General features: G+C 42.6%; 2 protein-coding genes and 1 pseudogene across 6 annotated transcripts in view; 1 reads left to right on the forward strand and 2 right to left on the reverse strand.

The window, feature by feature from the left end:
* Positions 1-19,645, reverse strand: part of REEP1 (receptor accessory protein 1) — a 95,687-nt gene extending 76,042 nt beyond the window's left edge. For all 3 annotated transcript variants that reach the window (XM_080932315.1, XM_080932314.1, XM_080932313.1), the window contains exon 1: positions 19,517-19,645. In XM_080932315.1, the coding sequence (XP_080788441.1) occupies positions 19,517-19,548 (32 nt within the window). In that variant the 5' untranslated portion in view covers positions 19,549-19,645. The remainder of the gene's footprint in view (positions 1-19,516) is intronic.
* Positions 19,646-32,842: 13,197 nt separating this feature from the next.
* On the reverse strand, positions 32,843-59,494 carry LOC308432373 (RING finger protein 11-like; annotated as a pseudogene). Its single transcript has 2 exons — positions 59,401-59,494; positions 32,843-33,311 (listed from the first exon to the last, which is right to left on the reverse strand). The product of its transcript is annotated as an RING finger protein 11-like (transcript).
* An 18,932-nt stretch (positions 59,495-78,426) lies between these two features.
* KDM3A (lysine demethylase 3A) lies at positions 78,427-120,768 on the forward strand. Of its 2 annotated transcripts, none has more exons than XM_080932546.1 (26): positions 78,427-78,483; positions 79,045-79,260; positions 85,886-86,041; positions 87,078-87,188; positions 89,874-89,976; positions 90,857-90,981; positions 91,209-91,281; positions 91,383-91,471; positions 97,232-97,395; positions 99,150-99,661; positions 103,009-103,213; positions 105,531-105,745; positions 108,774-108,926; positions 109,061-109,156; positions 109,501-109,628; positions 110,946-111,141; positions 112,878-113,050; positions 113,362-113,598; positions 114,577-114,748; positions 115,411-115,504; positions 115,972-116,102; positions 117,700-117,819; positions 117,900-118,039; positions 119,035-119,211; positions 119,292-119,426; positions 120,116-120,768. In XM_080932546.1, exons 2-26 carry the CDS (start codon positions 79,075-79,077, stop codon positions 120,194-120,196), a joined length of 3,972 nt encoding a protein of 1,323 aa, XP_080788672.1. In that variant the 5' UTR covers positions 78,427-78,483; positions 79,045-79,074; the 3' UTR covers positions 120,197-120,768. The 2 variants fall into 2 exon arrangements, with proteins under 2 accessions (XP_080788672.1, XP_080788671.1); XM_080932545.1 differs by lacking the exon at positions 78,427-78,483 and adding an exon at positions 78,745-78,819.
* The last annotated feature ends 535 nt before the right edge of the window (positions 120,769-121,303 follow it).

Raw genomic sequence — 121,303 nt, forward strand, 5'->3', positions numbered from 1 at the left:
CACAGTGGCACCCCTAATCTCTTTGAGATATGTAATTCATTCCATATGGTTCGTGCAGTTTCCCTTACTCTTTGTGTCCCTCCTGACACATCATGGTTCCTGTACACCAACCATCTTGGTATATGGCCAAGGGTTAGACACATCAGCCACAGACCTCAAGACTCAATAAGAGAGAGGAGAGTTCGATGTCTCGAAGGGATGACTCAACAGTTAAGAGCACTTGCTGTACAGTACAAGGACCGGAATCCAGATCCCAGAACCCATGAAATAAGCCAGATATCTAGTAACTACGTATACATGTGCTTATACAGACACACACACACACATAACATATAATAAACAAATAATAAAAAGTTTTTAAACAAAAATCAAATGCATATACTTTTCATGGGAACTTCCATCCACAAGGCAAGCACAGCCTCTACACTTACCTCTCATCCCAGCCCCCTTTTTGACACAGGGCCCCATGTATCCTAGGCTTGTCTTAAACTTGAAATATAGTGCAGAATGACCATGAACCTCTGGTCATCCCGTCTCTACACTGTAAGAGCTGGATTACATGCATGTAGGACCTCTTCTGGTTTATGTGTTGTTTGTAATCAATGGTCGAGTTTTATTGATGCTAGAAAAACACTCTGCCTACTGAGCCACGCTTCCCCTGACCCCCTGCCACCTCTTACTCTTTACAGTTCACACTTACTGTATACATGCCACAGCTGCTGTGGCTTGATGCTATATACTGGGCAGCTTAAACAACAGAAATTCACTTCTCTATAGTTTTGGACACTGGAAGTATTGGCTCAATGGCACTACTGGGTTCTGATGAACGTCCTTCTGGTTTTCAGATGGTGGAACGGAAGAGGTGGAGGGAAAGTCTGCCTAGAGCCTCTTCCTATGCAGGCACCAATCCCACCAAGGCCCACCTTCATGATTTTATTTATGCCTATATATCTCCCAAGGACTCACCCGCAAATACCATCACACTGCAGCCAGAGCTACAGAAGAGAATTATGGTAAAACATAATTCAGTTCACGGCAACTGGCTACTTCTGAACCACTCATCTGTTTCCAGAAGAGATAAAGTACAGTCAGCTCAGCTTCAATTAATCACAGTTAAATGGAGAAGTCAGGCCACAAAAAACAAACAAGGCTTCCAGGAGCACAGCCTGATTGGCAGGACTGCCTGTACTGTGTCACATTAATCAAAAGCTATAGGAAATCAACTTAACCCAAACACTCACTTGCTCTGTGTCAGTATTTCCTGGAAAAATAAAAACTACATAACACATTAAGGAAAAGAGTCATATCTGTCTTATTTTACATGGCTGCCATTGGTTCATCAAAGAACAGGCTCACAAGAGATGATCAATTACTCCTTTCAATTTCTGCTTAAACAAGGCTGGGATTGCTAGAAGGATAAGGATTTGAATGATAATGATACACACAGAGTATACAATCTATATAGTGATACTTTAAACTGTTAAGAATATAACCTATAACCATCTAGGAAGAGCTTCAATGATCTAGATAAAGTTGTCCTGTGGGCATGTGTAGGGAACTGTTTTGATTGAGGAAGAAGCTTGATTGATAGAAGAAGGCCAAGTCTACTATGGGCAGCACTATTCCCTAGGCTGGGCCCTGAATTGTGTAAGGGTAAAGAAAGCCAGCAAGAGAACAAGGTGCCATTAGATTAATCTAAGCTTTTGACTGTGTGTGTGATGCTTTTAGTTCTTGTCTTGACTTCCTCCAAATCATGGCCTAGAACCTAGAATTAGAAGCCAAATAAGCCCTTTCTTCCCTAAGTTGCTTTTAGCCAGGATATCTTATTAAAGCAACAGAAATGAAAGTGGATTATAATGCAAAGATCAAGATTTAACTTTTGAGTCAACAGTTCTTCTTTGTAATCCTTCTCAAGCCAAGAAAACTAACTCCTACCGTTGTTTAGAAACTTCTTTCTTCTCTATAACTATATATGTTTAGTGATTTAGTAAGAGTAAAGGAAATAGAAGGTTTCACTACCTGCATTAAAGAGCTGAGATGGAGCCTAAGAGGCAGTACATCAACACTGCTCTGGACAGGCTTATAAAAAATAAACCAATGAGTTAAATGTGAAAACGGATAAATACTTCAGGACAGCTATGTAGGGTAGAACTAATGCTGGAACTATGTGCTCTGAGGTTGCAGAACAAATGTCCAGGGTAGAAAAAGTCAGCATTTGAGATAAACAGGATATAGCCAGTGAAGGAGATGGGGAGATGGTATTCTGCTGAGTTATTTTTTTGTCTCTTTAGCAACAGGGGGCCAGGAGGGAGCAACAGCTGCTTCAAACTAATGGATGGTACATTGGTTTCTTAGAACTGTCAAGCTTCGTGGCTTGGATTCTTCCTTGCCTCATCCTCTGTTCATCATTACTGTGTGATGAAAGATCACACCCCTTAGCCTCAGCTGTCCCATGGTATTTCCCTGGTCTCAAATGTGTCCAAATGTCCTTCTTCTCATGAGCACACCAGGACTTGGACTGTGACTAAACTTAGTCCAGTAAGAACTCACCTCAACTTGACAAACATTTATAAGACCCTGATTCCAAATAAGGTCACATTCTGAAGCTCTGGAGAGACGTAGAGAGGGAGGGACAGCAAACCTGACATTGATATACCGTCTGGCTTCACTCCCGTCGAAGCTCTACCTGGCTGGCATCTGCCCGAAAGTCCGAATCCTTCTCTCAAAGTTCCCAATGAGTTCCCTTAAACAGCACCATGCCAAGTCCCTTCCAGAGGCAGACAAATGGAATCGGCACACTTTCCCCGCTCTCCCCAATTCCGAACAGCCCAAAGCAAACACGCCTCTCTCCCTACAAAAGGGAATCCCAAAGGCAGCTGGAAGATGACATAACACCGCTCCCATGAGTCTGGAGCGGTGTGTGCATCCCACAGTGTATCTGCATGTTACAGTGCGGATTTTACTCTATCATCTCCCTGCATTATGAATGATCCCTTCACGGAGACTAGGGATGTAGAAACATCCAGGCAATGACCACATGAAGACTGTGATATTATGCAGACTCATACTCGATTCCTGTCTGGGATATTTATGAGCGGGGCACATCCCTTAACCTTTGTGAGCTTCTGGTTGCCCTTCTAGAGTGTGTAAATGTTGTCTGTCCCATGTGGCTTAACGATACAATATAAGCAAACTGGCAATACAACTGCTGTGTTGATGGTAGTTCTCATTTTCATTAGAGTAGCTACATCTAAGTCTGCCTCTAAGCTGGGGAAAAGACACCAGTCCTGTGTCCTGCCTGACCTAGCTGCACCCTACTCATGTCCACTTAGACTGACAAGTGTCCAAGTAGATTGGAACCCCAGTGAACATCTGGCTACCCCAGGTCCCTGTTTTCCTTGTAGAGTGAATAGCCAATTTTATGGAAGGTTCTGGAAAGTTGAGTTAATGTAACAGAAAAGAAAAGGAACTAAAGCAGAATGAGATGAGACCCATAGCCAGTGTTGCTTAGATGGCAAAGAAACTAAGACCAGATAGGCCAGGGACCTCTCTGTTCTTCTAAAGGAATATGGCAACAAAATGACTCTGATATGCTCCTAGATCCAGTGCCTGGCTCAGCCATCATTAGAGAAGCTTCCTCCTGTAGTAGATGGGAACCCACAGCCAGACAATATTCAGAGAGTGAGAGACTCTGGAATACTCAGCCCTAAAAGGGATATCTTCACCAAATCCTTCCCCTCGGGGGTTAGGGAACTCTGAAGAACAGGAGGCAGAAAAAGCCAGAAGGGATGGAGGACACCAAGGAATCAAGGCCTTTAGACACAAGGCCTGCTGGTGCACACACTAACTCAGTGTCATCTCTACCTCCCATCTGACCATCGAGATTACAGGTGACACGGTCACGCCTGGTTGTGTAGTAAGACTCATTTGATTTTTATGTGCTCATGTGTCTAGTTGTGGGTATGTACACATGAAACTGGTACCCGAGAATCCAGGATGGTCAGGTCACCCTGGAGCTTGTGAAAGACCAGATGGAGGTGCTGAGAACCGAACTCCTGTCTTCTGCAGAAACAGCGCCCATTCCCCACCTCCTAACCACTGAGCCATCTCTCCAGCCCCTGTGCCCAGTTTTATTTGTAGACTCTGGGGGTGAAGCTGAGATCCTCACACTTGCAGGGCAAAGGCTTTTCCGAATAAGCCATATCACAGCCCTAGAGGTGACAGATTTTATCATTTCTGTTGGTGCTGCTGTTCCCTTTCTCTCTCCCGTCCCTTCCTCAGTTTCTCAGGATTCTATTCCTTATAGAGGGATACGTTATCTAGTCCCCAACTCCTTCCTTTCTGTGAATGCGAACCTGGGACCCAGACAAGGCAAGTCATTCACTGCAGTGACCAAATGGTTACTCGGCAGAGCTGTGACTGAATTGGGCTCTGACTATTTCTCTATATAACATGTTTAAACCGGTTTGAGCTATTGTGACCTCATTGGTGAAACACTTTTTCTCTGCTCCTTGCTTCCTCCCAATTGCTCTTGCTCTTGAAATGCAGACCCAAGGGCCAGGCTAGGGATGGAGAAGTGAGGTAGGAGCTGGAGCACTCAGCCTGCAGTCACTGCCCTTGGGGAGCTTGTGCCCTAGAGGCAGCCAGGCAGAGCTCAGCCAATGCTGCCGTCTTAGTCAGGGTTTCTATTCCTGCACAAACATCACGGCCCAGAAGCAAGTTGTGGAGGAAAGGGTTTATTCAGCTTACACTTCCACATTGCTGTTTATCACCAGAGGAAGTCAGGACTGGAACCCGAGCAGGTCAGGAAGCAGGAGCTGATGCAGAGGCCATGGAGGGATGTGACTTACTGACTTGCTTCCCCTGGCTTGCTCAGCCTGCTTTCTTATAGAACCCAGGTCTACCAGCCCAGGGATGGCTCCACCCACAATGGGCTGGGCCAGGGATGGCTCCACCCACAATGGGCTGGGCCTCCCCTCCTTGATCACTAGTTGAGAAAATGCCTTACAGCTGAATCTCATGGAGGCATTTCCTCAGCTGAGGCTCCTTTCTCTGTGATAACTCCAGCTTGTGTCAAGTTGACACAAAACCAGCCACCACAGCTGCCCTACTAGAATCATTCAGAAGTTGAGTGATTTTTCGACAGGCTCTTATGTATTTCAGGCTGGCCACCATTTTACTGTGTTGAACAGGACGACCTTGAACCTCTGATCCTCACTTCTCCACCTCCCTAGTGCTGGCCTGTAGGTTGTGTCACCATGTCTAGTGTAGGAGACACAAAGGATCAAAAGCAGGGCTTCTGCACGCTCTAAACAAGCTTTTAACTCCCCGAACCCCATCTCCAACCCAGAGCTGCTTGTTGTTCCACTTTGTATTTCTGGGGCCGTGCCTCTCCGTCTTAAGTGCTGGTAACCGATTCCAGCCTAAAACCCCTCAAGCCCATGAAGCATCTGTAAGTTTTTCTTAACAACCACTGTATCCATGACCCCGAATCTCACAACGTGTGAGAAGGAAGTTTAGAAACTAAGTCAACTGGTTCTGATTAACTATACGGGAAACTTGTCCAAAATTTCCTCCTGGGATTCCAGCTCCAACCCCTAAGCAACTTCACCCAGTCTGGTGGCAGGCATGCCAACAGCCACAGCTGACCTTATGCGGCTGCCGGTGCATAGTCAGCAGCTCAGCTGCTGCCTAGGCTTCGGTGGCAGCTGGGGAATTGCCAGGCCCTGCAAGGAAACCACCTCTCTACCCAGAGCCTCATTAAAGTGGATGAGCTGGCCTCCAGGGAAGTGCTGAGCCTGCCTTGCCTCTGAGGCCTCTGAGGATACTGCAGGGGATGGGCTGGTCCAGGATGACCTCAGACTTTGGAGCCCAGCCTCTCTGAGATGAGGCTGGTTCAGGTAGGCTGAGTAAGGCTGGTTAAAGCTGAGCCATTCAGCCAGCAAAAGGGCTAGCCTGTCACAAAGGAATATGGTCAAGGCCTTGCCAACAGTCCCTAGGTTTGCCCTCCTGGCCTGTGTGGGTAAAGCACAGTAACCCCTTGCCTGCTAAGCCTGGCTTTCTTGTCTGTTTCTGTTCCCCAGAGTGAGCAATGGGTGTTCTCCCCTGGGCTCTTGTCTTCAAAAGCTCCTTACCATAAACATCAATGGCCTGAGGGTCCTTGAGATGCTGGATAGAGTCTGAGAGGGTCTGCTTAACTCTGAGCAAGGTTACTTCTGGAGATTTGGGATGAACAAGCAATCAAAGGTCTCGCCCTAGGAGGTACAGTTTCATGATGCCCCACGGGGGCTCTGGGAAGCAGTTTGTGCACAGGGTGTCACAGCTCAGCAGGGACCTGAAACTATAATCAAAAGTCCTACTCAGTCCTGGGTCAGATGGTGCTACTGACCCCATTATGACTTGGCTGCATTTGACTGTCAGGATAGCATAGGGAAGGCTATGGAACTCTTGGTTATAAGCACATCCTTTGCAAAAGACCCCGTTGTGCTGATCGTGCATGAAATTATATGGCTTTCTATAGGAAATGCCATACCAGTGACTGCAGTCGGCTTCCTGTCAGCTATACCCGCCCACAGTGGTGGCTTAAGAAGCTATGTGCAGTTGCTGCATTGTGAAAAGCAGTGTGACCCAGTATCTGCTGCACTGTGGGGACTCAGAAAAGTTGTGGTAGAGTAGGTGCGTGAGTGTCTCAGCACACACGTGACGGTCAGAGGATGACTTGTGGAAGGCAGTTCTCTCCTTCCACCACGTCAGTCCCAGAGATCAAACGCAGGTCACCGAGCTTGGCAGCAAGTGCCTTTATTCAACGAGCCATCTTGCTAGCCCAGTGAAGTGTTTTATAGTATTGTGGACACCGATGGATTACATTGTGGGTGTGTGCAGATTTCATAGCCCACCATTCAGCTGGTGTCTACTTTAGAGACCCACAATATCCTCTCCTCCTCTACCCTGTCCCCTCAACTCCCATAGCCACTGTGTTTAGAGAAGCTGACCATATGGATATGTCTTCAGATGTTTGGTGGGTCTTGGCTGTTTCAAGTCACTTGGCATATCCCATTTCTCTGCCCTAGGAAGGGTAGAAGGACAGGCTGGTGACCAAACTAGGAGATGCTTTCTAGGGAGCTTCCGTAGAAAAAGCATCTTGTCTTCTTCTACAGGGAGACTCTCAGGTCTCTCCTAGATACAGATGACTCCAATACCCATTTGTCTGCCAGGAACCACCAAGGGCTGAAGAGGACAGAACAGAGAATCTGCTAATTTGGTACCAGTTCTGAGCTGTTGGATCAAGACTCCCTAGAAGCCAGTGTTGTCCCAGACATCTTTGAGTCAGCATTTCAGGCTCTGAAATAAAAATGGTATCTTCAACCCCCAGACAGAAAAGTTAAAACGGGGACGATGATTTCCAGCAGCATCCAACAGGATATCCTGACCTACTCTAGCACAGAAAACAACTGTGGTAAATCTTTCAGCAACTGTTTGGGTTTGGGGATGAAGATGCATTATTATTATTTATGGGTAATGCCTACCCAGTTACATGCCTGGAACCAACTCAAAGAGTCCATCTTAAATTTGTGTGTGTGTGTGTGTGTGTGTGTGTTTGTGTGTTGGTATGTGTATGTGTAGGTCAGTGACAACTTGAGATCAATCATGGAACCTACATGGTGGAAGGGAAAGCTGGACTCAGGAAAGCTGTCCTCCGACATCCACATGCATACATACATATGCTGTTGAAACCGTATGAGTAAAACTATAATAAAAAATATAAAAGAACCTCATTATCAGGAGGAGAAGGGTAACCTAGAGAAGAACATTCCTCCCTGCATGATTGAAGGTACATTCTTCAGCGGGGACATTGGAAAAAAAAAGTTTCTCCTGAGACTATAAAAGTTTGCTTTCATTAAAGTTTGCCCCTAAATGTATGTTATCCAGGTAGTTAAAAATAAAAAGGCTGGCGTCAATTGTCTCCTGTTGAGGGGGTCTAAAGTCTAATTTGACAATTGTTGGTAACCCCCAAGATAAAAGAGCCACGACTACACCATCATGGTTCTCTTGCCAGAGCAGTCATTGATCTGAGTCAGTCATTACAGTTGGTGGGACCACTGAGGGCGCCTCTCCCTTGGCAGCCTGCATAGCACCCTGGGATACTCAGAGCCAGTCCTCAGGGAGAAGACTTCCAAGTCAGTTCCAGCTCCATTCCTCCACGTTCCGTGTCTGTGTGCAGCACCTTTAGCAATAAGGTCTCAATTTCAAGTCCTGGAGCGGGTGACCAAGAGCAATGACAAATCCATTGTTAAGGGAGTCTCCTGGACCAACAACTTGAAGGGACATTTCCCATGCTTGACACTGAGGTGTTTGTTAGGTCGTCTGTGGCTCTTGCGGGGAGCCTATCACTCAAGAATTTGCTTTCTAGTCGTGCAGTCTGGACACGCAGCACAAGCTCTGGCAGGGACAATGGGAGAAGAGGCAGTGAAACTTTTCACAAGTGGCATGGGGGACGGTGGGATGGTGACCCCAGTTTGATGCCTAGAACCACAAAATGGTAGGAAGGAACTGAGTCCTTAAAGTTGTCCTCTGACCATCATGTTTGTGCCATGGCTTCCCCTAGGCCCTCAAAGATACACTAATTTAAGATTTTACAGTAGCGCTGGAACAAAGCATGATGGTGCACAGCTATAATCCTAGTACTGAGGAGGTTGAGGCAGGAGCATTGACATAAGTTTGATGTCAGCCTGGTCTACAGAGTGAGTTCATCCCTGGCTTGTTACAAAATAAAAAGTTTTAGATGTTAAAACTATCAAAATCAGAGTAAAAAATAAATATGCCAAATACATCTGAAGAAAGACCTATCACACCAACAAGTTTTATTGCCAGAACAAAATAAGATTTCTAAATATATAATGACAAATTCTAGGCTAGCCTGGGCTTCATAGTGAGTTCCACAGTAGTAGTCTAGGCTATCCGGTGAGACTTTATCAGATAAAGGAAGGAAGGAAGGGAAGGAGGGAGGGAGGGAGGGAGGGAGGGAGGGAGGGAGGGAGGGAGGGAAGGAAGACAGACAGACCATACCCAACAATGTGGGCTGTTGTACTTGCCCCCCTGCCTGATGATCAGTCCTCTATCCCTGCAGGGAGGAAAGGCACGCCTCCTGGAAATGTCCTCTAACCTCCACATATATGTACACACAACTAGATATAATTGTAAACATTAGATGATAGTTTGCTAATAATAGACAGCTGAATGGATGTATTATATTTTATTTAGTGCCTCCAGCAAGACTGTCCTTAGATTGCCAAGTGGCAAAGTGTACAGAATAATTTTGCCAGTAAGCCTCTTCAGTGCCTTTCTGTAAAACTGATTTGTTTATTTATTTACTTACTTATTTATTTGTTTGTTTGTTTGGACTAGTGAGCAGAACCTGCCAGTAAGGCCACTGAGACCACGTGTTTTTCCTATGGAAGTATTCTAATTCCTTCTCTCCTTCTTTGCTTTATTTTTGATTTTGTTGTTGTTGTTTCTTTCTTTCTTAAAACAAGTTCTCACTCTTCATTATCTTGAAGGGTTTTTGTTCTGTTTTTCATTAATTGATTTATTTATTTACCTTACATTCCAACTGCAGTCCCCGCTCTGTTCTCCCCTCCCAGTCTCCCCCTCCCTTCCCCCTCTGCCCTGGGTACCACCCCCCCCCCCAGTCTGCATGAACTGGCTCTAGGTTCCCCACAACAATGTAGCAGATGTGCACCTCGGTCTTCACATGGATCCCCTAATAACTGGAGCAATTGGAGCCGTCTTTGACTTGGACTCTGTTGCCTGCCATTGGATCTTCCCCTGGGCTGCCTTGTCTGGCCTCAGTGAAAGAGAGCGCGCCCAGTTCTGATGTGACTTGAGACCTCCCTCCCTGGTCCAGGCTGTCTTGGAACTTACTTTGTAGTCAGGGATAGTCTTGACCTCATGCCTTGCCTCCCTGAGTGTTGGAATGACAGATGTGAGCAGTCTCTCTGGCTTGATTCTATCTTTAAAGGAATCAATTGGCAACTCTCTTCTTAGGTCAATATTCCTTTAGGACCTATTCCTTGGGGTCATTTTCTAAATGCAGTGGTAATGATCAATCCGCACACCACTCCTAGCTTTCTCACTGGATATATGTCAGATGGTCTTACTCAGTCTTCCATTCACCGTCCTTTCCTCCATCGTGTTCCCTTCCTAGCTGCATTCTAGATGAGTTTGTGCTTGTGTGTCACCTCCGCCATATCTATTGAGCAGATGGACACACCCTTTTTTTTTTTTTTTTTTGCTTGGTCCCTATTGTACACTGGTCATTTAGGAAAAGCACGCAGCAAGAACGGCTTGGGAAAATCCAGAAACATTCCTTCTTAAGTCGGAACAAAGCAAGCATGTCCACCTTCCCCACTTTTACTCTCAGGCACCGAGAGCTCTACCGATGCTGTTAGGGGAGGGAAAAGAGCCATGACTGGAAAGACAAGCAGTTTATCACCTTCAGAAGACAAAGCTGGGGAAGAACTCTCAAGAGTCTAGCATTTATCAAGGCTGTACTGCCCAATAACCATGCTGGAAAATGACAAGTTCGCTAAGACACTAAATACTGGCACCGACCAACACAAACGCCAGAGAATAAACCAGACAAACGCCTTGCCTGGCACCCACTGCACAAATGCTGAAATGAGCCAGGTGTGCTGACTCACACCTGCCACTCAGGTAGGAAGCTGAGGCAGGAGCATAATTCCAGGCCGTGAGTTCAAGGGTAACATTGACTTCATGGTGAGTTCCAGGCCAGTTTGGACTACTGTGTGAGAATTTGTTTTGAAAATAAAGTAAGATGTTATTGAAAATCATTAAAGATGAACTAAATTGGGAACTAAAGATGATTATGAGCTTATGCCAAGGACCAGAGTGTGGTCTCCAGCATCCTTGTCAGATGGCTCACAAACTCCTGTAACTCTAGCTCCGGGAGATCAGTGCCCTCTTCTGGTCCGCTGTGGGCCATCATGTTCTGCATATCACACTAAGGCACACTACACTACAGTGTATCACACTACGGCACACTACACTACAGTGTATCACACTACGGCACACAACACTACAGTGTATCACACTACAGCACACTACACTATAGTATACTGTGGCACACTACACCACAGTACAGTACACTGCAGTACACTACAGGACACTATAGTCCACTATGGTACAGTAAACTACAGTATACTCCACTACAGTACACTACACTCTGCTACAATACACTACAGCACACTACACTACACTACAGTACACTTTCTCTTTTAAAACAATTGATAATTCTGAGGTAAAAGAAAACCTAAATATCAGCTTTTCATTATTACACACACACACACACACACACACACACACACACACACACACACACGGAGAGAGAGAGAGCAGCAGCAGCAGCAATCACTAAGACACTGATGAAGAAGATCAAGGTGAAAAACTGTCATGCCCAATCTCAGGCTTTCCATAAGCGCTGGTAATTAAAAGCACGGTGCTGGTGTAAATCCAGACAAAGCACTCCCTGAGATTGCAGAGTCCAGAAACACCCACACACTGGGGAAACCAGTTTATGGTAAGATGGACATTGCAGAAGTGTAGAGAAAGGACTACCCTCTGATACATGCTACTGGGCTGGCTGGTGTTCTATATGGGGAAGAAGCGGGTTTATGTGTGCTGCGGTACATAAATCCAGCTCAGAGGGGGTCAGAAGACGACGTGCGAACAGGAAAATAATAAAGCTGTCAGGAACAATGCAGTAGGCTCATGAGTTCCGGGAGGGAGGGCTTCACAGGCAACAGCAATACTACAGGTAAGGGACTGGAGACCTGGCTAGGGGGTGGTGAGCAGATGCTCCTTTTACAAAGGAACTGGGTTCATCTCCCAGAATCCTCACCAGAGGGCTTACATCTGGAAATTCCCATTCCAGTAAATCCTGTACCTTCTTCTGGCTTCCAAAGGCACCTCTGAACACACGGTTTCTCTGAGCACCCAGACACACACACACACACACACACACACACACACACACACACAGACACACATACATACACGGAATAAATAAATATTTAACAAGGTCATAAATCAAAAAAGTTGATAAATCTATGATATGAATACCAAGAAATTCTGCACACCAAAATATATCACAAAGAAAACAGGAGAACAAGCAAAGCTAGAGGGGAGGCATTTGTAACACATCAATGCCAAAAGAATAGCATTTGGGACATTTAAAGAACTCCTTCAACAGGAAGGAAGGATGCAGGAACATTGGCCAAACTTGAACAGGTGCTTTTCAGGAGAGAGAACACAAACAGACAATAAACACCCAGTCTTAATAACTCAGTCCCATCAAGAGCTCAGGGAAATGGAAAACAAAGCCATAACGAGGGTTGGGAACATGGCTTGGTTGATAAATGCTCACTTTGCAAGAATGGAGACCGGAGTTCCATGCCCAGAACCTATGTTGTAAAAATGTTAGGCATGGTGGCACATGCTTGTAAATCCAGTGTTGGGGCTCACAGGACAGCCAGCCTAGCCTGCTTGGCAAACTCTGTGACAGTGAGAAATCCTGTCTCAAGAAATGGGGGAGTCAGGGCGAAGAATGACTAGGCAGTTAAGAGTACTTGCTGGCCTTGCAAAAGGATCCAGGTTAATTCTCCAGCACCAAGGAACCTGGCCCGTTCTTCTGGCCTCCTCAAGCACTAGACAAACGTGGCTTTCAACACATTGGCCTTCGGAGATATTAAAGACCCAAACTCCCATCCTTCCTCAAGACGATTCATTCATTCATCACTTGGCTGACTTACTGATCAATTTGGTGTCCATTATTGATCACTTCCTTGGTGCTGGGCCCTATGCTGGGTACCACAGATATAAAGATGAATGATTTGTCATTCCACCTTTGAGAAATTAATGGCATCACTTAGCCAATGAATGGAAACCGGGGCTTGACTTCAAGTGTCCTGACTGCCTGACTTTGGGTCTTTTCCTTTGTTACTTAAAAACTCAGCTATAGAGCTGGAGAAATGGCTCAGTGGTTAAGAGCACTGGTCTATTAGTCCTAAGGTCTATTCCCAGTAACCACATGATGGCTCATAGTCATCTAAAATGGAATCTGATTCCCTTTTCTAGTATACATGAAAATGGAGTACTTGTATTCATCATATAAATAAATAAATGAATAAATCTTTTTTAAAAACCTTCAGCTATGCCTTTTAAGAGGTGTGCTATTATATTTTATCTCATATTTTTAGAAGCCTTGCTTGTTATTTTTGGGGTTTGAAACATGGTCTCACTCTGAGTCCAGACTAACTTGGAATTTACTATGTAACTAAGCTGGCTTCAAACATGTGGAAAACCTCCCGCCTCAGCCTCATGAGTGCTAAGATTACAGTTGTGAGTGATCCTGCCTGGCTTAGAATCTCTTTTAATTTTCTAATTCTCTTTTAATTTTCTAATTCTCTTTTATTAAGGAAAAGTTTTCAGGCTTCTCTTTCCCCTTCCAGTATTTCCAGAAACAGAAATCAAATATTTCATTGTAGGTCGAGTCTCACTGTTTAGGTTGGCCTGGAACTTGGCATGTAGGCCAGGCTGGCCTTAAACTCCCAGAGACAGGCTGCCTCTGCCTCCCAAGTCGTAGTATTAAAGGTCTGTACCACTGTGCCTGGCTACATTCTTGAGCACTTTAAATAAGTCATGTGAGGGGCAGGGATTGAAGTGGGAAAGCTTTGGTGAGCTTTCCTGAGTTGTTTCTGTGTCTTTGTCTTGGGTGGTGGTGCTGGGACCCAGGGCACTGCCCGCTGCCCGCAAGCCACAGCCAATGGTTCAAATGAAAGTAAGAGGCAGCGTGTTAAATAGAGGTTGGAGTCATGGTTGGATGGGGAGTGTTTTGAGGGTAGAGCTAAGCCCGGGGTATGCTCAGATGCTACTGGACCCAACCTTCTCAGGGGAGAAATATGGACTAGTGGCTGTGTTTCATATGGTCACAGGAACAAGTCCTAGTGTGGTCTGTCTTCCTTTCTCTTTCCTTCCTTCTTCTTTCCTCCCTTCCCTCCTTCCTTCCCTTCTTCTCCTTTTTTTTTCCTGTTTGTTTGTTTTTAAGACAGGGTTTCTCTGTGTGTCCTGGGCTGTCCTGGAACTTGTTCTATAGACCAGGCTGGCTTACTTCTGCCTCCTAAGTGCTGGGATAAAAGGCATGTGGTACCATCGCCACTGCCCAGCTTAGTGAGTTCTTAGAAATGTACCCCAGGATCACCAGCTTCTGTTTCCAGTCATCGGTATCCTCTGTGTGGTATGTGTAACTTGCCCGCCTGATTTTCTGTATGCCCGGCATGTGTCCCTCCTCAGCACACAGGCAGGTTAGTCAACAGAGGGGCAGCTCAGCAGTAGGGCCACCGAAGTGGTATTTTCACTCCCTTGGGGGCCTTGAGTCATTAGGGTCTCACAGGTGATGCAGGCCATCATCTCTCAGATAGAAAGTGGGGTCCCCCAACTCTGCACTCCAGCAGTGGGAAAGACAGGTGTGGAGACTAGCACCCGCAGGCCATCTGCCAAGCCAGCACCTTTCCCAATCTGACAGAAGCCTTCACCCAGTTTCTACAGTGCCCCACACAGCAGCCCTAGGAAACACATCCCCAGTGAACCTGAACCCCCTATTAGCTGGGTTATTTTTCTGCATTCCAGATCTTAAGAGCAAAGAAAGGCCGGCTTCTGTTTGAGGATGCAGCAGTAAGGGGAGCAGCTTGAGGACAGCCCACAGGCATGTCTTCTAGTCTCTTCTCTTTTATACCCCTGACCCAGAACGAACGTTGCCACACTCCAAATCCTCCTCCTGGGATCCAGCCAGACTTCAGCAGCATCACACTGTACTTTGCTAAAGCTAACGTTTTTTTGGTTGCTTTTCTTTGTAAAGGGTTTACCACACCCTATGCATGTGTGTACCACACTAAGGTAAGAGAACAACCTTCAGGAGTCACCTCTCTCTTTCCACCGTGTTTTCAGGGATTGAACTCGGGTTGTTAGGCCCAGTAGAAAGTACCCTACCTGCTGAGCCATCTTACCAACCCCTATTTTTTTTTTTTTTAATTAAATTTTGTTTTGTGTGAGTGTATGGGCACATGTAATGGCTCATGCATGGAGATCACAGAACAACTTTTGGGAGTTGGCTCTCTCCTTCCACCACCATGTGAGTCCTGGAAATCAATTTAAGCCCCATTTTACTAAGTGAGTCGTTTTATTGACCCCCTGTTTTGTTTTCCTGTGTTCTAGGCTGGTCTTAAACTTGACAAGGATATTCTTGAACTCCTCACTCCTGTCTCCATCTCCCCAGTTTTGGGATTATTGGGGTGCCATACCATGTTTATGACATGCAAAGCTTAGTGTATTTTTAGAGTCCTTTAGACAAGGACTCTAAAAAAATGACCTGTGTCCCAAGGCCCAGAAACTAACATTTTAAAAAATCTGCAAAGGAGCTTGTGGTAGTTTCAATATCCTTGGCCCAAAGAATGGCACTATTTGGAGGTGTGACCTTGTTGGATAAAGTGTGTAACTGTGGGCATGGGCTTTAAGTACCTTCTCCTAACCACCTGGGAGTCAGTATTCTATTAGCAGTCTTCAAATGAAGATGTAGAACTCTCAGTTCCTCCTATACCATATCTGCTTGGATGCTGCCATATTTCTGCCTTGATGATACTTCTGAACCTGTAAGTCAGCCCCAACTAAATGTTGTCCTTTATAAGACTTGCTTTGGTCATGGTGTCTGTTCACAGCAATAAAACCCTAACTAAGATAGGCTATAGATGTAGCCAGTTATAGAGCCTTTCCTAGCCCCTGCCTAGCCCTTCTTTGCCTAGCCCTTGTCTAATTCTTGCCCAGTATATATAAGACCATGAGTTCCAGCCTCAGCATAGTGGAGAAAAGAAGTGATCCTAGAAACAGCGCAAGGTAGAAATAACTCTTTTTTTTCTTCAGTATACCCATTAGATATTCACAAATTTTCACTGAACAAAGATTCTCCTTTTCTCCTGTAGTGAGGAGTGACTCTGGTCTTGTAACCACACACTGGGTGGGAGGCCCTGGGTCCATTCTGCCAACATTTGGACCTTGGCCAACACTTGCCAGAAACAATGAGTACTTGCTTCTTGGGACCAAAAGCACACATTCTCCGGAGTCACAGAGCAGCCTCTGTGTTTCCCTCCATCCGTTGACTCATGAGCATCATCTCCTGGTGTGAAAATCATTCATGTTTAGGCCTTGAGTTGTTTGTAAAGAGCACTCCGTATTTGAAGAGAGCCGTGTGTTGGCTCAGTACAGTACTTTCCCAGCACACACAGAATTTGAGTCCAGCCTCGGCACACGAGGCCCTACTTCAGAACAAATAAAGAGGCAAGGAGGCAACTTCTAAGTGATCCCCATGCCCACGAAGGGACCGAACAGGTTCAATCTAACAAGGTCCATCTTGCTGCGACACTGACCCTGACTCTGGTAATTTCTCCTTAACTGAGCCCAGGGAATCAGGAGGAACATGGGCAGCCAGAAAGCAGTTTGTCAAACCAATGCTCACTCATTGTACTCATGGGACACAAGCTGCCCTGATGCCCAGAGACTCCCATCGACTCCCACCATCACGGGACAGCACTGCCCAGCTTCCTTCCTTGTATCCAGTGCCTATGTGTTCCTTCAACAAATTCAACGTTTGCTGAGTGGGCTTAGATGCCAGGTACTTAATTTAAAGCAGGAGTGAGGGACGGAGAAGGGGGAGAGGCAGGAGCTGCTGTCTTTGGAGGGGGCCCAGGGCCTGTGGAGGAAATCAGCTCTCACGATACTCATGGCCAGTGGCAGAAAGGACATCAGCAGAATAGGTTTGTCCCAGTTGGATGACTGGGACCATAAAGACAGGAAGACACTCCCTCTCCATCCTCAAACACAGCGATCGGTCTTCCTTAAATATTCTTTGATGTAGTTACAAAACTTTGAAAAGACTGCTCACAGGAAGGAAATGGGATTTATGAGCAAACTTGTAGCACAGGCATAGACCAGAGGGTTAAGGGAGCCTTAAAGGGATAGCTTCAGCAGAGCCTTAAAGGGATAGCTTCACCAGAGCCTTAAAGGAGTAGCCTCAGCAGAGCCTTAAAGGGATAGCCTCATCATAACCATCAGGGGTCCTTGACTATGGATCCACCAGTCGGAACATCTGTAACTTCTTTTCTTTCCCTGGTCTTTTGACCTTGGTCAAAGTGCATTCCCCCTGCAGTTCTACATAGGAGGTGGAGGACTGAATTAGTGATATTTATTAGCAATAAATCTATGTGTTGTCCAAACTCCATTTCATTTAGAACCCCAATGTATCAAATATGAGGAAGCTGTTCACCCTCTTGCAGTGCATCCTTTTGCCGTGTACCCTGAGGACAGGTGTGAATCACCATAGATTTAGCATTCTCCATGGTGCTTGGGAACCCACACGTCACCTGTTATTGGAACCTCTCAACAGTAACGTGCAGTTAATTGGCTTGGGAACTGAGATCTGTTGTAATCAGGGCTATGAACTAAAGGATCTGCTGGCAAGAGGCCGAACTGGAGTTTGAACCATTTATTCTCTTCATTCCAAACACATTTTCCCAGCCCCACACCTTGGCACTGCACTGTAAAATGTCCCTTTACCCATTTAGAATATTGGGCTGAACCGAAACACACATATGAATAAATCCTTCAGCGACAGAGATGTAGCTGGATTTCGGTTTATTTACACCAGCTAATGCTGTATAGTGGGTACTGTTAATTTCAAATAGAAGTGCGATTAAACTGGTGTTACTAATTCACGTTGGGTTTATGTTGAGAATTAGGGACAAGGTTGGAAGTATCCTTGACCTTTACAAGTTGCTTCAAATCCCACCAACCTTCGGTGCTGAGGGTAGCTGTAGACCAGGAGCAATCCTTACTGTCATTTAAACCATCCGAAGTCTTAGTTCTTCAAGGTGTGGTTGCTTCAGAAGATAACAAAACACTATTGCAACCCCTCGAGTCACCCCACATCTTTTCTATGCCCTCCTCAGTTGCCTCCAGTGTGGAGGGTGATAAGAAAGCCAGAATGGTTGAAGACCTATCGAGAAAGTCCACCAGGCAAACAAGTGCTTCACTGCCCCACCCTGAGGTCCTCCAGGGGTCACTAGCAAATCCAAAGATCTCAGGACCCCTTCAGAAAAGAAATCGCCACTGAGGACAAGCTTTAGTCAGGCATGAGGCGTGGCAAGGCAAGCCAATGGCTTCCCTGTTATTGATGTCAGCCAGGCCACAGAAATCGAAATATTTTACATGCCACCTTAAGGTACAGAACAAACTCCCAGTGGCTGACAACAGCGGTTGGAGAGACCTCTGCGGAGTGACTTGAAAGCGTTGAGAGGCACGGGCAGAACAGTACCTGGGAGACAATGGCCAGGACTTTAAAGACTGCTCTCCTGGACGGCTTTGCAAATCGGTCCAGAAGAGGAGAAAAGAAATGTATGTGCTCTGCACAGTCAAAGGGAGTTAACGGACCCTCTTTCTTAGACAAAGAAAATTCTGGGCACATGGTCCTTACCCAAGTCTCCCCAGACCTAATTCAGCCCCAGGTCCCCTGAGCGGGTGCTAAATCAATCGTCCAGATCCAGGTAGGAAAGGTGAGAGGCAAGAACCTTAAAAATAAAACAGAAGTCCCCCAAGGACTTCACACAGGCCTCACCCCAGATGACTCTGCTCTCCTGCACTGCCTGGGAGGTGTCACTACCACCGCCCTTTGGGGGGAGGGGGGGTGCTGTCTGTCACTTGGAAATTTCCCGTGCATTCCTAGAGATGCCTGCACCTGTCTCTCAAACCCCCAGAAGAAGAGCAGGCAAGAGGGACGAAGACATCTACTCCAAGGTGCATAATAATCTACTTGCCACCTGCCCTTGCCTCTGTCTATTTGAGAAACCTAAAAAGGAGTATTGTCCCTACTCCACTGAGTGCCCCCACCTCCATCTGGCTACTAGTCTCCGCGATGACCCCTTCAGGCAGCGCCCCTCGCTTGTCTGGACTGTATGTCATTTTCACCCGACAAAGCGCGGCGGCGGCAGGCAAGCCCAAGGTATTTTCTTCCAAAGGAGAAAGACGCGCGGGGCACCCACTCAGAGCCTCTGCAAATCCGCCCCACCCGGAATGGAACAAAGCAACAGAGACAAGGCGAGACGCATCGCCCAGCCCCGGTGACTCCACCAGCGTGCGGGGACCCACGCCCCAGTCCCCCCTGCAAGGCGCCGCCTGCGCCTGCGACTACCCATGGGTCAGTAGCGCCGCGCGTCCTACGCCGCCTCGCGCTCCCCGCGTCCCCAGGCAGCTACTGTACCTGCTAAATTTAGCGACCGCCGGGTATTAATAGATCTAGCGACCCGGGGCTGGTGGTTCGCAGGGGCGCGCGGCCCTAAGGGGACGCGGGGATCGGGAGGGAAGGGGAAGAAGGGACACAGGAGAAGAGGCCACTTACACCACCAGCCTGGAGATGATCCACGACACCATGGCTGGCGGGCGGGAGGGCGCGGCCCGGATTGCAGGGCTGCGGGCGGTGCTGCGCTCCCGACACGTCTGTCTGTCCGCGCACCGCCGCCGCCGCCAGACTGAGTGCACCCGCCCGGCCCGGCCCCGCGCTCGCGCGTTGGCGCAGCCGCGGCTCGTTCCGCCCGCTGCCCCAGCCCCCCGGGGCTCCGCGGGCCCACGGCGATTGGGCGGCTAGCGGTGAGGGCACCCGCGCGACCCGCCCCTGCTCAGATCCTCCTAGCCCCAGGGCTGCAGCCAGGGCGGGTCCTCCTCCGCCCTCCTTGTGAAACCTTGTGGTGCTGTGGCCCAGTGGGCTGGGCCTCCCAACCCCCAGGGAGGGCTGCTTCACCTTCATTATTACAGTGGGGAAACTGGGGTCCGCATCTGGACTATGAAATCCTGCCTACACCTGTCTGGACGAGGTTCTGTCATTCTTCACTTAGATACGCTAGAAACCTGAAGTCTTCAACTGGCATCCCATAAGTCATCATTACAGCATCTCAGCAAGTGTCTGCCTAATGACAGTTCTAGTGTCCCTACACGATCCCTTCTCTGACTGCAACCCTACCACCATTCACATGTTCCTTCCTTACTGCAGACCCCCCCACACACACACACAAGAACTATCACACACGTCAGAGGTCAACATGCAAGATCCAGTTCAACATAGGTCCCGATGATGACTCGGGTCGTCATCAGACATGGCGTCAAGCACCAGGAAGCTGTCTTACAGACCCACACCTTGGACATTGCCTGTTCATACATTTACTTCTGTCTTCCATTCATTTCCAAGCCTCAGCTAATGGGCTGAAAGCCAAATGGCATACATCATGGCCCAGCAGCATTAGCAGAGCCACGTGGCATCTTGGGCAAAATGGAAAACGGCCTTCAGTATAAACACATGAATGCATTTAAAAATCATTGCATCATATAGGATTTGTCTTGATCATGGAATTTTATGGTGTCCCTTTAAATTTTGCAGCCCGGCTGAGTGGCGTGCTTTGCTCAGCCCCAAGGATGGACCTGCACCAACTTCAATAGCGCTTGAAACCCTTTGTCCTTTATCCCTGGACTCTGTTGCTTCCTCCTTCCCGTGGTTTAGGTCCCAGTGGCGTGCTCTTCTTTGCAGATATTCATCTGTGTAGAATTCAGTGCCCAGCATGAGAAGTTCTGCAGAGACCTAGTTTGTAGCTTTTTCTAAAGGAGCTCTGCCCAAGATGGTTTCTTGCAGAGGCAAGGTGACTTTGGACCTTGGCTGAAAGACACAGAAAAGCAGTGCCTTCAAATGTGATAGAATGTGCTCCGTGGCATGCACCTAGAACTCCAGTTCTTGGGAGGTAGAAACAGGAGCCTAGGCTAGTGCTCTAAGACCAGTCTCCACCCCCTCGCTCCAAACCCAGGCATGGTGGTTGACCCTGTAATACCCTTAGGAGGAGGAGACAGGAAGGTGAGGTCAAAGTCATTCTTGACTACGAAGGGAGTTCAAGGCCAGCCTGGACTACATGATTCTCAGTCTGTTGCTGTCTCTGTCACTGTCTCTGTCTTTTTCTCTCATGTGTGTATGAACATACAGATAGAAAACACCTTCTGACAATTAAGGGGCTGTGAGAGAGCTGTCTTCTTTCTCTATGTCTAATTTGTCTCAAACAACCCATAAGACACTTGTAGTATAGAGGGAGCTAATAGTTAATAAAAATGTGTTGGAGCTGTTTGGAGGTTGGTCATTTTACTTTGGGCAGCTGTAAATCTCATGCCCCAAACCACTTCTTTATTTATTTGGGTTCCCTCACGCCACAGGCCACCTCACACCTATACAGGAGACCACCAGGGATGCTTCTGCCTTGTTCCAGTGCCTGCTGACCTTACTCAGATTAGAAAATTGCCAACCTGCCTGGCCTTGCCTTATTCCGGGGACATTTGTTATGGCTCCCTCTTTCCTGCTGCCTTGTGGCAAACTCGGCTGTTTCGCTTGAGTGGTTGACAGGGTCTGTGCTGTCTCCAGGGATGAAAACAAGCAGAATAAACCTGAATTCTTTCCAAGCTCTATCTTCATTGTCCAGCCTCACCATACTTCACTAGAGATTATAAAACTAAACAGAGAAAACCTTGGAAAACTTACCAGGCAGTGAAAAGCCTAAGGCCAAGCCAGGCACGGTACCACACGCCTGTAGTCCCAGAAATTGGGAGGTTGAGGAAAGGGACCATGGTCATGACTCTGAGACCATCCTAGACTACAAATGTGAGGTATCCAAAGAAAGACATCTGAGGTTTAACTCTGATTTACACACTGCACACACACATACACACACACTTCATACATACATACCACACACACTCCATTCACACACACTATACACACACTATACATACCACACACATACATACACACATACACAGACACCATACACATACACACCATACACACATACACACACACTCCATTCACACACACATACACACACACTCCATATATACACACCACACACACTCCATTCACACACACTATACACACACTATACACACCACACACATACATACACACATACACAACACACACACCACACACACACCATACACGTATGTACCACACACACACACCATACACACACACACACCGCACACACCTACACATACACACCATACACATACACACCATACACATACACACCATACACACATACTACACACACACCATACACATATGTACCACACACACACACCATACGCATACATATACATATCACACACACAAACACACTACAGATACATATACACACCACACACATACACACACCACACACACACACAACACACACACCATACACACAAACCACATCACACACATACCATATACACACCATATAGGCACCATACATATTCCAAAACCAAGCAGAAGGGATCTTCTGATTCGTCCCCTCACTTCTATGCTCTCCCACTACACACACTAATAAGACCAGGAGACCTATCAGCCATTTTGAGGGGTGGAGGAATGGAATATTACAGCTCATCAGGGCCTTAGTAGCACAAGCCTATAGTTCCAGCTGTTGAAGAGGCGGAGAAGGGAGGCTTGCAAAATTGAGGCCCGTTTGGGCTACTGAGAGAGTTCAAGGCCAGCCTGGTCTACTTATTGAGACCTTTAGTAGAACAACAAACTCGGAAGGAGAGACTGGGATAGCTCAGTAGTAGGCTAGCCTAGTATGTACAACCCCTGGAGTTTAATTCTTAGTGTTGGGGAAAAAAGAAGTTTAGGTTTTCAAAGACTGGTTTGAGGAGGTATCCTGAGCAGGGAGACAGTGGAAGGCTGCCCCATGCTGTTTCCTTCTTGGGCATGCGCAATGGGTAAGCTTTGCGGGAAAACACAGGTTTGATTATTGTGCTCCACCGGACATTTCCGTGACTAAAACAAAACTCTCAAGTCTGCAGGACTGGGCTAGAAAGCGAGTGAGACCACCCAGGTTTTCTTCAACAGTCAGGAGGTCTTGTTCGGTAGAGCAAGGTTAAGTGATAAGCAGGAAGAGGGAGAACCGGAGACAGGAAAAAAGTTACTTTTTGTTGCATTCCATTTCTCTGAGCAACAATGTTGCACATAGTGAATCTCTCCATCCGGGACCCTCCAGTTTGTCCTTGGCCGTAGCCCTGGAAAACGCTGAGACTAGACAGAGAGTTCCGCTTCCAGACAATGGGGCCCTCAGCCACTATCAGTTGTATCGCTTTGAATTTCTTTTCTCACGAAGGGCTGTGAAGTGCGTGATTTCTACTGTAGCTTCTTCTCTTCTGACAGCCTGCTGCAGTGTACTTGAGAATGACCCCCTCACATCCTAATTCGAGAAATTGCGATTTCTCTTATGTCTTAGTACCTTAATTGGTTTGTGAGTGATTACCAGACATAAGTTGGGCCCAAAATTTCTCCCTACTGTTTTTTTTTTTTTTTTAAACAGAAGAATATGCTTCTACATTTGCCTGAGAACCAGTTCCCAGAATAAAAAAAGGCCACACATATATTAAAGAGTCTACAAGTCTGACATTGTGGAACTTTGTGATTGCAAAGAGTTCGAATGTTTCAGATCTGTCAACAAATCATCTTGGTTTTTTGTTTGTTTGTTTGTTTTGTTTTTTGTTTTTGTTTTTTAAATCTTAATAGCCATTCCTTGATGTGACGACTATTCTTGGTTGTCAGCTTGATTAGATCTGGAAGTAACTAAGACCCAAACGACTGAAGGGATTCTTTTTCCTTAAATCATCCACTTTTATTCTAGATCTTCTGAGGTGGAGAGAGCCACCTTTAATCTGGGCCACACCTTGGGCTGGCAGCCCCTATAAAGGACATAGAAGGAGGAAGCTGGCTCTCTCTTGGCCTGCTTGCTCTCCCCCACCCACCCACCAAGCCCATTCCTTTACCAACAGCACAGCATCCGGTGAGTTTAGCACATCCTGTAAACCAGCTAAGACGTCTAGCTTCATGTGCTGAAGAACCATTGAATTCTTGGACTTTCTGCTGGTGGTCAGCCACCGTTGAGCTATCTGGACTACAGCTTGTAAGCCACTTCAATAAACTCCTCATATATACATGTATATGTATATGTATATGTATATGTATATGTATATGTATATGTATATGATGTATATGTATATGTATATGTATATGTCAAACACAGTGGTAGGTAAGTATATTAGTCAGGGTTCTCTTATATTCCATAAGTTCTGTTCCTGTAGAGAACCTTGTCCCGCCACTGTGTTGTTGACCGAACATTAGCTTCCACCAACCCAAAAGCTACACACATCATCAGATAGCAACTAACAATCTGCTTCTCTGATTGATGTTTCCATTATGTACTTTAAAAATAACTTGATTTATAACTTTATTTTGCCCATATCTATAAAGACTTTCTGGAACCATGTCTATATTGGAGTATATCATACATCTTTTCTTCTTTCTCTCTCTCCCTTTCTCTTTTTTTTCTTTCTTTTTTTCTCTCTTCCTTTTCTTTCTTTTCCTCACCCTCCCTGTTTAGAGCCTCTTATAACAGAACTTGTTACAGTGAAGGCCCTTGGTCACTTCCTGGCGGTCCTGGAGGTAGATGACATTATCCTTAGTGCCAGCAGCAATTTTGTTCCAGCTTTTCTACCTTCTCAGCACCTTGAGAGTAGAAGTGACCTCTGACCTTCATGCCTTTGGCTGCAATCCACTGATTTGATCCAATCACAAATAACAAGACAGTGGCCTCTGGGAGACTAGCCCCTCCTTAAAATCTTCATCTGATTCCAAAACAGGAAAGTACCCCCACTTCCTGTTTTGGATGGCATCATCCCCGAGGCTGGGCATGCCCACCACCATAAGCTGCTTCTTGACATCACCCTCACTCTTCAGTTTCCATAAATGAAGTCTCCATTTGAACAGTTCTTTCCATTTTTTCCTGTGGCACCTTGTGTAATTCTTCCTGGGTAGAGATCAATTAAATGGGCTGTTTACAGGAGCAAATTCCCAAGGTCCAATCAAATAACTTCCATCTATGTGAGCTCCAAGTCTCCCCCCCCCCCATTCCCCAATTTTCAGTGAACTGGAAGGGGTTGTGTTTCAGATCCAACAGTGCCAGGGACATCTTGATGTAAGAACTAAATTGGTCATTGCTTACACAGCTTTGGGTATGTTTTTCATCCACACCAGTGTGGCTTTTTGCTTAAAATAATGCTGCCTCATAGGAAGCCACAGTAGATGGAGCCTGGTCCAGGGATGCAGTTGGGGGAAGGATAAAAGGAACAATCTTAACCTTGAACCCTGTTCCTGGTCAGGGTATCTCAGAACCACAGCTAGCCTACATGGTACACACTTCTGTTTCTAGGATCCTGACTGAGCATCTCAAGAGCTCAGTCAACACCCTCCTGAGGGTGACCTTAGAATTTTCAAAGCCAATACGGAGCCACCTCTGAGCTCAGAAGACTCCATCTTTCACAGGGCATGCTCAGTTCCAAGCTGGGAGGAGCAGATGGCCAGATCCAGCAGGCAGCTCTTCACAGGTCACTGACATGAGCTGCTTCTCTTCATTGGCATCAAGTGCTTCTCGGATCTTAAGGGCAGATGAAGCAAGCATTTTGGAGTCTCTATCAAGTGTATGAGAGAGTTGGAATACCTACTCTAAAGCATCCAGCAGATAGAGCCATCTGTACCATTTCAGATACCCTGCTAACTCTCCATAATGGAAAGGACAGAGGTTCATATAAGACCTTTCATGGATGATGGCCACTAGACCACTACCTCTCTTTGTGTTGTTCAGAGGCTGTGTCTGAATAGGAAGATGACATTATGGACTGAGAATCAGTTAACATTCTTTAGTATTGGTCCTGTTTCAGAACCCCCGTAGGTTCTGAAGTCCGTACTGGGCAGGGTAGCTGCTGGAATCACCAGCAACACACTGGAAACTTGATGCTGCTGTAGGGTCTTGTGTTTGGTTGCTCTCTGTCCCCTTATAGAAGCAGCGCATGTGTTCATTTATAGCTAGACTGCACCTGTTTTTAGAAAGGATTCAGGGCGGCAGGATAGTCTTTCACACTCCAGCATCTTGCAACAGTGCCGGAATCAGGTGGGACCCTGCTCAGGGCACTGACAGCATTCAACCAGAAGAAGAGGGTCAGAGATGACCTTTCACTGTTAGCAGAGGCAGAGCTTTCATGGTGTCAGTTGATAGGATTCAGCAGGAAAAGACAGAGGTTGGTACCAGAGGACTTTGACCTCACCCCACCTCTGACCCATCCCTTATTATGGACTGCCGACAATAGCTTCTTAAGCCCATCTTTAGCCTAGTTATCAATGCAGCGTCTCCTCTCAGATGACCGTCTACCATCTCCAGGCTTCATATAAAAGAGTCACCTGACCTAGTCACTGCTCTATTGAGGTGAAGAGACACCTCAGAAGAAACCAAGGTGAATGACAGGAGAAAGCATTTAACTGGGGGCTTGCTTTGAGTTTCAGAGGGTCGAGAGAGAACATTCTTATATGCTTCAGAAAGTGGTTGTGAGAAGTAAGTAAGAAAAGTACTCACTTCGCTTAGTGCCTGGGCAGTGCATTGCACTTCAAAACCACAGTGAAATATCGTATCTACTCACCAGAGTGGCTTAAAAGACACCGGCAGCAATAAAAACTGTACACGCAAGAGCGCCTGGAACCACCAGACATTGCTGATGGCAGTGTGATCATTTGCAAAACAGAGCAGCAGTTTCTTGTTACTTAAAATGTGTGCATCGAACGCAGAAATCAGAAGATACACAAACATGTATAAAAAAAGAAATGTGTGTTTACTACCTAACAACACTCCTCTTGGGCATTTATCTAAGAGAAAGACAACCGTATGATTACATAAAGACTCATACAGGAATGAATACTCATGGTCATGTTATGTGTAACGACCAAATGGGCTATAGCAGGTATGATGGTTTGCTTTAATTGACAACTTGTCACAATTAAGTCACCTTGGAAGACAGTCTCAGTAAGGATCTGTCTAGACCAGTTGGCCTATGGAAATATCTGTGGGAGGTTTCCTTGATTATGTTAATTGACACAGGAAAATCCATCCTAAAAGTAGGCACACCATTCCCTAGGCCTTGATTCTAAATTGTACTTTAAAAAGGAGAAAGTGGGCTGAAAGCAATCACTGACACACACATTCTCTCTCTGCTTGAATGAGAATGGTCCTCAGAGGCTCATCTCTTTGAATTCTAAGTTCCCAGTTAGTGCAAGTATTTGGGAAGGATGAGGAAGTGTGGCCTTACTGGAGGAGGTGTGTTATTTGTGACAGGCTTTGGAGTTTCAAAAGACTTGCACCATCTGAATCCCACGGGAAGCAGCCACTAAGCACCTTTCTATGGCCTCTCCATCAGCTTCTGCCTCCAGGTTCATGTCCTGAATTCCTTCAGTGATAAACTGATATGGAAGTGTAAGCTAAATAAACTCTTCCCCAACTTGTTTTGGTCCTGGTGTTTTATCACCGCAAAAATAACCCTGCCTAAGACACCTTGAGACTGCCTCAGCCAGTGGTGCCCTCAGAGACTGCCTACCCTGTGCCAAAGAGGCTGCCTCCCTAGTTTCTGGGTCACTAAACCAAGGGCCTTGGCAAATCCCAGTTGAGTCCAGTCCCCAACACCATGTAATCTCAGTTTGTGTCCAGGGTTCCCTCTAAGTGTGTGGGATGGGACTCTGGGCTCATTAAATCGAGGTTCTTCTTGTTTCTTCTTCAGACTCTTTAAGCAGTATCCTCCTCCCCACTAAACCAACTCAAATAAGCAAAGCCTCAGCTGTGTCCCGGCTGTAGGGATGCTCTCTCAGAAAGCGCCTCTTCTCCATTCAACCCCAGCCCAAAACAGTTTACTCACAGTTGAAACTGGAAGTTCTGATATCCAGAGAGACAGTCTGTTTGCATGAAGTGTTTCTTTGGGATCCTGGAAATTAGACTGGAAAACACTGCAGAATTAGAGAGATCTGAAGATCCGTGCAAGGCGTGGGGATCTCAAACTTTCGTTGATTGACTATTAAAATCAACAAAAACCCAACCCTGCCAGAGAAATGAAATGCTCAGTGGTTAGGAACACTGGTTTCTCTTCAAAAAGAAACACACACACACACACACACACACACACACACACACACACAGAGAGAGAGAGAGAGAGAGAGAGAGAGAAACAGACAGACAGAGACAGAAAGACAGACACACACAAAGAGAGAGAGAGAGAGAGGGAGGGAGGGAGGGAGGGAGGGAGAGAGAGAGAGAGAGAGAGAGAGAGAGAGAGAGAGAGAGAGAGAGAGAGAAAGACTCGTAACCACCTGTAACCATAGCTCCAGGAGATCTGCTTCCCTCTTTTGGCCTTGATGGACAGCAAACACACCAGACTCTCAGACATACATGCAGACAAGACACATGCCCACACATTTTTAAAAAATCAACAACAAAAAAAGAACCAAGTCAATTAATCATGCATGGACAGATCTATACAGAGTAAAAGTAAGAATGAGAAATGCTACATTTAAGATTCTTTTACCCCTGAAGAGAGAATGGAAACATGTAGAAATATATATGAAATAAATCATCGAGAAATACACAATGTACTTTATTTATCATCTGCTTATCCATCAGCCAATCATCTTGTCCATCCATGTGTTCTTTTCTCTTTCTCTTCTGTTGTTGTTTTTGTTTGTGTGAGATGAGGATTCTCATCTTTCTGAAGACTTTCCACACTAATTTTTTTTTTTTAATAGTGACGGCACTAATTCACACCCTGGCAGTGCGGTGACTCCTTTCCTGAGCTCAGCAGTTTTTTTCCTCTTTTGCTCTTTCTGCCGGTAACTTGCCTGTTACGAAGACCCCTGATCCTCGAGCAGAAACAGTACTTGGTGTGTCCTTGGGCGAAGAAGACCGTGCTGTGCCTTATGGAGATCAGCTGCTTTCAGGCATGTGATGTCAGGGCCAGGTTTGGTGTTCATGGATCAAGAATGTGTTTAAGTAAGGCATCTTTTTCTATTTGTTTGTTTTGCAAGGCATCTTTAAAAGAACCATGCCTTATCGTCCTGGTGGGAGATGCATTCTGTAGAGATACCTGTGCCCTGTATCTGGACAACTGGATTCTTTAAGAAATGGCTCCCAAAGAATCACCATTTCTCTAGGAGTCCTTTGGGGTCTGAGAGTCGCTTCACAAACCACATGAGCACCAATCTCAGACTGGGGTGGTTTATTGAATGCACACCTTATAGTACCGATCAGATCAGGGACATAACTCAAAATTATCTGAGTTACAACAAACATTTTTCAAGGCAGGCTTATAAAGGAAAAAAAAAAAAAAAAACCCACAACACCACAACGAGCTCATATACAGGTGCAGGAAGTGTTGCCCAGTGGTCAGCTCTGACTCAAGCTATTTTGGCTAGCAAGACAGAGCAGTTTATTCTAACTGACCTTTATTCTGACTGGTCCTAAGTGGAGCTTATGGTTGTGGAATTTCTTAAGATTAACAAACCTCAGAACATATAGAACATAACAGGGGTTGTGGGCAGTATGATCCTGCTCTGAGTCAAGTTGTGTGTGTGTGTGTGTGTGTGTGTGTGTGTGTGTGTGTGTGTGTTAATGACTGGCAGGCATGTTATAGCAACAATATGAAATACCTGGCTGCTATGGGATGAAATGGTTACAGCTATTGCTGGGCAGGATGACCTCAACAGATTTCCCCGCTGGAGTAAGGGGTTGAATCCTGTTGAAACCAGAGGAAAAGCTTGGCTCTCAGGAAGAGGTTTACACAGCTCTGACAACCATGCAGACTTGAACAAAGACAGTCATGGGTCAGTGATGGGCAGGACCACCCTGACCAGGACTGCGTATCTCCAGTATAAACCCAAACCCCAACATGAGTATTCCAACAGCAGACGTGGGATGGAGGGATCAGTGGGCCTTTTTGTCTGTGTCTCTTCCCAATGTAGCCACATTGGATAAATCTCCATTTACTGCCTTTCTGTATTATTTTCCTTTCTTTACTGACATATCAAGGATGCTTGTTTGGGGGGCTAGAGCACAGGCCTTGCTCTTAAAAGCTCCAGGGAAACACACACACACACACACACACACACACACCATACACGTGGACACACACTAAATAAATAAATATATGGATAAAACCAAGGGACCCTTCTAGAAGTGTGTTAGATGAATGAATAAACTAATAATCAGTTGAAGAAAGTGTGAGCAGATGCTCACAAGAACTGAACTGTTTCTTCCCCCTGGAGGAAAGGCTTGGTCCTCCCGATTCTCTGCTTGTTCATGTCTCTATGGCACTGTGTGGGCTGGGAACAGGAGCACAGACTGTGCTTTGTCATTCACTGTGTTTGCTCTCCATCTCTCTCACTACAACGGGAGATTATAAAGACAGACTTTCACTCTGTATCTCTTCAAGTAAGTGTGGGACAGGCAAGGGAAGAGTGGAGCTTGAGAGTTGGGCCATAATCCCAGCACTTGGGAGGTGTAGGCAGAAGGATTTCAAGTTCAAGGCTAACCTGCAGGTACCTTCCAGTAAGTAGATTTAGTACTGCTTCTCCAAGATACACAAAAAGGACCTCTGACCTAGTACTTTTCCTAAGTACTGGTCATACTTAGGGTCCAGAAGAGTCTCCTCTTATCTTCTCATCTTCATATACATCCTACACAACCAGCTTATACAGAGCCAACACCGTATTTTCTTCCCTGGAGATGCCATTCATTGACAGGTGCTTTGCTGCAGCGCCTTGTATTTAGTTACACCTCTTTGAGTTGCTGCAGGCTAGGGAACCCTATCCAGCCTCACTTACTGACCCCCTGCCCTGTGGTCGGCATATGGCAGGGGTTCCATACAAGCTTGTTGAATGAATGAATAAATTAATGAAAGGAACCAGGTGGCAATCTCTCTTATCATGTCCTCTTTGGAATGGCTGGGATGCCCTACACTCATGCCTGTGGCGTACACGGTACTGGTCTTAAGCATCTCTCTCCCTCCAACCCCATGCTTAAATATGAAGTGTAGATTGCATTTTGCTCATCTCTACTTAATAAATTCATTAACTTTACTTCCTTCTGACTCTCGTGACATTCTTATTTTTTCCTCTAAATTTACTTTATAATCCGGTGGATAGAAATGAATGAATAGAAATTAAGTAAGATACACGTGGCAATTTAACAGAACCTGATAATCCAATTTCAATATTTTCCAAGTTCATCTTTAAGTATTTTCATCATGAGACCCACTGGGAAACTAAAAAAATGTATGGATGCTTTGACTGAATGTCAATTAACTGTGAACTCATTTCTTCTATAACGAAATTATGAAGAACCTTCAAGGAACTTTTGCATGTAGAAAAGTGTTAGTCCAGTACTCAACACAATATAAAAGAACATTTCTCATTTGTAAGGTGGTTCTGGTAATCATTTTTTTAAACTACAACGTCACTGGGTGGAAGGGACAAATCACCTCAAGAACATAAGAAAAATAAGCACATGCTAAATGGATACAACATTACATCTTCACCAGACTGTTTCTACCTCTGATAAAGTGTAGAGATTTAGAGTATCCTCACATTAATTGCCAGAAAAAGTAAAGAAGTTCCTTTGAGATCACAACTATGAAGTCATGTGGTTGTACAAATCCTGCTGCATTGGTGTGCAAAACATGAAATACATTTACCTTTCCTGTCAGTCACCCAGCAAGACTAACAGACAAACCTTCCCATGAGGCAGACTAGATGTGTTTCTGTAACTTCAATAACCTGGGCATCACAGTAGCAAGAGATACAGTATCCATTTACTACTGTTCCAGACTGGGAAAGAGGTCACAGGGAAGAGACTTAAAACTGTTACATCTGAGAAACTATTTAAGTTTCATCACGGTGCCACCCTCAGTTTTACATAAGCACGGTAGCATATAGTTCAAAGCTCAATAAATCAGAAATATTAATATTTGAATTTCAACTTGACTTTCAATTATCACCATTTTAACCACCAAAACAATAAGATAAGACACACAAGGAAGGGGACATCAAGTCCGCTTTGCTGGCCTTGGTTTCCTGACACATCAACTCATTTTTAATAGAAAAGGGATAGTGTATCTCAGTTCGCTCACAAGCTAGGAGATCACTTTGAATCATGCATTTCCTAACTGCAAACAGAATACAGCACTTACAACAGGCTATAAATAAACTGGTTTTCAAGCATAGAGTCAGCCCCAACGATAATAATACACTATTTAAGAAGACCTAAGGCAATGAATTCCATTTCCAATGGGGAAAAGAACTTGTGCAAACAAGCGAAAACTACCTTTTTGTGTGTGTGTGTGCCAGTCTTATACAATGTAGCCTTTAATAAAACCTTGGCCCAAATGCCAGTAACTTTTCAGAAAAGAATTTGGGTGGGAGAAGAAATTTATTTCATTAGGAAAAATAACAACTATCTTTTTCCTAAGCTTCAATGTACACAGTTTAAACATGTACAGTTGCTGTAACACTTTACACAATTCCTATGTACTGGAGCAAGAACAAGGTCTAGTAACAATTATATTTCAAACACTGGGTGGGGGCTTTCCATAAAAATACCATCCATCCTACTTCCACCCAAGTTTCTAAAATATCACATTCTTTCCTCAACATCTGCAGCCATCCAGGAGTTTTTAGGAACCCTTTGTGCGTGATCTTAATTCCTAATCCCTGGCTTTTTGGGCTCAGTGACAAAGGATCAAAACCACCAAAGCTGGTGGGTCACTTGAAGTCAGAGACCCTGGTTCAATTAGTCTCATAGGATGAAAGCAGTGATTCATCAACTGGCTCCGTGCAGGAGGGGCACGTGAGGATCTCATCAACCAGTCATCTGAACAGTCCAGGTGACAGCTGTGGGTGCTCGGCAGAAATCGAATTGGGTCCCCATAAACAAAGTCCATCATACAGATCACACACTCTCGGATCTCTTGTTCTGATCCATCTCTTCCAGGGTCATAAACTCCTTCAGGTAGGTGCTATATAAGGCCTATTCTTTGAGCTAGTCCAATTTGTTCCCTCCAGTCAGCTGAGTGTTAGCCGAGTCTGGCTGTGTCGGATGATAGAACGGGAGCTTGTTCCTGATGCAGCGGCCCCTGATCTGACTCCGTCCCCCCACCAAAGCTAGCCCGTTCCAACTGAAGCAGGGGGATGTCATCCGAAGTCGGGGATCTGAGGCAGTTCCCCGTCTTCCGGGACTGGGGTGTAGGCTTGAGATCTGCGCCGTGTCCTCAGAGACTGTTGAGGCTGTCGGCCGGGTGATATCTGCGAGCACAAATCTGAATCCTGAAATTCTTTTCTGTGACATAGTCAAGGATTTTACTTCACCTCGGTGAAAGTCAGGGGGCTCCCCTGACTATTGGGCAGCAGTGCCTAGGCAGTGCCTTCCCCACCTTTGCTGACCCTGGGGCAGCTGGGTGTGTGAAATTTGAAATTTAGTCTTCCGAGGTTAGCTTAAGTTTCAGTTTGCTTTTTTCCTGAATTACATACAGATCTAGTATCAGTAGTGGGTTTTTCTCGGTGGTTATTTTAATTAAGAATTACCCACCTTGTCCCCCCGGTTCCTCTGTAAGCAGGGTCCCACGATATGAAATTTGACAAGTGAGCCTCACAAGCTTAACTAATATTTTTGGAGGTGAGTGTGATAAGTGCTGACCAGGGTAGCATGTATCGTGAAATGCCCATAATCACTGGACATGCGTACTGAGAGGGAGAAGCATTCACACCCAGAGCCTGGGCAGTGAGAAAGGCCCCCTTTTCTGACCTCTGGTACTCATTAAAGTCAATTACCACCAGCGCAAGCAACTCCAAAGACACAGCTGTGTGTTGTCCAAGTCCTTCAGAAGTCTGCTGTGGATGCAGAAAATCACTTCCCCAGTGGAGACTGTGGTGCCCACAGCAGTTAGGTCACGGGCACTGGAAATTTCTGATAGCCACAGTGCAAGGGCCTGTTCCAGCCTGGATTCAGAATCTCAGGAACAGGAGCCCGTGGGAGCAAAGAGCATCCTGGGAGAAGGGTTACATATACCGTGCCAACCCTCTGAAATGTGTGTAAATATGGATACGCACATTATTTTGGGGAGTTCTCCAAGGCCTTCATGGATCACCTGCTATTACCATCACAAAGTGTAATTTTACAAAATGATCCTCTCTCTCTCTCTCTCTCTCTCTCTCTCTCTCTCTCTCTCTCTCTCTCTCTCCCTCTCTCTCCTGTGTGTGTGTGTGTGTGTGTGTGTGTGTGTGTGTGTGTGTGTGTGTGTTTTAGGTGTCCACAGATTTTTGGCTAGGCTTGCTGGTCAGTAAGCCCTAGAAATCCTCCTGACTCTGTCTCCCACAGTGCTGGGGGTAGGGGCGCACGCAGAGATACCCAGCTTTCACATGAGCTCTGGGGAATCTGATCTCAGATCCTCATGTTTGAGCAGCACTGAGCTATGGAAGACACTGTGTTGGTGGCTGAGGCCTGTTAACACACCTCGCTGCTTCTTTCTGGGATGTGGTCCTTTCTTCTAGAGAGCCTCTCTTGATCTCTGCCTCCCGTGGTACTCCTGTCTGTACTCTTAACATCTTAGCTTCTGTCCCTCCCAGACTAGTCTGAGGCACCGATGGACTCCCTGGGGTGGGAGTAAAACATGTACCACACAGATCACTAAAGCACTAGGTGCTTGATTTGTTGGATGAAGCAGTGTGTACTGGTTAGGTAGGCAGATTGCCAGGAGTTAGAGGCAGCTTGGGCTACACTGTGAATTCCAGGCCAGTCTAGGATACAGAGTGAGACTTTTTTAAAAAACATAACAAAATAAAACAAAACAAACTCCCCCCAAACCAATCAAACAAACAAACAAACAGGCAAAACAGTATTGTGCATGAAGAAGAGGTAACTAATTTATTTTATTGTTTTATATCCTGGGCTAGGTCAGCAACCTGATAGATAAAACTATCTTGCTTTGGATAATGGGCAGAACACTACAGCGGGCTCTGGGAAAATACTTGCAAGAAACAGAGGAGCCTCCATTTTTATTATTCATATTATCTGAACACCTGCTGTTTAAAAAAAAAAATCCCCTGAACCAAGACTAACCTCCTTACAACTCAACCAAATGCTGTGGGGCATGGTCTGAATGCTTGTGTCTCTAAGGTTCATGTATTGGGGGAGGGGGATGTCAGTGCCCTTTGAAAGAAAGCCTGGAGAGATCAGATGCCATCCCCTCTATTAGGTTAGGACACAGTGAGAAGTTTGCACTCATGAACCGTGAGTGAAGTGAGAAGGTTGAGAGCCTCAGACAAAGGATCTGATAGCACTTAGATGTTGGACTTTAAAGCCGTTCAAACTGTGAGTAAATCTCTGTTGTTGATGGTATTTTGTTATAGCAGCTGAAGCAGACTAAGCCGCGCACACTTAAGCAGGTTGCCTTTACATCTGGCTTTGGAGAACTTTTAGGATCCCTTTAAGTAATACTCATTGTTTTCTCGGACGTAATGAGGAGGCATTGAGGACTGTGTAAGGACAGTGTCAAGGCCAAACCTATCAGCGGCACTATGGAGGTCTACCTTTTTATCCCACTCCCTGCTCCCCCTCCTTTCGCCCTTCCTAACCAACATAAAATTATATCAGTTAGAAAATAGTGTTTGAGCCTAACAAAGACGCCCCGATTAAGAAAGTGTGTTTGTTCGCATCTAAGTCCGGCCTCAGCCTTGCAATTAGTATTTTCTCTCTCCCCTCTGAGAGGCTCAAAAAGTAGCAAGCACAGACAGAGGGACACAGGGAGATGGATTGAATCCTATCTACTGGGAACCCCAATGTAACTTTATTTGGAAACAATATTGTGAAACTAAAGTAGGGTTGTTACTGGGTTAGACTGGACCCTTCTCCTCCTAAGAGAATAGCTGGAAATATGCCTCCACAGTGAAGCTCTTGCCTAGCAGATGTTAGGTTCTGGGTTCTGTCTCTCAGCACTGGAAAGAAGGAGAAGGAGGGGAAAATGTAGGAAGAAATAAGGAAAGGAAATGGAAGGGAAGGGAAGGGAAGGAAAGGAAAGGAAAGGAAAGGGAAGGAAAGGGAAGGAAAGGGGGACCCACAAAGCAAGCACAGAAAGAAAGCCCTGGCATGTGGGGCCATAGAGTGAAACTTTGCAGCTCAGAGCCAAAGCAATCCCTAGAAGCAGAGGAGGGGTAAGAGACTGGCCACTCTTGTATAAGATGTGTATTCAGTTTCCAGCACTCAAACCACGTGGTTCAACTGCCTGTAACCCCTAACCCCTTCTCCGAAGGGAGCTGATGGTATGTGAACATGACTTACCACAATCATTTGGGGGTTCAGCCTCTGGAACTGTGGAGAACTTTTTTTTTTCCTTTTGGTTTTTGGTTTTCCATGACAGGGTTTCTCTGTGTAGCCCCGGCTGTCCTGAAACTCACTCTGAAGACTAGGCAGTTCTACCTGCCTCTGCCTCCCGAGCACTGAGATTAAAGGTGTGCGCCAACACTGCCTGCCCAAACGTCTTTAAGCCTCTTTAAGCCACTCTGATTTTTCTTGGTAAGGGAGAAAGTGTTGGTTTTATGGTAGGGAGACCACAAACAGCTCCCTCTAGGTTTAGCTTTGGTTCCTCCATACTGTCTGTGGTCCTGACTTCTGCATCATCTACAAGGCTCAGGAGCAAAGCATGAAAACTGTGGTTCTGGACCTAAGAAGCTGAAAGGGGTTTACAACCTCATGGGAAGATAACAACATTATCAACCAACCAAACCCTCCAAAACTCCCATGGACTAGAACACCAACCTTTGTGTGCACTTTGAGAGACCTACTGATCCAGTTGCATATGTAGCTGAAGATAGCATTGTCTGGCATCAATGTGAGAAGAGGCCTTTGTTCCAGGGAGGGCACATTTTCCCAATGTAGGGGAATGCCATGGCAATGGGGTGGAGAGGGGGATCAGAGGGAGTGTATCTTTGTGAAGGCAACTGGAGGGGGAGGGAGGATGAGAGCAGGGCAGGGTAAAGGGATAACATCTCAAATGTAAATACAGAGTATCTAATAAAAAAAAAAAAAAACTGTGGTTCTATAATTGACAGCCATAGGAAGGCTTCAGACAGTAAGCCATGCAGGACATCTCTAGACTTGTTTCCAGAAAGAGAAGAAGAAAGATGCAATTCAAAAGGACCTGTACTTTACTTCCTAAATCATATGCCAATAAGGCTCTGAAACCTGAAAACTTAAGGGAAATTTCAAGTTAAGCTTTCAATTATTTATAACAGCAACAGAGTGAGGATGGATAGATGACTCAGTTGCTAATGGCCTGTATTTACTGAATTCAGTCCTACATTGGATGGCTCACAACCAGCTGCACTTCCAGCTTCATGGGATCTAATGCTCTGGCCTCTAAAAATACCTACGTTTTTGTGTTCTCTCCCAACCTCTCTCTCTCTCTCTCTCTTTCTCCCTCCCTCCTTCTCTCCCTCCCTCCTTCCCCCTCCCCTTTCCCTCCTCTCCCCCGACCACACATACATGCTTAGAAATAATAAGAGTAAATCTTAAAAACTCCAACAACATGCAACATAGTATGTTTGGGGCTGGGCTGGGCTGCCTTGAGAAGTCAGGTGATGTCATCCACTAGCTAGCTTTTCTCTCAACTCGGGGATCAGTCTGGGTCCGGGCAGAAGAGAGATTTCAATAAGGAGGTTAATGGAAAGGATTAACCACAGTAGGACTGGGGATATACCTCCGTGATAGAGTGCTTGTCTTGCATTATGAGGCTCTGGGTCCAACTTTCAGCACAGCAAATAAATAGTAAGTACATAAATAAAAATAAATTAATAAATAGATTGTGAACTGGAGTAACAAGGAATTGTATGTAAGAAGCAAAGAGAGTGCTAAAATGCGCAGAGATGGCAGATATTTCTAGGCAGCCATGGCCAATGAGATAGAAGAATTGCTGAGTTCCGTGCTCATGGGACTTGCTGGAAATCCGTGCCTTAGCCTGCCCAGGTGAGCTGCTTAGGAGAGGTCTCACTGAAGTTATTTCACTATAAACTGTCACCGTGGGATGCCAAGGGAAGCTGGCACTCTCTGGGTGCAATGGGTGCCTGGATGGGAGAAGCAGGAACCTACTGATGAAACACTGTATTGACTCTCTAGGGCCCCTGCCGACAATACCTTAGTACTACAGGGAAAGGGGAGCATTTAAACATCCGGGGTCAGATTTCAAAGTATGCATAGAAGGGGCAAGTTCGGAACTGAAAAATAATGGATCAATAAATGGCACACCACGAAATTAGAATGTCGAGAACACACACACACACACACACACACACACACACACCTTGTTTTAGTTGCTTTTCTATTACTGCTACATGTTCAAAAGCAACCGAGGGAAAGGATTTATTCTGGCTTATGATTTGGGAGGGAGAGTCCATTGTGGTGGGAGAAGGCAAGGAAGCATCCAGGGAAAGCGCTGGGACAAAAGCAGAAAACCAAGTGATTACACTCTTAGTCTCACAGTAAGGACCAAGTAAGGACAGAGGAAAGGACAGAGGGAGGGGGCAGGGAGAACCTGATGTGGGGCAAAACTATAACTCCCCAAAGCCCATCTCTATTGATGTACTTCCTCCAGCAAGGCTGTATCTCTAAAAGTTTCAAAACATCCCCGAACAGTACCACCAACCAGGGGCCAGGTGTTAAAGGACATGAGCCCATGGGGGCCATTTTCATCCAAACCACAACAGCCACAACAGCGTGGGATGCATGTTACCTGTAAAAATTAATTCAAACTTATTGCTTTAATATAGTTTTGGCAGGCAGAGACTTGCCTCATGGGTACTCAGATTTGTATTCATTAGGAACTTTCTAAAAATTCGTATTGTTTGGCCTAGAATTTCTACAGTTAGGAAGCTAAGATAAATTTTATTAACCAATTAATTATTCATTGCCTTTACTTGTAAATCAGGGGGAAATTTTTTAAAAGTCTGACAACAGAGGGTTAGTTAAATAAATTATAGTATGTTTATGAGATGGATTCAGTGTGTGTGTGTGTGTGTGTGTGTGTGTGAGAGAGAGAGAGAGAGAGAGAGAGAGAGAGAGACAGACAGACAGACAGACAGACAGAGACAGACAGAGAGAGACACAGAGAGAGTATGTATGTGTACATGATGCCTGTGTGTATGTAGAAGCTAGATGAGGACATCAGGTGTCCCATTATATTCCTCTCTGTCTTATTCCTGTGAGACACTGAACCTGGAACTGACAGTCATAGGCAGAGCAATGCACTTGTTTGTGTCCCACAGCCTTGAGGAAAAGGTGGGCATGGGGCTGGGTTTTCATATGCTGGGATCCAAACTTGGGTTCTTATACTTGTGTAGCAAACACTTTTTTTTGCATGTGTTTGTTTGTTTCTGGTTTGGGGGCCTCTTTTGAATAATGAAAAGAAATCATTAACTTATGGGTACTGTTACCCATGCGCTAGTAAAGGGGAGGATTTTAGGTTTGATATACTGCTCTTTTCTTAAAACTAAATGTTATTTACCTCCACTGCAGCATGTGCTCTTATTTTCTGTTTTGTTTTTTTTTTTATTGGATATATTTTATTTAGTTTTTGTCTCCCCTTTTTCTGGTTTACCCTCCATAAAACCCCTATCCCATCCCCCTTCTCCCTGCTTCTATGAGGGTGTCCCCTTACCAACTCACCCCCTCTCACCTCCCCACCCTGACACTCCCCTACATGAGGGCATCAAGCCTTGGCAGGACCAAGGGTATCTCTTCCTATTGATGCCCAACAAGTCCGTCCTCTGCTACATGTGCAGCTGGAGCCACGGGTCCGTCCATTTCTACTCTTTGGATTGTGGTTTAGTCCCAGGGAGCTCTGGTTGGTTGTAATTGTTGTTCTTATGGGGTTGCAACCCCCTTGAGCTCCTTCAATCTTTTCTCTAACTCCTCCATTAGGGACCTCATTCTCAGTTCAGTGGTTGGCTGGGAGCATCTGCCTCTGTATTTGTCATGATCTGGCAGAGCCTCTCAGGAGACAGCTATGTCAGGCTCCTGTCAGCATGTACTTCTTGGGGTCAGCAATGTTGTCTGGGTTTGGTGGCTGTATATGGGCTGGATCTCCATGTGAGGCAGTCTCTGCATGGGTTTTGCTTCAGTCTCTGCTCAAACTTTGTCTCTATATTTCCTCCTGTGAATGTTTTTGTTCCCCTTCTAAGAAGGACTGAAGCATCTGCACTTTGGTCTTCCTTCTTGAGCTTCGTATGGTCTATGAATTGTATCTTAGGTAATCCAAGCTTTTGGGCTAATGTCCACTTATCAGTGAGTGCATACCATGTGTTTGTTTTGTGACTGGGTTACCTCACTCAGGATGATATTTTCTAGTTCCATCCATTTTCCCAAGAATTTCATGAAGTACTCCATTGTGCAAATGTACCACAATTTCTGTATTGTGTTGAAGGACATCTGGGTTTTTTTTTTCCAGCTTCTGGCTATTATAAATAAGACTGCTGTGAACATAGTGGAGCATGTGTCCTTGGTATATGTTGGAGCTTCTTTTGGGTATATGCCTAGGAGTGGTATAACTGGGTCCTCATGTAGTACTATGCCTAGTTTTCTGAGAAACTGTCAGAGTGATTTCCAGAGTGGTTGTACCAGCTTGAAATCCTACCAACAGTGGGGTTTCCTTCTTTCTCCACATTCTCCCCAGCATCTGCTGTCACTTGGGTTTTTGATCTTAGCCATTCTGACTGGTGTGAGGTGGGATCTCAGGTTGTTTTAATTTGCATTTCTCTGATGACTAAGGATGTTGAACATTTGATATTCAGTTACGAATTCTTTGTTTAACTCTGGCCCCAATTTTTAATAGGGTTATTTGATTCTCTGGAGTCTAACTTCTTGAGTTCTTTGTATATATTGGATATTAGCCTTCTTTCAGATGTAGGATTGGCAAAGATCTTTTCCCATTCTGTTGGTTGCCATTTTGTCTTGTGGCAAACACTCTTAACCACCGAGTCATCTCTTCAGCCTGTAGAAGACAGAACATTACATGGTTATTCAAGTGACATTCTTAAGTAATGTTTAATGGAATGGGAATATAGTCCAGATATAATGTAAAAGGTTTAAAAAAGACAAAAAAATAAAAAAAATATCGGATGTTTCTGTTTTAAAATTTACAAATAACCTGCCAGACTGTGGTGGCACACACCTTTAATCCCAGCACTGAGAGGCAGAAAAAGGTGTATTTCTGTAAGTTTAAGACCAAGTTGGTCTACAAAGTGAGTTCCAAGATAGCCAGGGGCTACACAGAGAAACCTTGTCTCAAAAAACAAAATCAGAGAATCAGTGATGGCTTACAACCACAGTCCTCACACTGAGGAGGTGGTGGCTGGAGGCTCAGGGTTCAAGTCCATCCTTGGCTATATAGTGAGTTTGAAGCTAGCCTGAGCTTCTGAAGACCTGTCTCAAATATAAATAAACACCCTCTATTGAAAATTAAATGGGAGGCGGGAAGAGGCTGGGCAGGTAAATGATGGAACAAGATACACTCCCACAAATTGCCTTCTGACCCCCACACGCATGCTGTGGCTGTCATGCTCTTATAGATACACACACACACACACACACACACACACACAGACACACACACACACACACACAGTTAAAAACAATTGTGTCTAGATGTATGCACACATGCACTGCCCAAGGAGGCCAGAAGATGGCGCTGGATCTCAGGTTCTGGAGTTAGGGGATCAAGAGCTGCCTGGTGTGGATTCTGGGCGGTGAGCTCAGCTCATCTGAAAGACAAGTAGGAGCTTTTAACTAATGAGCTTCTGTATAGTTTCTTAAAAGTTATCTTAAAAATAAAAAAAATTAAGAGGGTACATTTATAATAAACAGAAGGCTAGGAAGATGGTATTTATATCTGGATAATAGTTTTTTTCTTCACAGTTTTCTATATTTTTCTGTGCCTGTTAGACCGAGCATATGATATCATTATAATTAAGATAAAATGTAGAGTGTATTTGAAGAAATCTGTACATCTGTGGCACTAACAGGAGGAAAGGCTGACATCACAGTTCCTTTTGGAAGATTTAACTCACGACCTGGCTTTCTGCAGGAGCATAAGCCTCTAACTGGTTAGGAGCAGCTCCCAGTGTGGGGGGTGGGGGGGGTCTTCTGTCCCTTCATTTCCTCCTCCCATATCTCTAAAATCTTCCCTTCCTTTGTGTCTGCCAGAGAACAAAGCATCCAGCCGGTGGAGAACAGCCCCTTCACTAACACCCTGTTCCTCAGGGCAGACAACAGACCTTGGGTGGTTATTTATGGTTTGTTTCCCTTCCTCGGACTCTCCCGCCCTCCCTGCTAGTCATGCAAGGTTCATTCTTACCGCAAGCTCCCTCTGAATGGCTGCGGAGACAACATTCCTGTCTGCTCAGGTTTTCAGTAGCCAGATCAGCTTTCCGGCCTCCTGGCTTGTATTTTTTTAAACAGTATTCAGTTGTGATAAATACAAGTACTCTGCATAACGATGTTATCTGATGTGCTTGTTAAATAATGAGATATGTGCATCTGTATTTATTCCAACAGTGCTCTTTGAAGTTAAAAAAAATGAATTTTCATAGAAGATTCTTAGTAAGTCACTGTGTGACCAAGCTCTTCCTCTTTTGGAGAGACTAGTGGAAGGCCAGAAACTTAGGACAGATATTTAAGGAAATGTACCATTTGCGCGCGCGCACACACACACACACACACACACACACACACACACACACACACACACAGGATATGAATATTCTTCCTGGCCTAAGAAGCAGGAAACTGGTATAGAAGAAGCATAATCTTAAGTGTAAACATCTAGATATGGTACTGTTGTTAGAGTGCTTACCTTGCACGCAGGAAGCCCTGGGTTCAGTTCCTAGCACTGTCTAAACCAGATGTGGTAGTGTTCGCTTGTACTCACAGCACTCAAGAGATGGAGGTAGGAGGATCAGAAATTCAAGGTCCTCCTCTACTTCATAGAAAGTTTGGGACTAGCTGTGCTACAAGAGACCCCATGTTACTAAAGGTAAATAAATTAATTAATTAATCACACTTGGTCTTGCATACCTTTGGATAACATAGAAAGATGGAGTAAGTTGGGAACCTTGGAACTGGGTGCTTTTGTGCTTTTTCTCCAGAACTCTAGTATCTAGAAGGAGTCTCATGCCTATACACAGTGCGGTGACAGCAGCTAAGTGTGACGCCAGAGACACAGAGGTCTGAGTGAGACAGATGAAGGGACCTACCTCTCCTTAAACTAACAAGACATCCTCAAAACATTGTTATAATGGAAAGTGTCTTACAGAGCCACAGCCACGCAGCTTCCAAGTCTGCCATTGACTTAGTAACTTTTCTATTCCTGTGAGAAAACACCCTGACAAAGGCAACTTATAAAAGGAAGTGTTTAATTGGGTTTATGACTCCAGATGGTTGCAGTCCATTAATGTAGAGCAAAGTCATGGTAGTCGGCACAGCAGAGAGATCACGTCTGGAAGCAGGATACAGGGAACACACTGTGAAGGGCACAAGTCTTTTGAAACCTCAAAGCCTGTTCTCACTACCCCCATGTCATACCTTTTCCAACAGGGTCACACCTCCTAATCCTTCCCAAACAGTTCCACCAGCTAAGGACCAAGTGTTTAAATCTATGAGCCTATGGGAGGACATTCTCACTCAAGCCACCAACCCATACTTTTATTGAACTATTTAGAAAAGGGTAGTTTTTCCTTTGCTTCTTCCTCTCTCTTTTCTAAACATGCTTCTTAACACTTTGGGTTTCCTTCCCTGTCTTACACTCCTCTTTCTTCCTATCTTGTACCTAGCTACCTACTACCATGTGGCTGACCTCCATGTTGTTTTAAACAGCATGGCTCTTTTCCATCTCTTCTGTGTTCTCCTCTGGGTGGCTGATAGAGTGTTAGCATGCTTGCCCTGTGTGCTTCTTCTCTGAAACGCCAATGAAATTGTTCCAAGCTTCAAAAAACTGGCCAAAATCTCTATTTACATTAACAATAAATCTTTAGGCTTTTGGTGTAAAGTGAAGGTTTCCCACAAAGATGGTAGAGGTGTGGCATCCTGATCCTGGAAGCTGCCAGAATCTCACTTGCTGCTCCAGTAGTTTTAGACAAAAGGACTACCAGTCATTCAACCTGTAAACCACCTTTCTAACAGTTCGTTCCTTATGGGTGGGTACGTTTAGAGAACACTATACAACGATCACAGCAACTTTCTTTGGCTCCGGAGGGTGCAGCCCTGGGCATGACTATTTCAAATGGCTGCCCAGATTTGTAGCTAATCAAACTTTGATGGCCCTGTAACCATTTCTGCCCAGGCCAGAGGGAGACCATTCCCTGGAGGGACTGGTACAAAGGGGAAAAATCATGCTTGGTGTAAACACAGATCTTCATATGCCTGAAATGTTTTCTCTGGCTGATGCGGGATTCCGTTTTTCTAGATGTGTAGGCAGGCTCTTAGTTTCTATTGCTATGATAAATACCATAACCAAAAGCAATCTGGGGAGAAAAGGGCTTGTTTTGGTTTGTATTTCTAGTCCATTGTGAACTTAGGGCAGGAACTCAGGGCAGGAACTGAAGCAGATGCCATGAAGGAATACTGCTTAGTGGCTTACCTCTCATGGCTTGCTCAATCTGCTTTCTTTACAACTCAGGACCATCAGCCCAGAGGCCTCCCACATCAACTATCAGTCAAGAAAATGCCCCCAGACTTGCCTCAGCTTAAGTTTCTAGTTGAGAAATAGTTCCCAGATGATACTGGTTTGTGTCAAGTTGATAAAAAGATAACCGGACAGTGAGGTAACTGGGAGATGCTCCACCATGCTGCCTCCTCCTGATGTTACAGCCTCAGTCCAAGGAGAGCTTCTCTAGGGTGGTCTTTTCTGGCTGACCTGGTTAAGCAGAGACTGTGAGCTGAGAGGTGGTCGGGGGCAGAGGATACCTGAAAATGTAGCATCTCCATGGCTGGAGAAGGGGTTACTGAGGGCAGCTGCAGCCCAGGAGCAAGGAAGCCTGGGAACCACTTGGCCAGGACAGGGGTAGAGTGGGTGCCATTAGAGCAGTCATAGAGAACAACAGTAATGGTTATAGCGGCCACACGGCCATGACATCCACATCTGTCCAGGTGAGCTAAGAGTCCCACTGTCAGGAAGACTATATGATAATTATACTGTTACTAGGTGCCACCTCTGGCTGCCTGTGCACCGTTGCAAAGTGCCCTTGCATTTGTGCTGGCATTGTTAATTGTTATTGTTGCTGCCAGACATGGATGGATACAGAGACTGTCAAAGACCAGAGGGGGCTTCCTGCTTATCATGACTTCTGTTGATAGGTGTGGGTGGGAATATGAGACAGGGTCTCGTGGGTAACAGGCTGGTCTTGAGGTTGCTGCATAGCTGGAGTTGTTCCTGAATTCCAGGTTTCCCTGCCTGTACTTCCTAAGTGCTTGTGTTACAGGAATATGATACCATACCCATCTTAACCACCATTTCTACCCTGTGGAGAAAAAATAATATTGGAATATTCAATTTGCTTAAAACTTGCTAAGAATCCTTGTATGTGTGATACTAGCCTGTACTTTTATTGTCTTTGTCTAGTTGATAGGTTAATGCTGACCACGTAGTCTGAATCTCAGTGTATTTCTCCCGCTTCTACCTCTGGAAACCATAATAGACAACTGGTGTCATTTTTTTCCCCTTAAAACATTTGGTATAACTCACTAGTTTGCTTGTCTGTTGCTGTGATAAATACCACGACCAAAAGCAACTTGAGGGATCAGGGGGTTTATTCTGACTTACAGGCTCATCTCTTCTTGCTAGCTTCATTTTCATAGCCCTGCTCCCTCGTGGGATAGGGATCTAGCAATGGATAGTTCCAGTTTAACATCAATATGGTGTGTAACCAGAGACAGTAGGGCTCTTTTCCAAGTTCTGATGCAGAAGATCCCACAGAGGGGTTCTGGGAGTGTTATGGACATGGCCATCCAGAGCAGCTGAGCTTGCTCACAGGAGACTCTCCCAAGATTGTGTCCAGGAGGTTGGGGGCTCATGATGTCTAACCCTTCACCAAAGATATAGAAGAGGGAAACTCTTTTGGTGGTGTGGCTACCTATAAGCTGCCCACACCCCTACAAGTCACCTCTTACCCACGTTCCCATAACTAACCCAAGTTAAACTCATTGGCTCGGAAAGCCAGACTCAGTGATGGTTCTTGGCTCTTGTTTCTCTGTCTGGGTTAGTGGCTGTCAAATCACAGCTCCCCAGGAAAACCAACACAGCAGCCACACTATGCTGTGTCCATTCCTGGCCTGATCAGCATGCTCCAGGAACTGATGTCCCACCCGTGTTACTGTCCTATCCCAGTGCCAGGATGCAGGCATCCCAAAGGCAGATTTAGGAGGGCACTGATAGAGGTTGAGGATACACTAACGACTACATGGAAGCATATTAAATTTTATTGTGGAGGAACTACGTAAGTCAGCAAAAATCATTAGTAAGCAAGTCAGTGGTTTTACAAAATTCTGTTTATATGATATCGGTAATGTGTTGTTTTTCCCTAATGAGAACAGTCTGCTTGCATTTTTCTTGTTTTCTTTTGGAGTGGGACCTCATCTGGCAATGCCTTTTGATAATATAAACAAAGCCTATCCAGTTATTTTCCAGAAAACTGCTGTGGTTTTATAGCTGAATGCATGTTAAGGACATGAACACTTATCTCATTTCCTTGATGTTAACCTTTAAAAGGGTCATGCTAAGCCATGTCACACAGAATTTAGGTCACCTCTATTGTGTGATCCACAGTACATAAGGTTTGTTTCATTATGTGACCACAAGTGCCTGTGATTACTGGTAGTGACATCTGCTGACCTGGGCACAGAGCTCACTGGTGTGTTTGCCTAGCGTGCATTCAATCTCCAGCACAGGACCGACTAGACTTAGAACTGACAAAACAGCCAGGAAACTCATTAGTGACAGTTCAGAGGGAGAACTCTGATATCCTAGGATCTGTCCTGACTTCTTGGGGTAGGATTAGAAAGAACCCAAGACCAAGCAGAGGTAGGGTGGGTACTCAATTCACTAAAATGGTGGTATGATGGGAAAAGAAGTGTCGATATGTTCAAACCTCGGAGGCAAGTGCTTTGAGAGAGGGGACAATATACTGAGTTTCCTGAGAAGGGCAGAGGAATAATTCACAGAGGTGAGATACAGTGAGTTTAAAAATATATCGGTGCAAAGATTTTCAATCCAGACACGATGAGGATAATGTATTGAGATGTGTTGTACTATTGAGATAAGCAAGCATAAGGAATAGTTTAGCAACTTGAGACTCCACTTGGTTTGGGCTATAAGTGCATTTCATCTTCTAGAAATAATGTACTTAGATACCTGTCCTTACCACAGACACACACACACACACACACACACACACACACACCACTCTAAAAATGTTCCTAGAGATCTGTTTGCACCACAGTACCCACACCTGTATCAAGGTGAACATAAATACCTCTTTGAACAATTGGAATGGTTTCTCCTATCCCTTAATGGCCACTAAATTTATACAGAGTCTCCTCAGTCACATTCTGTTTATTGTTCAGGCAGAAGAATGGAAAGGGTGGTCTGGCCTGAACTGGTTTTGGGTGCATGCTCTGGAAGGTGAAATGTGTCCTTAAAGTTAACATTTAGAGAGAATCTCTTATGGATTATCTTCAGCCTATGATAACTTGGCATATATATGATTAAATTCAAATGGATTGTGGGAAGAGACACACAGTAAAGAAATGATTTTATAGCTGAATTTAAAAAGAATATTCCAAACTTTGCCCATTGGTTACAACCCCCTCATTCCACCTGAATATGGGATTACAAGCACATACCACCATGCCCGGGCCTAATTTCCTTTATGAAAGGAACACTTGATAACAACCAAAATTGAATATAGATATAAGGAGAGAGGAAGGTCCCCAAATTCTAAAAATTGTCTCAAGACAGAGACACTCATAGTTGGTTGGTGATCTGACTCCTGATTGTATTTTCCTCACCCCAATGGCATGCTCATGCCCTTTGCCTTGTAGAGGGTTGGCAGAAGAAACAGCCTGAGCAGAGGTGCTGCCTAAAGACCATCAGGGGTGCAAAGAAGACTGAAGGGGAGGAGCTGCCTTTGGGGAGGCTTGTTAACCAGGGCCACCCAACCCCGAAAGGGCAGCATGTAGTAAGCAGGGTATGGTTTCTGCCAAATGCCAGGGAAGGGAGCTTCAGATTGATCCTGTACTCTGGGGTTCTCCAGAGTGAAAGAACAGTGTATGTGTGTATTTATATATGCACAGTGTACATTACTCTCATCGTGTATAATTGAACATATATTCTACAGACATACTTACACACATTTACACATACACATATACATATGGTTCATTTGTTTTTTTTTTTTTTATAAAGCCAAGAAGTGACACCTCTGCTGTCTACAAGCTGGAGGACCAGGAAACCTGTGGTATAACTCAGTATAAGACCAAAAGCGTGAACATCTCCTAACTCACAGAGTAAGTCCAATAGCCTAAGAACTAAGAGTGGAGGGGAGAAGTGGGGCTTAATGTGGGTCCTGTGGTCCAAAGGCCTGAGACCCAGGCATAGATAAACATCCCAGTTTAAGAAGACACGTTACTAGTTCCTCGCCTTTCCATCGGGGTGTACAGTAGATTGCACGCTCATGTTGGTGACACAGATCCTTTTGAACTGGTCTACTGATTAAGATGCTAAGCTTCTTCAGAAATCCCAGACACACTTCAAAATTATATCTTATTTGCATCTCAGGAGTACCTGAATCTATCCGCTTGACACATAAACCTAGGCATCTGAAGAATCAAGGATGGGCTAAAGGCTTCGAGGCACGGAAACACACGTGGCAAGGACTTCTGGCCACTCCCCCAGTGGCTCCCGGCAGCCGACCTCTCTTCCTGGTGCAAGCTTGCACACAGACCTGCCATCTGCACAGTCACAGCCAAACTGCAGAACTACAAGTGGAGTGTTCTCAACAGTTTGCGGTGTTGAATCACTGGGTTAGATAGAGCCCCTTTCTTCTTTTAATCCTCTTCTTCCTTATTTTTTTCTCTGAACTATTTTCAAAAAAAAAGTTTATCAAACCTTTATTTATTTTGTGTGTGGGTATGTTCATGCCATGGCATGCATAGTGTACTGGCTGGTTTTGTGTCAACTTGACACAGGCTGGAGTTGTCACAGAGAAAGGAGCCTCAGTTGAGGAAATGCCTCCATGAGATCCAGCTGTAAGGCATTTTCGTAACTAGTGATCAAGGGGGGAGGCCCAGCCTATTGTGGGTGGTGCCATCCCTGGCCCAGCCCATTGTGGGTGGAGCCATCCCTGGCCCAGCCCATTGTGGGTGGTGCCATCCCTGGGCTGGTAGACCTGGGTTCTATAAGAAAGCAAGCTGAGCAAGCCAGGGGAAGCAAGCCAGTAAGTAACATCCTTCCATGGCCTCTGCATCAGTTCCTGCTTCCTGACCTGCTTGAGTTCCAGTCCTGACTTCCTTTGGTGATGAACAGCGATATGGAAGTGTAAGCTGAATAAACCCTTTCCTCCCAAACTTGCTTCTTGATGTTTGTGCAGGAATAGAAACTCTGACTAAGACACATAGGAAGGTCATGGAACAATCGGTAGGAGTTGGTTCCATCTTTCCACCATGAGTGTTAAACTTGGGTCATCAGGTTTGTTGGGAGCTGGCACCTCTTTGCGGAGAAGCTATCATATTGTCCCAGTAATCGTCAATTTCAAATTCAATTTCAGTGTATAAAACAACAGGTTTAATTAGACATTTTCATACACAGAAATCGTTGTGCTTTGGTCATATTTGCTTCCTCCACTACTATTCCTTGTCCCATCCCTTCCCCACGAGAAATTCTTTTCTTGGAAAGTGTACCGTGTGATTTGCCCTGAGACCTGGCAGGAAGACCCTTACTCTAGGCCCCAGAGAAAGTTTTTCTGACCACCAAGTGTCCTCCTCCAACCCCCGACTTGCTATGACTTTTGCCTTACAAGAGTTTGCAGGTTAGGTTGGCCTGAGCCTCTTTTGTTAAAGTCCCATGATTCCCACATCTGTAGGCTCTTTTCCTACTTGGTATAACTTGTGCCTGATCAAGTAAGTATCCCAGGGAGCAGACAAGAGGTAGGATTCACTGGTAATAAATGAAGAGATGAGGCCATAGTCTAAAGATATTTCTCTGAAGTTTCCGTTTTGTTTGGTTTATTTGTTTCTTTTTAAGGGCTGTATGTGCTGTCTTCAGAGGCTTCTCCAGGAAAGAGAAGAGGAGGGAAGAGGAGGGGAGGGGAGGGAAGGGGAGGGAGGGGAGGGGAGGGGTGGGAGGGGAGGGGAGGGGTGGGAGGGGAGGGGAGGGGAGGGGAGGGGAGGGGAGGGGAGGGGAGGGGAGAGGAGGGGAGGGGAGGGGCGGGGAGGGGAGGGGAAGGGAGGGAGGGAGGGGAGGGGAGGGAAGGGAAGGAGGGGAGGGGAGGGGAGGGGAGGGGAGGAGAGGGGAGGGGAGGGAAGGGAAGGATCTTTCCAGGAAGCAGGGTGCCACTCTTTTCTAATTTGGGCATAGTTGATCTGTCATGGCACAAGGAAGTTTTGTTTTTTGTTTTTTTGTTTTTTTTGTTTTTCCCAATTACAATGACACTGTTGCTGGCTAAAATACCATAACCAAAATGAACTTAGAGAAGTAAGAGTTGGTTTGGGCTTATGGCTCCAGAAGTGGGGAGCCATGGCAGCCAATGACAGGCCAGGCACCCAGAACAGGAAACTGAGAGCTCACCTCCTCAACTGGGAGAACAAAACACAGAGAGAAGGTGGTAGGGGAAGGTCACTGGAAGTGCCATGAGACTTTTAATCACAAAGCTGCTTGCCCTGTGAAACACTTCTTTTAACAAGGATGCATCACCCAACCCTCCCAAAAACTGCCACCAACTGACGACCAGATTTTCAAAAGCCAGAGAGCCTTATGAGGGACAAGCCACTACACAATGAGACTCTGGTGAATTCAAGGTCATTTGGAGGGTCAACATTTGGGTGGATTAATTTGTATGGAATTCCACCCTCTTGACTGGTTTGAAGGCAAAATGTGACATGCGGTTTTTTTGTTTTTTTTTTTTTTTAAGATAGGATCTCTCTCATATAATCCAGGCTGGCCTCAAACTTGCTATGTTATATGAGGATTGAATTTGAACTTTCAATCTGCCTGCCTTTGCTTGCCAAGTGCTTAGCATTACATGTGTGTGAGTGTGTGTTCCACTATGCCCAGTTTATGAGGTATAGGGATCAAGCTCAGGTGTTTTTTTTTGTTTTGTTTCGTTTTGGGTTTTTTTTTTTTTTTTTTTTTTTTTTTTTTTTTTTTTTTTTTGTATGTTAGGCTGGTACTTTGTCAGCTAAGCTATTACCCCCCACTCCCACCCCCCACCCTGGACCTGGGTGGTAATCTGATGGTCCGCAGCAAAGGCACGTGCTTATCAGCAGCCAGTCTTCACTCTGCAAGCAAGCAGTAAAAACAGCAGCAGTAATTGCCATCAGCAATTCTGGTTTCAGCCTGGTCACCTTGCAGCAGTATGTGGCTGCAGTCTAGAGCTAGGCGTAGTGACAAGAGATAAGGACAACCAGTTACTCTGCTGCTAAAGCAATGTCATAATCAGAGAGTTACAGCCAACACTGGAAGAGCAGCAAGAAATCGTCTAATTCCTCCTCTTGTCTCCCAAGTGTCCAGCTGGGCTGCAGCAGGTCTTTATGTCTATGGGACAAATGAGGTTTGGAGTCACTGTGAACAGTAATTAATGAACGAGGACTCATGAAATGGATAAGCTTCTGTACAGCAAAGGACACCATGATTTGGACAAAGCAGCAGACTGCAGACTGGGGAAAGACTTTGTTTTTAACCAACTACACATCCGATGAAGGGCTAATATCTAAAATATATAAAGAACTGAAGAAAAAAAAAACCCTGGACCTCAGAAAAATAAATAACTCAATTTTAAAATGGGGTTCGGATCCAAATAAAGAGTTCTCAAAGGGGGAAATTCAACTGGCTGAAAAGTTAAAGAAATGTTTAATATCCTTAGTCGGATACATATCAAAACTACTTTGAGATTTGATCTTACACCAATCAGAATGGCCAAGATCAATGTGACAGGTGACAGCTCATGCTGGCATGAATGTGGGATAAGGGGAGCATTCATCCATTGCTGGTGGGAGTGTGAACTTACAAAGCCACTGTGGAAATTAGTGTGGTGGTTTTCTTGGGAAGATGGGAAATGATCTATCTCAAGGCCCAGCTGTACTGTTCTTGGCATATACCTAAAGGATACTTAGTCTTACCACAGAGACATTGCTCAGTCATGTTCATGCTGTTCTATTCATAATAGCCAGAAATTAAAAACAACCTGCATGCCATTCAACAGATGAATGGGTAAAGAAAATGTGGCACATTTACACAATGGAATATCCCTCAGCTTCTAAAAACACATGAAATCATGAAATTCACTGGTAAGTAGTTAGAAATGGAAAAAAATAATCACCCTGAGGGGAGTAACTCAGACCCAGAAAGACAAATATGGTATGTATTCACGTATGTATGGATGCTAGCTATTAAGTCATTGATAAGGAGGTTACAATCCACATAACCACAGAGGTTAGGAGAGTAAAGAACTAGGTAGGAGGAATGGATCTTGCTACAAAGGGGAAATAGAACAGATAAGTATGGATGGATGGGAGGTGGGGGGGGAGGAGACTAGAACAGAAGGACCAGCCAGGGAGGGAGATGGAAGAGGGAGGCAAAGCAGGGAATACAGGGAAGGGCAACTAAAATTAAAGGCCATTTGTAGGGTCACATGGACACCTAATACAATAGAAACATCCTAAAATACACACATATACAAGGGATGGAGCCCCAACCATTATGGATACCTCTCATTCCCAAATGAAGCTTCCACTACTGGGAATGATTTCTTGGCCAAAGGGATCCCACAGGAACCCACAAACAACCAAGGCTGTTGCCAAGGCTATTGGTGGCTCTCCACAGTCAACTTTAAGGCCCTATGGCTGAAGACAATGCCTGCACAACTCATTAAACATGGAAACCAAGCTGGTGCCTTCATAGCTGCTTCACCCCTATGGGCTAGTGGTACTGCTACTGGAATACACTCTGCATACTACCAAAGTAGAGCACCAATCCAGCTTTAAACCCTCCCATCTGCAATGCTGGCCTACCTGCAAGATGTGCTGGTGCAGTAGTGGCTCAAAGGTTGTGGAAATAAACAACCAATATCTAACTTGAGTTAAGGTCTATTGCATGAGAAAGAACCCATATTTAATACTGCTTGGGTGGCTAAGAAGCAGAGATTAGATAGCCCAAGGACCTGGGGAAAGCAAACACTACTGTTCTGCTAAAGAGTGATAAAATGACTCCTAACGATATTCTGATATACTCATAGATCCGGGCCTTGCTCAGTCATCATCAGAGAAGCTTCTTCCCGAAGCAGATGGGAACAAATACAAAGACCCACAGCCAGACAATATACAGCATGAGAGACCTTAGAATACTCAGCCCTAAAACTCAAGTCCCTCCCCTTGGGGCTCAGGGAACTCTGTAGGAGAAGAGACAGAGAAAAGTACGAGCCAGAAGGGTGGAGGACACAGAAGAACCAAGGCCTTCTAGACATAGGAGGAGTGGTGCATATATGAACTCACAGAAACAGACCGAGGCAGCATTCACAGGGCCTGCACAGGTCTGCATCAGATGGAGACCTCGCCCCGAAAAGACAAGTGGACACGTGCTTTATCCCTAACCCAGAAGCTATCTTCAAGTGGTAGCCAACTAAACATAAAAATTTAGTTTTCTCCAAGGGAGTCTTACTGGAGAAACAGACCACTCTTGAGGGTAGGTCTCATGTCCAGTAGTAGATGGCCAACACGAAAAGAACTTAGTGGTGTCTCTGGAGTTTCTTTAGACCGTGATACTAAGTTAGAGCATTAGAACAAAACCCTTATAGGTCCTTTGCACATGTGTTGCAGTTTCTGGTTTTGTGCTTTTATGGTGTTCCTGGACGGGGTGTGCATCTGCATCTGTGTGTTTCTTGTGCTTTTTCTTCGACTCTTTTGTTTGCTGCTTAGTTGTGTTGTCCTATTCTGATTTGTTTTTGTTTTATCTTATTTTACTGTTATCCCTTAGATGTGTGTTTGTTTTCTAATGAGAGGCATAGAAGGCGTGATCTGAATGAGAGGGAAGGTTGGAAGAAAATGGGAGGAGTAATGAGATGAGAAACCGTACTCAGAATATATTTTGTGAAAAATACATTTCAATAGAAGGAAAAAGAAGGAGAGGAGAGGGAGAAAACTGCCATGAGCAAGGACAAGGCTCAGATGGAAGACCGAGAAATTTCTCCCTGGGATGCAAGTGCCAACATCATCCGTTCAGGCCCTCCGGACACACAAGAACAGCTTCAGCATTAGTCAAGATGTGTGCTGAGAGGCAGTGGTGGACCCCAGGCCATCAGACTGGCATGTATACTAACCTGATGGTCAGCATCTGGGGCATTTGTCCGTTGCTGTCTGGAGCTTACTTTTGCACTGTCTGGTTAAGAAGGAAACTGGCTTAGAAGACATCTCTTTCTTCCTGACCCTACAAGCAGGAACATGAGCTAGGGACAAGAGGTCCTTGGTCCTTGCATATTAGTCAATATCTACACCTTCATAAAGTCCATCAAGGAGCTAGTGAGACGATCTACTGCGTTCTGCGCTGCACACCACCCATAAGCAGTTAACAGAGTAGAGCACATGTAGCCCAAATAGGTCCTTAGATTTTTCTGTTTACTGTCTACCAAAACCTGGTGACTTCAGTGTCGTTATTATACTTCTATGGATGAGTAAACTGAGGTTATTACAGGTCAAGTGATTTGCCCATCCCCTAACATTGATAGAGCTGAAAGGTGGCCTAGAGTAAGTCCTGTGCCCTAAAACGATGAGTTAAAAATGAAGGATCTAAGGGCTGGAGAGATAGCTCAGAGGTTATGGGTACTTACTGCTCTTACAGATGACCCAGGCTTGATTCCCAACACTCACATGGCATCTATAACTCTAGTTGCAGGAAATCTGATGCCATCTTCTGACTTCTATATGATTCTGCACACATACAAACACACACACACACACACACACACACACACACACACTACATAAAGATGAGCTCCAGGAATAACTTTTATTTTCCTAATTTCATTTGAATAAAGATCTTAATTTATTTGATTTTGTATAAAAGGCAAATCTTCCTATTTTTGGCAGAAAAGTCACAAACCTGCATAAAATATGACTGTCTGGTATGAGTTTTTCCTAAAGTTTGGGGATAAGGACTTTTGATGTCCACATGTGTCTCAAGGGATTTGAAACTAGTTTGTTTCTGTTAAAACAGTTGCAAATGTTGTTCAAATTTGAAAACCACTGGATTAGAGGCTGAAGGGAGAGAGGTGTTAGATTTGGCTTGTACTGTACAGAATTGCAAGGAAACTGGAGCCTAACAAAAGACTAAATTTCCTGATTGATGTCAGCCATGGGTGCTACAGTAGAGAGAAGCTCACCGACATGCTAAAGCTTCGTTTTCCAATGGAGCAGAGGTGTTCAGCCTTCTTGGAGAAGACAGACACCCAGCTAGCTCACTCTATTTTTCCTCAACTATTACACAAGGTTAATTGGAGCTGGGAAAGGTTCCAACTACCAAAGTTATCTTTCACTTGCTGCCCGTAAGAGCAGACAATCCACATAAATCTCGGCCTCTTTTGACCAGTGGTAGCCATAATCAAAAGTAAGAACTCCAGGTTTGCTGGGAGTGTCTTAGGACCAAGGTCAGTGCAGCTGCAAGTTCTCACGTAGCACCAAGTGCAAATTCTCTAGAGAGACACTTCAAGGTTCAAGTGGTATCAGAACAACTTCTCAAACACAGCAAAGGCTTTGCTGAAACACTTCATATAAAGCCAGACACAAGGGTTTTACTGTACATTTCATTTAAAGCCAGAAATAGAGGTTTATATATATATATATATATATATATGTATATGTATATGTATATGTATATGTATATGTATATGTACATTCATTCGATGTCCATTTTGGTGAGAAGTCTCAGTAGGTAAAGATGCTTGCTTACAAGGCTGGCTACCTGAGTTCCAGTCTCAGGACCTGCAGGGTGGAAGGAGAGACCTAACTCCTAGGAGTTGTCCTCTGACATCAACAAACAAAAAGTTCAGCACTACAGTACACATGTACCCCTATAAGGGACATGTGTACACTGAAAATTGGATTTCTTCAACATCTTTTTATTTACTTATTTGTGTAATTAGCTAACAATTATAGGATACTTAATCTCTTTAGGGCTAAAGATGCAAGAAAGATTAGACCTTAAACTTAGCTTTGTGGACCATGGAGTGTGAGAGAAAAAGAGAATATGATAATAAAATGGTGCAATACAGTGGTGGTTGTCTACAGGGTATTACTGACTCACAGGAGGACTGAAGATCGGCATTTCCTCAAGGAGTCATTGGTGGAGCAAAAGACATGATTATGGTTAATGAAGGAGTCAAGCCCAATCTGGTGCTACAAGCTTGTGACCCCAGCTCCAGCTACTTGGAAGGCTGAAGTAGGAAAGATCACAAGGGATTTCTAAGGATGGGGTGGGGTTTATACAATGAGTTTAAGACTTGTCTGGGTAATTGTGTTGGTTAGGGTGTTTTGTTGTTGTTTGGTTTGCTTTTTTTTTTTTTTTTTTTTAACTTGAGTTGGCTGGGTGTACTGGCTGGTTTTGTGTCAACTTGACACAAGCTGGAGTTACCACAGAGAAAGGAACCTCTGTTGAGAAAATGCCTCCATGAGATCCAGCTGTAAGGCATTTTCTCAACTAGTGATCAAGGGGAGAGGGCCCAGCCCATTGTGGGTGGAGCCATCCCTGGGCTGGTAGACCTGGGTTCTATAAGAAAGCAGGCTGAGCAAGCCAGGGGAAGCAAGTCAGTAAGTAACATCCCTCCATGGCCTTTGCATCAACTCCTGCTTCCTGACCTGCTTGGGTTCTAGTCCTTTGGTGATGAACAGCAATATGGAAGTGTAAGCTGGATAAACCCTTCCTCCCCAACTTGCTTCTTGGCATGATGTTTATGCAGGAATAGAAACCCTGACTAAGACACTGGGTTTTCTGAAAATCTTTTCCATGTGCTCTTTCTAGGCAAGCCTAGGGTTCCTCAGAGGATGGTGGATTCAGGGCAGTACTTCACTGGAAACAAAAGATATAATGCTCCCTAACATCTGATCTCGGAAGCTAGTGTCATTTCACATCATTCAAAGCATTCAAGGTCAAAGCAGGTCACTCAAAGAAGTGCTTCCCCTGTTGGAAATATAATTCTTCAGACACTGACATAAACCTTTTTTCATTTGTAACTTGCCCAGGCATCCTGACATTAGCATAGTTGTCAGATAAAGATGCCTGGGCACAGTATTTCTCCTCCATGGATTACTCTCTGAGTGAACTGTGAACTCATGGATGATTCCCTGTGAGACTTCTTGTCTACCATGCTGCTCACACAAGGTAAGCAGTTTTCTGCCTGGCCTTTAAGACTCCTTTTCTGATCTTCCACAGAGGTTGGCAAACCTTTTCTATTAAAGATCAGACAGGAGCTGTGGAGGGAGGCATTCTGTAAATGTTTCTCTAGCGCCCTGGTTATGCACAAAGCCCTGGATTTGATGCACAGCAATAATACAAACCAAATACCTGTATTCCTAGCACTAAGGAAGTGCAGAGAGGAAGACCAAAAGTTCAAGTTCATTACTGGCTGCACAGTGACGATGAAGCCAGCCTGGGCTACAGGAGACACATCTAAAACAACAGCAAAATCAGATAGTAAATAGCTTAGGCCCTCACCACACTTCCCAACTTTGCTGCTGCAGTACAACTGTAGACACAGTGTATGCATTCATAAGCACGGCCATGTTCCAAAAAATATATATCTTTATTTATAGGAACAGAAATTAGAATTTCAGACTTTATTCAAGTCTCATAAAGTGGAATCTGTCCTTTAATTTCTCCACCTCAGCCTCAAAAATAAAAGCTATGCTTAGTTTATGACCCACCTAAGACTTCTTGTGTGTATACATATATACGTACACACACACACACACACACACACATAGATATACATTGTTGTAGTTTTTTAAAACAAAATCTCAAATGTTCAATTTTACCAAATGATGACTTGGGAGCCAGACACTGTGGTGAAATCCATCTAGCTCAGGAGACAGAGAAAGCATATAGCTGACCTTCATACTTCACCGACTCCCCAGAAGGAAAAAACTCCTTTTCCTTCTCCACACTGTCTTAAATACCCTTCATCTCAATGCCCCTCAATGCTACTTCCTTATGTTCACTAACTCTCAACTGATTACTTGCTCCATTTTTTGACCTATCGTTGCCTTTATTTAATTCTGTTTACAGAAAGCTCTCGGGTTAAAGGTGTGTGCTAGTGCTGAGGCATGTCGTGATAAGGAAACGGGTTTTCCAGCTCACAATCTCGGGGTTCACAATGTGACCAAATGTCCTGCAACTTTCTCCCATTTTGTCTAAATAAAAGGCTTTCTCTAACACCAATAAACTATATACTATCTGGTAAGAATTACATTCACTGATGCCCATTTGTATTTGGCAAGCATGGAGAAAGTACTCTACTATCAACTCTTATCTTGGTGAAACCCAATTTCTATACCTAAACCACCATCGTTATAACTTGTATTTATCAACCTAAAAGTATCTTTTTAGAGCTTAAAACATTCCCTTAAATCCTAAACAACTTAAGCTTACCTGTGAGAGCATAACTATCTAGTCTTCAACCCTATCAGAGACCTGAGAAAGATAAATATAGTACCCGAATAAACAGGAAGTTCAGAGCAAGCACCTTCCAAAACTATAGAAATGACAGACTGCTAACTAGCTGACAGTTACCCAAGATTCCTCTGCAGTGTTGGAACATCCACATCTTTGGCCAACTAGCCCAGAATATCTGACGGATGTTTCTGGAAAACTAAATTATGAAGGACTTCTTTACCTTGTCCTGGCAGAGTTCAGCAGTTGACTTTCTTTGTGTCCTTCTTGTCCACAGTTTGGACAGTACACTGTCTGCAGTTGAGACAAGGGCAGTTTCATGCTCAGTGGCAGCTTGCCACATTTAAAACAAATGCAGTAAGGAGGTTCTTTAATACTTACCATCTTCTGTGAAGGAGAATGGGGGTACTGACAGGAGCTGACATAGCTCATTGTCAAAAAAGTCTTCAATTAATAGTACATCTTTAAATGACATATCCTGTCTCTGATGTTTTTTAAGACCATCTAACTATGTCGTTATATTTTAATAGGCAAATGATGCATATGTCTAGTTACTTACTATCTGATTAACTTAGAAAATATCTGTGATTAACAAAAGGGTACCTAACAAAACCACAGGTTGATTGGCTCACTATTAACTTGAATTTTTAAAATTATTCTAAACAATTTATAATACCAGCTTTTATAAGTACTAGAACTTCACATTGCATTTTAAAGAATAACATAGGAACAATGCCTTATAAAGAGTTCATACAGAGTATGTTAAAACCAAAATATAACCTTAATTTTGTATCAATATCCAAAGATCTATACTAATGTAATCAAATCAATATACAAAGATCTATAAGAGTAGATTTAATAATCCACTTTTCTCCTATTATTCCTATATCCAATTTTTTGTCTAAGTAAAAAGGACAGATTTTCATCAAGTAAAACTAATTATAGTACTACTGTTTACACAGAACATTAGCAGAAGAAGCATGGAGCCATTTTTCCCCCAGTGGTAGTGTTACCACAATCCAGGTAGATTCTTCCTTGTGGGTCCCTATCATCTTCTTATAAACCTACTAGGTTACTGTTAGGAGTGGTAGAAAGCTTTTAAAATGCCATACTCAGCAGATCTCAGAAAGGTTTGAGAACCATAGTCTATCAAGCATATCCAACGTACACAAACTTTGTTCCTAGTTACTTGCTTCAGACTCAAACCTGGAAATGTGTATGGAAGCTAGACAAAGCCTATTTCTAGAATTAGTTCTCTGTATGGCTGGGAGTATCACAACAGAATGTTTATATATAATAATTATACATTTTGAGATAATAGTTATATCTTATCAAAGTTTTAGAGAGTCAAATGAAAACCAAGAGACTATGGGATTAGTGGCTGTACAATAGTCCCTAATTTTTTGTTTTCCTCTGTCCCATACCAGGTGGCTCTTCAGACGCAAGACAGAGATTTTGGATTTTCCTTTAACAGACATGGGTTTGGAGAAGGAGAGAGACATGCTCCAACCCCAGAGCTCAGCTTTAATTTGTAGTTGGGTCGGGACCACATAAATACCATTTATTCATCTCTAGAGGAGAAAAGAGACGAGATGGAGGTGGGCAATACCACTTGACTAATTTACTCTTTTCTTGGGACATATTTTCTTGATAATCCTTTTTCTTCAGATGTTTCTCTTGTCTAGTTGTCTCTCTCTGTATTCCTTAGTTGGATGCTTTTAGTCTTCTGAAAAGATGAAAGCAAAATGCCATCCCAACCCTAACTCTGGGGGAGAAGGTCTTTTTGGTCAGGTTATACCTTTCCCAGTGCGAAATGGTTTTTTTGGCAACAGAAAAAGCTTCATTTTTCAATTGAAAATTTTTAAATTCTTTTGAAATTTGAAACAAAATATACTTTAACAAATAAATATATCTATTTTCCATATATATATATATATATATATATATATATATATATATATATATATATATATATATATATTCAAGGTTTATATGTATTTATCTTAGATCACAAAGGGTATTCACTTTGAATTTTAACTTGCCTTTTGCAAGTGGCTTTTTAAATTTAAGTCATTGTAATTTTCTTATGTCTGTGACTCACAAGTGTTGGGATGAAAGGCATGTGCCTCCCAAGTGCTGGAAGTAAAGGCGTGAACCACTACCACCTTGCTCATGCTAATTCTAGAATTTAAAAATCAACTAATTTATAGAGATCCACCTGTCTCTGCTGGAACTCAAGGCATGGACTACCACCTCCCTGCTCCAATATTTTATCTTAGCTCCAATGCTCAGAGATTTAGAAAACAAATTTGAATTGTAGTAACCCGTTGAATTTACTTTAAACATTTAAGATCTCTACCTGTGCTTTTAATACTAAATAACAAAAACATACTTTTTATTTAGGAGGAAAACTCAAAAAGCTAACATTCAACAAGTTTGTCAGTTAATCATTTTAAAGGTTGAGCAGTTGCTACATTTGATAGACCAACACCACCTGTCATGTCCTGCTTATGGTCAACCTGGACAGTGTGTGGCTGTTCTTGGTAATACTGTTGAGATCTGCCCCTCCCCCAGTGTAGCTGTAGCCATTCATTCTGTAGCCACCCAACAGATGGTGGACAACAGTGGATGGTATTGGTACACTTTACCATTGTTTACTGGTTATCGATTGTTGTGACTTCATAGAAAGAAACACACCAAAAAAAAAAAAAAAAAAAAAAAAAAACTTCTGGCAATATTCTGGCGGCTTCTTGTTGCTTCCGTCGTCTTGGCCGATTGGCAGTGTGATGTCAGCAGGTACAGATCAGGTGGAGTTTTGCTAAGACAGACTCACACGGTGAGGAAAGACCCGTGTGAGGGCGTGTGATGTTTGGAGGGAGTATAAGTAGGACCCAGTGATGTTGGGCATGTGTAATGCTTCTTGGTCTTGTGTCTTTGTTTTTGATGATCTTCATTTGCTTCCTTGAGAGAGGCACAGTAGACAACTTCTCCCGGAGTCTCTGCTGGTCCTGGTCACTCCTGCTGACTTGTGCCTGGCTGTTTCTGCTGGGTCATGCCACTGCTGCTGATTCGTGTTTGCTATCCCAATACTACTGAAGTGGACTGCTGGTGTATTTGTGAAGTGTTTGCGAGTGGATCAAGCCTATGTGCTGATTCCTGTGAACCGTGCTTCTGATTTCCTGACCATGCAGATTGGATTTTCTCCAAAGAACCATTTCTAAACAGATCTACTTCCCCTGTATTCTAGTAACCTTTCCCACTACTTCTGGTTCGTGGTGGGCTAGAAGGGAGGTTAAAATATTTAAGAACCCTTATTAAAAGTAGGTTTTGAAAAAAAGCCAACAATAAGCTGACAGAGAAAGTATGTTCAATGCCATGGCTCAGCCCTGTCTGAGCTACGGTTGTAATCAATCGGTATTAGTGTTTACATTCAATAAACCACCCTTGTCTGACTGAGATCGGTATTTGCATGGTTTCTGGGGGCTTCTCTTGGACCCTAACAAATACCTTTTAATTTTTTTTCTCAGAAGCATTCTTTATTTATTTTATGGTTTGTGGCTAAGTTTGGAGGAATATTATTTGTGTATTCCACTGTTGCAACAAATCACATTCCCTAAATTCATGCCTGGATCCTGTCCCTGTACACTCCACCCACTTTGTACTTTGTCTTACCTGCAATAAAGTTCCACTCCCTACAAGTCGAATATTTACCTCCTGAAGAAAATAATCTAGACCCCAATCTTTTGGTGAATTTATTGTTACATCTGCTCCTGTGTCTACCAAATGTCCAATTTCAATGCCATTTATTTGCAGTTTTAGCTTTGGTCTCTGATCTCTTATATAGCAGTCTGCCAAAATACTTGTTTTCTGGTCTTTCCTGAGGTTTTGTTTTATCTACTGAAGCCTGTTCTGACCATAATTATATCCAGAGCAGTGCTGTTTTTAATAACAGGCATTAAATCTTTTAATTGCCGTGTGGCTGAGTTTCTCTGATGCCGACAGGTAAAGACTGAATTAAAGTTGATATCTGGGCCTGCAGGAGGTTCATCAGTCCAGTGCTGGCTTTTGCCACACCTTCTGCCTGTTCCAGAAGGCTGAGGCCTTTGTTTTGGATTATTTCTAGAAAAGAACACATTGTTTCTAGGAATGCTTTGCCTACAATCCCTTTTTAAATGACCTTGCTGACCACAATTAAAACATCTGCCGTTTTGATTTCTCTTAAGACTTTTAGAAATCACTGCTATCAGATCAGCATCATAAACATGGGATCCAATTCAGATGTATCTCTAGTCCATTCCTCTGTTGGTGCTGATCTTGCCTTTAATGGTCTAACCCTGCTTTTTGTATTCTGAATTAACATTTTCAAAAGCCAGGGATTCAATCAGTAGTCAGAAGATTCTGACTTCTGAATCTAACACTATTTTATTTACAGCTGAAGTCAATCTTTGAAAAAAAATATATCAGTGAAGGTTTCTTTGGGGACTTGTATTATTTTAGTAAATGACTCTGATCTCTGTCCTGATTCTTTAACCTTGTCCCAAGCATTTAAAGCTGCTAAATGGCATAGTACCAAGGTGTGATCTTTACGTTCAAGCTGCCTTTGTAACTCAGCATATTGACCTTTAATTAGCAACTGATCTTGGGAAATATCAATGCCTCTAACCTGATGTGTGTGTGTGTGTGTGTGTGTGTGTGTGTGTGTGTATGTGTGTGTGTGTGTGTGTGTATGAGTACACTGTAGCTGTGTCCAGACATACCAGAAGAAGCTTCGAGATCTCATTATAGATGATTGTGAGCCACCATGTGGTTGCTGGGAATTGAACTCAGGATCTCTGGAAGAGCAGCCAGTGCTCTTAACTACTGAACCATCTCTTCAGCCCACTTCCTCTTCCCATCATGTTTGCCACTGTAACTGAGGACCAGCTTCCAATATTGCTATTGCCAAATATTTCCAGTCTTGAATAATAATTGTATTCTGAGTTTCCCATGAATTTAATATCTGTGTCATATAGGGCGAATACAAACTATAGGAAACAATCACTTTCTTAAATCTCCTCAAATCAAATATGTCTCTAGGATTCCATTTAATTTCATTATAACCTTAGGGGTAGCTACCATCTACTGGTAGGTCTTGTATAGTAACTGGATAAACTAAGGTTGGTTTTCTAATAATCTGGGGGCCTCCTTTCAGTTCATTATGTAGTGGTGTGCTAGACTCTTGTCTAAATTCCTCTGTCTATATCTGAGTATTTTTTAATTCTCTTTTATAGGTCTAAGGTTTGTCTAAACTCCTCTGTATCTGACTATTTTTCTTAGATCTTTCTAGACTTGTCTAAATTCCTCCATCTGTGTGTATTGTTCTTTTTCTCATTTATAGGTCTCTCTAATTTTCCTTCTAATGCTTGTATCTTATCAATCCACTTTTCTTTGAGTGGATACAGAAATAGTCATCATCGCTATTAAAAATAAAGTGTGAAATACCAAAATGACAACAATCATAACTGGTATTGAGTCAATGTCATTTTTGTTATTTAGATTTTAATTTTCTTCTTCTACTTTCAAGACATCTAAAGTAGCAATGCACAGGATCCTAAAGCCTTCCATTATGATATTTCTCATGCTTAAGTATCTCCTTGAGGATTTCCCAGGTGATTTACAAATCTGATGGCTTCTCTTGTTTATCTGCAGCTGGAGTGACTTTTCCGAGAGCGACTGAGCCAAGTTCTGCACGTGCACACAGTGCTTGCTCTAGGGGAGGCTGAGAAAGATGAAAATGGCTGGAGTTTGGGAACTTGAGGCCAACCTCGAAAATATGTTGAGAAAGAAACAGAGGAAGGAAGGAAGGAAGGAAGGAAGGAAGGAAGGAAGGAAGGAAGGAAGGAAACTAGCTTAATGGTTCAGCAGGAAGAAGGCACTTACTGCTAAGCCTGGTTGGTACCTGAGTTAAATCTCTGAGATCCACATGATAGAAGGAAAAAGCTGACTCAGGCAAGCGGGTCTCCAGACACACATGCTCCTCCCGCTCCTGCCAAACACACACAAATAAATACATTTTTTCAAGGAGGGAAAAGAAAATCAGGACTACGCTCTGAAAAGTTTCCTTTCTAAGGTGAAAGGGAAATAAAAGAGAAGGAACTGTGGTTCAAAAACATGAAAAGAGTTTAAAACAGAAAACCAGAGGCTTAATACTTCATGCTACATATCAGCCACCCGGTTCAAATATGAAGTTATTTTTTAAAGAAATTTAAACTCGAGGGACTGGAGATACAGTTCAGTGGGCAAAAGTACAAGCTGTGTAACCACGAGGACCTGAGTTTTTAACCTTCCAGAACCATGTTTTCTGTTTTTATTTTTGTTGTTTTTTTTTAAGGCCAGACATGTGGCTGCAACTCTGACTCAGCGGCAGAGACAGGAAGGTGGCTGGTGTGTGGTAACTACCGACTGAGCTCCAGTGAGAGACCCTGTCTCAAGGGAATAAGGTGTCAAATGATAAAGCAGGACACCTGGCATCTTCCTCTGGCCTCAATGTACACATGGAAATGCCCATCTGCGCGCGCGCACACACACACACACACACACAATCAAATCAAATATAAAAACAAATATTCCCCCAAAGTTTTAAATAACCTTTAAGAATGTGTTAATAGTGCTGGAGCGATCGTTCAGTGGGTAAAGTGCTTGCCTTTTTGAGCATAAAGATATGAGGTCGATCGCCAGAATGGTTCACATCTGGAATCGAGGCGCAGGAGTGGGTTCCTGGAGATTGTTAGCAGGCAAGCCTAGCCCACTTATGTTTCAGGATAATGGAGACGCTTTCTCAAACAAGGTGAATGGCACCTGAGGAGTGACACTTGAGGTTGATTCTGGCCTCAGCACACACCCACACACTTACACGAGCACTTGCACATATATGTGCCCCCACATATAAAAAATAAGTAAATTTCAAAGCTAAAATAACATGTTCAGAAAGTAAATTAACAGTTGAAATTATAAAACAGATATAAAGAGTTTAAATGTATTTTTTTTAAGCTAACAGTATTAGGGTTCTCTAACAGAACTTATAGAATGACTCTCTCTCCATTTATATACATAGATACACATATACATATATACACACATATATACATGTATACATATATACATAATACATACACACATACATATATACACATATATACACATATATACATATACACACAGTCATTCTATAGTTAGATATAGATAGATATAAATACAGAATACATCATTACACACTGAGAGCTCATATATATAGAGAGACAAATATATAATATATTCTGTATTTATAAGTCTGTAGTAAAGTTTTAATTTGCATATAGATATGTAGCTAGAGTGAGCGCATATATATCGAATATATTGCATGTATCACACACACACACACACACACACACACACACACATATATATGGAAATGTATTAGAACAACATACAAGCTATGGTCTTAGCTAGTCCAGCAGTGCCTGCTGTGAATGGAAGGTTAAGAATCTAGTAATTCTGCAGTCTGAGGGCTGAGTGTCTCAGCTGGCCTTCAGTATACACTGGAATCCTGAAGAAGTAGGTTCCAATGCCCATGAGGATGTGCTAGCAAGACAGAGCAAGCTTCTTGCTTGCATGGCCTTACATAGGCTTCCAGAAGAAGGTGTGGCCCAGATTAGAGATCAAATGATCTGGATTAAAACTGTGTCTTCCCACCTCAAAGATCCAAATCTTCCCACTTCAAGTAAAAGATGCTCACAGGTGTGCAAAAGAACACCATACTGACTGAAACAAGTAAAACCAGGAGATTAAAACTAATATTTGTTGTGGTGTGAAGGGGGGGGGGAGGTCAAAGGAAGAAAAAGAGAAAACATGGGTTAAAAATCAAATAAAATGCTGGGGAAATGTTTTTTTGAAATTCCACACAGAAATCAACACCCAGAAAGGAACAATCAAAGGAGACAAACAAAACAATTAGAAAAAATTTTTTTTTCTTTTTGAGACAGAGACTCACGTAGCCCTGATTAGCCTCTAATTTATTACGGCCTTGAGCATTTGACTCGCCTGTGGTGGTCACCTCTTGAGTGCTAGGAGCACAGGCATACAAAACCTTTCCAGTTTCACTTAGTTGGGGGACTGGGCCTAGGGCCTAGGGCTCTGGGCTGTTCCAGTCTGCCAGCTGAGCTCCAGCTCCAGAAAACAGGATTTAAAGGTCAGCAGTGGAGACTGGTAAGGGATCAACAGGTCAGGGCATTCGCTGCCAAACCTGGTAACTTGAATGCGATCCGTAGGACCCACGTGGTGGAAAGAAAGACCTGACGCCTGTACTTGTCCTCTGACCTACACGCACGGACGCACAGGCACACACGGTAAAAAGAAAAAAAAAAAAAGTAAACAAATAACAGTACAGTTTAACATAATTCAAGAAACAAAAACCATAGCGAGTCAGCAGTAAAAGTAGAAAAAAAATATTATTTCGGGAGAGGAGACCCAGGTGCACAGGAAAGAAAGGGAAGGACGCAGGTCCCCAGTGTTCAGCTCTTTGTGGGGGCCCTTTGAAAGGCAGTTCCAGAGAGATGCTGGGATTCTCAGCCACCAGCAGTCAAATTCCAGCAGGCCAACGGTGTGGTCCAGGAAGCCGCTCGCCCCACGGGCGCGCCCCATCATAGCTGTAGCTGGGGAATGTTCGGAGAGACCAGCAGCTTATAACTGCCTCCCCAGCCTGGGGCAGTTAGGAGCAGTTAGGGGGCAGTTAGGGGGTAGTTAGTGGGCAGTTAGGGGCCGTTAGGTTCGTGTACTGGCTTTGAAGACCATCTCCCTTCCTCTCTATGTTCTTCAAAAGTCCTTTCTATTCCTCAAAATTCTCAGCAGAAAAGCACACCAACCTTGATATTTCGGTATTGTGGAGATTCAATAAGTTGTAAATTATATTATAATCACCGGGTGGCCTTTCCTATAAACTTCCTCCCCCCCCCCCCGCCACCCCCACGTGTGTCCTCTCTAGCCTCATATCATGCATTTGTCCTGCATCTGAAAAAGAACTTTGTAATTCTATCAGAACAATCTTCTTATTTCAAAATCCCTTACCACCCAGACAAAGCTTCCTTGTGTGAGGTGATATAATATGTGCGCAGGTTTTTCGGTGATCTCTAGGGGATTTTTCCGTCTTTCACATCCCCTGTGTGGATTACTCTGAAATGCATTCTAATGTGGTTAGGTTTTAATACTTAATAAAGACAAGTTATTCTGATCAGAACTACTTTACTTACTCACGTGTAGTAAGTGGGACGTCTGCAGTAAAGCAGGCCTCCTAAGGGCTGTGGATGTAGCCCAGTGCTGCAGTACAACCCTAGCAAGCTCAAGGTCCTGAATTTGATCCCTAAAGCCGTAAAGAAAGAAAGAAGGGAAAAAAGAAAGAGAAATAAAAAAAACAAGATTTTTTTCTTTAGCAGGCATCAGTTAGAACATGTGATAGAAATAAGAAATCATGCATATGCGTGTTTGCCCACATACATGTTGCATGCACACAAACACATATGCACATACACACAGGAATACACTATTCCTCAAGGTTAACAATGGATAAGGAAAAAAATCAAGATGTCTCTATGTAGTTCAGAAAGTACAAAATAGACCCATATAGGTAATTTTCTTTATGGTTACTATGGTATTTCTAGTGGGGGCAAATAATAAACTATCTAATTCCTTGGAGACTAGTGATTATTCATTAGAGAAAATAGCAAAGTCAGAACCCATGAAAGCAAGGTCCACATGGAACAGATCTCCTTATTAAAACCAAGTCAAATATTTTCATATTCCTTTTTCCTTTCTTTTTCCTGAACATTCCAATCCTAAAGCCATTAGGAAGGACAGAGAAGATAAGTTTTTTTTTTGTTTTTTTTTTTTCGCCCACAAGGAGAATGCTGCCTTTGGAGCCCAGGACCGGGGAAGGCAAGAGGCCAAATTCGATAAGGATAAACACAAGTCAGCCCAGCACAGGGTACCTGCTCACCCAAGAGGGAAGATGAATAAGAACAGTCTGTTAGAAGCACACTGAATAGGATGAAGAGACTGTTCACTTGTGACAAAGTAGGGGAACAGGGGTATGGCCTGGAACCAAATGTCCGAGACCACCTGTATCTCTAGCTCCAGAGAAATCCCATGCTGTCTTCTAACATCTGTGGCATATCCTTATGAAGACACCAACACCTGTACATAAATACAAATATGTCTTAAGGAAAGAAATCACATCTAACACTTCTCTAGAGTCACAGAACTTACAGAATGGGTCTCTCCATTGGAAAGTCGAAGGTTTCCAGCAGGTGTGGCCCAGATTAAAGGTGTGTCTTCCTTCCTCAGGATCTGTACTAAAGGCATATTTCTTCTCAACTTCACTCAGATCAAAGGTTTGGACTAGAAGTGGATTCAAAGCAAGCATAATATATCTCACAGATGTGCCCTCCATATCTGGATTGTAGTTCATTCCAGATACAGTCTAGTTGACAATCAAGAATAGCCACCACAGTGAGAAATATTCATACCATGTAATATTTGTGGTACATGCCCATATATATGATATATATGTGTATGACATATATATATATCAGCTCCCTTAAATACATTCAAATTAAACTGCCATCTCAGTGAACTTTTATTTCAAGAGATATCAGAAGTTTCCCAAAGCCTTTAAAACTGTTAGCAACTAGAAATCTGTAATCTGCTTGAATTTTGATTCTTCAACTACCAAACAATTAGAGTACAACTATGTTTCCTAGATCTGTTTCCCTTAAACAGAACAGGAATGGCCTGTGTAAAACATGTAAAAGCCTGCCGTGATTCCTGATAACGCACCTGTAACAAGACCTGAGCACCAGGGCGAAACCGTTTGCCCCCGATTTTTGTTTTGGAAGACTTTTCTGTTGAGAAATAATTTACAGCCAGAGGTATGTATAGACCTCAAGAGAACAAATTATTTTTGCCGGTTCTCCAGATGTATATATTCAAATAGCTCACACTCTTATCAAGAAATAGAACACAGGGGCTGGTGAAACAGCTCAACAGGTAAAGTGCATACAAACATGAGAACAGATTCCAGAACTTAGGTAGCCACTGAGGTCCATATACTTCATGTACAATTTCACACATGCATACTCGAATGCACACACACGTGTACATACATGTGCACATATACGCGCACACATTCACACATACATATGCACATAATGTATGCATACATACACACACTTGTGCATACACACAGATATATAAACACACATGCATGTGCTCACGCACACACATACATTCTTTTCAGTACACTTTGAAACACTGGAAACAAAAATTATTGCTAACTTGGAGTTCAGTGTGAGGAAGCAGAGAAGACAGATGTCTGCTAGGAAAAGCTCATCAAGGAATTGGCTCTTTTTTCCTTCCCTACACAAGGTTTTGAGAAACTTCTTCACCAGAAAGGCACCAGCTGCCACTTCAAGGCTATGCTTTGGAAGGAGCTAGTGAACAGGTCAAGGGCAGTAGCAGCTTTCATCTTAATTTTTCACAGAAAGGGTTTAACTCAGTTTATTGTAAACGTGTCTCAGCCGTCTATTCTTGCATCTTTTAGGGCAAGCCCAGCACCTCTTTATAGTAAGGAGCTTTCTTTAAATTTTTGAATGTATTTGTTTAGTTAATTAGTTTACTGTGTGTGTGTATGCATACAAATGCATGCACATGCATAGGTTAAAAAAAAATAACTCTTAGAAATCAATTCTCTCCTTCCACCATGTGGGTGCCAGGGACTGAACTCAAGTAAGCCTTTTCTCAGTGGATCTTGTAGATGAATTCGTCCAGATCCTTTGGACACTTTCAAAATCTTCATCTCACTTTCGTGTTTTGAAGGACATGCTTACTGAATGTTAACAGTCTACATTTGACGACTATTTTTTTCCTTCACCTGTTGCCTTGTCTTTTGGCCCCTATGATTATCTCCAATCAGATGCCAAGCGTGACTTCACTGTTCCCCTGCACACAGTGTGTCCTTTGTACATCAGACAGACCTTTCCAGCTGTTCCCTTTGCTGGTGCTTTTCAGTGTTTGACTCTGGTGTTCCCACCTATTGTCTTCTTTGTATTTAACCAGCTGAGCCTCTTACATCTGTGAGCTAGTGTCTAACTTCAGGGGCTTCTCAGCTATTATCTCAAATGTTTTCTGCTTCATTATACTTCTCCTCCTCTGTGAGACTACAGTCATGTAGTTATGATTGTTCTATGCACTTCAAATGTTCACTTGCTCTCTTTTATCTCTACACACACACACACACACACACACACACACACACACACACCTGCCACAATTGTACTGAGGATCAAATCTATGTCCTCATATGTGTTAGGCAAATGCTTTACCACTAAGCTACATCCCCAGCCCTTCTTTCTTCCCTCCCCCTCTCCCTCCTCCTCCCTCCCCTTCCTCCCCCCTCCACCCCTCTTCTCTTTCTTTCCAGCTTAAGTGACCTTTACTGCTTTGCCTTAAAGTTCATTAATTTCTATATTTTACCTGTCTTTAAATGAATTAATCTGCATTTGTTGCTTATCAATTGTTCTGATAAAAGCCCTTGACAAAGACAACTTGAAGAGGAAAGTGTTTGTGTGGGATTCTAGTTCCAGGAGGCTAGTGTCTGTGGAGGTAAGAGGTGGCACCTGCTGGAGCAGCAGACAACTCTCATTTTAACACACAAGCAAGAGACAGAGGGAGCTAACTCTAAATGACACAGTCTTTTGAAACCTCGAGGCTCAACACCAGTGAGTGACGTATTTTTCCTAGCAAGGCTACCCCTCCTAACTCTCCCTAAACAGCCACCAGCAGGGACTGAGTATTCAAATTCCAGAGACTTGGGGACATGTCATTCGAACCACTATGTCATCTCTCATTATCAGCTTTCTGCCTGATTCTTTCTTAAATGCTTAATGTCTTCAAGGGGAATTCTAAGGTAGGAAGGGTTGAGTTTTTTTAAACCACGTCGGACAGTTTACATTGAAGGTAAAGCGAAACTTTTGGATAAGAAGCCAAGCAGACTTGTATTTGGAAAAATCTCTTTCCAGCTGTATTGTGAGCTGTACGTTGGAGGAAGTGGTAACAACAGCGTGGAGATGGTGGCTTAACCAAGTGGATGGCAGCAGAGGTGGAAGGTTGTAGAAGGTTCTAAAAAGCCAGAGACAATCAAAGGGGGTTGTGGATATGATCAGGAAACTTTGTGCAGCACAAAACCAAGCTAGTTGGCGTTTCAGCATGAGGCATTAGATGCTCGGCAACCCTACCCCGAGCAGGGAGCTAGAAACAGTTGAAGACTTCTGTGAAAGAGAGAGTAGGCTCTCTTTAACAGTATAGGTAGGTCAAGCTTGCTCTAATAGATCACCATACATCTATGACAATTTGGGCAATACAAATTGGTCTGGGTGTGGTGGTACATGCCTTTGATCTCAAGACTTGGGAGGCAAAAACAGGCAGACCTCTAAGTTCAAAGCCTGCCTCATCTACATAGTGAGTTCCAAGCCAGCTAGTTCTACATAATGCGACCCCGTCTCAAAAGAAAAGCAACGACCACAAAACTCACCCCACACCTTGGCCCCCACTAACACATTGATGTTATCATGCTGTTTGGTCTTTTTAGTTACTAGGATTGTGAGCCAAATAAATGCCTTTGCTTAAGAAGTTACTCAGCCTCAGACCAGGGATCCTCCTGTGTAGATTGCTGTCTGTATGCAGGTGAGTTCAAGTGAAATATAAGGCTAGAGTCTGAGATTGGGCAATGAAAAAGGAAGGTGGGGCTGAGAGTTTCAGAGAGAGAGGACAGGGGACAGACAGGGGAAGATGCTGTAAGAGGATGAACCAGATCTACGTTGCTTGAAATAGCCAAAGGTAACTGTGAACATCATAGAAGAGCAATAGAATAACACAGGGCAATTTGTCCAATCTAGGTGGGCAGCTTGTATTGATATCAATCAGTTTTGAGTTCTTTGTGTGGGCGCTTTGAGAATTTGTCATAAATTTGACCGATAAATTACAAGACAGGGAGGACTGCAGATTGCAGCTCCCAGTGGGGAAGGAGAGCATGGATTCATTTTAATTATTACACCCGACACTCCTGTCTCTGTTTCCCCAGAAGCAGGATTAAAGAACAGACTGCTGGGTTTTTTAGTGTGGGTGCTGGGGGCTGGAACACAGGTCTGCAGGCGTTTGTGAACCATGCACCCTAGATGGGTGCTAGTGACTGAACTCTGGTTCGTCACAAGAACGTCAAGTACTCTTTACCACTAGCCATCTCTCCAGACTTTCCAATATGTTTTATTTTTAAATACTGCCTTATTTATTTTTGATTCATATAGATGTTTTGTTTGCATATGTTTGTGTATCATGTGCCTACCTGGTGCAAGGGACATCAGAAGAGGATGTTGGAGCCTATATAGAACTAGAGTTAGAGACCAATGTAAGCTGCTAAATCAGTGCTGGGAATTGAACCTGCGTTTTCTCGAAGAGCAGTGTGTGATCTTAACCACTGAGCCATCTCTACAGTCCTTGAATATATTTTAAAACATCTCACTAGAAGCTCCAAAGGAGGGTCTTTGTTTTTAACCTCGATTTTACTGGAAGATGAAATTAATTAGTTTCTTATTAGTTTCTAGTTAGTAAGTCATGTCAAAGAGAAATTATCTAGAGAGATGGTAAACAAAATACTTTTTGGAATATGATAAGAAATACACTACTGAAACCAGAACTCCATAATGTGTTTGTGATGGGTCAGTCAGTCCTAGGTCATTCTTCAGAATTAGATTCAAGGTCAATTACAACAGGAATTACAAAAGCGTATGAGGCCAGGATTCCTTTAAGTCACAATTTTAAGGAAAGGTCAGGTGTTACAGTTCTTATCCTAATGATCTTTGATTCATTGAAGTTGACTTGGTATGTGCTCAGTTGTTCTACTGTTCATCCAAAGGCTGTGCTGCACCTCTTACTGGGAAGGAGACAGGAAGATAGCAGAGACAGATACTGAAGAACATTCTCTCAGGTTGACTCTCCCTCCTGAGCCTGGGATTAACTAACTATATGTCTTTGCTAGAGGTCACAGAGCCTGTTGCATTTTACACTCCTGAGATCATAGCTGGTCCTTCTAGGCTCCAATAGCAACCCTCTGTCTTCTTGCCCCTTTGGGCTGTGGTTTGTAATGGGTCCTGTGGTTGCAAGCCTTGGATATGTCTCATTCGTTGTTCTGTGGCTCTTCATACCAGCCCTCACTCTGTAAATGTACCTTTTTCCCACTCAGGTGTCATACTTCAGCATACTGCCCTGGCAGAATCTAGACTGATGGAGAAGGAGGGGCCAGGAGGACAGCTCAGTTGGTAAAGTGTTTGCCTTGAAAGGAATAAGACGGGAGCTTGATGCCAAGAACCAACACAGACATGTCAAGAACAGTTTGGCAAAGTGGCTCAGCAAGTAAAGGCAGTTGCTGCCAGTCCTGCACAGACAAATTGATCCCTGAAGCCACATGGTGGAAGGGGAGGACTAACACCCAGAAGTTGTCCTCTGACTTACACAGGAACATATACTAACTAACTAACTAGAAACAAAATGAAATTTAAAAATTAAAAATGCCAGGTATGGTGCCACCACTTGTAATGTCCCTTATTCCACTTCTGTGCATTTACCTTGGTATGAATGTGGGAGGTCAGAGGACAGCTTTCAGGAGCAAGTTCTCTCCTTCCTTTTGTGGGTTCTGGGGATAGAATTCAGGTCCTCAGTCTTGGTGACTAGCACCTTTACCTGTGAGTCATCTTGACAGACCTAATTATATATGTATTTTAACAGATGGCTTATTAAATGTTCTTTCACTATTTTAGTAATAATTTCACTATTAGTAGTAATTTAGCTGGTAACTTCACTTATTTTATACTCATAAAATTAAAACCCAGTAAGTATAACCAATAAAAATATATGTGAATATTCACAGCAACACTGGTGTCAAGAGGCAGAAACATCTTAAATGCTTATCATCGAATGAGTGAATGAACAAAATGTGGTTTATCCACACAGTGGATTATAATTAAGACCATCAATATTATAAACCTACATGACCAGACCTTTAAAATATTTTGCTCAGAGAGAGTTGTCAGACACACATATTACATGATTTTATTCATATGAAATTTCCAAATATGACCTTCTATAAACACAAAAGCCAAGTTAACAGTTGATAGGATTTGGCACCTAAGAATAAAGACAGTTTAATGTGTACAAAGGTTTCTTATGGGGGTGATACAAGTACTCAGGAGAGAGGCAGTGGTGTTGATTACAGTTGCTAATTTCAAGTGAAAAACTAAAATGCAAAACCAAAAATTGCACTGTAAACAATGTTGATTGGCATTGACTAGTCCCTGAGTTCCCATACCAGAGCCAGTGTTACAAATTCAATGTATTTAATAAATCATATAAAGCATTTTATATGCATGTTAAGGAATGATAATGTAAAATGAAGTACTTTGTTCAAGTGCTTTGGTAATCTGTTGGTACACCTAGAATTTTTCATTTTTTTTCAGGTACTCTGAAATTTCAATATGTAAGTCACATTCTATTTTTCTTCTCTCTCTATCTCTCTCTGTCTCTGTGTCTGTCTGTCTCTCTCTCTCTCTTTGCCATTCATGTTCCAGAAAGTCTCAGGTAAACCTCACCAACTTTGAACTCCTATATATTGGAGGCTAGTATTGAATCCTTGATTCTCCTGCCTCCACTTTCCAAGTACAGAGATTAGAGTGTAAAGGAGCCATCAAGCTTTGTTCTTTTTATTTTATTTACTCATTTTCCAATTAAAGTAGATTTAGATTATTTCCATTTTTCTTCTCACATCCACTGGATATGACTTGTACAATGCTGGTTACTAAAATGAATGGTCTTATCCTTCCTTCTTATCTGTTGGCTGTTTTCTCATGCTACACACATGCACATAGACATACACATACATTGGTTTCTAGAAAGCTCATAAAAGCTCATGAAAATTCAATTTCCTTTTAATATTTTTGGCAGCTCTGACTGTCAGGACTGCGAAAGAAAATAAGAAATAATATGAAAGAATATTATTAAAATGAATTACATGTGAAAATGTCCAAATAAAATTCATTATTTTATACAATGATTATAGTTAATAGTTAGCAATAAACATGATTGTTTTCCAATAACTCTACAAAACAAAAGAACTTTCCATCTATGTTTATAAGTATTTTGTTGTTGTATTTTTTTGGTTCAGATTTGGCAATAGGACTTTGTAAGTTCAGAAAGTACACTGAATATCTCTCCAACTTCTTTTGGTTCTGGAATCATGAATAAAACAAAAATGTTTTGTGTGTGTGCTTTAGTAGAATTTATGCCTAAAACAAAAATAAATTTTTGTGTTTTAGTAGAATTTATGCCTTTAGCAGTTACTTTTCAAATTATGTGTCATGTGATCTAAGTCCTCCACATTCTTGTTTTTAAAATCTAAAGTGCTTATTTCAGAGATAATGGATTTATAAAATTTGTGATTATAAGTTGTCCAAACCTTGTAGTTTAGTGCTATTAACTTAGTTAATATTTTCAGTTAGAATAGTTCAATAATACATATTCTTTTATAGACCCAGTCCTTTATTAATATTTTTTTCTCTTTTTATGCTTGTACTCTTAGTCATACAGCGTATAGCAACATTATGGTGAATGACACATTATATATACAATGGTGATCTCCTAAGATTTTCTCAGTGACATGGCAGTTTTTGTAAACATACTGTTATCAATGTGATGAAATCACCTAACAACCTTTCTCAGAATATATCCCTCTTATTAAATAATGCATAACTGTACAGAGATGCTAATGTAGTTTTCCTTTGATTAGTCTTATAAAAAAATCTACTCTAGTAATTTCAAGCTTCTTATGCTGTATTTTTCTTATGTCAAAATTTATTATTTTAAAATACTAAGTACCTCTCCTTATTTATAAAATTAATCCATTTATATTTATTGTAAACACAAATGGATTTATTCCTGTTATTTTATTTTTAACCATACTTTCTTATTCTTTCTTTTGTTTTTCTTGTTCCCATTTCTGCCTTTTGTTGAAGTGGATAGGCTTCTTTATTCCATTTTCCACCTCTTAATAGTTCGAATATCATAAATACAACTCAGTTTTATTCAACTTCAGCATTATTTAAACTTTAACATTCTGATGTCATACTTTCAAATCAAATAGTCTTCAAAATAAATATCTGGCACTAATTTGCATTCTCTAATACATTTTGAACTTTTTCTGAGTTCTCATTTTCATACTTTTAAAATTAAATTTCCATTCATTTTATAATAAAGATTAAGTGTAATGGTCAAGCACCAAGCTTCATACAAATTCTCAAATTATTCATCCCATTTTCTGATTCAACCAAGAATTCTCTGGTCCAAACCACAAAATCATCTTTTCTCTCCTTTGTCTTTCAAAGTCACCTCTTCCATTATCACTTTTATCATCAACTTCATCTACTTTTTCAATTTCTTTGTTGTCTCAAAACATCTTATATCCACTTTACATTTTTAAAAAAAAAACCCTACATTCCACATAGTTTTGAACAGATTATTTGCCTCTAAATTTAATGAACATCGTTTTCCAGCAACTCCACACCTTTCTTCATTTATCCTTCAAAATGGCGGACCTAGACAGTCATGATCAGTACCACGTGCGCCTGCGCCTCCAGCGGCCATTTCACCCATCAGCCCAAGCTTTAGAGCCCGCCCCTCTGGCGCCTGCGCACGAGCCACCGGAGCCTAGTCGCTCCTCCCCCTCTAGCTGCGTACGCTTGAAACCGCACGTCCCCGTGCTGTCCCTCCCCCTCAGGCGGTGTACCGCCCCCGCCCCTTTCCCGTGAGATTCTTCCGCCTAGTGGAAGGTCTGTCTTCGCTCGACAGCCTAGGCGCTCCAAGTGCAATTCAATAGGCGCTGATGGTCCTGGGTCTCCCCATTCAGTCTTATCTGTGAGCCTGTGCCATTTTCTTTCTGGCCTCGAAGTCGATAACCGATTCGGCGGGACTTTTTTGCGTAGCGCGAGGCAACAAATGGAAGAATGGAGCTGCGGCGGAGGGATCTGCCGACCGCGTTCTGCGCGCTTTAATGGGGGGTCGGCTTCGAGTCGGTGCTGGGAGGGGGGGAAGGGAGGAGGTAGCCAAGGAATTGTTTTTTTTTCCTCACCCCGCCCTCTTCAGTCTAACCAATAGAAACAAAGGGTTTCCTCGGCTGCCCCGCCTATCCTTCGCGACTCAGCCAATCATCGGTGGCAGCGGCTCCGAGGGGGCGGGTCCGGGAGGCTGTGCGTGTCTTGTGAGAGAGAGCTCTTGAACCAAGTCAGAGCCAGAGTCGGCTGGGCGGCAGGGTTCTCTTGCCGCCGTCGCGGGTGACTCAGGGAGGCGGGAGGCGGGGTAAGCGCTCCGCGGGCCGCGGCTGCGGGAGACGGAGGGAGAAGGGTGAAGGACCCGCGCGGGCGGTCGCCGCATCTTCTGGGTTCACGGCTCAGGACGGGCGGGGGTGCGCCCGAGTCGGCGGCCCGGAAGCGGGGGGCGGGGGCGCGGCAAGTGTCGAGTCGCGAGCGATCCACGGCCGCTCCGAGGCCGCTCGGGGTGGGGACCGGCCGCTGGGACGGGCCCTAGGCACTGAGGGAGCCTTTTCTTTGCCAGGGCGAGGGGACGAACACTTAGGCAAAAGCACTGGCGCTGCGGCTCAGTCCTCCCTTCTCTCTCAGTGTCCAGCTTTGAAAGGTTTGGAAAAAGCGAAAGTTGTTGGGGCGAGAGGGTCACGCGGCACTCGGGCGGGTGTTTGCGGGGGGGAGTGCTGGGGGGGTGGGGAGGCGCGGGTGGCAGCTTGGGGTGCGGAGTCCACCTGCAGGGGTGTCACTCCACCGGTCCCCGCAGGCGCTTCGTCTCTTCGGGCCGCCTCCGACCTCCGCCGCCCCCCATCGCATTTTGTTTTTGTGCCTTCTGCAGGGAGGAGCCCTTCCTGCTGGCGTGGAAACCATGGTGCTCACGCTCGGAGAAAGTTGGCCAGTATTGGTGGGGAAGCGATTCCTCAGTCTGTCCGCAGCCGAAGGCAGCGAAGGCGGCCAGGACAACTGGGACTTGGAGCGAGTTGCAGAGTGGCCCTGGTTGTCGGGGACAATTCGAGCCGTTTCCCACACTGACGTTACCAAGAAAGATTTGAAGGTAAAAAAACCCAAAAAGACCCAAACAAAATACAAAATCCCTAAACAAACAAACAAAACCATCTTCTGGGGGCTGGGCAGTCAGACGGTTTTCAGTTACCTTGGTAACGGGACAGTCGAGCGCCCCTCCCTCCGTTTTCCTGAAATGGGCCACTAGAAAGTTGGCAGGTGACCAGAAGGTGCAGAACTCTAGACAGTGCAAGTCTTCCGAAATGGTGTGTAGTGTCAAGGTGTGTTTGGCCTAGAGCTCCAGTAGTTTGAGATTAATAATGGGTTTAGGATTGTTCAGACATGCTTCATTAATGCAGGCACTAGGTCCCACTGGGACAGTCTGATTATGCCCCCAACGGGAAACGTATTGTTTATTAGTAATAGGTTAAAGAAGTAGATGACATTTAGAGTCATCGTTGAGGGCTAGCTTGGACGTGTTTTCAAAAAAGACGATTTCAGATGGAGTGTTCCTCTTTATTTCTTCACTCAACTTTTTCAACTTTACAACTTGGAAATGAAGTGTGAATGTAAGGGAAGGATCTTAGTCCTGTTTAACTATTGAGTTCTGTTTGGCTTGTTCTGGTGATGGGTATTTGCTGATGTGTCGTTAGTGAGGTTGTTAACGAGGCTGGGTTGGTGTGGAATCAGCCATATATGGAATCCTTGGGTGGAGCTGTCCCATATAGGATGTTTAGGAGGAAGGAGAGAAATGTGTCCGGCGAACACATTCAGGAAGAGTTTTCAGTTAGATCTTTTGAAAGGAGTGGATTCTCCTCTGTGATACAAGTATTGGTGTGAAAAAATAGTAGGGAAATAACCAGTTAGGAAGCCATTGTGCCCACAAAGACTCCGTGTGCATCTGAAAAAAGGTTCTTAACAAAGGCTTCATAGTGATAACTTAAATGAAATTTGTCAGGACAGAAGATACTTCTGTCTACCCCGAGTAATGTACAAGCCTTGAAATCTTCTGGTTTTGCCCTTTTCTTGAAAACTACTTAAAGGAAGCAGGTTTTAGTCCTTGTCAGTTAAATGTTGATTTCTGAAACGCTGCATTTGAACCCAGGCTTGACCGTACATGTCTGTACCATCTTGAGTCTTGGGAGGATCATTGGAAAAGGGTACTTGCTTATGTGTTTTCAGAGTTCCCACCATGTGCCTTGTGTTCATGTTGCAAAGGACAAGTGGCCACTGGACACTTAACCACACTGCAGGCATCATAGTGATCACTAACGACCACACTTACTTGCTTATTACAGCAGTGCTTTGGGCTACTAAGTACTGCTCATTGTCGGTCGCATGTTACTGATGAAGACTTGGGCCCAGGGAACACTGAGTTTCGCCATCCTTAGGAATGAACTTAGCCTGTACTTAGGAAGTTTTCCTGCAGGGATTTCCCCTTAGCCATCATACTGCCTGGAGAGTTGTCCCACAGTGCTGCTACTGTGTATGCGCTGAAACAGCTTTTCTACTCCAGCCACTTACTCTACCAAAGCAGGTTTTAGAGATAGGTATATGCAGATGACCAACCTATTTGCTCTAGGCTAATAGCCTTTCTACCTATTGTAGGCTTTGTGTACCAGATTTCAGTCATGGTTGTGGGGTTTTTTGATGTTTGTTTTGTTTTGCCTGTCAAGTTGAAAAAATGCTAGTTCATTTATTTGATTTGATCTATATGGGAGTGTTACTTAAACTTTATAGTCCTTAGCTTTTAGGAAGTTGACAGAAGACTAGGTTTCCTTTTCTTAGGATTAAGGGGCTGTTGGATTTCACATGTAATATTTTTATTTATTTCACATGTAATATTTTAAGGTCTTTAACTTACGTTGTTTTCACCTCCATTCCTCCCGCCCCGGCTCCCGCCCCCAAACCTTTGAGAAAGCTTCACTTTCAGACAAGTCTTTGGTCTAGGCTGTCATGATTAGCTACTAATGATGACAGAAGGACTTGAATCCATTTTTGGCAGTGTGTCTTCTAGGATTTTAGTGCAAAAAAAAAAAATCTTACTGAGAAACTTTTACAACTCAGTTCTTTGGTAAAATGCAAATCTTTTTATCCAAGCATTTATCACTACATTCCCTAGTTGAGTAACAAAAGTGATTGTTTAGAGGGCATGATGTATTTAACAAAAATTGTACCATAAAACTCTAGAACCAAGTTATATTCAGTGAGATTAAAGCAAGAACCAAGTAATTAAAGCCATATTTATATCTAGGCTTAGGGATCTTGAGGGTTTGGGGGTGTCTTTTGTGGTGGAGTTAGTAGGCTAAATTCAAGCAAGTTTCAGGTTGTATGCAACTGGCCATTTACTGTTAGTGCAAGCCTAGCTTTTCTAGACTTGGAGTTGGATGAAGGAAAACAAGATGAAGGCTGCTTAACTTTGTTTCATCTAGAAAAAAACTTTGTAACAAAGAATTTTAAAGGTTAGAAAAGCAATATACAGAGTAGTGGATTCTGAAGAAGTTAAGGTGAGGACATTGTTAAAATAGATCATTATTAAATAGTTCATCTCTGGCAAGTGTCTTTTGAACCCTTCTAGTTATCTTGTTGGGTAAGGTTTTTTTGTTTTTGTTTTTTTAATGTAAAGTTATTTAATGTAAAGAAGTTGTTTAATGTAAAGAAGTTATTTAATGTAAAGAAGTTGTTTAATGTAAAGAAGTTGTTTAATGTAAAGAAGTTGTTCACTCTTCTCTCCAGACCTTAGGCAGTGGCTATAATATTCAGTTAGAGAGGAGTTAGAGTACTTATTTTGCATGTTTCTTTGTGTTGAACACCTGGAACATTGCTTGGCAGTTAGTATGTGTTCAAGTACTTAGGTGAGTAAATGAAGGATTTAGGTGACCTTTTTCTTTGCTATGGGGAAACAGGAATAACTTACTGATGAGGCAGTGGCCATTTCCAAGTTTTATCTAACCTTACTGTTTCTTTAGGGTGAAGGATACATTTGCATGTTGGAAATGTCCTCTACCCCTACTTTGCTTATGTAGGTCTTTAGCTTCCTTAAGTCTGCTTTCTTGAGTTTTCTGCTCCTTCCTTTGGCTATCTTTAGCAAATAAGATATACAGTTTCTTACTTCTGTCAGCAGTTGGCTGCTCTCTGTCCTGTTGTATTGTTAGAACTGGAAAATTGTGAATCCCACTGCCAGTGAAGCTATGCGAAATTAGAAACTCAGTACAGTGCAATAAACAGTTTGCCTCTTACAATTGAATGTTAGGTTATAGGATTTTTGAGTAGCATTGCACACATACATACATACATGCACATTCACTGAATTCTTTTTTTAATTTATGAAGTGGTGAAACTTGTAGTGCTCTATGCATTGTAGAGTTGGCATAGAGTCAACATATAATCAGAACTTCTACACTAACCGTACCATTCTTTATGTTCCTACTCCAAACTTGGAAGCACTGTCCCTGGCAAGTCAGTGGTTTTACAGTTAAATACCCAGCTGAGCTGAGTTTAAGCCAAGATTGGTAGGTTTGGAGAACAGCTTGATTAGATGTAACATTACTCTATGTAACATACAGACTTTACTGTTGGAAGAAAAATTAGCTTGAAATATTTAGAACTATCCAAAATCTGATCAAGGTCTGATAGACTAAAAGGTACCACTTATACTCCATTAAAAGCAAATGTGGAAAATGCAGGTAGTGAACCATATAGTTTGTTAAGCATAAACAACATTGGTTTGTATGCCCATGAAAAGAGCACAGTGGGAAACAGGTAGATTAATCAGGATCAGCTCATAAACTTGGGTGAGTTACTTTAATTATCATTGCATATCATCTGTGAGAAATATTGGCAGAACATCTTGCAAGGAGTGCCCTTGTATTTGGTAACTTGAGACAGGTTCCATGTACTTGTATCTGAAGAAGCTCTAACCCCTTGCTTTCCATCACCATGCCTGACTTAACTCAGGACCTCAAGCATCTTGCACAAGCGTCCACTAGCTTCTAAAAGATGGTTTTGATAGGAAACTAAAAAAATGTTGAGGAAAGCTCCTAAGTTTTAGATTACAGTACATACTTTGTACAAGTCATCTTTTTTTTAAAGCCAAAGCTAAAATGAATTTTAGCCAAACACAATCTGATACTTCAAAGTCATGTAGATTTGTCCAGCCTTTGGCATGTGCCTCAAGATACCTATAAATGCAGCCCAACCAAAAAGAATTATAAAATAGTAGAGCTTTTTGTTCTTTTCAAAATCATGATTGTGTTTTGGGAGTTGAGGTTTATGGATGATGATGTCATTTTGCAGTTTAAAAAAATTGGACAGTTTTGAGTAGCTATGGTTCTTTTGTTTGTCTGTTTTCCTTCTAAGTATTTCAAATGTGAGAGCATGCTTGTGTGATTTTTGAATTGGGTTATCTGAATGGATAATCTGAATGGGTAGTAATTGTGATAATTAAGGTTTGGGAAGCCACTTGTGTCATGCTTTTTTTAAATCTAAATTTAATGAAATGTATGTTACTATTATGGTTTTGAAGCTAGTAAAATAAGATTTAGAAGGTCAAATTTAGAATTTAGAGGTTTTTTTTTTAGCCAGTGTATTTCTTTTTCTTTTGAGTATATGTATATGTTGTATGTGTGTGGTAAGACCAGAGGTTGATGAGTGCCTTGCCCTTTGAGGTAGGGTCTCACTGACCCTGGAATTTGCTAACTAAAGACTTTGGCCACCAAACCTCCAGATTCTGTCTCTTGACCCCCACTGGAATGATAGGCACATGTTGTCTCAGCTTTCTGTGGGTGTCTGGAATATGAAGTCCTTCCTTATGCGGTATATCAGACTCCCTTGGGGAAGCACATCTATCATACATCATACAGACTTGAGCTTCAGGTTAGTTAGGTTAGTTAGTTTCCTATATTCTCACATTGATTTTGTTCATGTAAAATCATTCTAATAAAGGTTTATCAAAGCTGGCAGTCAAACCCCAAATCTCTAATCTATACTTTTGTTTATGGTTATCTCTTTTATTCCATATATCTGATACACAGGAAAAAATAGCTTGCTGAAAACTGGGTTAGATCTAAGGCTGATGTGACTAGATTAAATTCTCTGGCTAGGAAATAGGAACATGGCAGTCCTTGAACAGGAAGTTGGTATTAAGAGTTGTGTGCCACTGTTTGAGTGCTGGGAACCAAACCTAAGTCCTTAGTAAGAAGAGCAAGTACTCTTAACTGCTGGGCCATCTCTTTAGCCCACGGTCTTTGTGAGTTTTTAAAAAGCTATTGTGTAGACTAGCTAAGGTTTAGTATTAGAGTTAGCAGTATTGAGGTGGAAACTCATTGCCACCTATGTAGATAAGAGAAACAAGATAAGAGACGAATTCAGAGAGACATTGTTGATTTATTCATTTTAATAATTTAGTTAATGATTAGAAATGGTGTGCCAGTGATTCAAAAGCAGACCCAGACTTTGACCTATTAGAGTTTATAAGTCAGTCTTCCACAAATAGCCAACTGTGCATGGGCATTAGGAAGAAAAGGTACAGATGTTTTCATTCCATCTACCACAGCAGATGGTGACTCTGGTAAGGAAAAGCATCTTCAGAGAAAGGATTCTTTAGCTTCTAGTGGAAGCCAATGAGCTAGCGATCTCACTGTTGAGGAATAGGAGTCATGAGCAGATACCGTAGATAAAAGATACATTGAAATTCAAAGTGAGAGATTGGTTTGTAGGAGGAAGAATTTTAAATAAAAATAATTTGTCTTCTGTATTGCATATTAAGTGATTTTATTGAAATCTGTTAAAGAAGATTAAAGACCTAAATTAATGACTTAGAGAAATGCAGGGTGTTTTTTTAAAACACATTTTATAATCTTTAGGATTTTGTGAATAATTCCTGGCTCAGGGTTGCTAACAGACCTGCTTTGGGTTTGTGGAGTTTTTTCAATTTGCTTGTATGTTTTTGTATTGTCTTAATAGCTTTATACAAACTGAAGTAGTAGTTACACTGTTAAGGTTCTCAGACATATTTTGCATGTCTGAAGCATAAGGCATTGCAATACTTGAAAAACTTTGAAAGATAGTCTAACATTCATATCTGAAACTGTATGGGCTGTGAATATAGCTCAGTGACAGAGCACTTGCCTGAGGTTCTTGCTTGCCGAGCACTGGAAAAACGCACAGAGGACAACAAGAAATCTTTAGAGATACTTACTTTTCTGTGAGTACCCAAAGGCTTCCCTGAGGTGAATTTTCCAAGTTAGTTGAAAGAGATATATAAGGGTTTGTGCTAAGTTCTTTTGGGAACTCTAAAGGTGGATTGTGGTAGTAAACCCACTTTTAATGCTGACAGAGAATGACATTGCAGTGTAATAAGTATTTCTTTTGGGTTTCAAATTTCTTCCAACTCCCCCAAGATCATACTCTAATTAGCATATGTAAAACCCTTCCATAGGAGGTTCTTTGAATTCTGGGCTTTCAGAGGTCATCTTGAGGGCACTGACCCTAAAGGCTCTGGACTTTTGCATCCCAAAGGAGTCTGAGAGCCAAAGCTGGATCCCTGTGTGATTATCTATCGTTAATATGGTTGGTTTTGAAATGGAGATGGCATACCTGGTAGAAACTTGCAGTCAGGTGGGATCATGGAAGCATAGAACTTCAGCATTTATAATTGTTTGCTTTGTTGTGTTTAGGTGTGTGTGGAGTTTGATGGGGAGTCTTGGAGGAAGAGAAGATGGATAGATGTCTACAGCCTTCTGAGAAGAGCATTTTTAGTAGAGCATAACCTGGTTCTGGCAGAAAGAAAATCACCTGAAATTCCTGAGGAAGTTACTCAGTGGCCTGCAATAGTGAGTAATACTTGTGTTTCATTGAACTGACAAATGGAGAATATTTAATCCATTTGGGGTGAAACAAAGGAAATACAATGTCCCCTTGAAACAGCAGTGTCCTATGTGTAGCAATGTGGAAGAGGTAGGGGAGCACCCTCGACCTTCTGCCTACCCTGGTTGGAGCTCTGTGGCTCTAGACAGGTCCCATAACTTCTTAGGACCTCATTAGAAATCAAGATGGAGGCAGAAAGTAGCAAGATATGTGTTCACACAAATCTTTGGTTTGACTAGATGGTCAACATTTGAAGAAAATTGGGGTTTGCTGTTGACTTTTTAAAAAGTTGGCATATACATTCTGACGGGCAGCACTGACTGGACTCTGGGTATTAATAAAGAGAGGACATGAGGTGGGGCAGGAGTGGGAAGAGGGAGTTCAGAATATGTTGTAGTTTTAAAGACTGTAAACCCATATAGGGTTTTCTTTACCTACAGTGTAATTATGGAGCAAAAGTGACCTAAGCATGTGGAGAGGACAGACCAGATTCCATAGAATACAAGCTGAGAGTTGAAGGAGGAAGAGTCAGGTATAGAGTAGTTGGAGAAGCTTGGAAAACTGCCAGATTGTGTGAGTGCTAGAAAGTTCAGATGTTGTCTCTAAATGAAAAGCCACCATAGGGGTTTGAACAATATAGGACTGTGGTTGTGTTTCACCCTTTGCATTTTTTCCCAGCCAAGAATTTTCTAAAAACATACCATATTTCTCAGAAAAACATGTATATACTTCTTTCCCACATAAGTTTTAGGGAAATCATGGATCTGTAGACCTATGTGTTAATAACTTCCAAATGTACATCTGGTTTAAATTACTGGGTTTAAATAAATGTTGTAATCTGGTGGCAGTATAAATGTTAGGAAATCCTTGCAGTAAATAAAAACTTAATGGCTTTGTTACATTATGTGTGGAAAGTTGTCAGTTCCCATTTCCAGAACGATGTTGATAGTAGTTAAAATGACATAGTTTTTTGTTCTGTTCTTTGTTTGGTTTTGTTTTTAGATGTACAAATCTCTGCTAGACAAAGCTGGCTTGGGATCCATTACTTCTGTTCGGTTCCTTGGAGATCAACAAAGTGTATTTGTTTCCAAAGATCTTTTGAAACCTATTCAGGTAAACTATTGGAATGGCATTTAACAGTAGAAGTTCTCTGAGTGTGAGAAGTCAACTGCTCTTACTCACTGTCCTTGTGAATGCACGCCTCATAGGAAGAGATCTCAGAAAGTTGTGCAGCATCTCTTAGATAGCCTGTGGGTTTAACACACTGATGATGTGTAAGTGATATGAACGATTTTTTAAAGTCACTGTTTATTTAGGTATGCTATCTGCAGTCCTCACTCAGGAGAGCATTGCCTGTTTGCTCGAATGTAGCTATAACCCCCAATTGCTGTTATCATTCATGGCCCTGTATGGAGTCTTACACAGAGCAATAGTTCTCAGCATTCCTAATGCCAGTCTCAGCTGAAGTCACACAGAGAGAGATAAGTCCTTCCATTTTTATTTCGGCTTTGATAGTGTAAGGAAATTTCATTGTGCAGTTTAGTGATGCTGTTTCTTTCCTGCTCCATTTTCATCCTTTGCTTCTTTCTTTCCTTCTTTTTCTTTCTCCACCCCACCCCCACTCCTTTTTTTTTTTTTTTTAATTTTAAGTGCCTCTAAATGTTAAAATGTTGTCTGGTGCAGGAAAGTATTGAAGAAGGAAATGTACATTAGATACTAAGTTTGGTTTAGCCATGAGGTTCAAGGTTAATGGATTAGCAATATACCAACTAAGATAACTGCTTTGAACAGATATACATATAAGATTAAATTATTGCCGATTGATGAGTTGTTGAAAATGTGACTAGTGGTTCACAAAACTCCTTTATTTCTCCTCAGAGCAGTTGTTCCATGTTCCTCAGTTCAGCATTCTCGGCAATTTGTAGTCATTTTTCAGCATCAACAGGAAACAACAGTGCATGTCCAGTTTGCAGAACTCAGGTCTTTTTTACAACATAAAAATTGGTAATTGTAACATAGGTGATTGGTGAGAATTTGTTAAAAAGGGAGGGATTGCTAGCAGTGATACAGATGTGTCACTTTCTGAGACGTAAGAGTAGTTTTTATTTCTGGCCATTGCTTTCAGAATTTACATCTTTATGTGTCCCAGCGTTTCAGTGGAAGACTTTTTAGTTTTATTTCTTAAGACTGAAAAGAAAATCCAGGTTGAAATTTTTATTTGTTCTTAGGGAAAATGCACTATGGATTATCAGTGTGAATGTAACTATATATTAGTGTCAACATAATTTATTGAAGGGGATATAATGCATAGTGTTACTTTTTGCTGGAGAATGGTCAACATTCATTTCTTTAGGGCATCATCTTGTAGCTAGACTGTACTGTGAAATGCTGTGGTGGAGGATATGATTTATTTACTGGCTTGCTCTAAAGTAGTGTAGGTTGCACCTGAAAATCCTTTGACAGATGCAGAAGTTGAAATTGAAATTCTTGGTTAGAATGCCTTGACATTGAATATGATAATCTGTGAGTAAGAAAGGGGTTTGTGAACCAACGGACATACTTGTTGGGCCCCCAAAAAACTCCAGGGTGAACTAGAATTAGCCTGCCTCATTGGAGAGCCCTGTGCAGCTATCTTTGTCGTTTTGGAGTAGGAACTGGAGATTCATCTTAACTGTAAGAGCAATAAATGCACTAAGTAAAAACACTCACATCTGAATGTTTATTAGGGATTGACTTTGAGCACATATGGAGCCTCTGTAGATTTTTATCTAATGTTACTTGGCCAAAGAAATGTAGTTTTTTTCTAGCATGGCCCCTTACTCTGAGGCTAGTTGTTCACAGTGGAAGAAATGAGTGAGGCATTTTTGCCTACCAAGTCATCAGAAACAGCCTGAGACCTGCTACTTGAGGGCTTTGTGTTTAGCAGGTTTATTTATTTATTTTTTTTGTCCTTTGTCCTGTTATAAGTTGGGTTTGGCAGGTTATTTCTATTGACATTTTCTGTATAAATTTATCATAACTGGGTATACTCAAAAACCAGAGAACTGTGGAATAGTGCCAAGAATGGAGCTACTGCCAAGAATGGAGTGTCTCAGAAGAGGCTTACTCCAGAGTATCAGGCTTTTCATTCAGACTTTCTGTTTGTCCTTACACCTTTTATGACAAAAATGCATTTAGAATACTAGTTAGATTAAATCAGTTTGTGTGAAATAATTTTAAAAACAATTTAATGAACTGACAGTATGCACCTGTCTTGTATTTTCTGGGTTTTCCCTGTCCATGGGGTTTGGGATATAGAGTATTTTTAAATTTGGATTGATCAGTTGGATTTGTATATTATTCTCATAACCAAATACATCATGTTGACTCCTAGTATAGTTTTTGAAAACAAATTGTTTTGCGTTTGAATGAGTGTTTGCAAGCTGTTGTGTGAGTGTCCTTGGAGGCCAGAAGAAGGCGTTGGGTTGCTTGGAGCCGGAGCTAACAGACATCTGACATGGGCTCTGGGAACCAGACTTTGGTGCTCTAGAAGAGCAGCACATGCTTTTAACCCCTAAGCCATTTCTCTAGCCTCCTCTCATAGTTCAGTTTGTGTTCCTAACTTGGGTGATTTAAAATCAGTCTGTTAAATACTTGTAATTGCATAGTGGTTATGACTTTCTGACTTACTCCGTTCACTGGAATTGGAGTAGTTTGTTTGGTACAGTCCAAAGATTAGCAAATACTGTTTAATCTGATTGAACCAATTTGAAACATTTAACTTTCCATAAACAACTCTTTTGGTCTTTGATTTTGCAGGATGTAAACAGTCTTCGGCTTTCCCTTACTGATAATCAGACAGTCAGTAAAGAATTTCAAGCTTTGATTGTAAAACATTTGGATGAAAGCCATCTTTTACAAGGTATGTAAATGGTCTGCTATTGACAGCTCATGAGTTAGCTAGCAATATGCCTATAAGAAGTTAGGATCTAGACTTTTCACTTACTCTTCACTGAAAGAAACATAATTTTTTTTTTAAGGAAACTTTTTTTTTGGATGTTGGAGATTAGAAATTTCTTTTTAAATTTGTTACTTTTTATATGGTAGTATTTGACCAACAGATTTTTTTTTTTTTTTATGCTAAAGCTCCTGGAATTTTGAGAGTTCAGAGGTAGCACTAACAAATCCCAGCGATATTTTGACATAGACTTGTTATATTTGGAATTTTTGTCATATGAAGCTGATATGATATTATTTGGGATCTGCAAGGTGGTGTCTCATGCCTTTAACTTCAGCACTTGGGAGGCAGAGGCAGGGGGCTCTCTTGAGTTCAAAGCCAGCTTGGCTACACAGAGAAACTTTGTCTCAAAAAAAAAAAAAAAATATATATATATATATATATATATATATATATATATATATATATATATATATATATATATGTGTGTGTGTGTGTGTGTGTGTGGTACTCTATTTTTTTTTCTATTTACTAGAAAATTCATTTTCTGTTACTAGTTTCTCAGTAGGCTTGACAGCCATAAGCTTTTGCTTTAGTCTGTCTGTCTTCCTTCCTTCCTTCCTTCCTTCCTTCCTTCCTTCCTTCCTTCCTTCCTTCCTTCCTTTTCCTTCCTTCCTTGCAGTTCTCTTGCCAATTTCTGCATTAGATTATATGAAAACTACAAAGTATATTGAGCTCACTTTTGATGAATTGTTTGGTACTTCTTGGTCCTGTAGAATATAGTAATGTAAATTTATTGCCACTCCAGGAGAGAGATTGGAATTTTTTTTCTCCTTTTTTTAAGGTGACAAGAACCTTGTTGGTTCAGAAGTAAAAATTTATAGCTTGGATCCATCTACTCAGTGGTTTTCAGCAACTGTTGTGCATGGAAACCCCTCATCCAAAACTCTTCAAGTCAGCTGTGAGGAGGTAAAAGCAGTGATCATTGATGTCATCACAGGGTATGATGCTACGCAGAGCAGCTGTGTTCTTGGTGCTAACCTTTTCTTCTATAAGATGCCAGAGTTAGAAATAAAAGGCACTACAGTTGTAAAATGAAGTCATTTGTACAGTATCATTGCTGTTAGCTGCGTTAGTTTCCAAGTACTGTTCTCAACATTTACATTTCTTTCAGTATTTTTGTTTTATTTTTTAAGATTCCAGCACTGAAAATTGTGGACCCAGCACTGATTCATGTTGAAGTTGTACATGATAACTTTGTAACATGCGGTAAGATAAATTGATGACACCTTTCTTTCCCTTCTTTCTTTCTCCTCATGTTGAGTGAAAGACGAAGCCTATTTATATTTACTCACTGTCCTCTGCCCTAGGTAATTCTACAAGAGTTGCAGCTGTGAAACGCAAGTCTTCTGAGAACAATGGAAGTTCAGTTTCTAAACAAGCAAAATCTTGCTCTGAGGTAACTGATTTATTTTTGTCACCATGCGAAACATTGTTTAACTTTAATACTGTGTGGCTAGTCTTTATTAGTGATGGAGCAGTGTGTTCTGTTCTCCTGTGCTGTCTTGTCTTCTGCTGTTGTAAGTTCCAGATCTTGGCCATAATTTCTATACTCAAGCAGATGGAGATAATATAAGTTTCTGGTTCACTATTTTGGGTGTCTAAGAGTTTTCATTTTTTAAATTATTTGTTTAAAATTTTCAGTATAAGACAGTTTTACTATTAGAGTTGGTTCTGAAGGTAATTGAGTTCTACAGTTACAGTGGAAATTTGCTTGGGTTAAGAGGAAGGGAAGAGCCTTAGGCTGTTGAACTGGGGCCCTTAGCTCATGATAATGGTCTGCATTGCTCATTGTGATTACTTATACAGATGTAGTACCTTTTCAGAATAAATGGCTGATTAATTTTTGGCTCAAAAAACTGGCTTTTATGGATGCCATCTAAGTTCAGATGTTTTATTTTCTTTCTGAAACACTCTTTAGGACTGTTTCTCATTTTGTCATTGGGACTTGTTACAGACAAATACATTTTACAGTTTAGGGATCCAAATGTATATGTGTTAAGGGAATAACTTTCCACACCATTGTGTTCTGGGTTAAGATTCTAAAATTGGCTAGAACGACACCAAGCACCTGCTTATAGGACTTAAGGGACCCTTAAATACCAGGGTATTAAGGCATAGAGGGTAAAGCTGAGGAAGGAATATAGCTGGGGTCTGGGTCCAGGGCAGAATAAACTGTAGGACCAGGATGTGCTGATTTGGGAATCTATGGCCTTACTCCACCTTTTGTTTGTTTAGACAAGAATTTTGATACTTCATCCAGAGTGAATCAAGGTGATGAAGGTGCTTTTCTTCCTTGCAAATGTCCAAGTTTGAACCTCTTTAGTGGAGACTCAGATAGTTCTGGAAAGAATAAAGAAGTCATTGTAGAAATTAACTAGAAATTAATATTGTGTCTTTATTTCAAATATACCCATCCATGAAACCAGAAAGATTGTGTGTTAGATATCTGGAGGACAAGAGGCATTGGAAGAGAAAAGAAGCACCTTCAGAGGTAGAAAGGATATCTTAGTTTATTTTTGAGTATATGATGTGATTTGGGAGAAAGTGGCGATAGAAACATGGGCACTGGTTAGGTTAATGATATCAGCTACTGTAAGTGGGTATAAAGTGAGGGGGTAACCTAAGAGAGCAGCATTAATTGTCTTGGCAGAGACTAGATGTTAGGGCTGACGGAAGTAGGGGAATATCTGATACAGTAACTGAACTGAACAGTATGAATGTTTGTGCCTTGTAACATCAATTCTAGTTTACAAAGCTCAAATGATGTGGTCAGGTGATCATGTATAGTACTGTGTAGTTTCTCAGTATAGGACAGGTCTGAGGAGGTTAGAGATCCTTACTATAGAAGAAATGGATAGTAAGTCTTGTAGGGAAGAAGTATTAAAGGATGATAAACAGAAAGTGATTGCAGTGCATCTGTGGTTGAGCTCAAAGAGGATCTTGCTTGTAATTCAGTGTTGTTTGAGGCTGAGTAAAAGTGGGTAGAATTATAGTTGTGAGATTTTGACATTGGAATTGCTGACAATCTGTTACAGAAGTGAGTAAAGGCTAGTTGGCTGAATGTTCCCTGTTCTGGAGAATGCATCAGCTTACATAGACCTGTGATGAGAATAAGTGTCAGGTGGGGAAGGGACCAAGGACCGGACTGGTATACCTTGCTTGGACATTAGAAAATTTGGCCTGAAATGCTGACAGGATTGGGATGATAGAGACTTCTGGGTGTGTGTCAGTTCTGTAGGTGTGGGTAGGGCAGTTAAGCCTGGTAAACAAACATGTTTAAGGAGACACTTGGAAAGCACGCTGATGATAGTGATCCTCTGCCTGACTCTGGTAGGGAAGGAATCCAGACTTAATCTTTGAGCACATCTGTACTATCCTTCATGCTCAGTAAGTGTGTGTGGTTTTGATCATTGTAGGACACAGTATACACTTTAAAAACTTAAGCCTGAGCTCTGCCTAGAAATAGATTATTAATCTCTACATGGAAGAAGGAACAACGTTGCGTCCATATTTTAAAAATAACAGTGTTCATCAGGCACTTCTTTTGTCCCACTTACTTAGAAGTCTGAGGCAAGAGAATTGCTTGAGTTTGGGTTATAGTGTGATGTGCTCACTGGATGTCTACATTAAGTTTGTCATTGATACAGGTGAGCTTCTTGGAGTAGGAGACAGGCAGAAAAATACCAACTTTAGTTCTTAAAGTCATGCTACTCTAAAGGAAATTGGAAGTGTTTATTTTTACTTGAGTGTTAGAGGCTTGAAAAGCCTGGTGCTATTGCTTTACGATTTATAGTTAGTCAAGAAAAAAGATAGGAAAGCAAAGAAATGGTAACCATTCCTCTGAGCACCTTCCTCTCACTCTTGCTTTCATGTATTACAGAGGTCTGGTGTTAGAATATCTCTTTTAAAACTAAAAGATAATTCCTTGATTCCTTGTGAATATATTCTCCTATATCAGTATTCTTTTATATTCTGGGTGATTTTATAATGTAGAATGTTTTAGAAACACTGGCCTGACCCAGATTTTATAAGAGCTGACGAGGTAAAGAGAGGAGGAAAAGCAAGCAGTTACTGTAGGTGGTAGGTGGGTAAATATGGTAACGCCCTTGGCGCCATGTTCCCAGTGCTGTCCTTCCCAAATGCATGGCTCTGGCACAGGCTTACTTGTAGCTTGGTCTTTGGAAGACGGGAGCTTAGGAATAGGTAGGTGAGACGTTTGGCTGTGGTGTGGTTAAGATAAACATGTTTGCCAGTGTGACATCTGGCTCCTTGAAGGTCTTCTCTGCCTAGCAGACTATTCCTCAGAGTTTATGATACTGCTTGGTTTATTGGGAGAGTCTGCTGAGGAGTGTGAGCCAGCAGTGACTTTTTTAGAATGCTGTCGTACACTCAATTATATTATCTCCATCTGCTGGCAGGGAGGAACTATTGCCATGACTGGTATAGAAGACCTTCAGGGAAACTCTTCAGGTAAGAAGAAACTTTGACCTTTGTCAAGTCAGAGGCCAGTGCAGAAGTGTATGTGTGTGAAGATGGGTTGTGGATCAAGAGTCGTGTCCCTGTTAAGTGGAGTCTTAGGCAGGCTATGGAGAGAGGTATTCATTCTTCATCTCCTAAAGAAAAAGCCTCTCAGTTAAGGTTGAGTCTGTTGCACAGTGACATTGAGAACAACATTTGTACAAGATTTTATTACTTTAATAGAGCTTATCTATAAAACTTGATTTTCCTGTGTGCCAAGCACTGTAGTAATGTTACCATCACTGTGTAAACAGGAACAGTGGCTAAGAAATGCCAAAAACTTGAATTCAAACCAAGGCTTGATATCGGAATCCAGTGATTTTTTTTTTAACCCTTTGTGTTGCTGCCGTTACTTTTCTCCAAATTGTTTCTCTTTTGTGATGAATCACCATTGTAAAAAGAACAGATTCCTCCTTTTTTCCCTTCTTCACTCTATCTCCCAGTCCAAGGAATATTTACTGCATACTGTATAGGAGACACTGATGTTTTGTGGTGAGCACTAACACCACCTAACTTCTCAATAACTTTAACATTTATAGCTGCTTGAGAAGATGAGGTGGTGCTGTTTGTCCTCCATCTGGTCATTCATCTGTCACTCCACCAGGGTTCCTGACCATTTATTTGCCTTATGTCTGGCTTGATGAGTTGAGATAGGAAATAAAGGAGCAGGCCTGTGCCCAAGTGAGGACACTGAGAACAGCGAAGTGCGGCGGGTGCTGTAGACAGGACTGCGATAAAACTAGTGGATATAGGACACTTTGCAGTGAGTAACCTGGAATTGTGAGGACCTTAGTCAACTTAAGGGTAAGAAGATGGAACCAGCCAATCACTGAAAACAGTTGGCAGAAGGATTAGCAGGTACAAAGCTCAGCCTAGAAAAGGCTTCTAGCCTGAGTGTTTGAAGAGAAGCCAGTTTAGTTGAAGTACAGTGGGCAGAGAGAAGGGTTCGTTGAGATGGGCGGGATAGTTGCCCAAGGACTGGATCACATGGGATCCTAAAGCTTGGTCTATGATGGATAGCAACATCAGGGTTGGGATTAGCAAGAATGAAAAGAAGCCAGACTAGTCAGTAGTGATGTCACAGAAATGGAAAGATTCAGCAGATACATTGAAAATGGAGGCATGATTGATTGACTTCTTGATTGGATGTCGGGAATGAGGAAGATGGGCAGTTTCTTGACATAAGTAGACTGGTCGATAGTGTACAGAGTAAAAATGCATCTATTTATACTCTTAAATTTTGAAGTACATTGGTTTTGGAGTATAATTTAAGAATACACATTAGCACAGTAATTCTAGATGAACTCAAAGGGAGATGGCAGCTGAAAGAGATACTTGATAAAAGGAAACCTTGAATAAGTATTTTTAATGATTTGATAATTCAGCTTTTGGAGACTACTGATTATCAAAGAACTGTATGAAAGTATAGCCAAAAGCACCTTAAAAAAAAATAAACCCAACTAATTTCTTTATTTAAAAGATTAGGAGACAAGCCCAGAGGTATAAAGTTGACTGACCCAAGAGTGCAGTCAGCACCCCTGCCCTAACAAGAAGTACAAAAAGCAGGCCCTCAATATGTAACCAAAGCTGAGTTGACCACAGTAGAGTCAGAAAGGACCTAAAAAACAATGCAAGAATTTTTGATAATTAAAAATTTCTTATTTTCAGGTGTTTTTTATTCTGTGATAGTCTTCAAAGCTGCCATTATAAATGGGAAAATGACTTATGAGTAGACAGCATTTGCTATGTTGAGAGTTGTCAGGTTTTTAAAACTTGAGGAAAGGTCTGTGTCATAGTTTAGATGTTGGGTTTGGTGACGGCAGAGGCCATGTAGAATGAGGCATGATTGAGGACGTGGGACTGATGTGCAGATGAGTCTCACCTAGTGAGACGGTAGAAATTGGTAGACTGACTGTAGTCAGCCCTACAGAAGTGGTCTAGAGTTTCTTGATGTTGTTTTTTCTTTTCGTGGTAGGAAGTTTTGTTTCTGTAGCTAATATAAATATGTGGCTCCAATGGCTTCACTTCTCCAAAGGTAAAATTATGGAAAGGGAAGGGCTTTTTCCCATAGGCCAGTCATGACTTAATATTTTTTCCAGCTTGGGGTGACATTTGTGACAAGCCACATAAGAACAAGAATCGTGTCCTCAGTCTTTGTTGCATTGCCAAGGCTTATTGTGGTACCCAGTAGGTTCCATTGCCTACAAGAGTCCTAAGTGATCTGGTCTCCTGCCAATCTGCGCAGTAAGTGCGTGGTGGGCACTCAAGTCATGTCCAGATGATTGCATGTGAAACAGCCACCATTGAAGCTGTCACCTAAAATTTCACCTCTGCATTACATTAATAAAGCAGTTACCACATCTCTTCTTTTACAGTGACAGAGTTCTGAAAAAGATCAGCTTTTAATCTTATAGGATGACTTAGATTTTGTGAAAAATAGAGTGCTTTATTTACAGATATCACAAAAGTGCCCTTGGTATTCGATTATCACTTGTATATTCTGCTGGTCTTTATTTGGCAATAATAATGTGCTTACTTAGTGTTAAAAACAAAGGAAATTACCTTAAATTTCATTATCATATTAGAGTTCCCCACTAGGGACTTTGTATTTAATGTCTGTTGGTTTGGTATCTTTTAGGCTTCTCCCAGTATGTGTCCTGTGCAGTCTGTTCCCACCACAGTGTTTAAGGAGATCCTTCTTGGCTGTACTGCAGCAACTCCATCTAGCAAGGACCCAAGACAGCAAAATACTCCCCAGGCAGCCAATTCTCCACCTAACATTGGAGCAAAACTTCCTCAAGGGTGAGTAGTGCTTTGTTCTAAGTACTCAGTCACAGAAGTAAATCGTTTCACTCACTACTCATTGTTTCTGTCTCATTCCTGGGGTGTTTTCATAGGAGCTCCTTGAGACAGATTGATCAGGGGCCTTCAGTGGTGGAAATATTAGAGGCAACCAAACATGGAGGAAACAGGAGGGAATTGGTTGAATGTAGTTATGTGGTTATGGAGGAGAGCTAAAGGTAGACACATGGGACCAGTGGCTTGTCCGTCAGTTCACAGGTGAAGAAAAATATGTGAAGGTTGGAATTTTAAAGTAGATGGAGGGAAGGATCTTTCTTGTGAGGGAGTGGTGGCTTGTGCGTGCAGTTGACACAGACTTGAAGATATGGGTTGGAAGGACTTTAATGTAGAAAAGTCAGTTTGGAAGACAGCTGTAAAAAATGTGGGAGATAGCACATCAGTTTACTAGGAAGAGTGGGTGGCAGCCTGGGATGTAGCTTGGGGAGAGTGCACAGTGTTGGTTGGCTTGTGCACAAGCCTAGACACACACTGAGACACACATACATGTACCCACACAAATATGCTTAAAGGATGAAACAGTAGGAAGTTTAGTAATATCCAAACAAAGATTTCTAATTTAAAAGTGTAAATGAGAAATACTTCTCCGGGATGAAATTCTGAATTAGAAACAGCAGCAGGAAAAGAAATAGTATAGAAGTAAGAGCTTTGTGTTTGGCTAGGCAGAGAGCCCTAGTATGAATTCCCTAATAAGTAGTGGGAGGGACTGGGGAGGTGGCACAGCAGCCAAGAGCACTTGTTCTTGTAGACGATCTGGGTTCAATTCCCAGCCCCCACTGGTGGTTGGGAATCGTCTATAACTTCAGCTCCAGGGGAAGCCCAGGGCACCAGGCACACAGGTGGTGTGTGTACATACATATATTCAGGTAAAACATATAAAATGAATAAATCTAATAAAATCAATACATTGTATAAATGCATGGAAATTTCAAAGAATAAGTAAGAATATTTTTTAAAGAAGTAGAAGAAATAATAACTTCCCATGTACAAGCAAATAGTTAGTTTGCTCTGTTTGCTCTGCGTCCTGGGCACTCGAGGTAGCTTATTATTAATAGCAGAACAAGTGTTTTATGCTTCCTTTGGTTTGCAGTGCTAAATTTATGCTTCATATTTGAGGGGATTTCTATTATTTCTGATATACATACATAATACTTCTGATTCACATTTAAAGCTTTATCTTGATATATGTGCCTGTCTTGAGATTGAGTTTTCAAGTTTTAGTAAGCAAGAATACTAGTTTTCTCTTTCAAACTTAATTTGTTTTGTTATGTAAGATAAGGTTTTTTTATGAAATAGAAAAAGAAGAGATTAGGTAATTTGCCTTGTGTGGCTTTTTAATTTGACACATTAAAAATAACTGAATTTCCTAACTGCTGTATATATTTCCTGGTTCTGTATAATGTTTGTTTTGAGCAAAAGCTAAGGTTCATTATGCTGTAAGAAGTAGAAGTTATATGAACATTCAGGAAAATCATTTAGAATTGCATTTTTCTGAGTGTGTTAGATACTTTTCCAGAGCCACAGATTCTCAACCCCAGCTCAGAGAAACCTTTTTAAAGTTTTCTATCACAACAATTTGTTGTTGTCGTTTTGTTTTTTTCTGGCTGGTTGGCATAGCAGCAACCTGTATTGTTTGTTTTTAGGGTGATGAGAGATAAGAGAGGTCTAGATGCTACTTTTCCTGCTCTGTTTTTCAGATGTCATAAGCAGAGTTTACCAGAAGAACTTTCTTCCTGTCTAAATACAAAACCCGAAGTACTGAGAACAAAACCAGATGTCTGCAAAGCAGGATTACTTTCTTCAAAATCTTCTCAGGTTGGAGCTGGAGACTTGAAAATTCTGAGTGAGCCCAAAGGTAGCTGTATCCAGCCTAAAACAAACACTGATCAGGAGAGCAGACTGGAGCCTGCTCCACAGCCAGCCCCTGGCCTTCCAAAGGAGTGCTTGCCTGCAAAGACCTGCTCTAAGGCACAACTGGATGTTGCCACTACTCCTGAACTGCAGAAGCATCTAGAACTTGCAGCTTCCACATCCGATGACCTTTCAGATAAGCCAGAAGTGAAAGCAGGTGTCACTAGCCTTAATAGTTGTGCAGAAAAGAAGGTCGAACCTTCAAATTTAGGTTCCCAGTCACAGAACTTAAAGGAGACGTCAGTAAAAGTAGATAATGAAAGCTGTTGTACAAGAAGCAGTAATAAAACCCAGACTCGTAAGTGTTTCAAATCTCAATTGGTAAATGATGTTTCTTCCCTGTGATAAAAATATGAGAATGACTAGTAATTTCCCCCTGCGGGGCTAATATAAGTTTTTATTAACATTTTAATGCTGCAGGGACGCCATACTCTGACTCAAAATGGGTCAAATCTTTTTTTGGTGATTGCTTTGTTTTCATACTGTTGCTGTCTTTGTAGAATCCAGGTTGGGGCAGGCTTTGTGCTCCCACACAGGTAGTTTATATATGTGTGTGGTTAACATTGTGTCGGCCCTATCCCTGTGTTGAACAGGGGTGTCTTAAATTAAAAAACTGTTTGAGTCACCAACAAGATATCCCAAGTGGAAAAGTCGACTCTTGACTCCAAGTTGTACTAACAGTGTAGGCATACTAAGAAACATGTTAATTGTGTGGCAATTATGTTTGGTCTTCGGTCCCATCCCAAGCCACCTCAAATAAGTATATGCAATAGTCAAGTCCCAAACCAGCAAATTGACCTGACAGGACTCTGGTCATAAGCATTTTAGGTAAGGATTATTCACCTTGTACTGTCAGTCCATTCTAATGGGGGCATAGTAATCAGGAGTGCTGTCACTTTGATTAGAAGATCAAAAGGACCTCAACATGTCAGAAAGTTCAGAGCTATTACCTTTTGACACCTGACTTGTTACTACATTAAAAAAGTCAGTGTGGATTTTATAAAGTTATTTAAATCCATGAAATGAGTCAAAAACCTCATTCAGAAAAAAGCAAAACAAAATTAGTGTCAGCAGGTTGGCTCAGTTGGGTAAAGAAGTCTGCTGCCAAGCCTAATGACCCGAGTTCAGTCCCCAGAAGCTACATGTTGGAAAGAGAGACTGATTCCATTGTTGTCCTTTAATGAGTGCACAGCCATACCCGCACTAATGTGACAGAGGCTTCTGACAGCAGAAGGCAGAATGCTTCAATTGACTTGTGAATCTTTTCAGTCTAGTGTTGGTTATGCCTAGGGATTCTTCCAACCGGGCTTTGTCATTCTTGAGGTTCAGGTTGGATGGAGCAGTTAGTTTGCATAAAATTAATTACGTAAAACACATACTGTTTCTTAGGAATTATATAACTCCCAAGAGAAAGTGAATATTCATAACCATGTATCTGTTCTATTTATTCTTTTTGAGTCATCAGTCCTCACAGCTTGTTTTTGAAGAAAGTCATTTTAGTTTCTGTAAAGAGGCAGTAAAAATCCTAGATGGGTAAACATGTGGCAGGTCCTGGAGTTGAGCTTTCTCTCACTGCAGTGTACCTGCCCCTTATCTAGACTTTCGTATGCTGGCACTGAGTTCCCACTCAGATGGCTGGGTTATGCCCACTGTAGTTGTCTGTGGATACAGAAAGACTCTGGAAAAGGATTGTTTCCTTGCTTCACTTAGGGGGCTACAAAAAGCAAAACCCACCTACAGTCAAGTACCTATCTTTGTGTTCAGTTTGGCACCTTAGAATGTGCTTTGGTACTTCCCTCTAGCCTAAGAGATTGTTGTCCTTATTAAGTTTCATTTGGACAGTTTAGTTTACTAATGTGGATACTTCCTTTTAAGCCAGGTCAAATAAAATAACCTTAGAATTTCACCCACCTTTAATACTTGGAAGCCTGGTCCAACTCTATAAAGGTGGTGTTTTTCAGTATCTGAGTAATTAAAATTATATCACTGCTGCTTTGTTTTTTCGTGTGTGCATTCTTTGCTACTTCCTACTTAGAAAACCTAATTGTTAGCAAAATATAATAAGCTTAGTCAGATAAAGTTGGGTGTGTCCCAAAGATATGCAATTTGGGTGTGCCTCTAAAAGCCTCCATAGAAAAGAATGCTAAAGAATGGAAAGTTCCTGCCTATTTTAAGGCAAATTGCTTGGAGGAAAGTATTTGGGAGACTTCTTCTGGTCTTTACTCTATGACTGAAGGCAAATGGCTGCCCCGAGGATAAGGTGAAATGGTTTGCCCCCCACTGACTGGGCTTAGACTCCACCTACCATGAAGCTGACTCATCTCGGGGAGGAGCTAGAGACTTTTTATAACAATTAGACCTTTGAGGTCTTTCTGACCCTGGCTCTCTTGTGCTTTGGGGGACTGGAAGGGTATCATGGAAGGATCTCCTGGTAAGAAATAGGGATTTTCTCTGTGCGCTTGTAGGAACCACAGAGAAATAGCCATCGTCTGTGGTACAAGGTAAAGCACTATTCTAGGAGAGAGCTAAGGAGTCCTCTTGGGTTTGGAGGGCTCAAGAGAAAGGTAGACCGGCTCCTCCCCAGAATGACACCGATAGAGATTAGTCAGGAGCTGGCAGCTTAGTTGTAGCATCAGGCTTGTAATTAGATATTTGTATGTAGTTATCTCACTGAACTAGCAGGTTTTTATCTTAATACCACCTTGTGTCCTAACTGGTGTGAATATTAAACCATTACATATTACCATTTTCCCTCTTTTGCCGTCTCTTCCACTCTTAATAAAAGTGTTTATTGGAGTGAAGACTGACAGCATTGTTCAGCATCTTAAGTGTGCTTTTGTTTGAGTTTATTTCTAAGAACTCAGGCAGCCCCAACTCCATTTGGACCCCTAGGGAAGGTCTTTTTCTGTGAGATACTCCCTAAGTCTCTTGGGTCGTGGATGCACTCCTGCATTATGTGGGTGACCACAGTAATTGATTTTCTTCATTTGCTGTGACATCTCTCAACCTTCTCCCTTAGAAACTACCTTAACATTCCCTTTTATAATTCTTATGCCAATTACCATATACACCATAGAACCTGAGTTTACTTAGGGTCTTGTTTTTAACCAGTGCTCTTAATCCTGAAAGGGGGCTGGTTACATGTGCAGCAAGTGTGAGGATTTGTAAACTAGCTCTTATGCTGTGCTCGCTCTCAGGATAACAATCAGGTTTTATTCTGAATAGCTTTGGGTAAGGGTTCTTTATGAAAAGTACTTTTTAACTAGTTTCTTTTTTAGCATGCAAATCAACAAAACTGCCATTTGCAGAGGCAGGCCTGTGGGTGTACCCAGACCCTGCAGTGACTGTACTGAGTATGTTTAGAGGCTGTCTAACATACAGGTTATGAGGTAGGATGCCCTCAACTAGTGTTGTGAAGAGACAGGTGCACTAAGTTGTAAGTCTGGCTGTTGAATTTAGTGGTTTAGGTGGCCAAATTGTTTGTTTACAGAGACCAGAACTTTGTGAGTTGTTTATATTATCTTTTCTTGGGCTATTTTTCAGAAGTGTCTTTACTTTGGGAATGTTGACTCTTTACTAGAATTCAGTCAAATGTTGATGTTCTATTCAGAGATAAGTTTTAGTTCCTTTTTCTTACTTTCCTAGCCCCAGCCCGGAAGTCAGTTTTGACAGACCCAGATAAACTCAAGAAGCTACAGCAGAGTGGAGAGGCCTTTGTTCAGGATGACTCCTGTGTTAACATTGTGGCACAGCTGCCCAAGTGTCGCGAGTGTCGGTTAGACAGCCTGCGCAAGGACAAGGAACAGCAGAAGGACTCGCCAGTGTTCTGCCGCTTTTTTCACTTCAGGAGGTAAGGTGTTTCTGAAGAAAGAATACGGTAATCTGGTCTCCGCATACCTTTTCTTCACAACGGAACATCTAGAATATAGAAATTATATTTTTACTATATGTTTGGTAATGTAGACCTTTCTGTATCTTACTCTTTTACACTTTTTCTCATACACTCCAGGCTAGCCTCAAACTCTCTGTGTAGCCAAGGATGACCTCAAACTCCTGATCTTTGTATCCATTTCCAAAGTGCTGGGATTTACAGGCATGTGGAACCACACTTGACTTAATATGGTGCTGGGAGTAGAATCCAGTGCATGTTAAACACAAGCACTCTACCAACTGAGTTAAATCCCCATCCTCTGTATGTATTCATTTACTGAACTAAATCTCCAGCCCTCTTCATCACATGCGAAGCCAATTCCCCAGCTCCTGTATATATATATATATATATATCAACAAACCTTTTAGATAATTGTCATAGAAAAACACACAGGTAGCATTCATTCTCTTTATTGTGCATTTTTAATTTTTTGTCAGAAAGTTTGTTTGGGCACACCTAGTTGGTGTATTGTATAAGCTGTTCTGAATCTTTACCAAAGCACAAGAAGGAGTCTAGATCTTTCTGCAAATACTTTGGAATTTCTGTACTGTATGCATTAGAACTATTATATAGTGCTTTGTCTCAAGTGAAGGCTGTGTTTGCCCGCCTCTCTGGGCCTGTATTCTGAAGGGAAGTCTAACAGTAGCAGTGCTGGGTCAGGTGTATGTTAGGCTCTCCTGACACTGCCCTGAGAAGTCTGCTCTTTTACCAGCATGGAGGGGCATGTGCATCATTCCTTGTTTGCTTTTTTCTTTTCTTCCATTCAGGTTTGTTCACATCATGTAATTTGTTGACTTTTCTATTTGTGTGCTACCTCTATTTTGTTTCACTACTATTTAAATGAGATTAATGACAGTTATTAAGTACATTTGTCAGGACTCCAGTGAGATAAAGTAGGCATACTCATTGTTTACTTTGATGAACCCTAGAGTAACTGAAAGAAGTGACTCATTAATAAACTGATGTTTAAAAAGTAGACAAATAAAATTGTTGCTTTTCCTAAACCAGTATGTTCAAAATGCTCTCCTTTCACAGATCGCTAACAAAATTAAAAATAATTTACATAGCTTCACTAGAATGACACAGTTTTATACGAGAGGTGTCAGAAAAATTAATTGCCCTGGGAGTATAGACAATGTGTCAGTACCAAATGGCTTGATGGCTGTTCATAATTTAAGTCTGAAGTCCTCTTAACCGTGACTTCTGATGACGTCTGCTGTTCTGCACGTGGTGCTGTCTGACTTCTCTAACTAGCGTATGTTTCTACTGAACACACACAGGAACCCATGATGACCTTTTCATACGATGTAAACACCGCTCTTCCCCTGACTACTCCCTCATGGCCCTCTAGTCCCTCCCACCTCACAAAGAATTTTTCTTTCTTTCTTTTTAATGTTTGCAATTTGATAGAGAACCATGTTTTGTGCTGTTTAAAAAATCTGATTCATTTTATTCAAATTCCTTTGTCTGGAGTGAAGCAACTTTTTTGTTTTGAGACATGATGTTCTTTTGCATATAAATAAAGTTTCTCAGAAATCAAGATATGTTCATGTTCATCTAGTTCTCGTTATAAGCAAGTGGTGCTTTTGCCTCTTTTCTTGTCTTGTCTATTAATCGAAATAGTTCTAGATGTCAGTTGAACATTCCTGCTGAGATGGATTAAATGTACAGGTCATTCAGACCAAACTTGTGTTTTATGTTGACCTTTGCTTCCAGCCGCAAGTAAAATGCTAAAATATTCAAAACTAATCTATGTAGCTTCTCAAACCTTCCACATCTTAAGAGTGCATTCTGAGACTCTGTTTAGCCTATCTATTTCTTGAGCTCTGAGTTCCATCTGAACATTTCCTCTTAAAAGTCTTAGGAGCTCTGTGGGCAACAGACACCCTCAAATCTGCAGTGTTTCTAGTCAGATGTCTCACTTCTCTGGCTGGTGGTTTTTATTTGTTACGGTCTCTGCTGTCAAGATCCAGTTCTAGTGGAGAGTGTCTCTGGAGGCTACACAATAAACGTTAGTAAAAACACATCTCATAGACCCTGTGTAGCCTGACTTTTAAGAGAAACTGTGATTGTTTGTTTTACTTAGTTTTTTTAAGTCCTTCCAAGTCACTAGAGGTAGGTGGCTGTCGTTAGCAGTAGAGAGTACAGAAAACCAGGAGAGGCTTTGTTGACTGAAGTAGTACTTATGTGATAATTAGAAGTTATAAGTCAATTTTGTATGTTTTCCCACTTGCAGGTTACAATTCAACAAACATGGTGTGCTGCGGGTAGAAGGCTTCTTAACACCAAACAAGTATGACAGTGAAGCGATTGGCTTGTGGCTGCCTTTGACCAAAAATGTTGTGGGGACCGATTTGGACACAGCAAAGTATATCCTGGCCAATATTGGGGACCACTTCTGTCAAATGGTGATTTCTGAGAAGGAAGCTATGTCAACCATTGAGCCACACAGTAAGAGCATCTCTTAGGGGCAGGATCTTTGAGTCCTGCTTGACTTTTGTTTCTTTCTGACACCTAAGTTGCATGGATTTTATTTTCACCAGCAGTCTTACGTGGATGCTACCATGACATTGCGATTTTCCTTTTATAAGTTTCTTCTGAGATGTTCTGTCTGGTGTTTGTTGTGGGACAGCTCAAAGGTCTAGCATCCCTTTTTGCCTTGAAGGGTCATCGTGATTTGTTAATAGCATTTGCACAGCCTTACCAGATATGTAAGCTCACCAGAAGGTGGGATAAGACTCAGGTTGTTTACAACAAAAGATTCTTAATTTATGGTACACATTAAAGACAGTAGGACCAGAAAGGCACACCCTAAAGCTTCCTGAGTCCTACTCTGTGGGGCTAGGTTCCAGGTGTTTGAGCGGAAGCAGCTCAGATGGAGCCAGTTTTTCCCACGTCCTGGTTTGAAAGGATAGCTGTAGCTGCTAGCTCAGTTTGAGATGGTGCCCCAGTCTGCAGGAGCATTCACTCCTTCACTGTCAGGAAGCCTTAGGAAGCTACGAGGTCGGTGTTGGTGACAGAAGAGATGGACTGGCTTTGTGTCATCACAAGGCAGTGTCTGGAAGGATAACACTCTCCTCTGTCTGCATGCTCTGGGGAAGGAGATATCAAGTCAAAAGTGCCACAGGACTCCTGTGTCTGTCATTTTGGATTTTGAATAACCAAGTATGTTTGAATGGCAGCGTCTATACCATTCTTTAGAATTTTGGTTGACCTTGCCATAAACAACTTCAGCACAAAATACTTCCGATAAATGTGAATCCTGCTATCAATTTCTATTTTATGTGTATGAGAAGCTTTGCCTGCATGTGTGCAAATGCACTGCATGTGTGCCTGGTGCTCACAGAGGCTAGAAGAATCCCTGGAACTGTATCGTACGTGACTGTAAGCAAGCCTCCATGTAGGTGTTGGGCTGAACCTAAATGCACTAAGTGAACTGGAGTTGTACTATCTAACCTTTATTTATACCCAGAACAGCATTCATTCCTGTCTCAACAAAAAAGAAAGCAAAGTTGCTTTACTCTAGACAAAGGAATTTGAATAAAATTAATCTGACTGTTTAAATAGCGTAATAGAAACATAAATTTCTCTATAAAATTGCAAACATTTAAAAAAATCAGGTTTTCTCTTACATACAGTCCTTATGTTTGAAAAAAAAAATGACATCAAAGCCATAGTGGGATTCTTGGTGAAGTGAGAGGGACTAAGGGGGATGGGAGGGAGCGATTGGTCTCTGCTGAGCAGGAAGCACTGGTGAAGACAGCATCTCTTCTGACCTACTTCCTAGTTTAAGCAATGGAATACAGACATGCACCTGGGGATCAGCGCCTCCTGGAGCTGCTGGAATTATTTTGAGGGTAGTTGGGGGCAGCTTTAGAACTATGCTTCTCTGTGTGTGTTGAGAAGTCTGAGGTCTGTTTAGACTTTCCTCTGTGATCTGGGTAGACTGTGACACAAGTTTCCCATTATGCTGATAGTTTCTTCTGAACTTGACTCACAGTGGCTGCTCGTGTGGTGGCCTACATTTGGCTGCAGTACATAGACATTTGTTTGCAATGTATTAATCGCTTCCTTCCTGATTAATCAGACCTGCTTTAGGTTTTAAGTAATCGATAAAGGGGCTTTTCTTTTTTTCTTTCTTTTTTCTTTTTCTTTTTGTTATTGTTGGCTTTTTGTTTTCCCATACAGAAAAAAAGCACAGGGAGTTGCCTTTTAAGAGTATAATTAAGTAATTTTCTATATGTAGTGGATTTTTCTTCCTTGGTTTTATGATCATTCTGTTCCTCTTACATAAGCTGGTTACGTTAGAGAAGGAGATGAGATACCATGGGTGATCATGAAAGACTATCCTACCAAGAAGGCTTAATAAGCCCTTACCTTGATCCTGACTGTAAGAGCAGGTGTCCACCACAGACTTTATTCTCTAGTCAGTAGTGGCCAAATAAATAGGACAGAAGCTCATAAAACCTTATAGTATGCCTCAAGCTCTTGACACTGTGCCTGGCCCGTTTTGTTGTAGTACAGTAGTAGTTCTTTGTTGGTAGTTGGAATGAGTCAGTGTAAACTGAAACGTCATTGGCGTTCAGGGTAAAGAATTAATTCACTACAGCCTTGGTTATGAAAAAACATTGTCTCTGTGGAAGAGGAATACAACAGTGTTGAACACATGGACACCGACTTGAGTGCTCTGTTGAGCAGGATTGGGCCTCCTGCCATTCCCCCAGTGAAGGCTCCAACTCCTGGAGGCTTTCTGCTCCCTGATGACATTACACACGCCTCCCTTTGCGGGGAGGGGCCTCCAGTTGGTATGTGTAGTCAGACCCCTCCTCCAGTCAGTGTCGGCTTGGCTCCTGGAATGGAAAATGTGGCTCTGTAGAGGATTTGTTTCTCATTTTGTTTGATATTTGGTCAGTGTGGATCAGCCCTGTGTACCAGCAAGTGTCACTTGTGGCCCTGGCATACTCGGCTTCCTAACTGACAAGTGAAAACAGAACCTTGGTACTTTGTGCCCTACAGTAACTTACTAAAGTGCTCCCTCAGGACCTTTCAGTCTTCGCGAATTGAGGGCGTCTCTAAATAGTGCTCATTATGGGCTTGCAGTTGAGTATGTTTTCCCTTTGGAGAAAGTGTAGCCCGTGCAGTTTGAGACTCTAGAAGAATCGGTAAGGTTGGCACTGTGGTGAGGATACCTGTGACTGAGCTCCAGCTCTGTACCTGCTGCTGAACCACAGTGTCACTTCCTCTAGGAGGAAGAACAAAGTCTGGGTATGCCTTGTGCAAACAGGCCTGAGTAGGTGATGCTGACATACTTGAACAGACATGGTGAGGGACAGGAGAGCTTTATGGGTCAACAGCATCTGTGGTGATATTGAACAGACCAAGTGGGAACTCTAAGCACAGGGAAGTCTCACACTTCCACCTACGTTTGGGTTCAGAAACCCCCTGGACTCAGGACTAAATGACTTATTGATTCTTGCAGGGCAGGTTGCTTGGAAACGAGCTGTCAAAGGAGTTAGAGAAATGTGTGACGTGTGTGATACAACCATCTTCAACCTGCACTGGGTTTGTCCTCGGTGTGGGTTTGGAGTGTGTGTAGATTGCTACCGGATGAAGAGGAAGAATTGCCAACAGGGTGAGTGAGGACTTCAGTCTTCTCCACCTCGACACCCTGGTCTTAAGCCTTTTGTTGGTTTGTGGTTGATGGTTTCTGAAGCACTGGGGTTTTGAAGCTCATGGAAACAGTTACCACAAGTCCGTTATTTGCAGGTGCTGCCTACAAGACTTTCTCTTGGATAAGGTGTGTGAAGAGTCAGATACATGAACCCGAGAACCTGATGCCCACACAGATTATTCCTGGCAAAGGTATTTCCTGTGAGGCAGGGAATCACAGCACTCCACCCCCAATGGCTTGGGTGACTTACAGGGGCTTTAGCTTGCTTTTACTTTGTGTAGTCTGATTGTCGGATAACTTTTAGTGTTGTCCTAAAAGTACTCAAGAAACGTGTTAATAATGCCCGTGCACTTTGAAAGCTCTCAGGGACTGCATGGTCGTAGAAGGAAAGAAAATGTGCATTTCAGGAAGGTGAGACAAAAAGGAGGCACAGAACATGATGCTGAGAAAAGCACTCCCGTGGGAAAGTCTTCTGCTGTTGAGACCATGTATGGTAGTTGCTGTCTTTATCTCTTGCCCCTGTCCTCTGTTTTAGCCCTCTACGATGTTGGAGACATTGTGCATTCTGTCAGAGCCAAATGGGGTATAAAGGCCAATTGTCCCTGCTCCAACAGACAATTCAAGCTCTTCTCAAAGCCAGCCTTAAAGGAAGACCTGAAACAGGTATTGCTGCTAATGCTTGGTTCCCTGTCCTTAGGATTTCGTCTGTTTCTCAGTTACCCCAGGGGCATCTGTCGCTGTGTTTGACAGAAACACAGACACGGTCAGTCTGGGGAGAAACTTCATTCATGCCTGCTGCAGTTCATCTCCCTCTCTTCACATCACTTTATGTGCTTTCTTGGTGACTGCTTAGTGTTTGACATTTTTGTTCCTTGAAAAGAAAAGGTTTAAAATTTTTAATTTCTGTATTTTTTCTTCATACTATCAGAAGAGTTAGAGAATTTTTGGGAATGAGTTGTGTTCCCAGTAGTTCATCTCCTCGTGCCTTTTCTTGGTAGTTTACCATCCTTACCATCGCACCTACTCCGCGCCTCCCTTCCCTCACCCCGCAGTCACTGGCGACTGTGTGTTCTAAAGCTGTAATGTATTGAATGACCATGGGTTTAGAAAAGCTATGGGGCTTGGTGCCAGAACTGAACTTGAATTCTTTTTGTTTTAAGACCAGGTCTCCCTAGTCCTGGCTGTCCTAGAACTGGATACAGACTAGGCTGTTCTCAGACTCACTGCCTCCCTAATGCCAGGATTAAAGGCCTGGTGAACTTAAATTCTTTTCTGCCGTCTTCTGGCGGGGTCACTTTGGCTCTCGCACACTGACCTTCTTATGCTCCTCCGCGATCCCCAGTAAGGGCAGAGTGGTAGAAAGTACTGGTAACCGGAGAGGTCAGAAATGGGGGCTAGGACCACCACTGGATTCTGAATATGCCTATTTTTTTCTTTCTGATTATTTGTGGAAACTCACAATTGAGTAACAGTAAGTGATAAGGTCTGGTTGTTTGTTCTTTGAAGAGCAGCTCATCACGTTTAGAGCTGGAGTTAAAAGAGCATCCTCTCTGTGTGCTGACTTCTGAACCCCTCAATTTACTACCTACCTCATTCGCTGACTCAGTAAGCAGGTTTTGAACGCCTGCTCAGGATGTCTGCTGAGTTCCCAGGGAAAGTAGGCTCAGATCAATCCATCATTTTAAAGCCACTTGGTGTTTGGGGCTATAGGGACATGTGCAAGCCTGGCTGGTAAGTGAAGGCAATACAAAGTATGTTCATTACTGTAGCATCTGTTTTCATTAGTAATACTTAAAACTAAAGATTAAAATCTCTGTCTTATCCTTGTTCTGTGTTATTACCAGAGAGGATTATTACTGTCACAGTCACTGGAGCTATTGTGTGACTTTGTGTTTGCTGTGTATTTTACTGGCAGGCTTTTAGGGAAGAAGGAAAATGTCAGTCTTCAGCTTACACCTAATTCTCCTCTTACATTTACAGGCATCCTTGTCTGGAGAAAAACCAACTCTCGGGGCTATGGTCCAGCAAAGTTCCCCTGTGTTGGAGCCAGCGACTGTGTGTGGGGAAGCAGCCTCTAAGCCAGCCAGCAGCGTGAAGCCTGCCTGTCCAGCCAACACATCACCTTTAAACTGGCTAGCTGACCTTACCAGTGGGAATGTCAACAAGGAAAACAAGGGTGAGCTTTTGCTAAACTCGCTATGAGGACAGAACTGGGGATGCTGTACACGGGAAGGGTTCCCTGCTGTCATTCAGGTGCAAACCACCAATAAAACTGCAGCACCTGAGGTGGGACCGTCACCTCCTCACACAGCTTAGGTGAAGTTGAAATCGTATTTGACGAGAGTGTAGTGGTGCTAAGACATTTTACTTAGTCCCACTGACATAGCACACACAAAAATAGCAATTTCTGGTTCCTTTCCCCTTGTTTATCTCTCCTTCTTGTCAGTCCTGCCTCTTCCCTACACATTTCTTTCAGTGACTTTATGTTTTGTGTCCTATAGATTTTAACTAGAACTGTCTGTGTGATCATTGGTTTGAAACCAGCTGTTAGAACCTAGCAGGCTCTCCAGTGGTTCCTCTAGAATCAGTGTAGTACTTGAATGACATTTTGTAGGCCTCCATATTTCTTTGGTTCTTATGGTTTTTTTTTTTTTTTTTTGTGCTCCCTCTTTCTTCTGTGTCTCTGAGCCTGAGTTGATAGACTTTGTTTCCAGTGTTTGTTTACTTTCTCTGTCCTGTCTTGTCTTAGTCTCAGTGTACTGTTCTCTCTTGCATCCTTGTCACACAACAGCTGGACTTTGGGATCAGATAAAGTTGGACAAGAATTTAGGTCATTTTGCTTTCTAGAAAGAGAAAAATTAAAAGTCACTTGTTTTGTGCAGACATCTGAAAAATTTTCTGAATCAACCTTGCGATTCAGAACCTCGGGAGGCAGAGGCAGGTGCGTCTCTGAGTTTGACCCCAGCCTGGTCTATAGAGAGAGTTTCAGGATAGGTAGGACTATACCGAAAAACCTTGTCTTTAACAGCCTTAATGAGGTTTGAGTTCATAGAGGATTTGTAAGAACGACCATCATCAGATGGAGGAGTTGGGGAGGAAGGCACTGTGGAGACATGGAGGTGCTGTTGAGCTTTAACTCTGCTAAGTTTATAAACCAGACTCTGAAGTTGAATCTAGAGGGAACAGCATTAAGGGTTTCTCCTTCTCCAGCACACATTAGGAATAGTGATTTAGGGTTGGGTTGGGGTGTGTCTCACTGTGTGGTTCATTTGAGTCTGAGCTTAATTGATGCTTAAGTTGATGGACCAGCCTCCTGCATAGCTAGGGCACATGTGGACACCACTGCACTTGGCATGACCTACTCTGAAGTTGTTCTAAGAGATTTGCTCTGTTGGGAATAAGATAAAGGGTCTTTCCCTCTAAGCACTCTACTAGGAGTACTGACCAGTGTGGTAAGACCATACACAATAATAAATAATTTTTTAAAAATACTATTTACAGTGTTAGAGAGATGGCTCAGGACTTCAGAGTATTTGCAGCTTTTTCAGAGGACCTGGGTTCAACTCCTAGAATATGTTTAGCAGTTCACAAGTCTGTGATTTCAGTTTTCGGGGATCCAGTACCCTCTTCTGGCCTTCGTGGGCATCATACATACATGCAGGCAAAACACCCACATTCATAAACTAGAAATGGAAAAATTACCATACTATTTTCTAATTTCACCTGGATATTTGGTACCATTGTAAAACATCAACTAGGAATGCTGACCTAACACATACTGTGAGGTTTTGCTGTTTAGATTTTTGGTTTTAGGAGAAGAAAGCTACACTCTGAGTCATTCTGCTAATAGAAAGTAATAAGGAATTTGCTTTGAATGCACATCTGAATGTTTTCATTTTTTTTTTTTTTTAGAAAAACAGCTGACTATGCCAATTTTAAAGAATGAAAACAAATGCCTTCCACCCCTGCCGCCCCTAAACAAGTCCAGCACCGTCCTCCATACTTTTAATAGCACAATTTTGACACCTGTGAGCAACAATAATTCTGGTTTCCTTCGAAATCTTCTGAACTCATCCACAGGAAAGGTATGTGCTTGCTCTATTACTTGGACCCCTTATGAAGTTGAGTAGAGAAGATGACATGAGTCATGTGTCACTGCAGGTGCTCCATGGGCTCCAACAGAATGTTGGGACACCACACTGTCTTCTCCCAGCTGGTTTTAAATTCTTAAACCTGAGAGGCTGGCTTGAGGAGCTACCTCTTTACCTGGGTTTTCTAATTTAGTCTCTTATGGGAATTCGATGTGATGTGTGTTCTTCATGCAATTATAGAGATAGGGATTTTTCAACAGTAGAGAACGGCATATTTAAAATTTGTGATTTTTTATTAAATTTAGACAGAAAATGGGCTTAAAAACACACCCAAAATCCTTGATGACATCTTTGCCTCTTTGGTGCAAAACAAGACTTCTTCTGATGCATCCAAGAGGCCTCAAGGACTGACTATCAAGCCTAGCATTCTTGGATTTGACACTCCTCACTACTGGCTGTGTGACAACCGCCTGCTGTGCTTGCAAGACCCCAACAATAAGAGCAATTGGAATGTTTTTAGGGAATGCTGGAAACAAGGGCAGGTAATCCTGGCCTCTGCCCCCCTCTTTGTTCTTTGCAGACTTTTAGGTACTATTTCCTCTCCCCCTGTGTTTGTATTTATTTGTTTGGGGTAGATCTAACTAGGACAGTGTGTAGCTGTGTCTTATTTTGCATAAACTAACTCAACTGTATTTTTCCCCCACTCAGAATTTGAGTGCTTTCAGCCAGCTATTTATTTCTTGGGGTTTGATAAGCAATACAGGCCGAGTTATCTTGTATTGTCAACCTCAACAGAAGTGATTTGAGGGATTTGATAAGATGCAATTAAAAATAATATCACATATCCCACTCTCATGGATTAAAACCTGTGCCAGGGGCTGATAACTCAGTGGTTAAAGAATGCTTGGGGCTCTTGCAGAGGACCTGAGTTTGTTCTCAAAACCCATGTTTGTATTGCTACTGCCTATATCTCCACGTCTAGTATATCTGACACCATCTTCTAGCCTCCAAGTGCATCTGAACACAGGTGGCAGGGCATTCATAGAAGCACACGGGTATACACATAAATAAAAACAAATGTAAGAGAAAAACCCTGTGCTCTGAAGGCAGTTCTGCATGGGTCACAGCCATAGGGTGTCATCTTGAAATTGGTGTGTCATCCCCTATGCTACCTGCTGTCAAAGGCAGCACTGTTGGCTCTTGAGTTGTAGTTGATCCATTTCCAGTGTTCATATGGCCTTGTGGGTGACACTTGTTGGCCTTACGTCATGTTCATGCACTCCTAGCTTAGTACTGTGCCTCGGAGGGCATCAGAGGAGTGATCTCTTCTCCAGCAGCTTAATCTAGGGATTATTCCATAGCCTGGGAGCAAAGTGTCTAGCAGATGAATACTGAGGATACAGCCACTGTGGAGACTCAGAGAACGTAGCTGTCACTTCACCAGCTGAGACTGAGGACCAGCGGCTTGAAGAGGGAGGAGCTAGTAGAGATTAGACTTAATCTCCTCCTCCTTCCTTTAGCCAGTGATGGTGTCGGGAGTGCATCATAAATTGAACACTGAACTCTGGAAACCGGAGTCCTTCAGGAAAGAGTTTGGCGAGCAAGAAGTTGACCTAGTCAATTGTAGGACCAATGAAATCATCACAGGAGCCACAGTGGGCGACTTCTGGGATGGATTTGAAGATGTTCCAAGTATGTACTAAAGGCTGCTCAAGGGTTAGAGCTGTGGAGAGCGGACACAATAATTGCAGGAACCAACGGCTTCCAAAGGGACGTCTTTTCTGTTCTGTTTTTACAAAATTTATGCTTTTCAAATGGCGTAGTGGCCTGCCACCGGTACTGCTGCTCGTGTAAGAATAGTTCTGACTAACCCTGGTCCGTAGAGTCCAGAAGGTGGGGGTGTGGGGACAAGGCCCAGGGTCCTATCCCTAGACAGAGTAGGAGGTGCTCTCAACCTCTATCAGAGCAAAACAGGTCCTTTCTGTGATGTTGAGTTTGAACCCCTGAGGGTTTTGATGCTGAGAGGAGACGGGTACTGAGTGGTGCTGGTATTCTCTCAACACTGTGAGAGAGGCAAAGTCTGTCCCAGTGACAAGCTTTGTGTGTCTAAAAACAGGAACGGTCTTTATTTGCTGTCTCCTAGATACAGCTTTATTTCTTGTTGCCATAAAAATAAGAGTTGGCAACTGGCAGGAAAAGATAGCTAAGTTGTGTTTGTATGACAGGTGGATTTTTTGATTTTGAAAGTTTCCAGATAAAATACTTTATTTGCAATATTAAGATATTAACTAACTTGTCCTTTTTTGTTTTTGAATTATGAATAACTGTTTCTTTATTCTGGTTAATCTCTCCAGACCGTTTGAAAAACGAAAAAGAAAAAGAACCAATGGTGTTGAAACTTAAGGACTGGCCACCAGGAGAAGACTTTAGAGACATGATGCCTTCCAGGTGTGGATTGAGCTAATTCTGTCCTTCACTTGGGGTATACAAAGTCTCAGATAGCAGGAAGGTAGTTTTTAAGGAAGTGTGTTGGTTCTGATGTTTTTATACTGTGTGTGTACCTTTAGGAGCTGGGTGCATTGTAATGAGATGGAAAAGGAGTGACTTTAGGTCTGGGTCAGAATGGTCTGAACATTAAATATGGAAGTGCCTGGTTTTCAGACACACCAGAGTAATGTGTCATTCCAGAATCTAGTCCCCTCAGGATATACTTCTCAGCTCTACAGCCTGAAACATTCCAGGTCATTTGGACACTTCTGTGTAGCACAGGGCATAGTCCTATTACCAAGGCTAGCCATCCATCTTAGATTTGGTTTTTCTTGTATAGAAGGAACAAGAATCCTTCTAACCCTAATCCTAATGTGCTAGAGTAGAAAAACAAGCTTGCTTTACAAATTATTGGTTTCTCGTTCTAGGTTTGACGATCTGATGGCCAACATTCCACTGCCTGAGTACACCAGGCGCGATGGCAAACTGAACCTGGCCTCTAGACTGCCAAACTACTTCGTGCGGCCAGACCTGGGCCCCAAGATGTACAATGCTTACGGTAAGAAGGAAGTGGAACATAATGGAAAAACAAGGTGTTTGAAGATGGTTAGCTAGAACGTGCTGGACACTGCCTTCGCTGTCGCACACTTATCTGTCTCCTATGCCTAACTGTAATTGCTCAAACTTCATATTGTGCTTTCAGTCTTGGTGTGTGTCTAGGTCAGTTTTGCTATTGTTTTCCACTACCATTACACAGCATGTGTGTGCATGTGCGTGTGTGTTTACAAGTGCTTGTGTGTGTACTTTGCAGTAGTTATGGTGCTGTAGAAGAAAGGAATATCTGAGAAGGTTTTAAGATCAGTTTCTGGCTTGGTTTAAGTATTTTAGCCAAAGGGAAATCTGTTTGTCCTAGACACCGATAGATGACAGTGCCTGCAAAAGCTTTTCTTAGAAAAACTGGCAATTCCTGATTTGGGATGGGGGTTGTTGTCTTGGCTCCATCTGAGTTGAGGCTTCTTCGGTTTAGAATCTGGCTGTTTCAGCAAAATAACCCATGACTGGGATGGGTAGTTTGACTTAAAGTCAGTTTATCCTTCTTTTGTTACAACCCTCCATTTTACAGTGTTGCATAGCCACGAGAGCCCGCAGTCCCAGCTCCTCTCTGGGCATCTTCCTCAGAGCTTCACCCCAGTCTCTTATCCTTCTTTCGGGTCTATGCTTGTCATTCTCTTGTATTTATAACTTTATCAATACATTTTTCTGGGACTGGAGAGATGGCTCAGTGGTTAGGAGTGCTTATGGCTCTTCCAGAGAACCTGGGTTAGTTCCCAGCACCCTGATCAGCTCATACTGCTAATAACTCCAGCTCCAGAGGGTCTCATAACCCCTGACCTCTGACATACACTCAGCACAAACCCAAAACATAAAAAAAAAGTTTTAAAGATAGTCTATTTTACTGCACAGTATTTTTTTTTTGTTTATAGTCTGCTTTTATGTTTTAAGTAGATACTGACTTTTAAGATTCATGTGGTCATATGTAACTTATTTTTGACATGTTAATTGCTTTTTTAACTTACATTTTGTGCTTTTTTTTTTTTAAGCAGAGAAATACCTTTAAATTCATTGAAAGCTGCCAGGTGTAGTGTTCACATGCTCACCGTCCACTGCCGGCTCTTATTATGACTCTGTTTCACGTGTCTTCCCTTCATATGCTCTTTACCATTTTAGAGCACATCTCAAATTCCATGACTTGAACCAAATGCCCAAGGATTTACTTATTTGTAGGGCTGGTATTTCAGCAAAGTGAAAACAAAACGAAGTGGAGCTGGGTCCTAGGTGGCACGAAAACTGCCATCCCATGGTTTTAGCCTCTCAAATAGCAGCCACCAAGCAAGCTAGAAGTAAAACCTTTCTCCAGACAGTACAACCCCTTTCTGAGATGGCCATGTTTAGTTTCCTACCCAGTACAAGAGGGAGGGTGCTGGTGTCAACGACACAAAGGAAGGTGAACCACCTTCTGTGGACACACTGAACACTGAAGGGAAGTCAGTGCACTGGGCAGTGTTCCCTCCCACTGAGTGGAGCTGCCTTTGATTGCAGTGTGTGTGGAAGCAACTACCAATGGGCTCCTTGAGCATTCTTTTTCTTATTTTAAGGATTGATCACTCCAGAAGATCGGAAATATGGGACCACGAATCTTCACTTAGATGTATCTGATGCAGCCAATGTCATGGTTTATGTGGGAATTCCCAAAGGACAGTGTGAGCAGGAAGAAGGTAGGGTCTGAAATATTAAAGCTGGGCTTCCTGTCTAAGCCAGGATACGCAGTTCACACTTGATTTTTCTCTGGTTCTAGAAGTCCTTAGAACCATCCAAGATGGAGATTCTGATGAACTCACAATCAAGCGATTTATTGAAGGAAAAGAGAAGCCAGGAGCCCTTTGGCACATATATGCTGCTAAAGACACAGAGAAGATAAGAGAATTCCTTAAAAAGGTGTGTTGCTCACCCTGTGCCTGTGAGGAGAACATAAGAATAGCAATACTATAAATTCCCATATAATGCAAATCCGTATCAATTGGATGGGCTGTCAGTAGTTGCTAAGAAACAAGGATTCTAAAAAAAGGGGAGGCCTTGTCTTCTATGTTTTCAGTTTTAATGCACTTGGAGATTTTTGCTCTGTCTTAAGTTTGCCTGCATCACATTCCTTGAAAATATGAGAATTTCTTTAGTTCATGAGTCAGTCGTTGGCCCCAAGCTCATGTTCTGAATAAGCTACTAAAGTCTCTGTTGGTTTTGTTCTCATTTGTTGAGAGACCCACCTTAAATGACTATCATTTAAAGGAATAGCAGGAGCTAGGAGAACTCAGCTTCACTGTAGTTGCTGGATATTATGTGGGGGTTCCCAGCACTCGAAGATAGAGCTATCTCTCTCTCTCTCTCTAAACTTGTTTGGTGTTGAGACTGCTGATTGCAAACCAGGGATTTATGACTGATAGTCTTAAGTCACACCTGAGTCATTGGAACATTCCTAGCCCATTTGTGGTCCTGACACCAGGTAGGTCCTTTAATGTCCCATTGCTAGAAATCAGCTAAAGATTGACTGTTTGACCTGTTGACCATATTTCCTTGACAGTGTCACTTTTTTTTAGCATGGTTTTTCAGACACACTCATGAATAAAGAAGTTTAATCTGTATCTTTGGGACTGTCTCATAAGTTAAGTTGGTTCATAAGGAATCCGTTTACATTTAAAGAGGGCCTGGGTATTGTGTGAGAGAGTATACCAGACTGTAGGAATGAATTGCCAGGAGGCTAGGTTTTGTGATTCTCTTGATTCATTCTGTTAATGAGCTTGAAGGCCATTTCCACCAGTGGGAACACCCAACTTGAAGACAGCCTGTTTGTTGACTACTTGTGTTTTGGGAAGGGAGAGCACTCTTACTGGGTTTTGACATTTGCTAAGTTGCATGCTATTTTTACTGTATTGTAGGTATCAGAAGAGCAGGGCCAAGAAAACCCCGCAGACCATGATCCTATTCATGATCAGAGCTGGTATTTAGACCGATCACTGAGAAAGCGCCTTTATCAAGAGTATGGAGTTCAAGGCTGGGCTATTGTACAATTTCTTGGGGATGTGGTGTTTATCCCAGCTGGAGCTCCACATCAGGTCAGAACCGGTTAATCTGTTTATTGCCTTTCTGCTGTGACCTTGTGGACTTCTTACAGATGTGGCTTGGTGTTTTCCAGGTTCATAACTTATACAGCTGTATCAAAGTAGCTGAAGACTTTGTGTCTCCAGAGCATGTTAAACACTGTTTCTGGCTTACTCAGGAATTCCGTTATTTGTCACAGACTCATACCAACCATGAAGATAAATTGCAGGTAAAAATAGCACCAGGTCCAGACATTTGCTGTGTATGGCTCATGATTCAGTGGTGACCTTAAAAAGAGTCAGCGTTAGCGATATAACATTGGGATAGCTTTCTGTCTAGTACTCCCTTGCATTTGAATGATAAAAGCCCAGAGGAAGTCCCTCCCCTGGTCTTTGCTTAGGTACCAAAAGTCTTTATCTTGGCTTAGCCACCAGCCAGTGTTCTGGGACACGGTTTTGTACTGCAGTGCTTTTGTTACTTGTGGTAGAGCGGGGTTGAAAGAACTGAACATTGGAAGCAGACAGGGCTTTTGTTTCAGACTGAGTAGTGGATTATGCATGTGTGTGTGTGTGGCAGCTCCAATTGCATTCCCAGCTTTACTAATCCAGACTGAGCTGTACAGCAACATCACAATTTAAACTAAATCAACAGTGAATTAATGCATATTGCTTCATGTTTGAAAACTACAGTAGTAGTTAGAATCTGGTGAAACAGCTGTGTACTCACATTGGCCAGAACTGATTGGACAGAGAAGGATGGTGTCATATGCCATCCTGGTTTTCAAGAGCCAGGGGCCTCAAATCACATAGTGACTATTGACTTAAGTTCTAAGAGAAGTTCATGTATGTGGAGAAATTATTCTTGGTGAGGGATTTTAGGTTTAATGAAGCAGTCATCTTTTTCCTTCTGTTGCTTTAGGTGAAGAATGTTATCTACCATGCAGTGAAAGATGCAGTTGCTATGCTAAAAGCCAGCGAATCCAGTCTGGGTAAACCATAACTCCTATCTGCACATTGGAGATGAATTTTTGGCAGCTGATCAAACTCTTCAGGCAGGATTCCTGTGGACTTTGAGATTTCCTGTTACCTCATCTTCTTTTTTAAAAGTACACCTGACTTGTGAGGGTACTGTCTCTAATGTATATTTCTAGTGTTTACAGACACTGAGTGTGTATATGTAGTAACTATTTACAGACCACGCATCCTTATACTGTGACTTCACCTAGTGCAGGTCTTCCACCAGGCTGAAGACCTGCTGGCTCTGAAACAGTACTTGCGGTTACTCCCCAGCTGTTCGTTTAGACAGCTCACTCAAGTGGATTTTTAACTGTTAGGGATCACTGCAAAGTTTCATTGGATTTTAATTTATGTCCTTGGGAGCACCCTCCCCCACCCACTAGGGTCCAGAAGAGCAATGGAAGAAGTGACAGCTAATGGTGCAGTTCTAAATATATTGCATAGGACTGGCATTATATAGCAGAAATAACTACTGTATAATTCTTGGGGTTAACCATCTTTAGTTAATGGAATTTTAATTTAAATGAAGCTTTGCTAATTTTAAGTGGTAAGCATTTTGCATTAAAATATTCATATAATATTTTGGCTTTGTTTTTTGGCCTTTATTCTGTGTTTATACACCTTGAAAATAATAGGGTTAAAATTAGATAGTCATAATTAGTGACTAATACAGTGCTGACCTGTCCTGCTTTTTTGTTAAGAGCCACCACCAGTTTAAAAACTAGAACTAACCAAAAACCAAATATTGACTGGTAACCGCTTCTGAACAGTGAGATGCTGAAGTACGTTGTCTGTCTTCTGGTCCTGTGTACACAAAGGCGGAGGAAGCAGTGTTGGAAGGTTAGGTCAGCTGCACCTAAAATCCCCATCTCTGTGAAGGGCAGCATTGGTAAAGAAGGCACCCTTCTGTGGTCCCTCTCCTGGGCTGCTGTAATTACAGCAGGGATTTGCTCATTAGTGCTACATAGGCCCAAAGTGTAGGTGCTAACCTTCCAAGTAATAATACATTCCTAAGTTAAGTCTGCAGGAAACAGTTTTTGAGGATTTCTTGCAAGATCCTTTGTAAATTTGGATCTAGGATGTACAGTGT

Source organism: Micromys minutus (assembly GCF_963924665.1).
Source record: "Micromys minutus genome assembly, chromosome: 18".
NCBI classification, from domain to species: Eukaryota; Metazoa; Chordata; class Mammalia; order Rodentia; family Muridae; genus Micromys; species Micromys minutus.

What these genes read in the sequence shown, in the direction of transcription:
- KDM3A (XM_080932546.1), top strand. Translation starts at nt 79,075, where the DNA reads ATGGTGCTCACGCTCGGAGAAAGTTGGCCAGTATTGGTGGGGAAGCGA. An exon ending in ATCTTTTGAAACCTATTCAG is followed by an intron (nt 87,189 to 89,873) that starts GTAAACTATTGG and finishes TTGATTTTGCAG; the next exon opens with GATGTAAACAGTCTTCGGCT. An exon ending in CGCTTTTTTCACTTCAGGAG is followed by an intron (nt 103,214 to 105,530) that starts GTAAGGTGTTTC and finishes TCCCACTTGCAG; the next exon opens with GTTACAATTCAACAAACATG.